The 137,816-nt window shown below is 42.1% G+C and overlaps 1 protein-coding gene, 3 non-coding genes and 1 pseudogene across 6 annotated transcripts; 1 reads left to right on the forward strand and 4 right to left on the reverse strand.

Moving 5' to 3' along the window:
* Positions 1-2,371: 2,371 nt before the first annotated feature.
* GNPTAB (N-acetylglucosamine-1-phosphate transferase subunits alpha and beta) lies at positions 2,372-90,471 on the reverse strand. Of its 3 annotated transcripts, none has more exons than XM_031650705.1 (21): positions 90,096-90,471; positions 55,917-56,002; positions 49,172-49,291; positions 47,666-47,707; positions 44,806-45,011; positions 39,355-39,419; positions 38,949-39,083; positions 29,314-29,475; positions 28,724-28,903; positions 28,339-28,509; positions 26,328-26,451; positions 24,363-24,566; positions 22,439-23,541; positions 19,837-20,036; positions 19,400-19,619; positions 18,313-18,426; positions 16,223-16,308; positions 15,863-15,961; positions 11,976-12,143; positions 6,594-6,684; positions 2,372-4,142 (listed from the first exon to the last, which is right to left on the reverse strand). In XM_031650705.1, exons 1-21 carry the CDS (start codon positions 90,210-90,212, stop codon positions 4,065-4,067), a joined length of 3,771 nt encoding a protein of 1,256 aa, XP_031506565.1. In that variant the 5' UTR covers positions 90,213-90,471; the 3' UTR covers positions 2,372-4,064. The 3 variants fall into 3 exon arrangements, with proteins under 3 accessions (XP_031506565.1, XP_031506566.1, XP_031506567.1); XM_031650706.1 differs by having other exon boundaries at positions 2,374-4,142; positions 90,163-90,411; XM_031650707.1 differs by lacking the exons at positions 44,806-45,011; positions 49,172-49,291; positions 55,917-56,002; positions 90,096-90,471 and having other exon boundaries at positions 2,374-4,142; positions 47,666-47,701.
* LOC116269017 lies at positions 23,644-23,747 on the reverse strand. The gene has a single exon (XR_004176342.1). It is a non-coding gene; the product is annotated as a U6 spliceosomal RNA (small nuclear RNA).
* LOC116269068 lies at positions 49,045-49,145 on the forward strand. Its single transcript, XR_004176386.1, has one exon. It is a non-coding gene; the product is annotated as a small nucleolar RNA U13 (small nucleolar RNA).
* LOC116269008 lies at positions 55,651-55,758 on the reverse strand. The gene has a single exon (XR_004176334.1). It is a non-coding gene; the product is annotated as a U6 spliceosomal RNA (small nuclear RNA).
* A 44,688-nt stretch (positions 90,472-135,159) lies between the features above and the next one.
* LOC101007955 lies at positions 135,160-135,821 on the reverse strand (annotated as a pseudogene).
* Positions 135,822-137,816: the final 1,995 nt, after the last annotated feature.

The following is a 137,816-nucleotide window of genomic DNA, read 5'->3' on the forward strand; positions in this document are numbered from 1 at the left end:
ATTTCCCTTACAATATATCACAAAGAAAAACAGATAGAGCATGAATAAATGTGGCAAAGTCTTGATAACTGTTGAGCAGATAAGAATTCATCTATTGGTCTTTTTAACAATTTTTATGGTCTTTTTTAAAGAAAGATCTGTTGAGATTATCATCGTTTCTCTTTTGGTCTTGCTGACGTGGTAAATTGATTTTCAAGTGTTGGGCCAAATTTGCATTCCTGGAGTAGGCCCCGCTTGACTGTGAAGTGTTGTTCTTCTGGGAATAACTGAATTTGGCTTGCTAGTGTTTTGTTTGGGGTTCTTTTGGAGTAGACTGCCCATGGTTTTTGTCTTGTGGTATCTGAGGCAAGTGTTAGTGTTGGGGTTGTGTTTCAAGGGATGACTTGGATGATACTATATTTTCCTTTTTTCTGCTCTCTGGAAGAATTTGTGTGGGACTGGTGCTGTTTCCTCCTTAGATGTTTTGACCTAAGTAGTGATTACACTTCAGTTTAAATCCTTGATCTGTTATTATTTGTATACACTTCTTGGTATATGTAGAAATAATTTTCAAAATGAACACTTTTGCCAGGCGCAGTGGCTCACACCTATAATCCCAGCACCGTGGAAGGCCGAGGCAGAAGTATTGCCTGAGCCCAGGAGTTTGAGACAACCTGGATAACATAGTGAGACCCTGTTTCTAAAAAAAAATAAACAAAATTAGTCAGGTGTGGTGGACCACACCTGTAGTCACAGCTGCTCAGGAGGCTGAGGTGAGAGGACTACTTGAGCCTGAGAGGTTGACGCTGCAGTCAGCTGAGATCACGCCACTGCTCTCCAGCCTAGGGCAACAGAGTGAGATCCTGTCTCAAAAGAAACAAACAAAAAAACAATTTTGAAGACATAAGGTAGGTTAAAAAAAATCCTCTTTTTAATTAGAAAATGTATCACTTTTTTAGCTAAGAGCAATGTAATAATCTCACCCTGATGACTAGACTAGGAGCCTCACCTCTGGCCTGGACAACAGTCTTTTACAAGAATTTTCATAATTCCCATCATCACCACTGACATTTAGCAGGCAGGACTATTTGCCAGGCACTGGGTTGCGTGTGTTGCACATGTCATTTCCTTTAATTATCACCATAAGCCTCTGTGGTAGCTACCAGTATTGCCTCCCACATTTTGGCAGAGAAAGCTAAATCATGGCAAGCAGTGTCCAGGATCCAGGACTTGAACTCCTGTAGTCTGACTGCTGGGTGTGCTCTTCACCCACATGTGCCACAGTCCTGGGGAGGCAGCATGGGCTGGTGGGGACAGGAAAGAGGGACAACCTGGGTTCCCACCGTACCTCTTCCTCTAACTGGTTGTAAGACCTTGAGCAACTCATGTCATCCCCTGGCCTTGGTGTCCTTGATGATAAAAAGCAAGGCTTGGTCCAGACAGTTGTTTTGAAACTCTGCCTGAAGGGCCTGGGAGCTAGAGGCAACACCTTGAGAATCAGGCAGGAGGAGCAGCCTTCCTTCTTTTGTGTCACAGAATGCTGTGGTTAATATTTTTATCTGTCCAAAATTCATGTTGAAACTTAACTGGCAATTTAAAAGTATTATGAGGTGGGGCTTTCAGAGGGTAATAAGTCATGGGAACAGAGCCCTCATGAATTCAATTAGATGCCTTTTTTAGAGGGCTTGACAGAGGCAGTTTGTGCCTTCTTGCCCTTCTGCTCTGTGAGGACATGGCATTCAAGAAGCCATCTTAAAAGCAGAAAGCAGCCCTCAGCAGACAACCAAACCTGCTAGCCCCTTGATCTTGGACTCTCAGCCTCCAGAACCATAAGAAAACGAAGTCCTGTTCTTTGTAAATTACCCAGTCTGAAGTATTTTGTTACAGCAGCACAAAAAACTAAAACACATAGTGACCTTCTATAGGATTTCATTTGAACAATCGGTTCTGACCATCTGACTGCTCATCAACTTCTGAGGTTCCTCTGTTCTAATGATTCTACTGAATCACAGAATCATTAGAATGAGTCTATGAATAGCCTATGATTATATTCATCCCATTATCAAGCTCCTAATTAGGTATGGACTATATTCATCTAACCATAGAAATCGTCATTACAGACAAATGTTCATTTCTCTAACTTTTCTAGAATAAATCTCAGCTTTTATAATGATACCAACATATCCTAAATTTTTACCATATGATAAAGTCCATTTAGAAACTATTTTCCCCCCTATAAAGCAACATTCTTCTGTATAATACTAATCTTTCCTTACTTTCCACTTAATTTTAGTAATGTTCAGCACAGAACCTGATACACAGTAAAGGCACTCAAGTGACTGCTGAATCTGAGTAACAGTAAACTCAGTCCTCAAAGATTTAAAAATCAAAGTGTCAGACAAAAATTTAACTTTTTATGAGATTTCAGTTTTTGAAATACACAACTCTTACAGCACAAACACAGTATTTACATTTCAAGTTCTTTGTACAAAAGATGTATGCCATTTTGAAAGAATATTGTTGAGATCATGATCTAAAATACCTGTCAGAGTTACTCATGGAATCTGGTCTTCACAAATCCATTGTATTATGACATAAACAAAATATGGCTAGATGCCAAGGTCTAACCACACATAAAAATACTAATTCTCAGCTGGGCGCAGTGGCTTACACCTGTAATCTCAGCACTTTGGGAGGCGGAGGCGGGTGGATCGCCTGAGGTCAGGAGTTCGAGACCAGCCTGACCAATATAGTGGAACCCCGTCTCTACTAAAAATACAAAGATTAGCCAGGTGTGGCAGCGTGCACCTGTAGTCCCAGCTACTTAGGAGGCTGAGACAGGAGAACTGCTTGAACCTGGGAGGCGGACGTTGCAGTGAGCTGAGATTGCGCCACTGCACTCTAGCCTGGGCGACAGAGCGAGACTTTGTCTCAAAAAAAAAAAAAAAAAAAAAAAACCACCACCACCACCAAAAACTGATTCACAGTGATTGGCAAATGATGGCCTGAGGGTCACATCTGGCTGGTGGCCAGTTTTTGTACGGCTGCAAGTTAAACATGGTTTTTACATTTTTAGAGGGTTGTTTGAAAAAAACAAACTAAACAACAAGAAGAATATATGACAAAGACACAGGTGGCCTGCAATAATTTACTATCCAGCCTTTTACAAAGAAAGTTTGCTGGCCTCTGTTCTATCTAAAACTGACTGAGAGAGATAGCTACTGGAATATACTGATGAGTATTCAACAAGACACCACTGTAATGTGCCAGTGCCATCAGCACTACTCATTTCTAAAATGAGGCACTTCTGTTTGAATATGTACATTTCCAAAACATAATTACATCTGGTAAGTAGCACTGTTACTAACTCTAGCCCTTTGAAATTAGACCTGCACATGAAATCATAGTATTCTTAGGGGCTGAAGTCAATAATTACAAAGCATTTCAGATGTCAATCATTGACCTCTTCAGTAGTTAGTGGTTTAAGACCATTTACAGTCTTAAACATTAGTAAAACCCATAATTTAGGTTATTGTCAGTAAGAGGTGATATTGCTGCATTAGTTAAATAACATCTATAAAAATAGGTTTAGACATCCCAATTCATTATACTCAGAAGCAAGAATAACTAGTTAACTTAGTAACTACTTATTTTAAAAATGGGAAATGAAAAAAAAAGTGCAAAACTTCAGCAAAAGGCTTTGGAATGCAAAGACTGGGGCCTCTTAGCAATCACTCCCAGCTGGCATAGGCTTCTCATAATAAAGTTAGTCTGCAATGACTGCTGTGGGAAATTAGCAGCTGTCTCTTGCCAGTGAGCCTTTTTATAAAAAGGATGACAGGTCCATGAGCAAATTCTTGAAAAGTAAAATCAGTTCAGAGCTGCTCAACACACAAGTTTTCAGTGGGTTGGTTAAATAATTCCTGGTCAGTGGGCTATATTCATGCCACAAAACAGCATGGTACTGGATATTTTCCTTCTTCGAGCCAAACTGCTAAGCATCACATCGCAAAGACATCTCTGTGAAGCTGAGTTTTAAAATGCTCAGTAAATGCTGAGGTAGATGGTTTTCAAATGAAGATCTTCTATACTCTGATTCGATTGGGACTAGCTTCTTTGTGTATCCTCCTTCTGGGAAATATCTTCCGCTTAAGTGCAATTAACTAAATGATGAAAGACACAAAATACATTTTAATTATCACGCTGATGAAAGACTATAAGTGTATCATACTTTCTAAGAGCCATATGACCTTAATCATTTCCACAATCTTATACATAAAAAACAGACAACAAACAAATCTCCATCATTCCTCCTCCAAAACAAAAACAAACATTAGTTTTGTTTAGCTTTGTAGGGTCAATATGCCTAGATATGTGCCCACAAAGAGACCCAAGAGGATTGCAATTATTTTGGCCCACGCTTCATTTTTCTAAGACTTACAACTACAGACTTTTACACAGCTATTACCAAAGCATATTTATTTACAAGATATCCATTTGTCAAGTCTTTCTACTGAAGGAAACTGTCTCTATTTAGCAATAAGACACTGTCTCTGGGTTTGAAAATGATTACGTTTGTAAAAAAAAAACAAAAAAAAAACCACACACCTATATTGAAAATCTTATCAGCATTTCTCCCCCGCTATTTAACCTAATCATAATCATTGGAGAACACAGGCAACACCCAATTTAAAATGGATTGTAATATAAAAGTTCATTTGTAAATTAGTAGCTTAGAACTTGAATACTTTTTTCCTCATAAAAGGTTTGCCTATAATACATCTGAAACAGAAAACCAAATCAACACTATAATAAAATTTCAATTTAAAAATTTGGGGTTTATTTTCTTTGAACAGAGTCTCACTCACTCTGTTGCCCAACCTGGAGTCCAGTGGCGTGATCTTGGCTCACCGCAACCTCCACCTCCAGGGTTCAAGCGATTCTCCTACCTCAGCGTCCCAAGTACCTGAGACTACAGATGCACACCACCACACCCAGCTAATTTTTGCATTTTTTGTAAAGATGAGGTTTCACCATGTTGGCCACGCTGGTCTTGAATTCCTGATTTCAAGTGATCTGCCTACCTTGGCTTCCCAAAGTGCTGGGATTACCGGCATGAGCCACCACACCCAGCCCAAAATGTGCTCTTTATGTTTTCCATCTAGGATCTCTGTGTTTACCCTGTCTTCCCTCTCCCCAACCATGTAGGACTGGCTTGTTCCTTCATCTCTAGGTGGAGGCAGGGCTTTGTCCAAACATAAGCCACCATGGACTGAATGATGAACTGGGATTTGGGAGGGAAGGAAGAGGCAGCATTGGCTGATTTGTTTGTGAAGGTGGTAGGTATGGCAGGAGGAAGGAGTTTGACTCCAGTAGGTAGAGAGCAGGGTGCTGGGATTTAACCTGCCCTTCCCTTCCCTCTTCCTGCCTCTCTAGTTCCCTATTCTCTGCTGGTATAGATGACACAGAGGAAAGACTAACACTCTTCTTCCTTTCCACTACCACGACTGCTCCTTTCGGTCAGGGCTCCTTTCCTTCCCCATCCTAGGTCAGCACAGCAGACTCAAAGGTTCCTCACTGGACCCTGTTCCAAAAGCAGGCACAGCCTTTCTGAGATTTTTCATAAGACTTTTACCTGCCATGAACAATGGTAACAAACATCAAGAACAAGATGTACAATCCCTGGGAAGCAGATGAAGGTTAAGTTGCTGTCCTGTTCACCTGCCCAGTCTCTGTTTCCTGAATTTCCTTCCATTTGCAGCAAGAAGCCCATTCGTTTATCCTAAAGCTCTCAGTACTTAGGTGCCTGTCCTTCTTGGTATAAGTCAATTTGGTGTATGTTTCATTTGAGTGACAGCTAGAAAAGCTCCACTCAATAGTCACCTTGATTGGAGGCAGAGGCCAAGTCACTTGCCCAACCCAAGTCAGGTCGGTAAAGATGCCCATTCCCCTCCTTCAATCCTTTTCTTCAGAGTATTTCATATGTGAATAGCCTAATGAGGACTCTCTTATCCCTTTCTTTTTACCTCACAAATCTCCCTCCTACTTCTGGTCGCTCACCTCAAGGAGGCTGCGTGTGTACATGCATGCAGAGGAAAGCCCAGGTGTAGAGGGGCTGATGAGGAGAGGAGGGAGGAGGAGAGAGGAGGGAGAACTCCTAGCGACTGAAAGAAAGATAAATGGGAGCTACCGGTGAAGTGGGACAACACGACGGAACTGTGGGATGTCTGAAGACACTGTGCTCACTCAAGGAAGGGTGAAAGAGGAAGAAAATTGGAGACCCATAGAAAATTAACATTAGATAAGGATCCTAGATGGTTTTTTGGTTATAAATACTTAGAGCTACTTGGTTTTAGCCTGGTATCTATAAGTTAATCTGTTGAGTTCCAGATAAAAAGAATACTGGTAATGGATTTAGAAGAGAAATGAATAAAAGACTGTTATATTTGCTGCCTGAATATTGTGAAACATATTTAACATATTCACATATGAGCTATAAGACAATAAGGGAAGCTAAAATTCTGATTGTAAGTGTGTATCATTTTCTAAAACATTCAGACACTAGTATACCAAGAAATACCATTTAATATCCACACAAAATATACAAAACTTACCTGCTCAGCAAAAAATGAGAATATAGTAAACATAATCAATGTTGCTAGTACACAATGGGTCCAAAACTTCAATTTGTCTCGATAAGCCCTCCTGTGCAGAGAGAGAAGAAAGCAACTATGTACTTCTGTATATGGTTTCACTACCATTGGTTAAGCATTATTTATGTACTAGTTTTATAAAAACTATGTTAGGAAACACAAAAACATTGTCTTGCAATTCTAAAATGCTCACACAATACAATATACATTTCCAACATGAGTTCAGATTTTTTATTATGTCATAGTAAATATTATACTTCAATTAGTAAAGTTATCCAGGCAGGGGAAAGGATTTCAAAAGAAAATTACTTCTGGCACTTAAACAAAACCACTCTTTCATTCATTTTTATTCATTCATACTTATTTATTCACTCAGTTACTTGATAAATACTTCCTGTGGATATGGAGAGATGAACAAGATGAAGTCCCTGCTTTAAGTGTTTAGAAACCTGAGGCGTTGCTGACATGCTGACTGATGACTTGCCGTCACATAAGACAAGACAGAAATACGCATTATCAAAAGCAGTCTTGTGGGAAAACTTAGAGAAATGAGGACAGCACCACAGAGATGGCGGCATTTCCTGTGAGCCTTGAAGGGGACAGGAAGCATAAGGACGAGAAAGAGAAGGAGCAGTAGAGTGGCACAGTGGCCAGCTGGACCCTGCAGGACTGAGTGGAGTGAATCCATGCAGCAGCATGGGGGGAGCTAAGCCAGGTGAAGGTGAGAAGGTGTGAACTGCAGCTGCTCTGCAAAACCACACAGTGGGGTCTGGAGAGAACACTCTAGTGGGAAAGTGGATGAAACAGACAGGTGGGGGTGTGTGTGACATAATCAGGGTAAACATGGTGGCCATTTGAAGGATGGACAAACAAGAAAGGCAGGCATTTTAGTTTTAGACCAGGCATGAAAGGAAGCAGTGACAATGAAAAGAAATAAACAACAGAAGAGACATTCCTGAGGTAGAATCAACTGGACCTGGAGCCAACAGAATACTGGGGATAAAAAGAGGCAGTATAGCCATTTCCTCATCCGTAATTTGGAAATAATGAACAATTGGTTATGAAGATTAAATAAAAATGCTTACCATAGGTTTGGAAGATATGCTAGTAATTACCAAACTCTGGCCTCTGTGCTGAGTTACAGATTCTCATTTTCCACTGTTTGGGTGTGGATGTCTCTACCTCAAGTCACACATCCAAAATGGCACTCTCCCACACACAGGTCTTCCCCCCATATTTCCCACATCTGTTAATAGGATCATAACTAGCTCTGTCAACTAATGTCTAGTGTCATTCAGAATCAATGTGGATTCTTAAAGAGCTAAGCAGCCACAGACTACAGACAGTTAACGTGTTGCCCCAGCTGCAAGAGAACCCATGAAATGAGCGCCTGCTATGTACTAGGGAGGCACTGTGGACTCAGCAGTAAGACACCACCTTTGCCCTGGAAGAGGACTCATAGTCTATCGGGAGAGACAAACACAACCAGACAGATGGCTGTGCAGTGCTATACCCCAAAAGGAATGGGCTTCTGTGGGGACAGGAAGAAAGTCAATGCAGGCAACTAGGGAAAGATGGCAGGGAACTCATGGAGGAAAAGAGAAACAAGACAATTTCTAGGAAGCAGGGCTAGCAGTGAGAGACGATGCAGAGCTGAGCAGGAGGAGGAGCAAGCAGCCCCCAGGGCAGGGGAATGACTGCAAGAGCACCCACACCTGATTCACACCATTTGTACAGCACAGAAATCAAGGACCTCTCAAATTACTTTTAAGCCCACTCTTTTCTTATTCAAATGGACCATTGAGGGTAAATTTAGTCACAAATTGGATTTGGGGAGTTAACACTTAGATCCACCTAAAGATCTTTTTCCTCTGAGTTAAGGGAAAGTGAAAATGGTGAGAAGCCATTCCTTGTCATTTCTGGGAGAGAAGACCCATGATTCAGTAATAACTTCTCCTTATGAAAATAAACACATAAAGATAGCAGCAATATTCATCCTAATTGTCTCATTTGCCCAACTCCAAGACAGCGAGGAGTTCTAGTGCCAAGGTCTGCCAATTTCCCTTTTAAAATGTCTCCCAGTTCGTCTACTGCTTTTTCTTTATTGCCTGGGCTGTATCCTTGGTTCACACCTGACTGTTTCTAGGACTAATGAAATGCTTACTTGTCTCCCTGCCTCCAGTTCCCAGACAACCCTGCCCCACTCTTAAGTACTTCTCCAACACTCCAACCTCCACTCTAATACTAATTATCATCTCAAATCATGAAGTCTGATCATGACAAACATCTAAAAAAAAATGTCTCCTGGGGGTCCATTCTCAAAAGAAAAAAGTCTAATTCAAATACAGTCTTTCACAATCTTCTTCCTTGACACAGGATTATCTTACACCTCTGTGCCTTTGCACATGCCATTTCTTCTACCAGGAATGCTCTTTCTTACCTGGAGAAGTCATTTTCATAATTCAAACCCAAGTCCAAATGTCACCTTCCTATAATAGAATCAGCTGGTCCTTCCTACATACACCAACTGCACTGAACTCTTATTGCTGCCCTCAATATACTGTATCACAATTTGCCTAGTATCTGTCTCCCTGGATAGACTGTGAACATCTCAAAGCCTGGTACCACATACCTGTTATCTTAGTATTCCTAGCACCTGGCACAGAGAGGCAAGCAAAGGGTCAAAAATCTTCCTGTTACCAGGGGGTTCCCTGCAGGGGTTTCTTGCTCCCAGAGCTCCCAAGATGGTGGCAGGCTGCTTCCAAAATGGCGGCAGGCCACTTCCAAGATGGTGTTCTCTGACCTGGGGTTCTTGGCCTCACAGATTCCAAGGAATGGAGTCTTGGGCCATGCGGTGAGTGTTATAGCTCTATTAGAAGCCATGGGTCATGGAAGAGAACCACGGAACCCAATGACTAGTGTTCAGTTCGATTAGGACGAACCCCGGCACTTAGCCACGCAGGAACAATGGCGAGCCTTTAGCCCGATCGGGGGAGTGGCAATGGGCGCCTGGCTGGATCAGGAGCACAGCAGACACCCTGCTGGGTCCGGAGGGATGGAAGTCATCGCCAGGTCTGTGACGGCGGCAAACAGCAGTGGTGGACGGTGAGTGAAAGCTCAGCTCAAGCCGTAACAAACAGGGACCAAAAGAATGTGCAGTTGCAAGATTTAATAGAGTGAAGACAGAGTTCCCATACAAAGGGAGGGGACCCAAAGAGGGTAGCCATTGCCAGCTCGAATGCCTGGGTTTATATCCTGATCATTGTCCCTCCTGCTGTGCTCTCAGGCAATAGATGATTGGCTATTCTTTATCACCTGTTTTTGTCTAATTAGCATTTTAGTGAGCTCTCTCTACTATCTGATTGGTCGGGTGTGAGCTAAGTTGCAAGCCCCATGTTTAAAGGTGGAAGCGGTCACCTTCTCAGCTAGGCTTAGGGATTCTTAGTCGGCCTAGGAAATCTAGCTAGTCCTGTCTCTCATTCCTAAACCAAAAGATAAAATTATTTTTATAATTAAATGTTGGCAATTGCAGTAGAATGAAAGATGAAGAAAACTTATAAAGCAGCTTTGGAATATAGTGGAATGTGCAGAGGGTTGGGAGTCAGGCTGGATCAGCCACTTGCCAGCTACTTCAGCAGGAGCAAGTTACTCAACTCACATTACTATGTTCTCATCTTTAACGTGGCAGTAACAATACTTTTAACTGTAGAGAGTAAATATCTTGCCTAGCACAGTGTTTAACAGACAACAGGTTCTTAAGAAAAAGGGTAGCCACTCTGATGGCAGTGATGATGATGAAGCACACTTAGCCGGTGTTGTAGGCAGAATCTGGTGAATGGGCTGCCCAGGTTCATACATGGGCTCCCCCATTCAGGAGCCAAGATGCCTTATGCAAGTTACTTCCTTTTGCTGTACTGAGGATAAAATGGACCTACTACAGAGTTGTTAGAAGAGTTAAATGAGAATGTGCAAGAAAAGCTCTTAGTCAAGTACCATGTTACAATGAAGTTAAAAAAAAAAAAAAGGTCTTAGTAAGTATTGCTAGTGATTATTCCCACAGCAGATACTCAATAAATTAGCTGATTTAACAAATATAAGAATGAAAATTAGGGCCGCATGCGGTGGCTCACGCCTGTAATCTCAGCACTTTGGAAGCCTGAGGTGGAAGGATCGCTCGAGCCAAGGAGTTTGAGACCAGCCTGGCCAACCTGGCAAAACCCTGTCTCTACTAAAAATAACAAAAATTAGCTGGGCGTGGTGGCACATGCCTGTAATCCCAGCTACTCAGGAGGCTGAGGCATTAGAATCGCTTGAACCTGGGAGGTGGAGATTGCAGTGAGTAGACATCATGCCACTGCACTCCAGCCTGGGTGACAGAGCAAGGCTCTGTCTCAAAGCAAAAGAAAACAAAACAAACTGCTTAACTCAATCCTTTACTCATTATAAAGTTTCCCAGTTGATTATAAAGGCTAACCAGATAGTCTGGTTGTTGAAGTACTGAATGAAATGGCTCCTAATACCTTTTCAGATTTACATTCCACGATTTCAATATATGAATTCTCCAACTAAGCTGGGCTAGCCCTCAAATTGCCCAGATCATTCCCACCTCCAAGCTTTTGCTCATTGTTCCCTTCTCACCACTTCTGAGATTCTGCCTTCAGGACTTAGTTTAATTCATTTTCCCCAAAGTCTTTGACTATCAGCGCAGCACATACTGACCTCATGTACCTCTCATTTTATACTAAACAATTCCTTCACTTACACATTGGTCAACAAACAGCTGAATAAATGAAGTTCCAAATAGACTGAAAGAACCCAGTTATGCATTTTTTCAAATCCCTTAAAATGCAAATAAATGTCTTTCAAATATTAAACTCAATAAAAATTATAACTATACTTTTACGAATAAATTACAGAGCAAATAACACATTAAAGAAATTTCAGCTGGGCATGGTGGCTCACACCTGTAATCCCAGCACTTTGGGAGGCCAAGGTGGGCGCATCACCTGAGGTCAGGAGTTTGAGACCAGTCTGGCTAACATGTTGAAACCCTGTTTCTACTAAAAATACAAAAAATTAGCCGGGCTTGGTGGCGCATGCCTATAATCCCAGCTACTCAGGAGGCTGAGGCAGGAGAATCACTGAACCCAGGAGGCGGAGGTTGCAGTGAGCTGAGATTGCACCATTGCACTCCAGCCTGGGCAACAAGAGCAAAACTCCGTCTCAAAAAAAAAAAAAAAAAAAGAAATTAAAAAATTTCATCGCTAACATATAGATACATACGTATGTATAATGTATACACTCATACACACACACATATATATAAAAAACATGAGAATTTACCATTCCTGCAGCTCATGCATATGAAGGAAACGGTTTCGATACTCTCTTGGCAGCTCAAACTGGGAAGGTATGGGGAACATGGATTCATAGAAGTCCCTGAGAACAGCCTTCACTGTCTGGGCATCTTTATGATTGTGGTCAATGTTGTCATTCAGGCAAACAAACTTCCTGAAATAACAGAGAGCCAGGGTTATTAGTTACATACGGATAATCCTGACCTAACAAAACAAGGATGTGGATTCCAAATATATTTTAAATGGACTTATGTCCCAAGTTGGTATATTTGCTGATATGATTCTCTGGGGGAATGATGTTCTATACAGTTTTTCTTTAGATATTCCTCACCTATAAAATAAGAGAACTAGGGTAGATGGCCTTTTAACTATGGGAGTAAATTAATTTAATGACTTCTCTTTTTGGAGTGTCCTAAATTAATTGTTCAATAAATGTAGTTAATAGAGTGTCCTGAATTAACTGTTCAATAAATGTAGTTAACTGACTAGAATATTTTGTTGGCAGCTAGAAAAGACAATCAGTGGCCAGGCATGGTGGTTCACACCTGTTATCCCAGCACTTTGGGGGGCAGAGGTGGGAAGATCACCTGAGGTCAGGAGTTTGAGACCAGTTTGACCAACATGGCAAAACCCCGTCTCTACTACAAATACAAAAATTAGCCAGATGTGGTGGCATGTGCCTGTAGTCCCAGCTCTTCGGGAAGCTGAGGCAGGAGAATCGCTTGAACTTGGGAAGCAGAGGCTGTGGTGAGGCAAAAAAAAAAGACAATCCATAAGTACCTAAAACCAAGTTCTCTGAAGGCCACGCGTGGTGGCTCATGCCTGTAATCCCAGCACCTTGGGAGATCAAGGTAGGCTGATCACTTGAGGTCAGAAATTTGAGACCAGCCTGGCCAACAGGGTGAAACCCCGTCTCTACTAAAAATACAAAAAAATTAGCCGGGCGTGGTGGCGTGCCTGTAATCCCAGCTACTCAAAAGAATGAGGCACGAGAATTGCTTAACTCGGGAGGCAGAGGTTGCAGTGAGCAATCTTTAGATTGCACCATTGCACTCCAGCCTGGATGACAGAGTGAGACTGTCTCAAAAAGATTAAAAAAAAAAAAAAATCAAAACTAAGTTCTCTGAACTGATAGTTATATTACAAAGAAAAATCATGTAAATAATTGAGAGAGACAGACAGTGCCTTATAGCTACAGATTCTACGAATTTGATAATTTCTGCTTACTATGTCTCTACCCAAGTTGTAAGATGCTAGAGTTCTGGCAAAAAAGCAGATTACAGTGGTGCTTCCTTGCTTGTTTCAAGTTCCTTTCAAGGCAAAGGTCACTAAACTGAGGGCCCATTAAAATGGCTTGTAGGTATGCCAACACTTTTGAAGTAGATTCACCAAAAAAAATCAAACAAACCTGATAAAGCCTTCAGATCCAACTACCAATTTATGGGAAATACAAGAGACATAGAAACATGTTAAACAACTAGGATTCAATCAGAGAAGGACAAAGTGTAAGATAGCTATAGAATCTATAATCGGACTTCTTCATATACACATGCAAAAAATTACATGGTTAAAAAAAGAGAGATGGAGGGAAAACCCATAGATTTAACTTCAAACCAACAAACTTAAAAACCAAAAAACACATAAGTCCTTATGAAAGTTAAGAGGAGTGAAAGGTGTACATTGACAAAGTAGTTGGTCATATTAAGGAATCGTTACTGATTTTTTTAGGGTGATAATGGTATTGTGGTTATATATACAAAAAATATGGAGCTAAAATGATACAATGTTTGAGATTCACTTAATATTAATCAGGTAGCAGTGATGGAGTGGGTGTGCTTAGATGAAACAAGGTTAAATATAAACGGAAGTAAATAAATGTAAATCACTTGTCTTCCTTCTGAAGAAGGATTCGATCAGGATTCAATCTTTCTGAAGAAGGAAGACAAGTGACAGGTATGTGCGAGCTCACTAATCTTTCTCTAAACCTGGAGACTGCTTTAAATTAAAGGACACGAAAGAGCTATGTCAACCTAATATAATATATGAGCCTTGGCTGTATCTTGGATTTAAAAACAAACAAAAGAGGCAGACAACAGCTATCAAGGGCATTTGGAGGCAACTGGGGAAATGTGAAGACAGGCTATTAGATGGTATTATTTAATCAGTGGAGGGAACAGCATATGCAAAGTTCTTGAATGTGTTAATGGTCTGTGGCCTGATGATGAAGCCAACACAAGCAGAGCTAAGAAAATCAAAGAAAAACAAAGCCTGGATATTGTCTATCCCAGGCTCCTTGTTAACGGGATAAACATGTCCTTCGAGCTGAAGTCAGTCTGAAGTCTAGTTTTCCACACTTGACTTAAAATAAGCCTTCATTAAAGTAAAACAAAACAACATAAACAAGAGTTAATGATAAAATCTGTTCAGGTACACAAACAGCAGCTGGGCCTGGCAAACTGTGGAAAAAGCCTGGCTTGCCATGTGTCTTTCTACTAAACCCCTGTCCCTTTAAGTACCATGAAAATGTCTATGAATACTCTAACCCAGTAACTTTCAAATTGGCACAAAGACCTAAAAGTATTGGCTACAACTAAAAACTGCAAATTCTCACATTATTACTACTCATGAATGAGACAGCTCATCAAGAAAATAGGGGGAAGTCTGTACTCCCATCAAAATTGGTTCTTAAAAGCTAAAGTTATTTTAAGAAATTGAAACAGTACACTTCAAGTGGAGGGAACAGCATATGCAAAGAGGGCTGTATGCTGGCTAATTATTATTGTACCTTATGGTTTGGTTGGCTTGTGGGAAACATTTTGTAAAAAATCAGGTATTTTACTGGATTACTGAAGACACTAAATGGGTGTTAAAGATATTTTTACTTTTTTGAAAATTCCAATTTCTTTCTCCTCCAAACGAGAACAGGATTTGTAGAAAAAATATAATGGCTTTAAAATGTCTATAAGGTTCACATCTTTGATCATTTGTAATTAGAATCCTAATTTCAGTGAGGTAAAACTAAAGACCTCCTAATGCATTTAAAAGACTCAGAAATTAAAAATACTCAATTTTAGCTGGGTGCAGCAGCTCATGCCTGTGGTTCCAGCTACTCAGGAGGCTGAGGTGGGAGGATTGCTCGAGCCCAGGAGGTGGAGGCTACAGTGAGCCGTGTTTGCATTACTGCACTCCAGCTTGGGCAACAGAGTGAGATCCTATCTCAAAAATATATAGTTTATATGCCAGTGTCTTTATTTTCCAAAGAAGTTGATGAAACACCTATTTCCCACTAAAGTTAAAAACTCAAAAATGCATATTTTTAGCACATTTTATCAAACCTGCTAAAGTAACAGTTAAGGGGCTGGTAAAGAAATTGTTAAGGCTTAGGTAAACCTGAAAATTTATTCATCCCCAAAGGATGGCTGGAGTATACTGGATTAATGTTCCCATTTATGGTAGCATTCCGCTTTCCTCAAAAGCTAATCTGAACTTTACTTTGAATTGCTAAGATAAATCTAACCATCTAAACAACTGTTCTGGAAGCACCTTTTTAGAAATGCCACAATTCTAAAAAGGCATTTCTAGAATGTCCCAGCTGCCTGGCCTCACCTCCCCACAATGAGATCTGCCCCAGCTCTCCCTGAACAGCTTGTTATTAACAGAACCCAGTTCTTAGAAGTTCAGGCTCATCCCTTTGCATGGGGGACCCCACCTCAACTTGCAACTCCTATCTCTCACTCAACCCCCAACACTGCCTCCACTGTTCGGCCTTTTGGTATGTTCCATACAGAAATAAGCTACTCCCTTCTCTCCAGTCCTGCTGCCTTTTATTCAGGTTTATTTGCATAATTAAAAATTATATATAAAAATCAATACCTAGGGTTTTTTCTTATGTCATCCAACTGGCCAACCACATGAGAAACGTTGGTACGAATCATTTTAAAAGCGATTTCTTCTTCTCCCATGATTTCAAACCTAATTATCAAACATATTTGAAGAGTTTAAATAATTACATGGATATAAAAAATAAAACTTCAATAGAAAATACATTTTTAAAAACTGTAGTGGACTCAACATCCACAGGAGTAACTTAAACTTTTAATACTACTACAGCAAACAATCTCATATAAATTTTAGAAGAGTGCTTAACAGACAAAATATTGTAGATTTATGAAAAAGCCAGACTTTTGTAATTACTCTTATACTAAACAAAGGGAATATGTGTGTACTACTTACCTATATTTGTTTTTGTCCTTATATGCTTTGTGGATTTTGTCAGTTACTGGTTTACAGTTTGTTACTAGACTTTTAGTGACCGGTGGCTATGAGAAAACATAAGTAGATCAGATGTCACATCAGAGCTGAAAGTAGGGCAATTTAGTCCTAAGTTCTGATTTTTAAAACTTTGATTCTATTCTCTTCGGAAGTAAGAAAAACACCAACTGTGACTACATATACATCTTTTTCATCTTTAAGAACACATTGGCAAACAATTACTATGATTTATATAATAGAGAGTTTATAATGCATTTTTCACAAACAAACCTGAAGTACTTTATCCTACTGGATCATGCCAAAAACCCAAAATAAACTGCTGAAGTACATAGACAAGCTGCTCCTCTGTTATTAGCCTGACTGCATACCAGCTCTACATGAGGCATCTGGTGAATTCCCAACCCACAAGTAGTCTCATAGTCTCATTCTTTTTTTTTTTTTTTTTTGGAGACGGAGTCTCACTCTATTGCCCAGGCTGGAGTGCAGTGGCGCGATCTCAGCTCACCGCAACTTCTGCCTCTCGGGTTCAAGTGATTCTCCTGTCTCAGCCTCCTGAGAAGCTGGGATTACAGGAACCTGCCACCACACCCAACTCATTTTTGTATTTTTAGAAGATATGGGGTTTCACCATGTTGGCCAGGCTGGTCTCGAACTCCTGACCTCAAGTGATCCGCCCGCCTTGGCCTCCCAAAGTGGTGGGATTACAGGCATGAGCCATCGTGCCCAGCTGATTTTTGTATTTTTTAGTATAGATGGGGTTTCACCATGTTGGCCAGGCTGGTCTTGAACTCCTGCCCTCAGGTGATCCACACACCTGGGCCTCCCAAAGTGCTGAGATTATAGGCATGTGCCACCGTGCCCAGCCCTAGTCTCATTCTTGACCTGCTGATTCCTATCTGTTAATCTCACTAGAGCAAATTCCTTTAGGGCTGATACCAGGTCTTTACTCCTCTATTTATCTCAACTTTATTAATTTAGTAATGTTAAGTCTTAGCACATTTAGAGAATTGGCTTTTAAGTGGCACATATCTATATACTAACCCATGCCATATGCTAAACTAATCTACATGTGATAGGCAATACTCATACTGTATGCTCTGATGGCTGCTATGCTGACCTCTTTCACCAATGGCTGCCACTTTTCACACTACGTCCCCTCATGAGGGAGGAGGTGTCCTATCTGCAGTCATTAGTTATACATGGCTTGAAGATTTGCAAGATAGTAATTTTTTAAAATACCATTTTATTCTGATTATGAAAGCAAAATCTACTCATTATAGAAAACATGAAAAATTCTAGTGTACAAAAAGGATATTAAAAACTACCTGTGATTTAACCTACTGTCATTTCTGTTGTCTTTTGGGGTATGTGTGTTGTATATGTATTTGCGGGATTTCTACAGTTCAAATCATACTGTCTATATGATAGTACCCATTATTTCCCCCACCTAATTATATAAGAATTTTTCCATTTATCAGTAAAAAATTAACAGAAAATATCTAATGGCTGTATTATATTCATTTCATCAATTCTACGATTTTCTTCACATTTTAACTTCTCTGAAACTAAAATCTCTCACATAATCTACAGTCTTCCAATTATTTCAGCCAAATGATATCCCAATGTAGTTGTGTGTCAGTCACCCACTGCCCCTACTGGTAAAATGGAGTAAGTGCCAGCATTAAAGCAATTGAGCTTTGATGAACGATGACATTCCATGTGATGAATATTTTCTTGATTGTTAAACCTCAGGATTGTTCTCTCTGGCCAATGAGAATAATCTGGGGCTATTTTCTGTCACCCTCAGCGAACAGGACATCTGTTTATGGAATACAAGCAACAAATCCAAATTACGCATCTATGGGGTGAACAGGAAGATTCCAAAGCAAGCTATGAATGATTCTGGATTACCTGTGCTACTATTTTGCAACAAAGCCATATAAAACCATAGAGCCTGCTTCTAGTTCTGAAGTGCTATACAGAAATGCTGTAAATAACACTTGATAAGGATGTACTTTCTGTTGTACATAAAAGTAACCCATTCCACTTACCAGATTGGGATCATAGTAGGCTTCCTGAGTTGGTGGAATATTATTTAGCTGAGTGATATCAGCAGGCAGCATTTTTGAGCAATTTATTAGCATGTGTTCCAGACCTGTCAAATCCTAACAAAGAAAAAGAAGAAGATAAACCTGTTATGTGCATTGTAAGTAATGACTGTGGTTTTGAAAACAAAAATTAAGTGAAAGCTTCCAAAAATGGTTTAAATGCTATCTTCAAAGAGAGTCTGACTACATGATTCTTAAGATAAAGGCACTCTAAGAGGAGCAGAATGAGACAATGCCAACACAAATATTTCATCTTCATCTCAAAGAACGTTCTGGCTTCTGAGATACCCATTTACACAAGGTGGTCCAGGGCTCAGGAGAAATCATGCCCTGCAGCTAGATTCATCTGGGCACCTCCATTAGTTAGTTTCCTACCTCTGGGACTAGAGGATGCCATGAAGGAGGGGCCTGGCTGAGCTCTCTGGTTAGCCACATCTGAAGTCCTAGAATGGATATACCACAAGAATCTTATATGCAGGTATGGTCTGGCTCTTTTCCAGACAATCAAGATCAATCTCTACTGAAAAACCTACAAAAAGTAATTTCATAAAATACGAACCTCAAATTTGGTTATAATTCTGGCACTAAAACAGACTAGCTATGAATACCCACAGTAAATATTAAGAGTTATTTTTACTTGCAATAAATTATGTAGGGGAAAAAGAGACATGGTCAGAATTAAAATTTTCTCTTTGTTTTGAGACAGAGTCTGACTCTGTTGCCCAGCCTGGAGGGCAGTGGCACGATCTTGGCTCACTGCAACCTCCACCTCCCCAGGTTGAAGCAGTTCTCCTATTTCAGCCTTCCAAGTAGCTGGAATGACAGGTGCATGCCACCATGTCTGGCTAATTTTTTGTATTTTTAGTAGAGACGGGGTTTCACTGTGTCGCCCAGGTTGGTCTTGAACTCCTGAGCTCAGCCGACTAGGCCTCCCAAAGTGCTGGGATTACAGGTGTGAGCCACCGTGCCTGACCAGAATTAAAATTCTCATTTAAAACATCAAAAAGTTTAGAGTAAGACAATACGACACCTGCAAACTTAATGGCAATTCGTGAATTCTGGTAGCCAGTGTTCGGATTTCTCTGTCAGACAAGACACCAGATTGGTCTGTATCAACTTCATCAAAGACTTGAGATATATTCAGTGGCTGAACTGCACTCATGAGATAGTAAAAATAAGAGAAGGCAAACTGCATATCCTCAGAATGGCGCACTTTGTGAAATGACGTCTTGTCAAATTCTTCAGGGAACCTGTCCAAATATAACATATTACAAACTCTGGATATTCAAAGTATGTACCGTATCTAACATTTGCAGAGATGGACTTTTTTCTTTCGCACTTAGATCATACCTTTAACATATTAGTCATCAAATATTAGAGCCATAAATTTAGTATGGTAAATATGCAAACTTCAAGTAGCCTTAGTTCTGAACACAAGCCAACAACTCAAACATGAGGAAGACTTACATATCTTGCAGCTCTTGCATAACAATCCGGTCAATCATGTGAGGCATGTGAGCGGGGACTTTCCGTGATGTGAATCCAAACTTGCTATTTAGAATTTTATTTACATATCTGAGGGAATCTGCAAACGTATCCTTCAGTTGCCTCCCAGTATTTTTGCTATCAGTGAAGTATGCCAATTGTGTCTTCAATGACTCTTCTTCCTGAAAAGAGAATTCTACATGTAACTCAGCATTATGTTTAGTGCACAAGTATACTTTGTTACAAGACATTTTATATAATGTGGTAATAACTAGTCACGAACTCTCCATTAGGAGCAAATGCAATGCATGTTAACAAGTCACTTTTAAGGATCTAAACTGGATTTAGCAGGACTCAACTGAATTTCAGTGCAAGTATCACCAATATTGGTTTGAGAACAACAGCTGTATGAGGGAGATCTACGTAACAACAGTCACATATGGAGGATATTCTTCAAGGACTGGTCATTGTGAGATTTCAAAGCCAATTCAATGCAACATTTAGAAAATTTATTTACATATAAATTTGATAGTACTTTCAGTAACAAGCTAATTCTGCAGATGATATCAAATGTGCAAGTCTTTGAGTTGTAAGCACAAGGACTAGAAACAAATTTGGTTTCATCGTATAATAGTTTTAATATTATAAAATCAAAACCAGTTAAGTGGCAGAACTAAATAGGCAAAGAAAATTGGTAAAGCATTCAAATACTTTACAGAAATACTTTTGCTTCTCAAACTGATAAAAATGTAAGGAGACTGATATTAACTGGTGTTGGTTAGACTGCAGTGAAGCAAGCACTCCTGTATACTTTTTGTGGAAATATGAAGTGGTACAACATTTCAGAAAGACATATTTAAAGTTTATATCTGCTAACCTAGTAATCCTAGCCACAGAACTAAAACTCACTGAAGTGTAAGATATATGTACAAGAGTATTCACTGCAACACTATTTGTAATCACAAAACATTGGAAATAACTAACCTGCAGCTATTAAAAAGAATAATGGCATTGGCATGGGTATAAATAAATAAATAAATAATGGCATTTGCCCACATACTACAACTGCAGGGAAATACATGTAAATTTACACTATATATATATATTTCTCTATATATAACCATACATACATATAGGTATGTTTGCATAGCTATAGAAAGATACTGGAAGAATACCCATCAAAGTATTAACAGTGATTATCTCCAGGAGGGAGACTGAAGAAGGAAGAACTTCCCTTTTTTTACTGTATTTTTTTGAATTGCTTGCAATTTTTACTACTAACCTATAATGCTTCTGTAAATTTAAAAAAAAAAAAAAAAAAAAAGGAAAGAAGCCAGGCATGGTGGCTCACGCCTGTAGTCCTAGCACTTTGGGAGGCCAAGACGGGCAGATCACCTGAAATCAGGAGTTCAAGACGAGCCTGGCTAACATGGTGAAACCCCGTCTCCACTAAAAATACAAAAAATTAGCTGGGCGTGCTAGCATGCGCCTGTAATCCCAGCCACTCAGGAGGCTGAGGCAGGGGAATCGCTTGAACCTAGGAGGCAGAGATTGCAGTGAGCCGAGATCACGCCATTGCACCACTCCAGCTTGGGAAAAAGAGCGAAACTCCATCTCAAAAAAAAAAAAGGAAAGGAAAGAAAACAGGGGAAACTGAGGAAATAAACATCGTCAAGAACACTGCAGTCCTTCATTAGATCTGTAAATGCCTCATGTGCAAGGCACAAGATACTTCCTAAAATGCTGAGGACATAGTTCCTCCTTCCCCCTCTTTTCTCCCAGTCTAACACCCACTCGTGGCTGTGTGCCTTCACTATCCAGCCTAGACTGTGTATTTTTGTCTTGGTCTGTCAACTCCCACCTCTTTGAAGGTCAGTCCACAGGGAACTTCCTCCTGTATGCCTTCCTAGTACTTCTAGGCAGAGCTAAGGAGTCCTCCCCTCCGGATTTTTTGCCCATATCTCAACACAAACACACCTCTTTGTTACAGTTATCTCCCCACAAATTTGTCTTCTCTACTGGTCCCTGAGCTTCCATGAGCAGTGGCTATGTTCCTGTCATCTTGCATTCCCCCGTGGTTAGCACTGTGAGAGCACTGAGGAGAGGTACAGATGACACCACAGCACAGTGGAGCCATGGTACAGGGGACGAGCACTCCAACTTTGAGGCTTGGCTCACACTGATTTGCTGTTATAATGTTGGGGAAGCGAATGAACTTAATTGAACTCCAGGGTTTTTTCATCAGTAGAGCTGGAGAAATACCAGATCTGAAATGTCAAGACAAGACAACATACCACTTCCCGCTCTCCTTCCTCGAAGTATGCCCCTGGCTAAATCCCTTACTCATTCACACTTGGGCTGTTTCCTAAACTACAAAATGTGGATAACAATAAATAAATACCTTCATGTGGCATTTTTTATTATTAGGGTTATTGGGTAAATTAAATGAAACCACATAAGAAAAGCATTTAGTTCCGTGGCCGGCACAAGGAAGTGCTGAATAAATGGTAGCTATAATGATATTATCACCAGATTTATTTACCCTTCCTGAGCATGAGAAAGAATGAGGCTGGATGGAACTTACATCAAGAAGATCTTGGAAATACTTTTTTTTCTCCCATGGCAAAAAGCCCAAGTAACTCTCCGTGTAATGCTGCAGCTTTCTTCCAAGTAACACTTCAGTAACGCCTATGTGATTTTCGGCATTTTCCTCCATTCTGTTGTTCTCTTTTTCTTTCCCTGTGATTTTCTTTTCTTTTGTCATCTGGCTTGCCAGTGGAACAATCAGAGATGAGAGCTTTTCTTTTGTCACATTTCCACCTACAGTTTTTTGGGTGTGAGTTTCCGATCTAAATCTTGCTGTGGTCTCCAAGTCCAGGGGTAGATTCTGACCCTGGTCATGACCATTCACTTTTACACTCACTGCAGGAAAAGTCAACCTCTGTAATCTTTCAGACACTCCTAAGCTGTTTGGCAAGATGCTTTGATGAACCTGTTTTTCCTGTGGAGTCACCAAACTGTCATTTGTTTCATCTGTTATTATAGCTTGATTTTTTACTTTAGCATGCTGTGAGTTCATCAGAAATGATCTCAGCAAGGCTGACTTGGACAAATTGTATCCTTTCATAGTGATGTCTCCATGTTCCAGTTGCAAATCCAATTTATTGAGACTTAACTGGGCCTCTTTTGGAAGGAGTGAAATATTTACCAGGGGAATTTTCACCTCTTCCTGGGCTCTCCTTGTTGAGTTAACATCATGTCGCCTGAACTTCGGGAAGCGTTTTTCTTTGGGAATATCCTCAAAAAGGATTTCCGCCTCCGGAAGAAGTGTTGTGGGACTAACTAAATTTTCGTAACCTTTCTGGGCCGTGGAATTCAGTTTTGGTCCCTCCCTTGTGTCCACCTCCACTGTTATCTGGATTTTGAACTCTTCGTCATTTCTATTTTGAAATGTGAGATTAAAATGTATTGTGGTGGCATTCATTCCGCTGTGCATTATGAGGTGGATGGTTTTCCACTTGTTGGCAATAGAAGCATGTCGAATTATTGGATTGTCACTATAGGCACCTTCAACTCCTCTTTTGGCTATTTCTGCAAAGCTGAAATAAGGCAGGCATTCACCTTTTGGAATAATATAGTGAGTCTGGTTTGGGAGAAGGGTCACTTTATACAATTCATGAAAATGATCTAGAGGAAAAAACAGAAACATGTTTTTTTTTAAAAACTAGGCATTTTTCCTCTGTTTTCCTTTAATTCTTTGGGTCTGAGTTTTCACTTTCTTTAAAAAAAAATAATAGGGAATGCATCACGAATTTGCATGTCATCCTTGTGCAGGGGCCATACTCACGCCTAAACTGTTCTAATTTCAGTATATGTGCTGCTGAAGTAAGCACTGAGTTTTCACTTTCTAAGAGTGACTTTAATTTCAAAATAATCAGATATCCTAATACAACAGTTACTGGTACAGGGCTCATTTCACTATCTGAGGCAGTCACAATAATTACCATGAAATAGTGATCCTGACTCACTACAGAGATATGGCATGATTCTTAACAATAAATTACAATAATCAATTTCCATGTTTTTATCCATTTGAAAAAAACTTTCTGCCAAAACAAACTCCATTTATATGTTACCAACAAAATCCAGGATTTGAACCATCTTTATTTAATGAATTATTGATGGATATCAATAATTTTTTGTTTAATTTGGAAACAAAAAATTTTTGTTTCCAAATTAAAACTTCACCACATATTTTCAGCTAAGGTAAATCTGCTTGGTCAAAACAAAACAAAACAAAACAAAACACCAGACTGCAACAATAACACTAAAGAAATAACACTCTTTAGTGATTTATGTTGTTCTCTTACTTTTATAACGAGTCTGAATGTAAGGCTGGAAAAAGGATACACAGAGAATCATTATTGTAAATAACAAAAGCCATTCAAAACTCTACCTGTCAAGGACTTTTTATCCTCCTATTCTTGTTTGTTTGGCAGTAAACATACCTTGCCCACAGTCGCCAGCATCAAACCCACAGGACAAGACATTGCACGCTTGGTCACAGAACTTATCAGCAAGCCAGGAATTTGCACATCCCTGATTACAGTAAGAGACACTGTTTATTCCTCCACCAAACTGCCAGGGCTGTCCAACTCCAATACTCCCAGTACCTCCACCTCCTGCAATATAGCGACTCCCTCCACTGTTACCTGTAGAGTGGAGGAAGAAGAGGGAATCTTGCTGTAATTACAATTTTGAAAGGCAGTTCTGAACTGGGCGCGGTGGCTCACGCCTGTAATCTCAACACTTTGGGAGGCCAAGGCGGCTGGATCACCTGAGGTCAGGAGTTTGAGACCAGCCTGGTCAACATGGTAAACCCCATCTCTGCTAAAAACACAAAAATTAGCTGGGCGTGGTGGTGGGCACCTGTAATCCCAACTACTTGGGAGGCTGAGGTGGGAGAATTGCTCGAACCCAGGAGGTGGAGGTTGCAGTGAATCAAGATTACTCCACTGCACTCCAGCCTGGGCAACAAGATTGAAACTCCATCTCAAAAAACAAACAAAAAAGACAGTTCCTTATTTCATATTAATGTTTTCAAGGTTGATGTGTAAGTTTTAGTCATAAAAGGTTCATCTCATTCTTTAGTAAAAGATCTCATGTACCTTAAGAAGAAAATAAACTGAAAAGGGAGTCACTTGACAGAAGTGTGATGAACAGGCCCTAGCATTTTGTAGCTGTGCAACCTACAAGTACAGGCCTTACATTTGCTCAAGCGGCACGTGCTGACAGAAATGGAGGAGCACGAAAACAAAAAGAGATTATTCCAAAGACTGTGACTATCAGAACTGCCAAAAACATGTCCAAATGTGGGTATCGTGTTTGATACCCCTTGTTATCAAATGTTAATGTTCTAGTAGAGACTGACTTCTCTGGTCTACACAGATCTACTTTGCACATCTGTATTCTCTCCCCACAGTTAAAGAGCATCTGACATATCTGACTGAAATACAACTTGAAGCTTTGTTTTCTCCAATGTGCAAACATTTCCAAATCCGTTTCTTCATATGGAAATGGGGATGATAACATTTGTCTACATACTCACTCTCAGGTGACAAACAAAATTCAAGTGAATATAATGAATAATGCTGTATACATTTAATGCTTTATAATTGAAAGGCAGTAAGTAAATGTAACAAATTGCTATTATCAGTAAGTCAAAATATAAGTATGTGAGGGAGGGAGAAGAGTTGCTGAGGAAAATACTTATTTCTTTTGCAACTCTTTAGTCATTCTGTGACCTATCATAATCTGCTGCTGACGGCGACCAGCAGTGAGCTCCTATAAGAACCAGTGGGAGTGATGCTTGCTCTTGGGTTTATAGAACTAAGTATATTCCAGATTTTCATATTTTAAATAAGATGACATTTTCAAGTGTATTTTCTCTTGTTCAATGCCCTCAACAACGAATAAACTGGGCCACATGGGAGCACTAATTACCACCTCCAAAGAGTCTACTGATTACTGATATATATATATACACACACACACATTCATATATATATATATTTTTTGAGACAAGGTGTCACTCTGCCGCCCAGGTTGGAATACAGAGGCGCAATCACAGCTCACGGCAGCCTCGGACTTCTAGGCTCAAGTGATCCTCCTGCCTTAGCCTCCCAAGCACCTAGGACTACAGGTGTGCACCACCACACTTGGCTAATTTTTTTTGATAGAGATGGGGTCTTACTATGTTGCCCAGGCTGGTCTTGAACTCCTGGCCTCAAGCAATCCTCCCAGTTCAGCTTTGCAAAGCACTGGATTATAAGCTTGAGTCACCATGTCCAGCATTACTGATTCTTTATTAATACATAAAGAATGTTTGGTTACGTCTATAGTACATGTTCAATAATGATTAAGAAGAAAATATTCCATAAAAATGAACGAACAACAGTTTAACACATCCTTACCAGAGCAATCGCCACCATCCCAATCGCAGGCTGAATTATTACAAGCCTTGTCACAATAGCCATCTTTAATCCAGGAACCGGGGCAGCCCTCGGCACAGTTTGGCACAGGCCACGTCAAATAAACCTACGATAAAACCAAAGAGAAAATAAAATGACTTCTGGCTTCTGATACGTTTTATTCTTAAGATTCCCTTTATAAAAAGAAATTAAGTCTCTAGAAAGATTAAAATTTTCAAAGGGCTGAGTGTTCACACTCACAAGCGCTTTAAGTTTGCCTGTACCTATAGTGATTGTTTAGATCCTGCTGTGTTGACCATTCTTACTGAGCATATTTACTTTTTTCCATTACTCAAGGAAAGCAGACAAGGATTCAACTCATGGATTAGCCTCTCACAGCATGCTTTGATAATCTACTGTGAAATAAAGTAACACCATGCCAGACTTGACTGCAAGTACCAAAGCATGTCAAAGCTGGTGGGAAGTAGGCACGGTCACTGCTTTTCTGCAACAACTATCAGTAGCTCATCAGTGTATTTGTGCATAATCTTGTCTCAAGGCTGAGAGACAATATCCTCTATCTTCATGCATAAGGCCCTGTGATAAATTAATCGGCACAGCATTCTGAGCTGTGCATTCACCTGCTCTAAAAATGAGTGATGGGGTACATGGTTACTTTTTAAATTCAAAATCATTGAAAAAAAATACACTCCTCTTTAAAAATCTCTGTGCCTTTGCATATTCTGTCTAATTGGAATATCTTTTTTCACCTAAACTAACTCTTACTTGTTAAAGTACGTGTCAATTCGGATGGGTATCCCATCTGATTTAAGCCTCCTATGCTCACACGCCTCAGCACCAAGGCACACCTGTCAGCAGGAAAAGCACTGCACAGTCATTGATCTTGTGTTTGTCCCCTTGTTAAGCCATGAGCTCACCTTTTAGCCCTACAATCTGATACAGAGGAGACAGGTCAATAGGGGAACAGGAGAATGGGCCTGGTTGGGTAGCATAAACAATAACAGACAAAGTAGTTTTGTTATTAGCACTTAGTTGCAGAGTTTTATAACTTATAAGTTTACGGTGATAAGTCTCTAACTGATCACTGAACCCTTCCAACAATGCTACAAGGGTTTTTGTATTTTCCCCACTATGCAGACAGAAAACACAGAAGTAGAGCCACTGCCCAAGGTCATCCTGAAGAGTTGGCCCCCAAGTCTGCACTCTTAACCACTTCTCCATCCCACCTCTCAACAACGTTAGAGCGCAACAGGCTGCCTTAAATGAAATTTCATCTATAGCTTTCAGCACTAACTTGAGTTAACTTTCTATTTTGGCCCTTTTGCTGACATTCTAACCATGATTTTCTGTTTCACAGTGATTTTGCTTTTTCTGCTATCATAGTAGTAGAAAATTTAGATGGTCGGGGAAAAGTGAGGATCCTGGGTGTCTAAGAATGTGGGAAAGCAAATTTCTAACTGTAGTGTTCTTCTTAATTGTTGACTTCTGAGCTTAGCACTCAAAAACGATTATTTGATCATACATATATATATTTTTTTAATTTTATTTTTCAAGATCAGGTTCTCACTCTGTCACCCAAGCTGGGGTGCAGTGGTACAATCACAGCTCACTGCAGCCTCAACATTCAGGCTAAAGTAATCTTCTCATCTTGGCCGGTGAGCCCCCACTCCCCCGACTGCCCCCCAACACCTAAGTCGCTGAGACTACATGAGTATTCCACTGGGCCCAAATAATTGTTTTACTTTTTGTAAAGTAAAACAATTTACTTTTTGTAAAGTAAAACAATTATTTGTCTCCCTAAGCTTCCCAAGCTGGTCTCAAACTCCTAGGGTCAAGTGATCCACTCACCTCTGCCTCCCAAAGTACTGGGATTACAGGTGTAAGCCACCGTGCCTGGCCTGTGTGATATTTGACTATAGTAGTATGTGCACTGATTTTCTGATTTGCTAAGTGACTTCCACACTAGACATCCCCCCTCCTCTTAGGCACTCACCTTTTGGCCTTTGGAGTGACTGTAAAAATCATCTGGCCAGACATCCTTCCCAAACATGACATCATCATTTAGGTAAATAAACTTCTGGGACAGCCCTTCGATGCGATGAATGTGACTTTCAATAGCAGGTGAACTAAAGGTAGGCAAGTGGCTCAAATTTCGAAAAACATCCTTTTAACAACAGCAAACAAAAAAAGAGAGTGAATGAGAGCTGTTTGGGTTTGGTTTAGTTTTTGAAAGGAAGGAAGGGAAGGCAATGAAGAGCTAAAGAAAGGCAGAAATGAAGGCAGAAGGGTACGGAGAATGAAATTATGGAAATCCCTGTACCACACTAAAGGAGCAGAATTAGAAACCACAGTCTCGTAATTTTTAGAAAGTCTTGTACCTGGTGTGTTACTATTGTCACTCGAGGATTGTCAAGGTTCAGCCAGGATGGAATCTGCCCGTTGGTGACAATGAAAATATTCCGAACCCATGGTGCATGCTTCTCAATAGATCGCAGTGAGTACCTCAGTTCTTCGTTATCTTCAAAACGACTGGCAGAGATGTCTTCATCCTGCTTAGACTGAGAAAAACACTTGGCACATGAAGATGTGAAATACCCCTTAAGTCATACCTCCTCCTCTTTGTCCTTTCCTTCTGCCCCATCTGCTCTCAAGGTGCTCTGGCAGACTTTTAACAATGGAGTCTTAATTTTAAACATTACAAAAAATGCAGAAGATCAGTATATATATTTTTAAACCCAAAATTCAAAAAGACAGCATTTCTCTAACACCCTTTATAAAAAAGGTTCTTGGATCTCATTCTAGGTCACTTCAGTTAATACCAAACCAACGGCAGTGACTGGAAAATTAGAAAAGTTCCAATCAACTCACCTCTCTGTAAGTCCCCTTTCCTCTTCTAATATAGTAACTTATACATTTTTAACATCCTAACCCTTGATTTGGGTTGTAAAAGCTTCTGTGCATCCCTTACCTGGCTGATGGCACTCAGATCCCATAATAAATATGCAGGACTTATGGTCAGTTCTTTTCCATCAATGGTCATGTTCTTCTTAGTTTGCTTGTTCAATTCTTGAAAATTCTTGGGGTTATTCAGTTTTAGAAGCGCTACACTGGCCTCTGAATACAACTGCAACTATCAAATAACAAGAGGATTACACATGAAAAGACTGAGTCTCAAGGATGAGGCACCTTCAAATTCCCAGTCTGCTCTTTAATCTTTCCCTTTTTTTTGAGACACAGTCTCGCTCTGTCGCCAGGCTGGAACGCAGTGGCGCAATCTTGGCTCACCTCTACCTCCGCCTCCAGGGTTCAAACGATTCTTCTCAGCCTCCCAAGTAGCTGGGACTACAGGAGTGCATCACCACAGTCAGCTGATTTTTGTATTTTTAGTAGAGACAGTGTTTCACCATGTTGGCCAGGCTGGTCTCCACCTCCTGACCTCAGGTGATCCACCTGCCTTGGCCTCCCAAAGTGCTGGGATTACAGGCGTGAGCCACCACAACCACCCTGATCTTTAATCTTGAAATGGTAAGACAGTATCAAAACACAACAAAAAGACCTACACAGACCAGATGCATTTCCCAAATGAATGTTAACAAAACAGGCATCTAAAAATAAGAAGGAGTGGTAAAGGCAGTGGCAAACTCGACACCTCAGAGCCATCTGAAAGCTGCAACCACTCAGTGGCACCAAGTGCTGCCAGTCTCCTCAGAGGCAAGAATCCCCAACTGCTGTATGAAATCTCCCCAATTTTTCAGTGTTGGCTCAAATGATTTTTGACTTCTTTGCAAATATGCCTGCTGGCCAACAGTTTTGTGACTTTTCTTCTAGAATATTATCAATCTGCTTATATTGGGCTTAAAACCTGCAATGTAATTAACCTTGCTGGAATTGGTGACAAGCACATCTGCTAGTGGGGTGTCTGAACAGCTTTTGTGCCACATGCCCAGGAGGAGCATCTTCGGCAGGGCTGCCTGAAGTGCTTCCATGGGAAAACTAGCTTTCGGAGCAAAGCTTTTGGGGCAATCATAAATCTAAGAGTGAACATCACAAACATCAAGTTCTACAAACAGGCTTTGCCACCCCTACCAAAGTCCACACCACGCTTTATCTGTTGTCTGTTCTGACTCTGTATCACGCAACTTCCTATGAAGAGGCTTTCATCACTCAGGAAAAGGGGAAAGGCCTGAAAACCACAAATGTAGGATAGTAAAATCCTTCTCCTGAACTAGTGCTTCTAAAAGAGCTTATGGTTTTCTTTCTCAATCTATAAAACAGAAGCAAACACAAATTATTATGAGCTTATTCTGAGCTCTTCTGTTTGCTGCATGACTATTCTTAGCTCATTGTCTAAGCAGTTTCCTAAGCGTACGTAGTCCAAAACACCAGAGGTTAGAGTTAGAAATTTCATTTATATCTTTTCCCCTTATTACATAGGCCATTAACTCTTCTCACAGATTAGGTGCATGTGTGAGCACCTGCAGGTGCTTGTAACTGTCTTCCTGACTCATCACTTTCTTTTACCTCTTTTACTTAGTGAGTGCCTGGCACATATTTAGCACTCGCTAAGCTGGTTCTCACTGAGTCACTATCTTGCCTCGGCATATGTGCCGGGTGTTTGGAGGCAGGCCACACAGGGGATTAGTAGTCTGCCTGGGTCCCTGTCCTCCCTCTCACAGCACCCCAAAGCATTTCTGAGGGCTCCCTGGAGAGAAAAAGTCACTATTCTAGAATAATTTATTTATTTACTTATTTTTATTTCTATTTTTTGAGATGGAGTCTCATTTTATCGCCAACGCTGGAATACAGTGATGTGATCTCGGCTCACTGCAACCTCCATCTCCCGGGTTCAAGTGATTCTCCTGCCTCAGCCTCCCAAATAGCTGGGATTACAGGCACGCATCACCATGCCCAGCTAATTTTTTTTGTATTTTTAGTAGAGGCAGGATTTCATCACATTGGCCAGACTGGTCTCCTGACATACGATCCACCCGCCTTGGCCTCCCAAAGTGCTGGGATTACAGGCATGAGCCACCAGGCCTGGCCCCCATCTCCCGTTTCTCGAGGGGCATCAGTGTCTGGTTCAATCACAGCTTCGTTATCAATTTCTAGATCACTTTCCTCACTTGAAGGCTCGTCTGTGTTTATGTTTTCCTCCACCTTCTTACTACCTGTTTTTAATTCCTTGGTATTTTCTTCTGATTTATAATAGCTTTCTGAGTAGCACGTGGTACTTCACCCCCATGCTCTCCACACGCTCCCTCAGGAAGCACATTTCCTCGGTGTGCAGACTGCTCGGATCCTGCTTATACATTTTCACGAAGTCCTGAAGCTCGCTCACTTTGCGAAGGTCCAGGGTCGGAAGGCAGTGGGAGAAGCTGAGGGGCTGCAGGCCAGTTTCGGGCCCAGGCACTGGCTTGGCGTCACCTCGAAGATGAGGTGTGTCTAGTTTAATTTCATAACTTGTATTGGCCCTTTGTTTGGTAAGAAGGTATATCACTAAAATTATTCTTTTATTAGAAGCCTTGCCTAGGGTTGGTTTCTAATTATATGGGCATAAAAGAGCAATAAGAGGTTTTTCTACAGTAACTATACAATAATTCGGAAAGAGATGAAAATTAATGAGGTTAAGGTAATATTTATATGTATGAGAAAGATTTTCTGCCACCGTAAAAAGGGTGGGGAAGTACCCCCTGACAGCCACTAGGTGGCAGCCCAATCCTGGACATCATCATTACTTTTGTCAGCCAAGAGGAGGTAGTGGGAAGAGTAGTTGTAGTTTGTGCCTAAGGCTGGAGTTCGTGGCTTGGGCAATTGTGGGCAACTGCCTCCATATTTAGCATCTTACTTTAAATTATAAGTTTACATAAATTATAAGTTTCTGCAAAAAGGAATAACTTCTATACCCACCCCCTACAGACCCACAGTGAACAACATGTGGCATGACTAAGAAATAAAGCTTTGTTGTTTTTAGCCATTGAGATTCCAGAATGTCTGTTCCAGCAGCATCATCTAGAATAACATGACCGATACACCTGGCACTTGTAGGAGTATGAGGCAAGGGCAGACAGACAGATGGAGAACTAAATGGTGGTTGAGGCCAAGGCCTGGGTAGGCTACAACGATTGAGCAACTGATGGATCAATTTGAGTCAAGGAAAGACAATATAGATGATGGTCAGGAGAAGCAGTGTTGCAGAACCCAAGAGAAAAAAATATTAATTCTGGTATATTTCTAAAGACAAAAAACAAGCATCAAAATTAAGGGACAAGAAACAAAATTAAGTGGGTTTTGTAATTAGTAGCTCAATGGAGACCAATTTCAACGGCATGACAGATATGGAAACCAGATTTCAAGTGCTTGATACTTCACGGTTAAACTTCTAGATACAATATGTACATAAGTATGTATATATTGGAAGCAAATCTAACACATTTTGTACACTGTATAACATAGGACAGGGGTGATAAAACAATCCCAGAAGTAATAAATTCAGTATAATTCAGTATAAATGACCAAGTCACAAGATACAAGAATTGAAAAAGCAGTGTAAATAATCTTCGCTTTTAAATTCTACAAATGATTAACTATCAAGGCAAGATTAGAGTATATCAATATAAAATATATAAAACCACTTTAAAATATTGCTTATTGTGAGAATAATAAACAGTTCGTTCTACTGTTCTCAGCATTGTAGCCTATATTTAAAAATTGGCTTTAAAAACAATAGTAGTCAACAAATACAAGTAAGTTTGAATGCATGTTTTTAAGTCAACCAAAAACAATGAGTGCAAAAGAGAAAGTATCCTTTTAAGGCAGACAAAATAGTTGTATTTTAAGATAAGCCTTAGTTAAAAATCATGATATCGAACTGGTCATTTCTGAATGCCAAAAAGAAAGGCTGTGTCAAGTTGTCTAAACAATCTCATATCTGCAAATACTACTGGAGGATAAAGACCTGGGATGCTGCTAAACATCCTACAATACACAGGACAGTCTCCTAAGGATAGCGGCATCCAGTCTCAACTGTCAATGGTGCAAAGGTGGAGAAAACTTGGTCTAGAAGAACATGCAAATCCAAAATAACAACAAAGGCTTTCCTATTAGAAGTTATGTTCCCAACAACTTTAAAGTGCTTACAAATTCAGAAGGTGTAATCTACTTTCATTTTGGATTCATTTGATTTAAAATCATTAAAAATGTTTTAGGAAAAAAATCTCACATGTCTGCTAACACCAACTGAAAACCAAATTAGTGCCTTTAAGTGATTCAACAATTCAAAGCTACTAGATTTTTTTTTTTTTTTTTTTTTTTGAGATGAAGTCTCGCTCTGTCACCAGACTGGAATACAGTGGCGCCACCTCAGCTCGCTGCAAGCTCTGCTTCCTGGGTTCAAGTGATTCTCGTGCCTTAGCCTCCCAAGTAGCTGGGATTATAGGCATGTGCCACCATACCCAGCTAATTTTTGTATTTTCAGTAGAGATGGAGTTTCACCATGTTGTCCAGGATGGTCTCAGTCTCCAATCAGATCAACCTCATGATCTGCCCGCCTCGGCCTCTCAAGGTGCTGGGATTACAGGTGTGAGCCACTGTGCCCAGCCGCTACTAGATCTTAATATGTCCTGGTGGTTTTCCAAAACTTAAATCAGTTTCAGAGTTGGTTGTTTCATCTATTGAAGCTTTTTTTTTTTTTTTTTGAGACGGAGTCTCGCTCTGCCGCCCAGGCTGGAGTGCAGTGGCCGGATCTCAGCTCACTGCAAGCTCCGCCTCCCGGGTTCACGCCATTCTCCTGCCTCAGCCTCCCAAGTAGCTGGGACTACAGGCGCCTGCCACCTCGCCCGGCTAGTTTTTTGTATTTTTTAGTAGAGACGGGGTTTCACCGTGTCAGCCAGGATGGTCTCGATCTCCTGACCTCGTGATCCGCCCGTCTCGGCCTCCCAAAGTGCTGGGATTACAGGCTTGAGCCACCGTGCCCGGCCTGAAGCTTTTTTATTTTAGAAATAAAACAAAAAAAGAAAAAGGTACCATGCTTTAAAACAAGTGCACAAGGTGGTTTCAGAGAATTATCTAAAAGAAAGAGCTTTAGTACAAAATTATGACAATTTACTGTGACCTTAGGCCCTGACCAGAGCTTTGAGGGGGGCAGAGTCCACGCAGGACAATATGCTGTTCCCACCCTGCCTGCACAAACAACCTGTTCAGTCTTCAAGAACCCAGATCAGTCTCTTTCTCTTTGAAAACTTCTCCCATGTCTCTGACCCACAGACCTTTCCTGTTTCCAGCTGCCGACACTATACACACACGCTGCTTCCAAAATGTGACTATAAATGCTTAAGGGCAGGGTCTACATCTCCTCCACCTTTTGCACACCCACTCAGCAACTACTATAATTGAAGGAAACTTAGCATGAGAATTCACTTGACAGTTTTGGGAAGATTTCCCACTTGCTCTAAAATATGTTTAAAAAAGAAGTGAAGAAAAACAAAAATCAAAAAATAAATGCAAAAACCTACCATGAATGAAAATGTCTACAGATACAAAATGATTTAGAGGTATCTGAAAATAAGGACTGATGATCTGATTTATCAAAAGGTGAATTCTGTGTCCGTCATACACAAAAATTATACAGATAAATTAGAGTATTTAATCACATCATTGAAGACCCACCTCAAGGTATCTCAAATTAGAAAGCCTCTTATAGAAAAGACTGATTTATAAGACTACAGTCAAAAGAGTTTATTAATTCAAATCCATTACCTTACAAATGAAACTATTTTCAAGTCCCACATTTCTGCCTCAGGAAAAAAAAAAAAAACCTCAGGTTTTGTTCTAAACAGAATGACAAAGTCCTAGTTGAGTATATACAACAATGTACAAAGACACATTTCTGTGCCTAGAGTGACTCCTATGAATAATCACACTGCTGAAAATGTTTCCCTATATATCCCAAGACTGTTGCACCTGGCTCATTCCTTAAGCAGCCCCCTAAGTGCCAAGTAATCACTAAGGGTAAAAAGGTGAATAGGGCCGTACCTGTCCTGAGACACCCGTGGCCTAGTGAGAATCTGTGGGACAGAGCTGAGCTGAGCCCTAGGTGGCTCCAGGGCCACAGGCCTTGGCAAAGGCCTCCTGGGGGAACCTGGAAGGGCAAAGTGGTTCAGCGGTTCAAGTCTTGAAGTCCAATGCCTAACAGCCCTCTCCTCTGACATGCCACATACACCTCTAATGCAACACATCCGAAACTGACCTCTGGGTCTCCTTCCAAAAGACGTTTGCTTCTGCCACTGAAGCTCTGAGTGTGGTTAATTCCATAACTTCCATCTTCACCAGAAAGGTCCACTTTCCCTTTCATTCTCCCCTTCCTCCTCCTGAATAGCTTGTAGTTCACCAATTGATGCTGAGTGTCTCTCTTAGACGCTTCTGGAACCATTTCCATTGTTGGCATCCCACTGCCAAGGCACTTGCTGCATGGGAACGTCTTGCTGAGCTATGGCAACAGCAGCTGAACTGGTTTTCCTACCACACCTTTCCCTGTTATGTTCTTTAGAAGCAGATCAGACCGTGTCCTCACCCTGCCGTCAGGAAAAAATCTAGGCTTCTTAACAGAGACGTTTCTCAACCTGTCTTTACAATCTCATCCTCACCAAAATCCCTGCCTGTGCTAGAAACCATTGCCTTGGTTCCCTGAAAACACCATTTATGTTCAGGCCTCCAACCCTTTTGCTCAGGCTGTTCTCTCTACATAGAATGGTCTGTTCTGCTCCCTTCTCTGCTGGGAGAATGGCTGCTCTGTTTAGGGCCCAGCTAAAATGCTTCTATTATGCAAACTCTGCCTTGACCCCAAGTACACCTAAAGCCCAGATGTTCTCATGGCACTCTGTATAAACTCTTATTTGGAGCTCATCATACACACAAAAGGTGTTTTGTTTGTTTAGGAACCCAGTGATAGGAAACTTCATTCTCAGAGTACTCATAACATAATCAGGAAGCAAAGCCTAAGGAAAGCAAGTCACTTGAGGCCTGGACTCTAATGCTGACACTGCTTCTCTTCTTCCTCTTTCTCACTTTCTCTCTAGTCTCTAAAAATCTTAAGTCTTAGTACCTGAAGTTGATCACAGGTGTTGGAATCATGAAAAAAACCTTCAAGGAACATTATGTGTGATGAGTTTGATGCTCTGAGAGGTGTTGGCCCCCACAAAGACAACTCTGAAAATCCAAATAAATCTCCGACTTGGTGAGTGAACTGTGGAAAGGCGTCTCCCCATGCCTGGAGGCTGCTGGTTCTCCTTGTCCAATTCAAGTTGCTACCCTACTCTACCTCGACCTGCTTATACCACACATGCCACCCAAAAATAGTTTGCTGAAGTGTCAACCATGACTTGGGACTGGCATTCTCTGGCAGCACACAGCCATCCACCAGTAGACGCATGAGAGCAGTCCGCACTAGTGGGCAGTGGCAGCAGGCCAAGTGATGTGGGATATTCAAATGGAGTGGAGTGTGGAGAAGTGGAATGAACCTTCTTTCTTTTCAGCATTTATTATATTGAAATTATATAAACAGAATCAAGAATGCCATTCTATCTACATCAGCAAGTTGAACTGGTGATCAAAAGTACAGATATACATGTGTCTATAATTCTAGAACTAATAACTAGGAAGCCAAGAAGTCAAATAAACATTGGCTGAAATGAAAGTTAATCCATGGTTTTATCTGCCCAAATCAGTACTAAAAATAACTCAGAGGAAGGACAAATGTATTATCTATTCTAAAATAACTGCAGTTAAGAACAAATTCAACTCTAATATAGCCAGGCATTACAGTATTTCAAAGTACAATAAAGAAAGTCATGAAGGGCGAGGAATGGTGGCTCATGCCTGTAATCCTAGCACTTTGGGAGGCCGAGGTGGTTGGATCACCTGAGGTCAGGAGTTGGAGACCAGCCTGGTCAAAATGGTGAAACACCTTCTCTACTTAAAATACAAAAATTAGCCAGGCATGGTGGTGCATGCCTGTAATCCCAGCCATTTGGAGGCTGAGGCAGGAGAATCGTTTGAACCTGGGAGGCAGAGGTTGCAGTGTGCCCAGATCGCACCACTGCACTCCAGCCAGGGTGACGGATGGAGGGAGACTGTCCCTAAAAAAAAAAAAAAGTTATGAAGAAAAATACAAAAAAAGTAAAAACTTCGTAAGTGGTTATTCACATTACCATTGTATTACAACGATAATACAATGTAGCATAAAACAGTAAAACACTTGGTCTGGGGTAGGGAGAAAGAAGTTAAAAGGAATTTCGTTGGGGGGGGTGCATATAAAAACATGGTTGAGACAGGAACTAAGCAAAAACCCCTCTCTAGTCACCTCTAATCACAGCTCCTCCACCACTACTGCATCTTCAGCCTTTCACCCTCAAAATTGTTAAATGACATACAACAGGAGGAAGTCAGAATCAGGTAAGCTAAACCCAGGGGCAGAACTCAAAGAGCATTTCTTTATAAAATCAAGAAAACTAGAACCTCACAAATTCTGAGGCAAGGACTTTATGCTCTCTACTCTAAGAGATGACACATTCACGATTTACAACCTGAAACACTTCTGACAGAATAGCAGGCATCTTGACGTAAGGTCAAATAGAGAGAACACCTGCATGGACTATGTCCTAAGTCAATCAGACAAAGGCGCTGAAAACAATACATGTTAAGGAAAAGGCATGTCCCAGGCCAGCCTCCAGAGTCCACCTTAACAAATGGCATCAATGGTCAAGCCTGAAGAGCGAGTATCAATTTTAAATACACTTGTCCCTCAATTAGCTACTAATGAATGGTTCTTATTAGCAAATGTTCCATATATCTGAAGCACACTACCTTTATGAGTGAAAGCTTTGGGTAAACAACAGGCTGTGTGCATTGATGACATTTATGACTTCCCCTCATCTCCTCCTCCCATGCTTCCATTGTTCACACCCTAAGTTCCATCCCGGCCTTTGTCTATTTTGTCCACTGCTGCATCCCCAGCAGCTGTAATGTCACTGTCACCTAAGACATTGTAGGAGCTCATCTGTTAAACAAATGAATCCTGCCCTATCCAGGAACCAAGCAAACGAAATAAGACTCTTAGATTTTTGCCCAAATTAAAAGTAAGGAATGAGGCTCTTCTGGCAGAACAGAATCCCTCTTTGCTTCTTATGTTTATCAGCTAAACTTTGAGAAAAAAATGGACCACAAGAATCACACATTAAATGAGAATGTGCCAGGCTAACTGCTCTATTTTCTTTTTTTTTTTTTTTTTTTTTTTTTTTGGAGACGGAGTCTCGCTCTGTCGCCCAGGCTGGAGTGCAGTGGCCGGATCTCAGCTCACTGCAAGCTCCACCTCCCGGGTTCACGCCATTCTCCCGCCTCAGCCTCCCGAGTAGCTGGGACCACAGGCGCCCGCCACTTCGCCCGGCTAATTTTTTGTATTTTTTAGTAGAGACGGGGTTTCACCGTGTTAGCCAGCATGGTCTCGATCTCCTGACCTCGTGATCCGCCCATCTCGGCCTCCCAAAGTGCTGGGATTACAGGCTTGAGCCACCGCGCCCGGCCCAACTGCTCTATTTTCTATGTTCTTACCAGTTTGATTTTAGAGGAAAGATTTTCTGGCAATTTTGTTTTTAGTTGATTTGTTTCCTTGAATGTCGGTGGAAATCCACTCAGGAAAGCCAAATCTTGCATTAGCACTAATCCAGGGACTTCTTTATCTGTTGTCTAAAATAAGGGGAAAAACACAACTCATTTTCCACATCATGAGGCTGGTGAAAACCTACAGCTGAGAAAACTAATAAAGATCTAACGCATCACAACACAAGCTTCAAAATATGACTTTTAGGATTACTTGAATCAATAGTCATTAATGTTAGTAAGCTACCCTTAGACAAAAAAAAAAACATTAAAAAGATTCTCAAAGAAAAACAGCTTTATTATTCATATTTTTATTCTAGTCTATTGTAAAAATGCAATTTAATTTAAAATAACATACCAAGTAGCCCCTCCATACTGTCTGTCTGTTGTTTCCTTTAAGCAGTCCAGAGTGGGCATCTTCAACTACAACCAAGAATACAACAAACAAGCACATTTTTAATGAATACTTAACTATGGTGTCTGGCAGAACATTGTGAAAACTTTCTGAGACCTATTAAAGCAGCATAATATATGGTCCAAAAAAGGAAGCTGAAGGAGACAAAATTAGCCCTTCAACAAAAGGGGAACAGTGTAAATCAGTGTACATTGAAATGTTAAATTTCACAATACTATAAGTGATTGGCACAAAGGGAATGCTTCATGGAAGCAAATTTAAGCTAGAATGCGAAGAAGGAAATGATAGAATGATAGAAATCACAGATGTATGTGCAAAGATGGGGGGAAAAAAGAATTGTTTGACTAGAGTAAAATATTTGGGAGTGGTAAGTACTAGGAAACAAGGGTAACCAAAGGGGGCCTTTGAATGCCAGGCAGTGGCATGTATGTTAACAGCAGGGGGCTACTATGGATCTTGTGGTTCCTTAAGAGGCACAGTTTTCTCAAAATGAATCCCTAAAATTCATTGGGTGCTGCTGCATGGAGCATCGTAAGTCAGGGTAGGGACTGGGGGTGACACAGCCCAACTGGGACAGAGTTAGTGATGGGGACAAGTTTGATGAAGATCAGCAAACTCGCTGCTGACATTCAGGGATTGTGGAAAACAGAAGACAGGTCAGAAAGCTCCAATTCTGATCTTCAAGATAAACAAAGAAGGCAGGTTCTCCAAATTATAGCCTGATGAGATGAGACGTCAATCCTGGGCATGAGTCTCAAGTGTACTAGAGTTACAAGGCACAGTAGCTCATGCCTATAATCCCAGCACTTTGGGAGGCTGAGGCAGGAGTATCACTTGAGCCCGTAAGTTCTAGATCAGCCTGGACAACATGGCAAAACCCTGTCTTTACAACAAACAAACAAAAAACACAAAAACTAGCCGAGTGTGGTGGTGGTGGCGGTGGCGGTGGTGTGCACCTATAATCCCAGCTACTCCGCAGGCTGAGATGGGAGGATCATCTGAGCCCGGGAGTTGGGGCTGTGGTGAGCCACGATCATGCCACTGCACCCTAGCCTGGGGACAGAGTGAGATCTGGTCTCAAAAACTGAAACACAACAATATAGTTGGTAAGCACGGGAGAAAAGAAAGCCCTCATAATACACTGTTTATCTTAAAAGGAAGCACTGGCTGTTAAGAGTATGAGTTCATTACAACTTTATCAGATAAACTTTTCTCTCTCTCTTTCCATTGACATGATGAATTCTACCTAACAGACCTGGTATATGTATTTGTAATCTCAGCAAAGTAGCTAAGAGCATCTCATGTCATCTTCATGGATATAACAAAGATGTACAGGCTTGGTGCTCAGATGGGCTAGAACTTAACCAATTCTACCAAAGAGGTGAGATAACAAAGCCGCAATCAACCTAGAGGGAGGTTTAGGAGATTACTCACAGGTCCCGTCTTGCTGAACCCTCTATCAATGTTTTGGAAGTTACAGAAGGCATGCTTGTGAAATGTGTAGATTCATATGAAGATGGCAGAGAAGCTATTGTCCTGGATAAGAGACTATGGATTCCCCAAATTTGTGACTATTTGGAGCAATGAGTCAAATCTGGCAAAATAAAATCTCCTATGAAGTAAAACCTTTATAACTTGGTACCAAAACCAACTATACAACCATAAACTAAAATAGGTATTTCAGCATTAGAGCATGTAAGTGTTTTTTTTTTTTAAAGATAAGTTTTACTCAACAGTGAGTTCAGTATGAGTCTACAATGTGCTGTGGCCATACTGAATTTCCATCACATTTTTGTGTTTTTAAACAGAAGTAAAGTACATCGAATAAGAATAAAAAAGGTGACGATGTTCTCCAAAACCGAGTCATTAGGAAACCCTGTTGGGTTGACCTTCAAAATGTCCAGAATCCAACCCCTTCTTACCTTCACTGCACCTCCCTGGTCTAAGCAACCTTCCCTCTTGTCCGAATTATCACAACTTTTGCCCCTCCTCAGTCTATTTCCACCAAAGAAGCCAGACTGATCCCTCTGGAATGTAAGTCAGATCACATTACATTTCCACTCAAAACCCTCTGGTGATTCCTCATCCCACTCCAAGTTAAAGCCAGGTCCTTGTTATAGGTACCAAGGCTTATGCCATTTAGTCCCCCGCTTACTTCTTCAGGTTCATCTACTGCCTGTCTCTGTCTTGTTCACTTCATTCCAGCCACACTGGCCTCCTTGCTTTTCTTCAAACATGCCAGATACACTCCTGCCTCAGGGCCTTTGCAATGGCTATTCTACTTACTCAGATCACTCTTTCCCCAGATAGTCACGTTGCTGGCTACCTCACCTTCTTCACATTTCCACTCAAAAGTCACCTTCTGAGTGAGGAATGTCCCTACCATCCAAATTAGAATTGCAATCCCCCTACCCTGGCCGACACTTCTCTGCTGCTGCCCCTGCTTGTGTGTTTTTTTTTTTTTTTTCCACAGCATTATCTTCTACAAACTATGTAATCTACTTATTTATCGCATTTACCGTCTGACTCCCTCCACCAAGATGTAAACTCAAGATAAGGGCAGAGATTTTTGTCCATCTGTTCCCTGCTCTATCTTCAGTACAGGGAACAGTACCTGGCACATGGCAGGCACTTAATAAGCACTCGTTAAATGGACAGTCCTGCTCTCCCTGCCAAGACGGAACCACACTAAAATAGAATGTTCACTTCCCATTGACACATTTTAGAAGTAATCTGAGAAGAGCAAACTGGGACACTCACAAGTCCCTGAGAGACAACCAAAGAAAGGAAAATAAAATGTCCCAAGGGAGAGGGATTACATGAGTTCTGTGTGACCGTAGGAGGTACAACTTTAACCTATATGAGAAAGTTATAAGGAAGCAGTTTGTGGTTCCTTTTGAAAGTCAGTTTAGTCTAGAGGTAAAATGAACTGCCACTGGAGGAAATTTGTTTGCTATAAATCAGAAAGTGTAAGCTTGATTCGAAAACTACTTTGCTGAGTAGACCTCGCTCCAGGCTGCAGATGGAATATGTGAGTGCTGAGGTACAAATCAGTTCAGGATCTATAGAGGGGGGATATATTTATACTTGGAAAGATTAACATTTCCTTTCATACTAAAAATAACTTTTTTTTTTTTTTTCAGACAGAGTCTCATTCTTGCACAGGCTGGAGATCACTGGTATAATCTCAGCTCACTGCAGTCTCAACCTCCCAGGCTCAAGCGATCCTCCCATCTCAGCCTCCCAAGTAGCTGGGATTACAGGTGCATGCCATCATGCCAGACTAATTTTCGTTTTTTTTTGTAAAGACAGGGTTTTGCCATGTTACCAAGGCTGGTTTTGAACTCCTGAGCTCAAGCAATCTGCCCACCTTGACCTCCCAAAGTGCTGGGATTACAGGCGTGAGCCACCACACCCAACCTCAAACTAAAAATAACTTGTTAAGTATCAGGGAGCAAGCACTGTTAGGCACTGATCGGGACATAAACTGGTGAGTGGTAAGTTTTCTGTTCAACAAAAAAAATTCCATGAGAAAAACCATAAACCCCTGTGCAATCAAACCTGAGTTATGAGTTAGATTGTAAGTATTATAGAAATGCAGGAAAGTAAAAATAAAAATAAAATCATGATGAATATATTAGTCTGGGAGCTTCATGAAGGAGAGAGGGCTTAAAGTGGGGCTGAATGAAGCAGGGGATGGACTGAGAGGGAAGAAGGGGACAGGCAGCACCACATGTGTGAAGACACTGACAGCTGCAACATGATGTGGGGAAGGCAGGGATATGGGGATCAACTGACAAAATCAAGGCAATTAAAGTTGAATCCCAAACACCAGGAAAAGAAGTTTGTATCCATGTGAAAAGCAAACATACACTGCTATATTATTCTTTTCATAAAGGCAGTGAACCCATAAAATCAGGGTTTTCAGGTTTATTTGAGACCTGTGTGCCAGACAGACTGAGATGGACTTTATATAGACAGAGCAGGAGTCTTATTACTGGAGTCTGAGGGAATTCAGTCTGGTGTGGAGGAAATAAGTAAGGTAAGAACCTAAGAATCATGTGCAAAAAAAGAAAAGCAAGTCATAAGATGAAGTTAATTATTAGTTATATATGTAAAAGGTAAGAAGGGGTCAAAGATGGTTCCAAAGATTTAAGCTGGGAGGTACGACACTGGCAGAATGGGAGCTAGAGAACTAGACTTGGTGTTGGAAAGGGAACATGACAGCTTTCATTTTATACATAAAAACCATAGACCTTCCAAATAGAGACAATCCATGCAGAGGAGGAATGAGTCAGACAAGAGGCTAGAGCAGAAGATGCAGGTTATGGGCTCAGCAGTGCACTGGCCAAGTGGGAGAATGGGATCTCTAAGGATGTGGGTGCAGTTTTATGCCAGGAATTACCATTTTAATTCCATTATCTGCCCAAATCATCTGTTGTCTTATAAACAAGATAAATTTGTTTTTCACAGTTCTGGTGGCCAAAGTCTGAGATCAGATTGCCAGCACGCTTGGGTTTTGGTGAGGGTACTCTTCAGGCTGCAGAGGGCATCTTCTCACAACGCCACATGGTGGAGAGCAGAGGGAGCTCTCTGGAGTCTCTTCTGCTATTATTTATTATTTTGAGGCAAGGCCTCACTCTACTGTCCAGGCTGGAGAACCGCTCAGCCTTGAATTCCTGGGCTCAAGCGATCCTCCTGCCTTAGCCTCCCAAGTAGCTAGGACTACAGGCACATACCACCATGTCCAGCTGTGTTTTTGTTTTTGTTGTTGTTGTTGTTATTGTTTGGTAGAGACAGGTTCTCACTATGTTGCCCAGGCTGGTCTTGAACTCCTTAGGCTCAAGCAATCCTCCTTAGTTTCCCAAAATTGCTGGGATTACAGGTATGAGCCACTATGCCCAGCCGAGGATCTCTTTTATAAGGGCACTAATCCCATCAAAGGCTCCACCTCCCAATACCATCATGCTGGGGGTTATGATTTCAACATACAAATTTTGGAGGAAACACAAACATTCAGTTCATATATCTCAGAATGAATACTCCAGGTATGTTCTGTCCAAACTGCAGAACGCAACCTTGTAGAGGAGTTATATGGTAGAAAAATTGCCTCTAGATAACTCATGGCCAAGAGAACAAGGTAATTATGATGTCAGATTGAAGGTCCTCATCACAGCACAGAAAGGTATGTGTATTACACAGAGTAAAATATATGCAGCAATCCCTTTTTGAGGTTAGGCCAAAATACAATGGCAACTCTTTTGCTTCTCTTTGTGCATTTTTAGAAAAGTTTATCAGACACTTAACAATGAATTGTTTCTATTCCACTCAGAATTTTGTTATTCAAACATCCAATGATAATATGATTTTAAAATATCCATAAAAAGATCTTACCATCCTTAGTACTGTCAAAAACAACAACTGAGACATTAGTAGAAGGGTTTTTTGGTTTTGCAACATTGAATTTGTCACTGGCAGAATGAAAAGAAGGATAAAGAGATGGCAGGTCCTTCAGGGTGATGCTGGCTGGCAGGGCTGGGTCCAGGACAAGCATGGGCACCTTGATGCAGTGCGTCAGCAAACACTCTAACTGCTTCTCACTGGAAAGAAACACCAACATGCTCACAGCTACATTCTTGAAATGCAATCGACAATGAGAAGCTTGTCATACTACTGAATTTTTCAGATTTTTTATAACCCATCAAAAAAATCATAGTATTTTAACAAATGAAGACTTTTATCTCATGGATACAAAAATTAAGTTCGCAAGTATGATATAAAATTGTTCAATCCAACTCTAAAGATAGAGCTTCCAAACTCCCACTAATAAGACCCCCACCAATATTTACTAACTCCAAAGTGCACATGAAATTAAGCACTTCATTACTATCATTTTTTAAAGATTATTCATAATTCCAATAAAGCCCATTATTGGGCAGATTAGGAAGGAGGTAGATTCTGGTTAATAGAGTGTCATGTTACCAGATACAAGTTACCAATTCCAGTTAGAAAACAACTAAACGCATTGGATATGACACTACATTGATGTAAACAAAAGCAACTGTGACAAGGTTCTAATATAAATTTATATGAGATATTTCTATCTGATTATAAGAAATATCTACAATAAACCTATTACCTGAATAAACAAATGGATGGTCAAAGGACATGGCTAGAAAATTCACAAAGTAGGACCAATAACTAGTCAAACAGTATAAAAAATTGTTCAACTTCCTTTATAAAGAAATGTAAAAGAAAACAAAGAGCTATCACCTTTACTAAATTAGCACCCCTCAAAAAATGATGACTCAATATTAGCACAAATGCAGTAAATCTACTTCTCTTAAATACTGCTGGTATCACTCCAAACGACACCAACTCTTTTGGGAAAGCAAGTTGGTAATATATACATATATGCTTGTCTAATACGCATATGCAATACATACATACTTATTCAGAACCATAAAAACATATATAAGCTTCTTCCTCAGTAACCTTACTTTCAGGAATCTAGTCCAGTCCAAGTATGGAAGAGAAACAAAACAGAAAAAACAAACCCACACACAGAAAATGCCACAGACCCAAATATAAGAATCATGAAATACTGACAATAGTGAAATACAGAAATGTCTAACATTTAGTAAATTACAGTACTCACTTTATGGAATATTATACAACTATTAAAACTGAAAGATATGAAGTATGAAGATAATACATCAACATGATACATATGTATAATTACATAAAGTTTAAAAAGTAGGATACAAAACTGCACACAAGATTATAAACTACAACTACTCAAATATGCATGAAAAGGGAATAATAAAAATAACAGTTGTTAAATAAGGGTTATAAAATTTTGTGAGTTTTTTCTTTTCACTTTCTTCTCAATCTTTCTTCCTGTTGCACTATTGCTTTTATTTAAATAATTTAAAAACCATTTAAAAACCAGTATTAATGTTAATATAGTTTATAAATAAAGTTATATAATTAACATAAAAAGATAGCTTAGAAGGCACTTCTGAGGCCTGGCACGGTGGCTCACACCTGTAATCCCAATACTATGGGAGGCCAAGGTGGGCAGATCACCTGAGGCTGCAAGTTTGAGACCAGCCTGACCAACATGGAAAAACCCTGTCTCTACTAAAAATACAAAATTAGCTGGGCGTGGTGGTGCATGCCTGTAATCCCAGCTACTTGGGAGGCTGAGGCAAGAGAATTGCTTGAACCTGGGAGGCAGAGGTTGCGGTGAGCCGAGATTGCACCATTGTACTCCAGCCTGGGCAACAAGAGCAAACTCCATCTCAAAAAAAAAAAAGAAGGCACTTCCGGATCTTGAAATTCTCAGGATCTTCTCCATCAATAAGCGTTTTTTGTTTTTGTTTTTGTTTTTGTTTTTTTTTGAGACGGAGTCTTGCTCTGTGCCCCAGGCTGGAGTGCAGTGGCGCGATCTCGGCTCACTGCAAGCTCCGCCCCCACGGGTTCACGCCATTCTCCTGCCTCAGCCTTCCGAGTAGCTGGGACTACAGGCGCCCACCACCTCGCCCAGCTAATTTTCTTGTATTTTTAGTAGAGACGGGGTTTCACCGTGTTAGCCAGCATGGTCTCGATCTCCTGACCTCGTGATCCGCCCGTCTCGGCCTCCCAAAGTGCTGGGATTACAGGCTTGAGCCACCGCGCCCGGCCAATAAGCGTTTTAAAAAGTCTGATGGTTAAGTGGGTAGGTGACAATTAACAGAGATGGCTTGTCAGTGAGAGAGTCTTGTTTTAAGGACCTGTCAGAGTCAGGAATGACTCAAGTCAAGATAGGTGTATTTGGTTCTTCTTGTTGGGCTAAATCTCCTTCCTAGGTTCTTAAACATAAAATATACAGCTTTTAATATACAAGTAAATGATGGACATAAATTTTATAAATGAAAATGAAAATACTGGGTAGAAGTTAGAGTGTAAGTGGACCAAGAGAATAATGCACCAAGACAGATTAATAGGAGGGAACTATAGAGAAGGAAATCTTGGGACTCTAACCCTCCCCAATGCAGTGAAGCTTTGGTTAGCAAAATAACCAGAGTTCTCAATCAGCTATGCACTCAGCACTGCAAAATTTCCCATCTAATAGATGTACCTAATTTGGGGTCAAAAACTATATGGATAATAGAGTAAACAGAAAATCCTGAATACCCAACAAAAATAAATAATCTGAAATTTCACTTCTATCCTTCAATTTTTATTCTTGAGAGGAAATCAAAATGCTTACCTCTTCTTAGTTGGTTCCGTTGTGTTTTTCCCAAGGATTTCTCTAATAAAAAGCAAATACAGTTTATTACATACATATGGACTAGTGGTAACCCTAAATGTGAGTAAGAGGGACTGACAATGCTTACCACACTTAAAATGCATAATGAATTATATGTTCCAGTGAAATATTACCAACAATACTGTACCTCCCACTGTAACCAAGACAGTTTGCTTAAAGCATACACTTTTATATTTTATTAGTAAAACATTGTACCAGGCTGCCAGCCATTTTCATGCACTGGGTAAGTCGTATAACCTCTAACAAAGAGAAAATGAATTTGCTCCAATATAAGGTGGCCAAAGACCTGCACTGGGATGCACTCTTGACATTCACAAAGAAGTCAACAAGTAGGTACTAACAAATACTTCTAACGAATCAAAGGGGAATTACATCCGCCAGGTTCCTACCCCTGATGGCTATCCAGAAGTCTGCTGTATCTTTCCCAGATAAAGTAAATAAAATGACCAATCTCATATATTAAATAAAAAGTACCAAAGTTTCTAATTCCATAGTCCGGAATTTATTCCTAAATGGCATAAAGGGAATATACCTTTTACTGCCGTTTTCAAATGGAAACAAGTCTGTGGGCCTATTATATTTTTCAAGGGAATAATCTGTCTTACTATGGAGATATCTGTCATAATAAACACTTATTCCAAGAAGATACCACACTTGGGGCTCTAAATGAGTGAGCAGGCAGCCAGGGGGGTGGGGGAGGGGGTCCTCTGTCTTTAAGTCCCTTGGAGAGCAAGCCATCACTAGAGCACCACATTCATAAAATCATCTAACAAAGTGAGGCCAGTATCTGGCAAGAGTGGCTGAGTCCTCCTTGGGCACCAAGAAACACAGGCCAGATGGATGACTGCCAAGATCTCGTAATGGCATGAACTGCCAAGATCTCGTAATGGCATGAACTGAGAGGCAAGTTTGTTTGGATGGCACTGTGAAAATCAACTTATCTTTCGCTAATGCATGCTTGCTTGTACTCACGGGACGATGTGTTTTGTTTTGTTTCTTTTTCTTTTTTGAGACAGGGTCTTGCTCTGTCACCCAAGTTGGAAGGCAGTGGCACAATCACGGCTCACTGCAATCTCAACCTCCTGAGCTCAAATGATTCTCCCGCCTCAGCCTCCCAAGTAGGTGGGACTGCAGGTGTGCGCCACCACACCCAACAATTTTTTTTTTTTTTGTAGAGATGAAGTCTCACTATGTTGCCCAGTCTGGTCTTGAACTCCTGGCCTCAAGTGATCCTCCCATCTCCACCTCCCAAAGTTGAGATTACAGGTGTGAGCCACCATGCCTGGCCTGTTTTGTTTTTTAAGAATCAGTTTTACCAGATCCTTTTGTAGTTCATTAGCATGATGATTGGGTTTTCATGCTCATGTGTGAGATGTGCCACCCTCAGACCTTATTACATCGCCACATTACCCATCTGATGTGGAAAAAAAAAAAAATCAGTTTTACCTCATTGCTTTTTGCTCCTCCTCCATCTGTTCTCTGACCTGCTGTAGCTCCTTCAGTAGTTCAAGATCTGTGCCATTCACCCAGGTGTAAACAACGTCAATCGGCATGGGCAGACACAGCCTAGAGCAAACCAAGAAATCTGACAGTTTAAATGAATTTTTCCAATATATTTGGGAATAAGAATATCACAGGGTTTAAACCCAGAGATTAAGAAAAAAAAATCTATGAAGAAGTAATCCAACCATGACATCTTATCACAGAACTGCATGTTTTCAAACTGTAACTGGGGGGCTAATATTTGTCAAGTACCTTCTCTGTGAGTTGTATTATGCTAGACACGTACGTAATTTGCATCGCTTGATCCTCACAGCCACTCTGTAAGAAGGCTAATATTAAAGATTTAAAGATGGTTCGTGGATGAAGTAGAGTAGTCTTGGAAGCTCAGTTTACATTAAACTGCCTGTTCTCATAATTTAGCAAACAAGGATGCTGGGACACAAATGCAGTCAAACATAGAAAATAAATTAGAAGTTTAAAGAACAAAATTACAGGCTCTGCACAGTGGCTCATGCCTATAACCACAGCACTTTGGGAGGCCAGAATGGGAGGATCACTTGAGCCCAGGAGTTTGAGACCAGCCTGGGCAACATAGTGAGAACCTGTCGCTACAAAAAATTTTAAAAATCAGCTGGGTATGGTGGTGTGCACCTGTAGTCCCAGCTACTCAGAAGGCTGAGGTGGGACCGCAGTGAGCTATGATTGTACCACTGCACTTCAGCCCGGGTGATAGATCGAGGCCTTGTCTCTAAAAAAAAAGAACAAATTACAAAAAAAGTTGTCAAAACCTACAATGAAGACCTAGCCCTACTTAATGCTGTAGACTTCTTGTGCCTTGCTCCCCGCAAGCCCGGACCCTCCCCAGCCTCACCTTTGCTTTTCCTTTTTTTTTTTTTTTTTTGTTCACAGCACTTACTACTTTTGTAACATATTAAATAATTAACTTGTAACCTATTCCATTAATTATGTGTGGCCCTCTCCTAGAATGTAAGCTCCAAGAAAGCAGAAAACTTTCCTGCTTTGTTCTCTAAAGTATCCAAGCAATGAGAAGAGTGCCTGGCACACAGGAGCCCAATAAGTATCTGCTGACATATGAGACACTAGTACAGAAGACCTTCCTGAACTTGCACCATTTCTTCCTGATCATCTTATCCCATAATAAAGAGTCAGGCAGGCTTTTAACTACTGAGTATGTTGTTTAAGCCTCACCTTAGTGATTTTACCCAGATTTTATCCCTGCCAAAAGCACTCTTCCCTTTTCTCTCACTTTTCAAAAACCTACCCATCTTTCAGGGGCCCGCCCGGATGCATGCCACTCTGACTTATGACACAGGAGTTCATGTGTATGTACATCTGGGTACTGACATTACTTTAGATCAGGGGTGTCCAACCTCTTGGCTTTCCTGAGCCACAGTGGGAGAAGAATTGTCTTGGGTCACACATAAAATATACTAACACTAAAAATAGTTGATGAGCTAAAACAAAACAAAAAACACGCAAAAAAAAATCTCATCATGTTTTAAGAAAGTTTACAAATTTGTGTTGGGTCACATTCAAAGCCGTTCTTGGCCACATGTGGCCCGCAGGTTGGACAAATTTGCTTTAGATAGTGCTATTTCATGTTTAGTACTTTCCAAGAAACTGTATGGGTTTCACAGTCTGATTTTTAGGCCACGGACCAAAGCATACCATCCTTTTATCCTCCTCACAGCCCAGGCACAGCCTAGACTTTCTACCATATTATCTTGTGGTAATATGGTAGACTTGCTACCATATTATCTCGTGGGAAAATAAATGCCATTTGGTAGATAAATCTTTTGAATTATGGAAGGAAAAAATAAACAGAAATGACAACAACCTTTAGCTTACAAGAAGTAGGGGAGATAACTGGATGAGTTTATCCATTCACTGAATAATTCTTATTGAGCACTTAGTATATGCTAGGTACTGTTCCAGGTGCACAGGTTTCAGCAGTAAATAAAACAAAGCCCAAATCTGTGCTTTCATGGAGCTTACATTCCAGAAGGGAGAAGACAGGAAATAAATCAAATAAATAAAGTCAGATGATGTTAAATGTCGTGGACAAAGTAAAGCAGCAAATAGGGATTTGAGTGTCTATGGGGTGGAGGGGGTGGTCAGTTTTAAACAGGGAGATCAGAGATGGCCTCAGTACATTCAGCAAAGAGATGAAGGAAGTGAGGAAGCCAGCCAGGTGGGTAACTGGGAGAAGAATGTGCCAGAGAAAGGGAATACCAAATGCAAATGCCCTGAGGCAGGAACATATCTTGCTTGTTCAAGGACCCAGAGGCCAAGTTCCCTGAGCAGAGGGGAGAGAGCAAATGGAAGAGAACAGTGGAAAATAAAGATCAAAGAGACAACAGAGTTCCAGAGCTTCATCAGGAAAATAAGGAATCAACTTATTATCTGGCATATGTGATAGCTGAGTATTTACCAACTGTCTTGTCAAGTTTCACCACTGCCTGTAGAATAAGGTCCAAAGTCCTTCATAATCTGCACCTTGTGTTCTGGATGATCCAATTGTATACCCTTGTCCAAAGATGAAACGAACTTGCAGGCCTTTGTACCTTTGAACATGCTTTTCCTTCTGCCTAGAACATTCTTTCTTTCATGCTTCCTTTAATCACCTCCTCCTTCCTCGACTCCCTCCCTTCCCTCACCCCTCACAAAGAGAATCTATAGCTTAATATGCAGCTTCCACACTACTTTGGACTGTAAGGAATCCTGATCGTACTGTGTTGTGCGATTTTCCATGCAGCCCTATCTTCTAGTAGATGGAATATCTCTAGGGCAGAAATTGTATCATGCATTCTGTGCCCTGCTTCATTAATTATTTCCTCTCTTTCCTACATCTTCAGGCTCTCTCTCCCTACTGTAATGATTTGCAAAGGTTTCCCTATCTAGGGTTTTTCAGAATTTATCAATAAACAAATTCTAGTGTTTGTAGAATTTCTTTTTCTCACAAGCTCTCAGGTAATGCTGATGTTGCTGCTCCAGAAATTGCACTTTGGGAACCACTGATATACATGTAGGTTATATACTTCACTTTTTTTCCCCCTAAAATGCCAGTTCTATCTATATAAGGCCAATGAGTTCATTTTGTTCACCACTATATGCCTAGGGCCTAGAAACAGTTCCTCCCACATCGGTGGTGTTTAATACATATTTGTTGCCTAACTATTAGTTCGTTCCTTTATCATATATACATCAGTCTTTCTCATTAAAAAAAAAAAAATCCATCTGCCTCACACTGCCTACATGTAAATTATCCAAGGTCATCTCATTCCCAGCCTCCCAGGTGATTTATGCTCAGACTAACAATAAATTTTAAAAAACTGCTTAAGTGATGTTTTTAAAAGAAAAGGTTAAAGGAGAGAATTACATCTTAAGTTTTCCTGTAAAAGTAATCATCTGCTATTAAATATTTTTAATATATCATATATATTTAGCTGATTAAAACATAATATACTGTATGTATTACACGATCAATGTAACTTTGGTGAAACTGACAAATGGAAAGAGATTGTGTGATCTGCACGAGGTCAATGAGTCAGTTGTTTTCCTATTAGACATGGTCACACTCTAAATCTTTCATTCTAACCACTAGGTCACTATCCTGGTTCACAGATGAGAAGGAATGCTTTATCTTAGAGCTGAAAACTAAGACTAAGTCACCCATGACTCAGAACCAAAGCAGCGATGACACTGACACAACTTTCATTTTAATCACTGTTAAGTGAATATTAAAGCCACTTAACAGTCCCTTAGTTCTACATTCTATAAAGTAGGTGAGAAAACAGAGAACTTAAATAGTATTTTGTGTCTTATTTATTTATTTTTTTTTTGAGATAGTCTCGCTCTGTCACCCAGGCTGGAGTGCCGTGGTGCCATCTCAGTTCACTGCAACCTCTGCATCCCAGGTTCAACCAATTCTCCCTGCCTCAGCCTCCCAAGTAGCTGGGATTATAGGCACTCACCACCGCCTGGGCTTATTTTTATATTTTTGGTAGAGACGGGGTTTCACTATGTTGGCCAGACTGGTGTTGAACTCCTGACCTCAAGTGATGTGCCCACCTTGGCCTCCCAAAGTGCTATGATTATAGGCATGAGCCACCACGCCTGGCCTTAAATAGTATTTTAGAACCAAACACTTGGAAGAGATTGTAATCTTAATCTAACAGATCTTAATCTAATATCTACATTTTATGGATGACAAAATTGAGCCCCAGATAGACGTAAAGACCCACAATAAGTAGCAGTGGATAGTTTACATATCCACTTTTACTGACATATGGAATGGGATTTTTTTCATTCAGAGCAAACAACCTTAAAAAGATTTACACTGGCCAGGCATGGTGGCTGACGCCTCTAATCTTAACACTTTGGGAGGCTTAGGTAAGAGGATCACTTGAAGTCAGGAGTTTGAGACCAGCCTGGGCAATACAGCAAGACCCTATCTCTATTAAAATAAATAATTTTTTTAAAATAAAAAAAATTGTAGAGAAACTAGCAAAATAATGAAAATATATGAATGTTATGGTATTTTAAAATATATTAGACCATGTGAAATGTTATTTATGATCCATTTATTTGTCACCATCAAAATGAGGAAATTTTGAATTATGCCTACATAAAAATCAAACTATATTTTAGTACAACCTCTAAACTTTAGAAAGAGAACAAGAGTGTTTGATTAAAACTGCTGACCTCAAAATCTGCATTTTCTAATAAGCTAGTTTTCTTTCTAAAAGTTTGAAGCAGCTGTGCATGGTGACTCATCCCTTTAATCCCAGCACTTTGGGAGGTCAAGATGGGAGGACTGCTTGAGTCCAGGAGTTTGAGACCTGCCTGGGCAACACAGTAAGATCTCATCTCTAAAAATAAATAAGTAATGAATTAATTTTAAAAATTAATTTTAAAAATTTTAAAAAGGTTTGAAGCTCCTTCGGGGCAGAGATCTATGTATCTGTAAACCATCTGCACGTGGCACAGCATAAAGCACAAATCAATAAATATCGGATTTTAAAAAGTTAATCAATTTAGAACTTTCCTTAGGGAAATTAACTTGTTAAAGTGAAAATTATATTTCATTAAAAATCCTTTACTGCAGTAGTTTTCACAGTGGGGGCACCAGACCAGCAACTTTGGTATCACCAGGAAGTTCGGTAGAAGTGCAAATTCTCAGAACCCCTCTGAGACCTACAGACACAGAAACTCTGGGCTGGGAAGTAACTGTTATTTTCTTAAGCCTTCCACTGAAAGTTAAAGTTTCAGAACTGCTATATTAAGGAATGATCCTCAAACTTTTACTGTTTGGTCCCTTAAAATTAAAAAATTCTTATGGACCCCAAAGTCCTTTAGTTTGTAAGGTTATAATTATCCATATTTGCCATATTTGAAAATAAAACTGAAACATTTTAAAAATACTTAATTCGTTTTAAAATGACAATAGGCCAAGAGCGGTGGTTCACGCCTATAACCTCAGCACTTTAGGAAGCCGAGGCGGGTGGATCACTTGAGGTCAGGAGTTTGAGACCAGCCTTGCCAACATGGCGAAACTCTGTCTCTACTAAAAATACAAAAATTAGCTGTGTGTGGTGGCGCACACCTGTAATCCCAGCTACTCGGGAGGCTGAGGCAGGAGAATCACTTGAACCCAGGAGGTGCAGGCTGCAGTAAGCCGAAATTACGCCACTGCACTCCAGCCTGGGAAAGAGTGCAACTCCATCTCCCACAAAGATAAGATGAGATAAGATAAGATAAGATAAGATAAGATAAGATAGCATCTTTTATAATGAAATGGCTACATTTTCTAAAACAAACCAAAAAAATAGTGAGAAGACAGAAACAAAATCAGAAAGGACTTGTGTGATTCATTTTATCTGCAAAAAGGGAAGGAGGGTGTTGAAAAAAAATTGCTTCCATTCTGAGGCCTGTCTTGCGAAGAGGAAAAAAAAATCCCCAAAGGCAAGAAATGGTGAAGGCTGCATTCCAGAATGGCGGCACTAAGAAGCTTGGCCTTCCAAGAGAAAGACCCACACTATGAGGTATGAGGCTGTTTGCTCCTCCCTCACAGATAAGCAGCAACACGTGACCAACGGAGTGGGGTTCAGGCCCAGTGGTTACTGGGGAGTGGTCTCAGTTCACAGGACGTTGTCAACAGAATTCTGGCCAGGGCTCAGAAACTGGCTATGTAGTAGCCACCTGGTTTCATCATCCTACAGGGGAATGAAATTCCCTTTATCTCACAGACCTGGGGAGACAGAAAATGCAATCATGCAATTTAAGATACCCAATAAACTATTAGGTGGGATTACTCTCTGAGAATCAGATTTTTCACCCACCAAATGTGGTGAACACACTTTCTTCAGATGGGCATATTATGTTTTCTTTCCTTATTTTAAAAAAAGATTTTATGGAATACTTCATGAATTGGTGTGTCACCCTTGCACAGGGGCCACACTAATCTTCCCTGTATCATTCCTTTTTTTTTTTTAATATATATAGTATATGCGCTGCTGAAGTGAACACACCAGATGGGCATACTCTTGAGTAAGTTAAACCATATCTATAACTCAGAAAGATCACTTAAACTGTCATATTTACAGGATGGCAATTTATGACTCATGATTTAGGTCCAAATAATAGATTTCTCCAAAATAGATCTCACCGATTCTGAAAGGACTTTCCAGCAATATTGTCTCTATAGGAATCAAACAGAACGTGGTATTGATCTCGGCTCCATTCCAGAACCACCTAGAACAAAAAAAGAAACAGTGTTTTCTTCGCATCGAAGACTGAGAGTATATAACTTTCATTAAATTTTAATTTCATTAGAATTGCTAGAGAAATGGGTAAAGCAATCAAAATTCATGTATTCACTTACTGCCTACCACACACATTGTGTTATATCCAGGTGAATAAGCTACAGTTCCTGACACGGACAAACTAAAAGACTTAGTGTCTCACCATGCTTGGAATGGGGTAGCAGAATCAAAGAGGTTTAAACGGATGTCGTATTTGAAATGGGTCTTGAAGAATGAGTTCACCAGGTAGGGAAAAAAGGACTGGGCCAGCCAGTTAGAAAAGCATGCTCGAAGGCTGAGAAGCAGCAAGGGCAAATTGTTTTAGGGCAACTGAGTGGCTGGCTTTGTCCAGAAGACAGGTAGATAACTGTTGAGAAATGGGTCTAGGAAAGAAAGCTGGGCCCTAAGCGTGACGTGCCCTCTGTGTCTTGGGAGCACTGAAGGATTTTAAGGCAGTTACTAGAATCCCTCTAAAGTTTAAGAAAGACTCTTCCCAGAGCATTTACAAACACAAGCAGAAACAGAAGGGACCGTCTGGGCATGGTGGCTCACGCCTGTAATCCTAGCACTTTGGAAGGCTAAGGAGGGTGGATTCCTGAGCTCAGGAGTTAGAGATCAGCCTGGACAATATGGTGAAACCCTGTCTCTACTAATATACAAAAAATTAGCTGGGCATGGTGGCGTGCACCTTTAATCCCAGCTACTCGGGAGGCTGAGACAGAAGAACTGCTTGAACCTGGGAGACATAGGTTGCAATGAGCCAAGATCGTGCCACTGCACTCCAGCCTGGGCAACACAGTGAGACTCCACCTCAAAAAACCAAAAAACCAAGAAACAGAAGGGACTGACAAGACATGGGAGGATAACGACCTTATTACCTGTGAGGTTTCGGCTAACGACCTTGCTAAATATGTCAGGAGAAAATGGAAAGCTTTAGATAGAAGTTCCCTCATGTTTGCACCCTAAATCTATAAACCTACCCACACATATATCCCATTTTCTTTTTCATTCCTCTTACCATAGAGGAAGTGTCCCTCCACCTTGCAGACATCCAATCTCTATTTGCTCTGGATCTCATCAACTTGTGTGTTCTCAAGACCCTGCCTCTCTTTTCCTTTCAATAGGATTATTCCCATTGGCACGCAAACATGTTCCCGTACCTTGGGAACACCTTCCCTGCACTCCATATCCATTCCAGTGAGTCCCTCTACCCCACATTTTCTGTCCCTTTCAAGGTCATCTCCTGCCTTCCCATTCACCCTTCAGCTCAGTCCAGTATCACTCATGCTCTCGCCATTTTCGTGGCCTTACCAACGCCCCCACATTGTCGGGGCATTGGTAATGTCGTTGGCGCTGTTAATATTGCAGTGAGCTCATGTGCTGCGAGTATCTGTAGTGACACTAATTATCTCCATGTGAGCAGTTTGTCTCTCTAGTAAATTGCATGTTGTGGTAAAAAGTGATCTCTTATCTTTCTTACGTATTTTTCATATTTAAGGCAATACCGTAAACTGTGAAGAATACCATGGGACTCAGAAAGTGCCACTAGCGCTAATGGAAGTGCTCCCAAGAAGCAGAGGAAAGTCATGACATTACAAGAAAAAGTTGAATGGTTTGATATGCACCATAAATTGAGGTCTGCAGCAGTGGTTGCTGGCCATTTCAAGACAAATGAATTTAGCTAAGAATCATTGTGAAGCTGTCACTGACAGCTCGAAAACTGCATTTTTTGCTAAATGCCTTTTTATCTTGTACTGAAAATGCGCTTTAACATGGGTCCAGAATTGCTATAAGAAACACATTCCTATAGACTAACATAATGCAAGAAAAAGCAAAGTTGTTAGATGACAACTTAAAGCAAAAGGACAATAAGGGTCTAAAGCAGGAGAATGTAATGCCAGCAAAGAACGATTTGATCATTTTAAAAAGAGATTTGGCTTAAAAATGTCAAGATAACCGGAGAAGCACCTTCTATGGACCAAAAGGCAGCAGATCAGTTCCCAAAGAAAATCACCGATGAGAAAGGATATCTACCTGAACACGTTTTTAATACTGATGAAATTTAATTATGGGAAAAATGTGACAAAGAACATTTATTAGTAACGAAGAGAAGCAAGCATCAGGATTTAAAGCAGGAAGGGAAGGGACAGGCTGACTCTACTGTTTTGTGCAAATGCTGTCAGGCTTTCCTTATCTGTAATGCTGCTAACCCCCAAGGCTTGATGGAAAAAGATTAACACCAACAGTCAGTGTTTTGGTTGTACAACAAGAAGACCTGAATAAGAGCTCTTTTACTGGACTAGCTCCTTCGACACATTGTCTCTGAAGTCAGGAAGTACCTTGCCAGTAAGGTACTGCCTTTTAAAGTCCTTTTGATTGGACAATGCCCATGGCCACCCAGAACCCCATGAGTTCAACACTGAAGGCACTGAAGCGGTCTACCTGCCCTAAAACACAGCATCTCTCTAATCAGCCTCTAGATTTGGGGTAGGGGGGGTAAGTGGAAGGGCATAAAGATCTTTAATGCTCATTATGGTACTCTATGGAAAGAATTGTCAACACCGTGGAAGAGAACCCCAATAGACAGAACTTTTGGTTTTGGTTTTGTTCTGACTTGTTTCCATACACTTGCACGTGTACTTTAGTTTGTGGAACCCTGGTCCAAATCCCAAACATTCCCTGACAGGGCTTATAGGGTTCTTACTTTGTTCTTGGGAGATGAATGAGAAGCCGAAAAAAGCATGTAATCATAGTCCCCCTCCTGGGACCCCTGCCAGCTAGCTACATGTTCAAAAATTATGGTCTTTGGCCAGGTGTGGTGGCTCACACCTATAGTCCTAGCACTTTGGGAGGCTGAGTTGGGAGGACTGTCTGAGCCCAGGAGCTCAAGACCAGCCTGGGCAACACAGTAAGACCTCGTCTCTATTTTTTCCCTGTTATAAAAAATTTTTTAATTAAAAAAAATTATGATCTTCTCTTGTGAACAGTTTTAAATCAATGGATAGAGAACATCAAAACTAATTTGGATGGCCATCCTGGAGATCTTTTGAGTCCACAAACTTGTCTTTCTTAGAACAAAATCAGGGCCAGGCGTGGTGGCTCAGGCCTGTAATCCCAGCACTTTGGGAGGCCATGGAGGGAGGATCACTTGAGGTCAGGAGTTCGAGATCAGCCTAACCAACATGGTGAAACCCCATTACTAAAAATACAAAAACAAAAATCAGCCAGGCGTGGTGGCAGGTGCCTGTAATCCCAGTTACTTGGGAGCCTAAGGCAGGAGAATCGCTTGAACCTGGGAGGCGGAGATTGTAGTAAGCTGAGATCGCGCCACTGCACTCTAACCTGGGCGACAGAGTGAGGCTCCATCTCAAAAGAAAAAAAAAAATAGAAGACAGCAGTCTTATAATTAAAAATCTGAGTGGGAGGCATACTTTATTTGGTACCTTGAAGCTTCTAAGCACACTCAGGGTCCTAAAATTGCCTCTCTACAACACAGAATCTCAAAATTAATTAAGATAAACAGTCAAGAAAAAACAAGGACCAGGTGGCTGACACCTGTAAAGCCAGCACTTTCAGAGGCTGAGGTGGGAGAATCACTTGAGGCCAGGAGTTCAAGACCAGCCTGGGTAACATAGTGAGACCTCATCTCTACAAAAAAATTAAAAATTGGCCAGGCATGGTGGCACACACCTGTAGTCCCAGCTACTCAGGAGGCTGAGTCTGGAGTATTATTTGAGCCCAAGAGGTGGAGGCTGCAGTAAGCCATAACTGCATCACTGCACTCCAGTCTAGGTGACAGAATGAGACCCTGTCTCAAAAAAAAAAAAAAAAAAAAAGGCCAGATATAGTGGTTCACACCTTTAATCTCAGCACTTTGGGAGGCAGAGGTAGGTGGATCACTTGAGCCCAGGAGCTCGAGACCAGCATGGGTAACATGGCAAAACCCTGTCTCTACAACACCAAAAAATTAGCCAGGCGTGGTGGCACGCACCTGTAGTCACAGCTACCTGGGAGGCTGAGGCAGGAGAATTGCTTGAGCCCAGAAGGTGGAGGCTGCAGTGAGCATTTATTACTGTGCCACAGTGCTCTAGCCTAGGTGACAGAAGGAGACCCTGTCTCAAAAGAAAAAAAAAAAAAAAAGCTGGAAAAAAATTAAAAAAAGAACAAGGCCTTAAGGACCCAAACTCTCTCCTCTCTGGAACAGATGAGACTTCCCCTTCCTTCTTTTCTCTCTGTTCTCCTCTCTTTTTCTGGTCTGCCAAAATCTGTCCCTTTAAAGTTAAAGGAGGCTGCATGAAGGAAAAAAATAAAAATAAAACAATTCGATTAAACTAGCCTGAGTGTGGTAGCTCATTCTGTAATTCCAGCACTTTGCAAGGCCAAGAAGTTGGGCATTCGAGACCAGCTGGGGCAACATAGTAAGACCTTGTCTTTACAGAAAAAAAAAAAAAAAAATTTTAATGAGCCAGGCATGGTGGCGCACACCTGGAGTCCAGCTACTCAGGAGGCCAAGGCTGGAGGATGGCTTGAAGTCAGGAGTTCATGGCCAGCCTGGGCAACATACAGAGATCCTGTCTCTCAAAAAAAAAAAAAAAAAACCAACAAATCAATTAGCCAGGCATGGTGCATGTCTGTAGTCTCAGCTACTTGGGAGGGTAAGGTGGGAGAATCACTTTAGCCCAAGAGTTGAAGGCTGAAGTGAGCCATGATCGTAATACAACACTCGAGCCCAGATGACAGAGCAAGACCCTGTCTCTTAAAAAAAAAAAAAAAAAAAAGAGAGAGAGAGGAAAGAAAGAAGAAGAAAGAAATGAAAATTAAACTCATTGACAATTCCTCTAGACTCCAAATTTCTTTTGTTCTTTGGAGCAAGGCTGAACTTCATGCCATTGCCAGGGAACTTCCAGAGGTTACTGGGGATCCTCATCAATTTGCTGATTAATTCAACATAGTAACTTAGGGTTATCAGCCAGGGTTTCTCACCCACAACAGGTGGTTCACATTCTCCTCAGTGAAGGTCATGCAAAACACTGGATGGTCAAGGCTCACTGGCATGATCCTGAGGGGGATTTAGACAAAAACACCCCTAAAGACTATGGATAGAGTCGAAGGTATAGAAGAAAAAAACAAAACAAAACAAAACAAAACAAAAAACACTCCACAAGTCTATTCTCGAGGCTCTTCCTAAAGCCTTACCCTGGAAAAATCTCCAGGCCTACGCCCAAGAACCTTATGTACAACTATTACAGTACGCTCCAGGTTGTATTTAAAGAAAATGTTGAATCTATTCAAGTAGCCTTTTATTCCATGTTAGTGAACAGCCTTTCTTGAGAACTCTCCCAGCTTGTCAAAAGGGCCCGAACAGAATGGGAAACTATGCCCACTTCTGATCTAGTTAATTTGGCAAATCAGCTTGCCAGCACCCTTGAGGACAATACTAAAAAGAAAACCACTAAAATCCTTAATCTCCACTTACAGCAGATGGAGACTCCCAGACATAACACTATGAGGAGACCTCCTGGGCTACGCCACTTCCGTAAGAAGCCAGGACTCAAAAAAGTGCTGAAAAAGATGGAATCTCTCAACAACTTTAATGAATCTCCAGGGAATTAGGCTGAGTTTAAAAAAAAAAAAGTCTCAAAAGTCTAGCAAGTGGACTCAGAAAGTGATACCGCAAAGACTGGCACTTTAACATGCCAAGAGGCCTTAGAAGCTGCCTCAGAATCAAGGTCCCTCTAACCTTGTCTTCCCTCCAACAAGGGAAAAAGAAAAGATAAATGTACCATGTTCCTAGATTACAAAAGTCTCCCTAGTTTCTGAAAACAAAATTTGTTTTGCAATGAAGCACTAAAAGAAAGACTAAGATATATTAAAGACATTTTAAGCTTTATCTTTTCTATTAAACCTCTTCCTCCTATGATATTAATCAGGAAGTAAAATCTGCTGATCACCAGCAGCATTTCTAATCACATTTGATTAAAGACACCCGTTTTCTCAATGCAAAGTGGCTTAGTGCAATAAAGCACAATTTAAAAAAATTAGGAGCTCAATGGTTAACACAGGGATGATTTCTTCTCTTCACATATATTAAAGAAATGATTCAAACCAAAAATGGATGACCACTATTTAGTCAAACATTAATTAAACTCAGACACTTTTCTACACCATGCCTACCCTCTTTGGATCCTCCACAGCAACAGACAACACAACATAACAGATTTTTTTAAGGAAGATAAAATGGAAATCAGGGCTTTGTCCTCAAGGAGCTGACATCCTTGTTGAGGATTAATCATTTACTTGCATGAAATGATGTAGGACTACTGTATAGCTTTTAAATGAGTACAGATTAAAATATAACAAACACTATTAGACAAAAGGGATAATCATGAGAGACTTTTCCATGGGGAGAGAGCTGAGATTTTTATGGAAATAAGCGAGTGGAGAAAAAGGAAGGATTTGTTTGCCACTTGGGGAGTAGGGAAGTAGTATTAGAAGTATTAGAAGTCAGAATTAAGAATACTGGCCAGGCATGGTGGCTCATGCCTGTAATCCCAGCACTTTGGGAGGCCAAGGCAGGAGGATTGCTTGAGCCTGGAAGTTCAAGACCAGTCTGGGCAATATAGTAAGACCTTGTCTCTATTTAAAAAAAAAAAAAAAAAAAAACTAAAAAGTTAGCCAAGCGTTGTAGCACTCACTGGCAGGAGAATTGCTTGAGCCCAGGAGCCAGAGGTTGCGGTGAACCAAGATCACTGGGTGACAGTGAGACTGTCTCAAAAAAACAAAACAAACAAAGTATTGCTTTGTGCTCTGACAATGCACTGTACTATATAAAAGTCATATCTAAAAGAAAACAAAAAGAACCCTTAGCAATCACACTTGGCTAAAAAGAAAAGAGAGAGAGAAAAAAAAAGGCACCAACGAACTACCAAAAATACTTTCAAAAAGTATTCAAACCGACTTTCTGAATATATCTAGGTTGCTTGTTTCATTGCTCAGAGTTTTCAGAATCACCGAATTCTACAGGAAGAACTTTAAATCCAGTGCCCTACTCTGCAGCCAATGTTTGAGTTGTTGTTACAACGTCCTGACAAATAGTTATTCTACCTATGAGAGTAGACCTGTGCTGTCCAATATGGTATCTGGCCACAAGTCATTATTTAAAATGTAAACTAAATAATATAAGAGATTCACTACTTTAATCACCTAGCCACATTTCAAGTACTCAACAGCCACATGCAGTTAGTGGTCACCATAACGGGCCAAACAGAAATAGAGATTTTGGTCACAGCACTAAGTTTGATTAGTGCTGCAGCTATTCAAACCTTAAAGACTGTCACAAAAGTACGCAAGGTGGCAATTCAGAACAACTGGACCTAAGCTCCAGTTTTGTGATTTTAGACAAGTCAATTTAACCCTAAATTTCAGTTTTAAAATTTAAATAATACTATCTTATCCCCCTAAGGAGTTGTTAGAAAATTCAAGTGAGCTGATATATTAATACATTAAAATATTCTGGCAACTACAAAGTACTATAGGATGTATAAGATATTAAAATTATGATACAACACTGAATTTATTACACCCCACAAGGGGCTCACAGACTACTGAGGAGACAAATATGAAGCAAATAATTAAAATACATCACGTGAAAAAAATATAACCAACATATGAACAAAAAAATGGTTTAACTTGGTATAGACTTTTAGTATAATTAGTAAACCAGAAGCCAAACTAGTCAAATTAATATTTTCAAATCTTATTTTTGCAAAATTGTCATAAAAAAGTTTACTGAAATGAAGTTTTGCACAATATCGGTTTGTGAAACTCATTGTATTTACCTCCACTAACAAATGAATTTTATCTCTTACTGTTACCTAGATATTTTTAAAATACACCAAGAAGAGGCCTTATAAAAAACGGATTTGAAATGCTAGAAAGTCATAAAAGGTGAAAAGAATGTTTTTGTTTTTGTTTTGAGACAGGGTCTTGCTCTGTCACCCAGGCTGGAGTGCAGTGGCGTCATCAAGGTTCACTGCAGCCTTGACGTACTGAGCCTAGGCTCAAGCGATCCTCCTATCTCAGTCTCCTGAGCAGCCGGGACTACAGGTGCACATCACTATGCCTGGCTAATTTTTGGATTTTTTTGTAGAGACAGGGTTTCACCACATTGCCCAGGTTGGTCTCAAACTCCTGGGCTCAAGCAATCTGCCTGCTTCTGCCTCCAAAAATGCTGGGATTCAGGCCTGAGCCAGGCCAAGAATGTTATTTTTTTAAAAAAATAGCTGACAGGCCATTTTAAAAACTTGCTCCTTTCTTGAGGAGCAATTGGCAGTATGTACCAAAGAAACAAAGAAATAAATGTTCATGCCTATTTATCTGGTTAATTCCACTACAAGAAACACATGCCAAGGAAATTATCATAGATCCACCCAAAGGCTTCTGTATGATAATCACCATTATTACTGATAAAAATAAAAATGAAATGATCTAATGTTTAGATCATTAAACATGATCTAAAACTTAAACAGGAAATTGAGTAAATAATTATGGTACATTCATATAAATATGATAAAGCTATTAAAAATCACATTTTCAAACAATCATTTAAAACACAGTAACTTAATTATATCAGTCAATAAATATTATGTGGCATCATTCTAGACACAGCAATGACCAAAACAAAGTTTCTTCCTTTGTGGAGCATTACAAAGTAGTCAAGGGATAAAGTGTTTGATAAAATATTATACTAAAAAAGCAACAATCAAAACTATCAGTCTGGAGGTTGACATCACCAAATGGTGGAACAGGCTGCTACAATTTTTCTTTCCCCATGTAAACATAGACAAACAAGCCAAAACTGCCAGAATAATAACAAAAAACAAAAAGACAAATACTGTATGATTCCATTATATAAAACATCCAGAACAGGCAAATCCACAGAAACAGAAAGTAGATTAGAGGCAACCAGGAGCTGAAGGAAGAGATGAATGAGGAATTTAATGGTTACAAAGTTCCTGTTTGGGGCTATGAAAAAGTCTTCGAAATAGACAGTGGTGATGGTTGCACAACTTTGTATATGTAACTAACGCCACTGAGTTATACAACTAAAAATAGCTAAAATGGCAAATTTTATGTTATATATGTTTAACCACAATAATTTAAAAGAAAAGTAAATCACTACAATACCCTCCCTGCTAAAAAAATAAAGGAGCATTATGAACAACTCTATCTCCACGGATTTTATAATTTGTATGAAATGGACCAACTCCTTGAAACATACGATCCAAAACTCAAAAAAGAAAAGGTCATCTGAATAGCGCTATATCTATACAAAATTTTGAATCAATAATTAATAAACTTCCAAAATAGAAAGCCCCAAACCCAGATGGTTTCACTGGTGAATTTTACCAAACATTTAAGGGGAAAAAAAATGATACCACTCCTCTACAATCTCTTCTAGAAAATAGAAGCAGAGGGAACACTTCCTAATTCATTCTGAGGCCACAATTACCCTAATACCAAAACAAGGCAAAGACATTACAAGAAAGGAAACTTATAAACCAATCTCTCATGAACACAGATATGAAAACCCTCAATAAAATATTATCAAAATTGGCCAGGCACGGTGGCTCACGCCTGTAATCCCAGCACTTTGGGAGGCCGAGGCGGGTGGATCACAAGGTCAGGAGATCGAGACCACGGTGAAACCCCATCTCTACTAAAAATACAAAAAATTAGCCGAGCGCAATGGCGGGCGCCTGTAGTCCCAGCTACTCAGGAGGCTGAGGCAGGAGAATGGCGTGAACCCAGGAGGCGGAGCTTGCAGTGAGCCAAGATCGCGCCACTGCACTCCAGCCTGGGCGACAGAGCGAGACTCCGTTTCAAAAAAAAAAAAAAATTATCAAATCAAATCCAACAATACATAAAAAGAATTATTTACCACAACCAAGTGGGATTCATCCCAGGTATACAAGCCTGGTTTAACAATCAAAAATTAATTAATAAAATCCTTCACATCAACAAGGTAAAAAGGAAAAATTGTATGACCATACCAATAGATGCAGAAAAAGCATTTGACAATCCAACATTAATTTATGATAAAAGCTTTCAGCAAACTAGTAATACAGGAGAACGTCCTCAATTTGATAAAGAACATCCACAAAAAAAGTTTCACCTAATATTATACTTAGTGATGAGAAACTACATGCTTTCCTCCTAAAACCAGGAACAAGACAAGAGTGGATTCCTCCCCCCATCACCATTCTTATTCAAAATGGTACCTGAAGTCCTAGCTGATGCAGTAATACAAAAAAAGGAAATAAAAGGTAAACAGATTGAGAAGGATGAAATAAAACTGTCTTGGTTTGAGTAGAAGAAAAAAAATAAAACTGTCTTTGTTCACAGATGACATGCTTGTCTATGTAGAAAATCCCAAAGAATCAACAACAAAAAAAATCTGAAACAAAAAAGCAAATATAGTAAGATTGCAAGATTCAAAGTTAACGTACAGGGCCAGCACGGTGGCTCACACCTGTAATCCCAACACTTTTGGAGGCCCAGGCTGGTGGATCACCTGAGGTCAAGAGTTCAAGACCAGCCTGGCCAACATGGTGAAACTCCATCTCTACTAAAAATACAAAAATTAGCCAGGTGTGGTGGCACACACTTGTAGTCCCAGCTACTCAGTAGACGGAGGCACGATAGCACCACTGTACTCTAGCCTGTGCAACAGTAAGACTCTCTCTCAAAAAGCAAACAAATAAAAACAAAGTTAACACACAAAAGTCAAGTTCTTTCCTATAACCAACAATGGACAATTGGAATTTAAAACTAAAAAACACAATACAATTTAGGTTAGCACCCCCAGCTAAAAAAGAAAACCAAGAAATGCATAGGCATAACTCTAACAAAATATGTATGAATATGTATGAAATCTTTGTGAAGAAAACTACAGAAAGCCAATGAAAACAATCTAAGAAGATCTAAATGAAATTCCATGTTCATAGACAGGAAGGCTCGATATTGTTAAGATGTCAGTTCTTCCCAATTTGACTAACAGATTCAATGCAAACTCAAAATTTCAGCAAGTTATTTTGTGGATATAGACAAACTGACTCTAAAGTTACATGGCTGGGCATGGTGGCTCATGGCTGTAATCCCAACACTTTAGGAGGCCAAGGAGGGAGGATTGCTCGAGCCCAGGAGTTTGAGACCAGCCTGGGCAACAAAGTGAGACCCATCTCTACAAAAAAAAAAAAATTAAAAAAAAAAAAAGCTGGGCATAGTGGCAGGCACCTGTGGACCCAGCTACTCAGGAAGCTGAGGTGAGAGGAACACTTGAACTCAGGAGGTGGAGGCTGCAGTGAGTCGTCGTTTGGGCCACTGTACTCCAGCCTGGATGACAGAGCAAGATCTCGTCTCCAAAACAACAAAAATATAGGTGACCTTGGATTTGATGGTAACTTTTTGGATACAACACCAAAAGTACAATCCATAGGTGAGAAAAAGACTGATCAGTTGTACTAATTAAAAACTTCTGGCTGGGCGTGGTGGCTCATGTCTGTAAACCCAGCACTTTGGGAGGCTGAGGTGAGTGGATCACCTGGGGTTGGGAGTTCGAGACCAGCCTGGTCAACATGGAGAAACCCCATCTTTCTACTAAAAAAACAAAATTAGCTGGGCGTGGTGGCGCATGCCTGTAACCCCAGCTACTTGGGAGGCCGAGGAAGGAGAATCGCCTGAACCCAGGAGACGGAGGTTGCAGTGAGCCGAGAAATCACCACTGCACTCCAGCCTGGGCAACAAGAGTGAAACTCCATCTCAAGAAAACTTCTGCTCTGCTCTGGGAGACACTGTTAAAAGAATGAAAAGATAACTATTGACTGAGAAAAAATATTTGTAAGACACATATCTGATAAGGGACTGGTATCCAAAATGTACAAAGAATTCTTAAAATTCAACAATAAGGAAACAAACAACCCAATTAAAAACTGGGCAAAAAAAAATCTGAAGATATCCAACCAAAGAAAACATACAGATGGTAAACAAGTATATAAAATGATGCTCAACATCACATGTCATTAGGGAATAACAAATTAAGACAGCAATGAGATACCACTATACACGTAATGGAATGGCTAAAATCCAAAACACTGAAAACACCAAGTCAGGAAAGGTGAAGCAACAGGAATTCTCATTGGTTGTTGGTGGGAATTCAAATGGTGCAGCCACTTTGGAAGACAGTTTGGCAGTGTCTCACAAAGCTAAACATAGACTTAGCACAGTCATGTCTCTAGGTATTTACCTAATTGAGTTGAAAAATTATGTCCATATAAAAATGTGCACATAAATGTATACAGCAGCTTTACTCATAATTGCACCAAATTGGAAGCAATCAAGAGTCTTTCAAAAGGTGAATGGCACCAGACAATGGAATATTATTCAGTGCTGCAAAGAAAAGATCCATCAAGTCATGAAAAGACATAGAGGAAACTTAAATGAATATTACTAAGGGAAAGAAGCAAACTGAAAAGGCTACATATTATGTGATTCCGAGAAATGACATTCTGGAAAAGGCCTGACTACAGACACAGCAGAAAGATCAGTGGTTGCCAATGGGGAGGAAGGAGAAGATGGGAATGAATAGGTGAAGCACAGAGCAAGAACAATTGTAGGGCAGTGAAACTATTCTGTACAATACTATAGTGGTAGACACAGCACATTATGCTTTTGTCAAAACCCACAGAACTGTATAAAATGAAGAATGAATCCTAATGTAATCTATGTACGTTAGTTAATAAAAAATCTGTCAATATTGATTTGCCAACTGTAACAAATGTAACACACTGATGCAAGATGTTTTTAGGGGAAACAGGCCAGGTATTCACACCTGTAATCCTAGTGCTTTGGGAGGCCAAGGCAGGAGAATCCCTTCAGACCAGGAGTTCAATATAGTGAGACTCAGTCTCTACGGGAAAAAAGAAAAAAAAAAGGTGTGGTGTGTGTCTGTACACCTAGCTACTTGGGAGGCTGAAGGAAGGAAGACCTCTTGAATCCAGGAGTTCAAGGCTGCAGTGAGCTGACTGTACAACTGCACTCCAGCCTGGGCAACAGAGCAAGACCCAGTCTCTAAAGATAATAATAAGTAAATAAACTAAGCCTATTAAAAAAATATGGAAAACTATTTAGGGGAGAAGGGGTATATGGGAATTTCCTGTATCTTCCATATAATTTTTCTGTAAACCTAAAACTGCTCTAAAATGTAAAGTCTACTCCAACTTCATATATACACACATACATATATATAAACTAAATTCACATTCTTTCTTTTAAGCTCAAATTTAGAAACTGCTCACCAGGGGTGACCTTTCCATATTTAGATAGTAGAAAAAAATATTTCTGCGCTCAGCTTCCTTGTAGGTGCCAGCTTTCCAGGGGCTGAAAATACAGTGGTGAACAAGACAGAAAGGCCCCTGCTCCCACAGAACCTACATTTTAAAGGAGAGAGGTAAGAAATCATATATATCAACATACAATTTCAGATTGATACTAAAAGTATTATTTTTAAAAAAAGGAAAAATAGGGGAATGTGATAAAGAAGGACTTGGGGAAAGAGGCTGCTTTAGGACAGGTGGTGGGGAAGGCCCAAGTGAAGTGTTACAGCTGAGATCTATGTGACAAGAAAGCCTGTCAGCAGATGATCTGGGGGGAGTGCTCTCCCGCTCATGGAACAGGCAGTACAAAGCTCCTAAGACAAGAAAAGTTGAATGTCTTCAAAGAAAAAGACGGTGACTGCAGCAGTTCTGAGCGTACACCTCAGAAGCGTTTGCCAGTATCTAGAGGATCTCTCGGCCTCTGCCTTTGCCTTGAGAAGAACATGACCAGGTTTGCTTGCTGGTCCCTGGAGGATGAGGGACCCGTGGAGCAGAGCCAACCAAGTCCAACTCCAATCAGTTAACCAATGACCTGCACATCCAGAGAGCAAGTAATTGCCACTGTAAATCAAGGACTGGAAATCTTTCTCTGTAAAAGACCAAATAGCAACATCTTAGACTTTGCAGGCCATATAGTTTCTGTCTTAGCTATTTAATTCGGCCACTGTAATGTGAAAAGAGCCACAGACAGCATGTAAATAAATGCACATGGCTGTGTTCCAATGAAACTTAAATTACAAAAACTGACATTTAAATTTCACATAATTTTTTTTTTTTTTTTACTCTCTCCCTGTGGATTAGTCTGTTCTCACATTGCTATAAAGAACTACCAAGATTGAGTAATTTTTAATTAAAAGAGGTTTAATTGACTCACAGTTCTGCAGGATGTACAGAAAGCACTGCTGGGAGGCCTCAGGAAACCTACAATCATGGCAGAAGGCAAAGGGGAAGCTGGCACATCATCTTACATGGCCAGAGGGAAGGAGGAAGAGAGCAAAGGGGGAGGTGCTACACACTCTTTTTTTTTTTTTTTTTTTTGAGATGGAGTCTCGCTGTGTCACCCAGGCTGGAGTGCAGTGGTGAGATCACAGCCCACTGCAACCTCCGCCTCCCGGGTTCAAGTGATTCTCCTGCCTCAGATTCCGGAGGAGCTGGGATTACAGGTGTCTGCCACCACACCCAACTAATTTTTGTATTTTTAGTAGAGACAGGGTTTCACCATGTTGGCTGGGCTGGCCTTGAACTCCTGACCTCAGGTGATCTACCCACCTCGGCCTCCCAAAGGGCTGGGATTACAGGTTGAGCCACCGCACCCGGCCAGTGCTACACACTTTTAAACAACCAGATCTCGGGCAGGGCGTGGTGGCTCACACCTGTAATCCCAGCACTTTGGAAGGCCAAGGAGGGCAGATCACTTGAGGCCAGGAGTTTGAGACCAGCCTGGCTAACATGGTGAAGCCCCGTCTCTACTAAAAAAAATGCTGGGATGCTGGACATGGTGGCGTGTGCCTGTAATCCTAGCTACTTGGGAGGCTGAGGCAGAAGAACTACTTGAACTCAGGAGGCAGAGTTTGCAGTGATCTGACATCACGCCATTGCACTCCAGCCTGGGCAACAGAGTGAGACCTTGTCTCAAAACAAATAAAATAAAATAAAAATAACCAGATCTGAGAATTCACTCACTATCACAAGAACAGCAAAGGGGAAATCCCCTCCATGATCCAATCACTTCCCACCATGCCTCTTCTCCCACTTTGGGGATGACAATTCAACATGAGATTTGGTCAGGGACACAAATCCAAACTGTATCACCTTGCCAAAGCAAGGCCTCAAAAAATTAGCAAAAAACTCAAACTTGGGCTGGGCACAGTGGCTCATGCATGTAATCTTAACATTTTCAGAAGCTGAGGTGCGAGGAATGCTTGAGTCCACGAGTTCAAGACCAGCTTGGGCAACATAGTGAGACCCCCCCCCTCCCCGATCTCTACAAAAAAATGAAAAAATCATCTGGGCTTGGTGGCACACACCTGTGGTCTCAGCTACTCAGGAAGCTGAGGCAGGAGGATCTTGAGCCCAGGAGGCTGAGGCTGCAGTGAGCTGTGTTCACACCACTGAACTCCAACCTGGGTGACAGAGTGAGACCTTGTCTCAAAAATAAAACAAAAAAATCAGAGTTGTTCCTCTCCATGAAAATATTTATTTTTGTTTGTAGAGATGGGGGTCTTACTATGTTGCTCAGGCAGGAGCACAGTAGCACAATCTCGGCTTACTGAAGTGTCAACCTCCCAGACTTAAGCAATCCTCCCACCTTGGCCTCTGAGTAGCTGGGACTACAAACATGCGCCACCATGCTGAGCTAAGTGGTTTTTTTGGTTTCGTTTTTTTGTTTTTTGTTTTTTGTTTTTTGCTTTTTTTTGGTAGAGATGGGGTCTCACTATGTTGCCCAGGCTGGTTTTGAACTCCTGAACTCAAGTGATCCTCCCACCTCAGCCTCCCAAATTGCTGGGATTACAGGCATGAGCCACCACACCCAGCCCCATGGAAATCTTAGTATGAGGCAAAAGATTTATGAAATCCGAAGAGAAACCAGAGTATGAATTTCATATAATTTTCATGTTGTTGTGAAATGTTAATTTTTAAAAACCACTCAAAAATGTAAAAGCCATTATTAAATTACAGCCCACACAAAAACAGGTGGAGTCTGCTGCTCTCATTTTAAGCCAGCAATTTTGGGGATAGTTTTTTACAAGACGTTTTCGTAGAAATAGTTACACGATACACACTGGTTACCTGATACAGGCTCTTCAGAGAAGTGGGTAGGGTGCTACATTTAGGGACATATATAAGACATTGAAAGGAGTCTGGATTTTCTATTATGTGCAACGGACATGATATAATCTGATTCACATTTTAAAAATGTACTCTGGTTGCAGTCTGGATAATGGATTATAATGGAGCAAGAGTGTTAAGAGATGACAGTGGCTTATATTTGTATTCGCATGATAGAGATACCATATATTTCTTTTTTTTAACATATGTTTCTTGTTAAATACTAGCAGCAGCAGTAGTCAAACTTTTTGGTCTCAGGACCCCTTTAAACTCTTAAAATTATTGAGGACTGGCTGGGTGTGGTGGCTCACACCTCTAAACTCAGCACTTTGTGAGGCCAAGGCAGGAAGATCACTTGAGCTCAAGAGTTCAGGCCGGGCACGGTGGCTCACACCTGTAAGCCCAGCACTTTGGGAGGTCGAGGCGGGCAGATCATGAGGTCAGGAGTTCAAGACCAGCCTGGCCAATATGGTGAAATCCCGTCTCTACTAAAAATACAAAAATTAGCCAGGCGTGGTAGCATGCACCTGTAGTCCCAGCTACTTGGGAGGCTGAGGCAGAAGAATCATTTGAACCCGGGAGGCAGAGGTTGCAGTGAGCCAAGATTGCACCACTGCACTCCAGTCTGGGCAACAGAACGAGACTCCATCTCAAAAAAAAAAAAAACAAAAAAAGAGTTCAAGACCAGCTGGGCAACATGATGAAACACAATCTCTACAAAAAAATACAAAAATTAGCCAGGTATGGTGGCATGAGCCTATAGTCCCAGCTACTGGCAAGGCTGGGGCAGGAGAATCACTTGAACACAGGAGGCAAAGGCTGCAGTGAGCTGAAATTGAGCCATTGCACTCCAGCCTGGGCAACGAGAATAAAACCCCGTCTCAAAAAAAAAAAAAAATTATTGAGGACTCCAAACAGCTTTGAAAAATGTATGTGGATTATATTTATTGATATCTACTGTATTAAAATTAAAACTGAGGAAAAATTTAGGTGCTCATTTAGGCTGGACACGGTGGCTCACACCTGTAATTCCAGCACTTTGGGAGGCCGAGGCGGGCAGATCACTTGAGGTCAGAGGTTCGAGACCAGTCTGGCCAACATGGTGAAACCCTGTCTCTACTGAAAATACAAAAATTAGCCAGCTGTGGTGGCAGGCGCCTGCAATCCCAGTTACTCGTGAGACTGAGGCAGGAGAATTGTTTGAACCTGGGAGGCGGTTCAAACAATGGTACAGTGAGCCGGGACCATGCCACTGCACTCTAGCCGGGGCAAAAGAGCAAGACTCCATCTCATAAATAAAAGAGTATTTATTTAATACTCATGTAAAAATAAATAAACCCATTACAGGTTAACATTATTTCTCATAAATAATAACTATATTTTCAAAAATTTAAAAATGTGAGAAATGGTACTTAGTAATTTTTTAAAATCTCTTTAATGTCTATTTAATAGAAGACAATGTCTGTTCTGCATCAGTCTGTTGCAATGTCACATGTCCTATAGGCCTCAAGAAAACTCCACTGTGCTCTCATGAGAGAATGTGACTAAAAGGCAAATAATGTCCTAATATTATTACATAACTAGGTTTGACCTTAAGGATAATTGAAAAGGATCTTGGGGCCCCAGGAGTCCCCAAACTATACTTTGAAAACTGCTGGCAGCATAATAACTTACTTTTTAAAATTTTTTATTTTTTTATTGAGATGGGGTCTCATTTCATTGTCCAGGCTGGAATGCAGTGGTGTGATCTCAGGCTTACTGCAACCTCTGCCTCCCAGGCTCAAGCAGTCCTCCCACCTCAGCCTCCCAAGTAGTTGGGACTACAGGGGCATGCCACTATGCTGGCTAATTTTTGTATTTTTTTGTAGAGATGGGGTTTCACCATGTTGCCTAGGCTGGTCTCCCACCTTGGTCTCCCAAAATGCTGGGATTACAGGCATGAGCCACCATGCCCGGCCCATAATAGCTCACTGCCAAATGCTAGACTATAAGTGATTTTGAAGAACTCTGACGTAAGTTATTCTACCCTCTATATTATAAAGAAACAAAGAGACTTGTCCAAAGCCAAACAATAAGGCAGCAATAAACAATGCTAGCTGGATGTGGTGGTGTACACCTGTAGTACCAGCTACTCAGGAGGCTGACATCAGAGGATTGCTTAAGCCCAGGACTTTGAGGCTGCAGTTTGCTATGATCATGTCTGTGAATAGCCATTGCACTCCAGCCTGGGCAACAAAGCAAGACCCTGTTCCAGGAAAAAAAAAAAAAAAAAAAAAGCCTCTCTCTAAAAACAAAGACACTTTCCTTTCAGGTCTTTGTACAGTTATAAAAGTCAATATTTAATGCTCACTGATTCTGCTCCCAAATAGGCAAAGCAATCCTGAAAGACTGCAAAAAGAACTAAGCTTGAGGCATCACACCACCTGACTTCAAAGTATACCACAGAGCTACAGAAACTAAAACAGCATGGTGATGCTATAAAACAGACACAAAGATCAACAGAACAGAATAGAGAACTCAGAAATAAATCCGCAGATTTACAGCAAACTAATTTCTGACAAAAGTGCCAAGAACATACAGTGGGGAAAGGACAGTCTCTTCAATACATGATGCTGGGAAAACAGGATTTCCATATGCAGAAGAATGAAACTGGACCCCTATCTCTCACCATATACAAAACTCAAATCGAAATGGATTAAAGACTTAAATCTAAGACCTGAAACTATGAAACTACTAGAAGAAAATAACTGGGGAAATTCAGGACAATCGTCTGGGCGAAGACTTCTTGAGTAAGACCTAAAGAGAATACACAGCCAAAGATAAACGGACAAATGGAATTACATCAAGCTAAAAAGCTTCTGCACAGCAAAGGAAACAATCAACAAAATGAAGAGACTACCTACAGAATGAGAAAAATTATTTGTAAACTATTCATTTGACAAGGATTTGATAATCAGAATATATAAGAAACTCAAACAACACAACGGCATTAAAAAAACCCAAATAATCTGATTTTAATATTGGCGAAACATCAGAATAGATACTTCTCAAAAGAAGACACATGTAAGTGGCCATAGGTATATTAAAAAATGCTCAACATTACAAGTCATCGGGGAAATATGTAATTAAAACCACAGTGAGACATCTCACCTTAGTCAAACTGGCTACTATCAAAAAGACAGAAAAAAGAAACGCTAGCAAGGACATGGTGAAAAGGCAATGCTTGTACTCTGTTAGTGGGAATGTAAATTAGTATAGCCACTATGGAAAACACTTTGAAGATTCCTCAAAAAACTAAAAATAGAATGACTATATGATATAGCAATCCCACTACTGGGTATAAACCCAAAAGAAAGGAAATCAGTATATGGAAGAGATACCTACACTCCCATGTTTATTTCAGCACTATTCACAATGGCCAAGATTTGGAAGCAACCTAAGTGTCCATCAATGGATGAATGGATAAAGAAAATAGTATACACACACAATGGGATATTATTCAGCCACAAATAAGAATAAAATCCTGTAATTTGCAGCAACATGGATGAAACCAGAGGATACGATGTTAAGTAAAATAAGCCAGGCACGGAAAAACAAATTTCATTCACATTTCTCACTCATATGTGGGAGCTAAAAAACTGATCTCATGGAGGTAGAGAATAGAATGGTGGTTACCAGAGTATGGAAAGGGTAGTGGGGGCAGTGGGGATGAAGAGTGATTGGCTAATAGGTACAAAAATACAGTTAGATAGTCCTAGTGTTCGACAGCACAATAGGGCAACTGAAAAATAGTTTATTGTATATTTCAAAATAGCTAAAAATGAAGATCTGGAATGTTCCCAACACAAAGAAATGAAACATGGTTGAGATTATGGATATTCCAATTACCCAGATGTTATCATTCCCTTTTTTTTTTTTTTTTTTTTTGAGACAGGGTCTCACTCTGTCACCCAGGGTGGAGCAGTGGCACAATCATGGCTCAAGGTAGCCTCAATCTCCTGGGCTCCAGTGATCCTCCTACCTCAGCCTCCAGAGTAGCTGGGACTACAGGCATGTGCCACCACACCTAGCTAAGTTTTGTATTTTTTTGTAGAGATAGGGTTTCGTCATGTTGCCCAGGCTGGCCTTGAACACCTGAGTTCAAGCAATCCACCCATCTAAGCCTCTCAAAGTGCTGGGATTCAGGTGTGAGCCACTGCACCCAGCCTGATCATGACACATTGTATGCATGTATAAAACTATCACATGTACTCCATAAATGTGCATAACTATTGTACAGCCATAAAAATTAAAAATTGGCTGGGCGCGGTGGCTCAAGCCTGTAATCCCAGCACTTTGGGAGGCCGAGACGGGCGGATCACGAGGTCAGGAGATCGAGACCATCCTGGCTAACCCGGTGAAACCCCGTCTCTACTAAAAAAATACAAAAAACTAGCCGGGCAAGGTGGCAGGCGCCTGTAGTCCCAGCTACTCGGGAGGCTGAGACAGTAGAATGGCGTAAACCCGGGAGGCGGAGCTTGCAGTGAGCTGAGATCCAGCCACTGTACTCCAGCCTGGGCAACAGAGCGAGACTCCATCTCAAAAAAAAAAAAAAAAAAAAAAAAAATTACAAATTAAAAGTAATTAATTTTTTAAATAGCTTGCTAGCTAGCCAAGGTGACACATGCCTACAATCCCAGCTATGGGGAGGCTGAGGTGGGAGGATCACTTGAGTCCAGGAGTTCAAGACCAGCCTGGGGAACACAGTGAGATCCTGTCCCAAAAAATAAAAATATTAAAAAAACTTGTAGATTCTGAAGCATTATACTTGATGTGGGAGTTTCACCGTGTCTCCTGTTGCCCGTTTTCTCCCACCTGCAATTCATCTTCCACATTACCTCTGGAGCAACTGTTCTAAGCACAGATTTGATTTCATTACTCTTCCTTAAAATCCTTTCATGGTCCCCATTTACTTCAGGATGAATTCACATTTCTTAGCACCACCCAGCAGGCGAGTCCTAAACTGGCCCCTGCCTGCCTCTTTGGTTTCATTCCCCTGTCACTCCAAAGATGCTACAGCCCTTTAGAACTATTTTTATTCTTAGCAGTTAATAATGTCTCATATCCATACCTTTACACCAATGGCATCTTTCCCTTAAAAAACAAAACAAACAAACAAAAACACTCCCCTTCCCATCTCCTTCCAGACCAAGCTCAGGTGTCACATCATCTGAGAAAGTGTGCCTGACACCCACACCTACCTCTTCAACTGCATTCATCACATTAAGTTTGCCTATTTGCTTGTCCATCTCCCTGTCTGGACTATGAGTTCTTCCAGAGCAGAAAGCAACCTAAATATCTTTGTGCGTCTTTTTTTTTTTTTTTTTTTTTGAGACAGAGTCTCACTCTGTCACCCAGGCTGGAGTGCAGTGGCACGATCTCAGCTCGCTGCAACCTCCACCTCCCAGGTTCAAGTGATTCTCCTGCCTTAGCCTCCCGAGTAGCTGGGATTATAGGCACCTGCCACCACACAACTAATTTTTGTGTTTTTAGTAGAGACAAGGTTTCACCATGTTGGCCAGGCTGGTCTCAAACTCCTGACTTCAGGTGATCCACCCACCTCGGACTCCCAAAGTGTTGGGATTACAGGCCTGTGCAACCATGCCCAGCTCTCTGTGTCTTTAGTCAGCAGTAGAGATCCTGGCTGATATAGGTTGGTTGTGTCCCTACCCAAATCTCATTTTGAATTGTAGCTCCCATAATCCCCATGTGTCATGGGAGGGACCTAGTGGGAGCTAAGCAAATCATGGGAGCAGGCTTTTCCCAAGCTGTTCCTGTGATAGTGAGTAAGTCTCACAAGATCTGATGGGAAAGGGCAGTTCCAAGAGGGCATCTGCACATGTTCTCTTGACTGCCACCATGTAAGACGTGCCTTTGCTCCCCCTTCCCCTTTCACCATGATTGTAAGGCATCCCCAGCCACGTGGAACTGTGAGTACCTTAAACCTCTTTTTTCTCTCTTTTTTTTTTTTTTCAGACAGAGTCTCGCTTTTGTCACCCAGGCTGGAGTGCAATGACACGATCTTGGCTCACTGCAACCTCTACCTCCTGGGTTCAAGCAGTTCTCCTGCCTCAGCCTCCCAAGTAGCTGGGATTACAGGTGTCCACCACCACACTTGGCTAATTTTTGTATTTTTAGTAGAGACAAGTTTTCACCATGTTGGCCAGACTGGTCTTGAACTCCTGATCTCAGGTGATCCGCCTGCCTCGGCCTCCCAAAGTGCTGGGATTACAGGCATGAGCCACGGTGTCTGACCTAAGCCTCCTTTTCTTTATAAACTACTCAGTCTCAGGTATTTCTTCGCAGCAGTATGAAATGGACTAATACACTGGCCCAGAGTGAACACCTCCATAAGCCTGTCACATGAACAACTTCTGAAAATTTGCTTTAGAAGCATTATCAAATTTGGAATTAATGAGAGACAGAAATGAAGTGAGAAAATGAAGGGGGAAAAAAGGTGTATCAAAGGAAAAAGATAAACTAGAATCCTAAAAAATGAAGCAATTTTGGGAAGTAATCTTAAAGTGGGCAACATGGTTTTTAGTCTGATCGTAGAATGAGTTTCACTCCCTGAATGGGTGTGACCTGGTCTTTCTGAAAGATCACTTTTTCCTGTTTAATTTAGTACAACATGAATCACACATAGGCTGACTAATCAACTGCTAAAGATTCTGCATCTGTATCACAAGATGAGAACCATCTAAAGAACGACAGAAATTTTAAAAAGATATATCATGGCCGGGCGCGGTGGCTCAAGCCTGTAATCCCAGCACTTTGGGAGGCCGAGGCGGGTGGATCACAAGGTCAGGAGATCGAGACTATCCTGGCTAACATGGTGAAACCCCGTCTCTACTAAAAAAAAATACAAAAACCTAGCCGGGCGTGGTAGCGGGCGCCTGTAGTCCCAGCTAGTCGGGAGGCTGAGGCAGGAGAATGGCGTGAACCCGGGGGGCGGAGCTTGCAGTGAGCCGAGATCGCGCCACTGCACTCCAGCCTGGGAGACACAGTGAGACTCCGTCTCAAAAAAAAAAAAAAAAAAAAAAAAAGATATATCATGAATATATATAATCTATCATAGATACACCTGTTATATTTTAGAAGGAACTAGAGAAAGCCTACATATATTAGTATACAGTACAAGCTATATTAAATAAAGCACTTGCTCCCTCTGATTTCATAGCAATCATAACAAAGCACACCGAGGTAAAGAAATCACTGTGAGTTCTTCTATTCTGTATTTAAGGGAAGATTAACAGGCATAAGCCCACAGGGTGGTCTCCTGTCCTGTCTTCATGAGCACTGCGGCCACATGGACAACAATCCTGAGATGGGACAGCTGGCACTTAATTAGCTGAATATCTAGCGCGAGGCTCTATACAAGATGTCTTATATACATTAGGCACCTCACTTAAACCACTCTTCCTAAGTTCAGTCACAATCAGCAACAAAAATAAATTTTGATGCTTGTAAGTATTCATTCAACAAATATTCACGGAAGACCTACAAGTAGGGTCTGTGAGAGCAAATGAACTTGTCTATCTCACTTACTTTTGTATCCCAAGATGTTAGTGGAGTGCCTAGCACATAATGGAAGATAAGGACTGGAGGATTTTTGCCTCCTAGGCCTCTTGAATCTGTCCATTTCTCTTCCTATGTCCTTCCACTGACCTAGTCCCAGGCCAGACCTGCAGACTAACTGCCCTACAGTCATTCTTGCCCCTTCTAATTCTGGATTTCTCAACTTCAGCGCTATCGACATTTTGGGCTGGATGTTCTTTGTTGTAGGGGCTGTCCTGTGCACTAGAGATGTTTGGCAGGATCCCTGGCTTCTACCCACTAAATGCCAGTAGCAGCAACCCCATGCCATGCCCCAGTTGTATCAACCAACAATGTTTCTAGACATTTGGCAAAATCGCACCTAGCTAAGAACCACTGTCCTAGAGCTGCCTTGACCTCCTCTGTCCTCAGACTCAACAATTCTTACCATTTACTGTTGAACTCAAACAGCATCAAGCAAGAAAGCATCTCCCGGCTGGGCGCAGTGGCTCACACCTGTAATCCCAGCACTTTAGGAGACTGACGTGGATGGATCACCTGAGTCAGGGGTTCAAGACCAGCCTGGCCAACACAGTGAAACCCCATCTCTACTAAAAATTTAAGAAGTCGCTGGGCATGGCAGTGCAAGCCTGTAATCCCAGCTACTCAGGAGCCTGAGGCAGGAGAATCACTTGAACCCAGGAGGTGGAGGTTGCAGTGAGCCGAAATCACAGCCACTGCACTCCAGACTGGGTGACAGAGCGAGACTCTATCTCAAAAATAAAAGAAAAAAAAAAAAGCAAGCATCTCCTGATCCCCTGCCACCAGACCAAACTGATTCTCACTGCTGGTCTCTTCCACAACGATGCTCTATTTCTTTGCAGCAATTCTCACAATAGTAATGAAGTAGCAGTTAACGTCTGACTGCACCACCAGAATATAAGCTCCTTGTCAGCAGGAGCTGAGTCTGCTTTGTTCACTGCTGGATCCCCAGGGGCCTGGCACAGTACTCAAAAATTAACTACTAACTGAATGAATGAGGCAGTACTCTGCCAGGGCACAGGGATTTGAAGATAAGGAAGATTCCAGCTTTGTGACCAGGATGCTGAGCACAGAAATAGCAAATAAGTTTCATCTCCCAGGCAAGCTCAATTAACTGGTACCCAAATTGAGAAGCTGTGCATGTAAAAATAAATTTCTTCTGAGGCAGCAAAATACAAGATACCACATTCCAAAGTGAAATGTTGGGCCGAGATACAAAGTTTCTTAAGGAAGAGTTGCAAACTCATCCAAATCATGGTAAAAGGTCCAAGAGGTGGCAATCAGAGGAGGTTTTCACAGGCAGCTGGCATTCTGTGACTCCTGCTCCACCTCATTCAAGGGGGAGCAGTGGAAGTCCGTTTCCCACTTCCTTACGCCCAAGAAAAGGACTCAACAAAATTACCAAGAGAACTCACTATGGGTCCATGAAGTTGGGCGGGTACCATGTCTGTGTAACACCTGAAAAATATAAAGGGCTGGCCGGCTAAGCTCTGACAACAAGAGAGAAGTTGTCACTCTGCTGGAATCAGCCCACCCTCCCCTAGTCTGAGCAAAGAGTGTGGGCCACACACAACAGAGAACCAGCAGAAGGTCACCCTGGGCCTACTCACTGGGCAAAAGAGGCTGAAAGGAGAAGCTCCCATTATTATCAGATTATTAGGATCTATGGAAGGAATAAGCAACCAAACGGAATGAAGAGGCATTTGGTCTCATCAGGGGAAAAGCGAGTGACCACTCCTGAGCACGGTGGTGGCTGTGGTCTCTGAAGGATGCCCCTTGAAAACACTCAGGAGAGAATAAGCTCTGACACCTGCAAATCCCAGACAGCTCCTGCACTCATTCAGGAAGAAGTTTCCTGTCCTCATTTCCTTCCTTTCTTCCACGTGCTCCAACACAGGAGGGATCAGAAACAGGTTACAGAGCAGAAAGAGAAGCATCAAGTGAGGAAAAGTGAGAAGATGCCCACTGTGGCCACCCTCCCTTCCTCAACTGCAGGCTTTCTGCCTGCAGCAGGCCTGTACTGGGAGAGGGAACTTAGGCTTTAAGTTGTTGTTATGCTTTAGGACGGAAGACTCTAATTGCTGAATTCACATTCTGTTCTATAGTGTGAAGTGACCACAGAAGTCTCAGGCCCACCTGAATTTTCATACAGGGGCAGGAGTGCAAGACAACAGAAAGAGCCAGTGGAAGATAAAGAATAAAGGGAGTGGCTACACATCCCACAAGGTGTGCTTGTTCAACATGACAATTACAGCCAGCTGCCTACCCAGCATCACTTATGGATTCTTCTTCCCTAAAAGTACCTATCCCTACATAACAAATGTATGTAGACCAGCCCCCGGATTCAGAGGTAGGTCAGATTGGTCTAAAAGTAACCCCTTTCTCCTTTCAACAGATTTGCTTAAGAATGGCTCTATAAGCATAACTGCGACCAACACCAGGAAAGGATTGCTGAGGTCCTGGGTCAAGTTATTCCTCCATCTTCTGAGAGTCCTCCCAAAAGCGGCAGGAACACCAAACTGTTAGAGAAATTATTCCGAAACTATGTCTGGGCTTAGGAAGGGAAAAGTGCCAGGATGAACAAGGCCAAGTCTTAGGAAGGCAGGAGGCCATGTATGCGGTGTAGGCAGCTGGTAGGAAGTGTGGTTCTAGAGCTTGTTGGAGAGGCAGCAGGCACGGTTAAGGCCAGGCGCGGAGGCTCACATCTGTAATCCCAGCACTTTGGGAGGCCGAGACGGGCAAACCACTTGAGGTCAGGAGTTTGAGACCAGCCTGGCCAACATGCTGTAACTCTGTCTCTACTAAAATTACAAAAACTAGCCAGGTGTTGTGGTGGGTGCCTGTAATCCCAGCTACTCGGGAGGCTGACACAAGAGAATTGCTTGAACCCAGGAGGTGGAGGTTGCAGTGAGCTGAGATTGCCCCACAGCACTCCAGCCTGGGCGACAGAACGAGACTCTGTCTCAAAAAAAAAAAAGTCAGGTTAAGTTTTTCTCTCACAATGTGATAAAATTCATTAACAAAAAGAACAATATTTAGATCTCAAGAGAAAGACCAAATGCAATTATCAAATCACCATATTAAGTTAAAGGTATATATTTGATCATTACTGAAAGATTTATAAGGGCACACTTGGGCTGTATTTAACAAAGCTCCATATTAATATATCCATGCAAGAAAACAAGTTTCACAGATAATTAACCAGATATTAAAAACAGAAACAACCCACTTTACAACTTCTAGATTAAGGTAAAGGGCTAACAGCTATCACAGACACAATGTCAACAGTAAAGTCAGGGAAAGGAAATGGGTTTTGACTAAAGCCAGTGTCTTCAAGACATCTGTTGTTCCCGCTCTTCTTTGGGTAACAGCCTCGTGATTATCTTCTGGGGCTCTCCTCTCAGTTCATGTGGTTCAGCTAAGACTGATAGCCCCACCCACTCCCCTATTTCTGGAGATGATCCCAGTGGTTAACAAGGGTATAACAAGGACACTCATTTCTCTGGCTAGGCAGCCCTGAGTCTAGTTGGCACTAATGAGAAAGAAAAGCTTTCTGCTGCAGTTACTGAACTGGTAGAACAGAAGCTGGGGTTGCCAGCAGCAATCTTTGTTCTCATATGAGGAGAGCATGCTGAGAAGTAAACTAAAAGAGGGGAAGGCAGAGGTGAGGAACAGGGACAAAAAGAGATTCCTGGTGACATCATTTGAGCACCTCGATTCACTCCTGCCAGAAACTTTACCATATATATTTTTGTTGTTGTTGTTAACCTTTTTGTTTTTTGTTTGAGACAGAGCCTCACTCGTCGCCCAAGCTGGAGTGCAGTGGCACAATCTTGGCTCACTGGAACCTCTGCCTCTGGGGTTCAAGCAATTCTCCTGCCTCAGCCTACCAAGTAGCTGGGACTACAGGCACGCACCACCACGCCCAGTTAATTTTTGTATTTTTAGTAGAGACACGGTTTCACCATGTTGGCCAGGCTGGTTTCGAACTCGCCTTGGCCTCCCAAAGTGCTGGGATTACACATGTGAGCCACCACACCTGGCCTCATCCTGTATTTTTCAACTATCCCAGTTAATAAACTGGCTAATAATAAACTAGTTAATAAGCTAGGTCTGAGTTGGGAGTCTGTCACTTGCAACCTAGTGCTGTTAACTAATTCCAGCAGCAATGTTAAACCACCAGTAATTCAAAAAGAAAAAGCAATCACAAACTTTTCTGACATTACCAACTTTATGCTAAAATTACTCCCACTACTTCCTAAAATAATCTTTCCTTGTCTCTCCTCTGTTTAAACTCCTACTTGTCCATGAAGCCTCCCTAAAGCTCATGCCTCCCTGTAAAGGTCTTGGAACTGTCCTGAGGATGTTTCAACCCACAACATTCTTCTGTCTTCTGACTTTCTAAGCAATTGTTGTGTGCCAACTCAGGCATTCAATTGCTTATTCCCCTGTGTTGTTATTCAGTCCTCATACATGTATCTCGGCCTCATCTCAACTAAAGGATAGCCAAAGGCATGAGCTATAATTGTTTGTATCTCTAACAGCATTTTCCACTGTACATTCTAACAACAGCATCTTCCACTGTATATTCTAACAACAGCATCTTCCACTGTACATTCTAACAACAGCATCTTCCACTGTACAGTCTAACAACAGGTCTCAGGTTTTTAGAGAAAGTTACCAGAGCAGGAATGACTCTCAGAGCATGAAAATGTTCAAGTTATAATCAGATCAATCACATTTGAGAAATAAAAGGGAACTATAAACACTGCATCAGAGCAAAAAATTTACCTTTACTTGAAATAAATTTGAAAGGGTATCAGTTAAGATCAACCCAATTCATCGATCCATTCATTCGTGCACCCGTCAAGTATTTATTCAGCATCTACTGGGTACCAATCACTTTCTAGTTGCTAAGAATACAGCAGAGAATAAGACAAGGTCCCTACTTTGATAGTTAGCTGGACTATGTATCTCTCTCAAACCCCTCAAAAGAAAGAGACCTTTTAAAAAGGCTCTGTGTGGCCACTGGCATTTTCTCTCTGGTATAAAATCCATCACACTGTAATTCATGCTTCTCGTGTGAAGCATCTAATAAATATATATTCACAGAACATTAAAGCTAAAATGAGGCCCTTAGAAATACAGTCTCATAGTTTTTAAACTTTTTTTTTTGAGAGGGAGTCTCGCTCTGTCGCCCAGGCTGGAGTGCAGTGGCGCGATCTCAGCTCACTGCAAGCTCCGCCTCCTGGGTTTACACCATTCTCCTGCCTCAGCCTCAAGAGTACCGGCACCCACCACCACACCCAGCTAATTTTTTGTATTCTTTAGTAGAGATGGGTTTCACAGTGTTAGCCAGGATGGTCTCGATCTCCTGACCTTGTGATCCTCCCGCCTTGGCCTCCCACAGTGTTGGGATTACAGGTGTGAGCCACCGCGCCCAGCCTTAAACATTTTTTAAACAATGAAACTTTCCCCATCCCCTGAAAAAGAAGTTTACACAAAACAGATAAGAGGGGCTACTCCCAACCCACAAGGTGGCTGGCAGTAACTCAGTTTGGGAACCACCGAGAAGCAGGCCAGACAGTCCCTGACTCTCAGGCCAGGCCTCTTTCTAATTCATCTATTTGTTGCCTTTGGCCAAGAACACACTCAAATATATCTGTTTAATGAGTGAACTAATCAAATACAAACATGATAACTAATTTCTTGAAATAAGGCCAGTATGAGACACTGGTCACCCCTGAGGCTGAACACAACTTGAGCTAGACCCAGTTTTCAATTCTCCTTTTCACAGAAAATAACTCATTGATTCAAAATGGCAACAGAAAACAGGAAAGCAAAAGGGAGCAGAGAGGTCAGGAAAACATTACTATTCATTACTAGCAGATTCTATGTGAACCTATTTTGCTTCTTTATGTAAGTTAATTCTTGGATATTTGTTTCCATATTTGGATATTTGTTTCCATATTTGGATATTTGTTTTCATACTTAGTGCGCAAAGGAAGTGATATGCTATACATATACCATATCCCCACACAGATACACACATACACAGTGATCTACAATCCTCTATTAGTAATCCTGAAATCCAAAATGCTCTGAATACTGGAAGGGCTTTTAACTTTTTGTTTCTCATTTTTATTTATTTTATTTTGTTTTTCTGATTTTTAATTTTTTTTTTTTCCAAAACAGACCAGTACTAACTAGAGATCTTTTTGTACTGTATTTGGCAACTAAACTTGACCTGCCCTGTACTTATTTGGTGGCAAAATGACCTAAACTGACTTGAGGCTATGTATAGTCTGTATTTTCCTGAGTGTGAGGAATTGTGGACTTGCATACAAATGGTTCGATTAAATAATGATGGCCCTGAAATAAATTTTAACTCAAAAGCACGTTTTAAAATCTATATAGTAGCAACTAACAGAGAACAAACTATTTAAAAATTGGAAGTTTCTAAGCTAAAAAAGATCTTAAGAGCAGTCAATCTAGTAACCCCATTTGTGGAGCTAACAAACTTACAACAGTCTGATACCTGCTACCTACAGCCCAAGGCAATGCATTTTTGTGACCACTAGTCCCCATTCTGAGGGCTCTCCCTGTAGGAGTTTTTTTTGTTTGTTTGTTGAGACAGGGTCAACCAGGCTGGAGTGCGTGGCACAATCATAGGCACTGTACTTCAAACTCCTGGGCTCAAGCAACACTCCTGCCGCAGCCTCCTGAGTAGCTGGGACTACAGGCATGTGCCACCACACCTAGCTAACTTTTTTTATGTATTTATTTTTGAGACAAAGTTTCACTCTGTCACCCAGACTGAAGTGCAATGGTGTAATCACGGCTCATGCAGCCTCAACCACCAGGGCTCAAGTAATCCTCCCACATCAGTCTCCCAAGCAGCTGGGACTACTCTACCTTTTTTGTAGAGACAGGGTTTCACCATGTTGCCCCGGCTATTCTCAAACTCCTGAGCTCAAGCAATTCTCCTGCCTCAGCCTGCCAAAGTGCTGGGATTACAGGTGTGAGCCACCACGCCCAGCCTTTGTTTTTATTTTTTATTTTTTTGTAGAGACAGAGTCTCCTTTGTTTCCCAGGCTAGTCCAACTGCAGGCTTCAAGCAATCCTTCAGCCTTAGTCTCCCAAAGTCCTGGGATTAGAGGCGTGAGCCACCTCACCCAGCTTATTTTTGTTTGATACTTCCTTCCCTCAATTCTACTTGTCAAAGTTTGGATGAGTACAGAAAAGGCTTATCAAAATACAGCATCAAATACCTGTTATATTGAGAGGAGGAGAAGAAGATAACAAATTTACAGTTAATGATCTTCTGAGGGCCAGGCACGGTGGCTCACATCTATAATCCCAGCATTTTGGGAGGCCAAGGCAGGCGGATCACCTAAGGTCCAGAATTTGACACCAGCCTGGCCAATATGGTGAAACCCCATCTCTACTAAAAATATAAAAAAATTAGCCTGGCATGGTGGCGGTCACCTGTAAACCCAGCTACTCGAGAGGGTGGGGCAGGGAAAATGACTTGAACCTAGAAAGTGGAGGTTGCAGTGATCTGAGATCACCCCACCGCACTCCAGCCTGGGCAACAGAGTGAGACTCTATCTCAAAACAAAAAATAATGATCTTCTTAGTCCAAAAGGACTTACAATTAGTGAGCTTACAATCCATTACAATTAGTGAGATTATTAACAAGTTGGTAATATTAACTATATGATCAAAGTATTCTGATTCAAGGATATATTTCAAAATAAGGTTTAAGGACATAAATAGTTGATAACATAATAGCAGCAGTAGCCATGACCATTTAATGAGGGTCTGTTATGTAGTAAGATCTGTGTGAGGTGCTTTACATACAGGTCTTACTTAATCCTCATTATCAACCCTGCAAGGAAGGTATTCTTGCCTCCATTTCAAAGATGAGGAAGCTCAGAGAGCTTCCCAAGATCAGACAAGGAACAGCCTGGGCTGTTTGAGAAACCATAAAAAGGGGTGCTTGAGAGCACAGCTTGGGCCGGTCGTGGTGGCTCACGCCTGTAATCCCATGGGAGGCCAAAGCGAGCGAATCACGAGGTCAGGAGTTCGAGACCAGTCTGGCCAACATAGAGAAACCCCGACTCTACTAAAAATACAAAAAATTAGCCAGGTGTGGTGGTGTGCGCCTGTAATCCCAGCTACTCAGGATGCTGAGACAGGAGACTCATGTGAACCCAGGAGGCAGAGGTTGCAGTGACCCGAGATTGTGCCATTGCACTCCAGCTTAGGTGACAGTGTGAGACTCCGTCTCAAAAAAAAAAAAAAAAAAAGCACAGCTCAGAGCCAGCCTGCCTTGGTTTGAAGCCCAGCTCTGCTGGGCTTAAGTTAGCTGCATTAAGTTATGCAAATACCTCCATTTCATCACCTAAAAAATGAGTATAATAATAGTACCTGTCTCACAGGGGTGATGTTGAGGATTAAATTAGTTAATATTTGTAAAGCAATTAGGAGAGTGCCTGACACCTGTTAAGACCAATATACGTATTAGCTATTATTATGATCATTATCAACTGGAGCCAGCATTCAAGCCCAAATCTGCCTAATCATGCAGCTCCTCTTTTCCACTATGCCTTACAAGTTAACCACAGACCAGCTGCCTGCACCTCTCATGGCACCTGTTGGCATTGTCTGCCTCTCATTTCTCTTGTCTGTTCCAAACCTTATGATCTGTGGCCATTTCAATACTACAACAAAATGTCTCTCTTTTGGTAAACAGCCAGGCATGGAATGAAAGCAAAAGGAAAAGGATATAAAATGAAAAATTCAGGCCAGGTGGGGTGGCTTACGCCTGTAATCCCAACACTTTGGGAGGCCAAGGCAGGCAGATCACTTGGAGTCAGGAGTTTCAGACCAGCCTGGCCAACACAGTGAAACCAGATCTCTACTAAAAATACAAAAATTAGCTGGGCATGGTGGTAGGCGCCTGTAGTCCCAGCTACTTGGGAGGCTGAGAGAGGAGAATTTCTTGAACCTGGGAGGTAGAGGTTGCAGTGAGCCGAGATTGAGCCACTGCACACCAGCCTGGGGGAACAGAGCAAGGATCTGTCTCAAAAAAATAAAGTAAAATGAAAAATTCTAACACCTGATGCCTTTAAGTCACCTTCACACTGCATGGGACTTAATAAACAGTTAACTCAAAATTAATCAAGGCCAAAAAAAATCACACAAAAGCAATAAGGCACCTAACTACACACAGATACATTAAGTTGCAACACATGAAACCAAGACGAGCAAGTGCTATGATATTCAGTAGATAGTCCACACTTACAAATCTGGAGCTTTCTCACCCTTATGGTAAGACATTTTTTCCCAGCCTCCAGAACCAAGAACTACTAAAAAAGTACATGCTCTGAATTCATGCCATATAATTTAGCCATTAAACAAATACTTGCACTGCATACTCTGGCAGTACCTGGCACTGTGCTTGGGCCAGGGTTACAGTATTTAGACAGACAGCACCTTCTCTTATGGAGCTTACAATCCAGGATGGGTAAAGACTTCAAGCAAATGTATATTACGGCATTTCTAAAAACTACTGTTAATTTTAAAACCTTTTGTAACCCCCTACCAAAAAAAAAAAAAGAAAAGAAAAAAATTAAAACTGAGAGACAGATTTCAAACCACTTGAAAATACAGCTTTTCTCCCAGTTGCTAAAAGTGGCATTCTTGGGCCAGGTGCGGTAGCTCACGCCTGTAACCCCAGCACTTTGGGAAGCCAACAAGGAAGGATCACTAGAGCCCATGAGTTCCAAACCAACCTGGGCAACATAGGGAGACCCCGTCTCTATTTTTAAAAAAGGTGGGCGCGGGGGGGGGGGGCAATATCTAAAATCACATACATGCCTTCTTTCAGTTCTGACTTGCTCATAGTCTCTGTACACGTTTATGATAAAGAATACTGTATTTGGCCGGGCGCGGTGGCTCACGCCTGTAATCCCAGCACTCTGGGACGCCGAGGCAGGGAGATCGCCTGAGCTCAGGAATTCGAGACCAGCCTGGGCAACATGGCAAAACCCCATCTCTAATAATGAAAAAAAACATACAGTATTGGGGCATCGCGGAGCACGGCGAGGGCAGCGCAGGGTCGAGGCGCCCGGTCCAGGCGGCGGCGCCGCTACTCACCTCTCCGAACTGGAAAGCGGAGACGATGGTGACAACGACGCCCACGAAGCAGACGTAGAGCCCATACCTGTGAGACAGGCAGGTATAGGTCTGTCTCTGCAGGAGCTTGAGCAGCATCACCTCGGCCGCCGCCACGCCACGCCCCGAGGAGCCTGAGCCGCGCCGCCGCCTCAGCTAGCCGCCATTCAGGGGCCCCGGTCGGGCCGCCGCGCGCAGGTCACAGCCTCCGGGCGCCGCTCATTGCAGCTCCGGCGACGGACGCCCGCTCGGCTCCGCGCCGCGGCCGCCGCTTCCGGGAGCCGGGAGCCCACGCCCTCGGCGCGGCGGAGGCGGACCGCCGGCGCCGCCCGGGTCTGGCCGGGCGAGAGGCGGCGGCGGCGGGGTCTCCAGCGCCACCTGGAGGACGGAGGGGCATAGGGCAGGCGCGCGCCCTCCCCACCTGCGCATGCGCAGCGGGCCTTGAGGGCTGGGCTGGGCTGGGAGGGGCGGAGCTGAGCTGAGCTGGGATCCACTTACCCGGTTGGGCAGGCGACCAAGAGAAAACTACCCCCTGTGTCGAGACTGTGCCATAGACGGTACTATAATGCCATGAATATTTTTGTGCATAAAACCTTCTCTGCATTTAGCATTCTCTGCAGAGTGCTAAAAGGAGATGTTGTATGTGGCTCCTTTCCTCCAACCCCCCAACTATATTGTTTGAAAGAGGAAACCTTTGGGTTAAATCTGCCAAAACAGAATTTCATTCATTCATTTATTCGTTAAATATGTAATTTGTGCCTGGTGGGTGGCATAGTGCTTGGTGTCAGGTATTCAAAAATGAACTAGACTTGGCCACTGTTCTCAGAGACTAGTGGGGGAGATAAACATGTAAACCACTAAATACAAGAGTTGTTAATGATAGAAATCATGCGATGAACTGGAGGGGAACCAGCTCAGGGGTGGCCGGGTAATCTGACTTTGACACCAGGTTTTCCCACGAGATCCTCTTTCCTTGGTGCCTGTGATTTACGAAAGAGAGATCTTTTTCTTAATCCCAATGTACCCTAGTTAATAAGATTTTTTTCCTAGTCACCCTGGGAAACAATACACTTATCTGATGTTGCCATGATTCAAAGCATTTTAAAAGATATCTTGGGAACCAGCTTTTCAGGAAATACTCAAATTTTTACCCTCAACTTGATGATCAGGTGGAATTAACAGACTTGCAAAAGGGATTAGCTTCATTCCAATCCCAGGCAAGATTTTTACACTTTGCTATCACTTCTTTTAATCCTTCTTTTAAAAAAGATGATTGATATATGCTATATGTACATGGCAAAAGATTATTGCCGTTGTACAAGACACATATAGTTCTGAGGTCTTTTCAAGCATGATAACAGATCTGAGGACTTAATCAGAAGGGGAAAAAAAAGCATGGTAACAGATGTAAAAACATCTGCCACTCAACAGGACTCTGAGTAGAGTGGCCAACATTTATGTAGCATCTACCATGTGCCCAGCTCATCTAATCCTCACAACAATCTTATAATGGAGATACCATTATTATCCCCATTCTACAGATCAAGAAACTGTGATGAAAAGAAATAACTGTCTAACATCACACAAATAGTAAATGACAGAATTGATATTTGAACCAGGTACTTAGGCTGTAGAACAGGGCCAAGATTAGGGGAAAGTATAGTGAAATGAGTCATGCAAGTTTGGAGTCAGATTCTGTCTTTGTTTACAGTTTTGATATTGGGGCTGGGTGCGGTGGCTCATGCATGTAATCCCAATACTTTGGGAGGTCAATGTGGGAGGATAGCTTGAGCCCAGTTGTTTGGGAGCCCAGAAGTTTGAGACCAGCCTGGGTAACATAGACCCTGTTCCTATTAAAATAAAAAAAGTTTAAAACATGAAATAAAACATAAAGTTTGGGTATTTTGCTTTTCATGGATATTCTTCAGTAATTTTTTTTTGTTTTTATTTAGGTTTTATTTTATTTTGTTTTGTTTTTGTTTTTGTTTTTGAGACATTCACAAGTCTTGTTCTGTTGCCCAGACTGGATTGCAGTGACGTGATCTCAGCTCCCTGCAACCTCCGCCTCCTGGCTTCAAGCAATTCTCCTGACTCAGCCTCCCAAGTAGCTGGGATTACAGGCACATGCCACCACCCCCGGCTAATTTTTGTATTTTTAGTAGAGATGGGGTTTCAGCATCTCGGCCAGGCTGGTCTTGAACTCCTGACCTCAAGTGATTCACTCACCTTGACCTCCCAAAGTGCTAGGATTACAAGCATGAGCCACTGCACCCAACCATTAATTTTGGTTTTTTAAAAATATTGTGTTAGGCTGGGAGTGGTGGCTCACGCCTGTAATCCCAGCAATTTGGGAGGCCAAGGTGGGTGGATCACCTGAGGTCAGGAGTCCGAGACCAGCCTGACCAACATGGAGAAACCCCATCTCTACTAAAAATACAAAATTAGCAGGTCGTGGTGGCACATGCCTGTAATCCCAGCTACTTGGGAAGCTGAGACAGGAGAATCGCTTGAACCCGGGAGACAGAGGTTGCGGTGAGCCGAGATCACATCATTGCACTCCAGCCTGGGCAACAAGAGTGAAACTGTCTAAAATACATTTTAATGCCATATGTGTGTGTGTGTGTGTATATATATATGCCATATATATATATATAAAATGCCATATATATAACATTTAATGCCATATATATAACATTATAATGCTATATATATATATATATATCATTAAAATATTATTGCTCTTGATGAGTGAGTTTTTTGGAGTTCCCTCAGATTTTGCACCCAAGACAAGTGCCTCACTGTCCTCACTCTAGTCCTGGTCTTGCCTAGAACCTGTCCTCCTTAAAAAGTATGCTTTGTTGTAGCACAAATTACCCTTAAATTTTTTCCTTTATCTTTAGGCTCCAACCAGACAGCCTCAAGGGAGGTCAGGAGCATTGTCTAAGTCCCTTCTTCCAGAGAACTTGCTCTTGTTCACTCCCTTTTCCCCCTCCTCAGGCAGTATGGTTGAACTTGAGTAAAATAAATATGGGTGCAATATAATACACCTGTAGTAGCTACCTTATACAGTTAGGAAGGTTATGTAGAATAACACATGAAAATGCTCAAGTGCCTGGGACATTTTTAGTGTTGGAAAAATTTAAGGAAAGAACATTTAGCCTTGTTCTGAAAGCAATGAGGTTTTCAGCGGAGAATTAACTGATTAAATATGCACTTCAAGAGCATTAGTAGTATGTAAATGCATAATTTGTGAAAATTATTTTTTTAGATTTTTTGTAGAGACAGGGCCTCACTATGTTGCCCAGGCTGGTATTGAACTCCTGGGCTCAAGCAGTCCTCCCACTTTGGACTCCCAACATGCTGGGAGCCTCCTCGCCTGGCCTGGAAATGATTTTAAACTCTCCACATCTGAACAGTGGAAAAAATATGCAATAGCATCTCATTTATCTGGAAATCTTTTATCTGGCAACCTAAAAGAGCCAGAAAAGCCAAAAAAGCAAAAAGGACTCCCAGGAACCCAATGAAACCCCCGAGTTTTTCTTTTAGAAGAACCCCACAGTCTCTCTCTCAAAATCTGATAAATGTAATTCCGAGAAACTTGTTATCTGGGTTCTCAGTCCATAGCAGATAAATAAATAAATAAAGAGCTCCCTTTCCTGCCTTTCCCCCAAACATGAAGTAACTAGAGGAAAAAAGGAGAGAGAAAATATTTTTTAAAAAAGAAGTCAAATGAATTCCAAAAGTGTAATCATCTTCACATCAATGATGTAGATATCTGTAAGAGCAGAGAGATACAGTGAAGGCAACAGTACCTCCAAGTACAGTAGGCTAATATGGCATATAGTGGTGAGCACAATCTTTGAGAAATGTTTGAGTAATGGTTAGTATTTATTCAGCATTTGTGAATGAACGCTTTGTGCTGGGCATTTTATTGGACATTCAGTCTAACTCGTAGTGACTTGGGTACCCCAATACTCGGGTACCAAGAAAGACATGTTCCCTGCTTTTGTGGGATTTACACTCTGGAGGGGCACATATATATTGGGTTAGTATTGTGAGGGGCACTAACCTAGCCTGGGAGGTCAGGGATGGCTTCCTGGAGGATGTGATGCTAAAGATTGAGCTGGAGGACTCAAGATGTGGGGTGGGGAGGGAACTATATTCCAGGCAAGGCTGGCCACATGAAAGACTCTAATCTAAGGCAAGAAGGGCTGGAGATGCAATGAGATGGAACTAGAGAGTCTGGTAGGACCTTAAAGGCCATAGCAAGAATGAAAGACCTTATCCTAAAGATAATGAAGAATTGAAATAAAGTCTCACAAATGACACAATCAGATAATGAATTTCAAGAGTTATCATAACTGTGGTGTGGAAAATGTATTGGAGGGAACCTGAGGAGTTGAAATGAGACCAGTGTCAGTAGAGTTGCCGGATAAAATAACCAGTTAAACGTGAATTTCAGATAAGCAGCCACATACATTTAGCATAAGCAAATCCCATGCAATACTTAAAAAACTTTATTTACTTGAAATTCACATTTAACTGTGTGTCCTTTATTTATTTATTTATTTTTTGAGACAGAGTTTCACTCTTACTGCCCAGGACAGAGTGCAATGGCATGATCTTGGCTCACTGTAACCTCCGCCTCTCGGGTTCAATCGATTCTCATGCTTCAGCCTCCTGAGTAGCTTGGATTACAGGTGCCCACCACCACACCTGGCTAATTTTTTGTATTTTTAGTAGAGACAAGGTTTCATCATGTTCACCAGGCTGGTCTTGAACTCCTGACCTCAGGTGATCCACCTGCCTCAGCCTCCCAAAGTGTTGGGATTATAGGCATGAGCCACAGCCACCGTGCCCAGCTGTGTCCTGTATTTTTATTTGCTACAGATATTCTGAGCCACTCTTGACCAGGCATGGGAGTTCCTTTCCCTTGGCCCAAGCCTGTGCCTAGAAAGTGTATCAAAGTCAGGGATGAAGTATTAGCCTATATATCCCCTTGTCCACAGATGTAAAACAACATTCTCCAGTTAGCTTCATCAATATTAAAGCTGATCCTCATCTGTCTGTATCTTGCATGATCTTCGCAATTGGTTCAAAACTCATGAGACAATGAGAATGCTTTTATGTATTGGACCCTAAAACATCTCCCATCTTTGAGTCTCCCTTTGCTTAGCCAGGGTGAAAACTGAACGTCCAAAGTAAACAATCTTGCTCAAACAGGGACCTTTTTCCCAGGCCTATACATATTTTGTATATAGAAATAGTGTGCTTCAAAAGCCTCACCTTGAGCTCATAAGAAAAGTAAAGAGCTTTAAGTAGCTGATTAAAGTTAAAATACCTCCCGTTAAGTCTATATTTGAGTCCTTGCTTTATTAATAATAATAAGATAAAATGTTCATGTTGTAAATGCTTTCCTTTTAAGCTCCAGGCTTGAAAACCTTGCTTGTTCCCAGGAAACATATTTTGATTTTATTCCCTCCCTTAGTGTATATTCATTGACATGTAAGTTGTAAGTGATCCTATTCCTTTCTTTAGTCTAAGAAAGCCAGACAGTCATAAAAAAGAAAGAAATTATGTCCTTTTCAGCAACATGAATTGAGCTGGAGGCTGTTATCCTAAGTGAACTAACTCGGAAACAGAAAATCAAATGCTGCATGTTCTCCTTTATAAGTGGGAGCTAAACAATGGGTACACATGGACATAAAAATGGCAATATTAATAATAAACACCAGGGACTCCAAAGAAAGTGATAGCTGGGGGATGATAAGAGTTGAAAAATTGCCTGTCAGGTACAATGTTCACTATTTGGGTAATGGTACACTAGAAGCTCAATCTTTACTAGTACTCAGTATACCCGTTTAACAAACATGCATGTGTATCGCTTCAATCTGTAATCAAATTAAACACATTCGAAAAAGAAAGTGAGGATAGCTTTTAATTTTTGCAAACTAGTGCAAACAAAAGTATTAAGTAATTTAACTGTTTCTGATAGAATTTTTTTTTTTTTTTTTTTTTTTTGTGCCAGAGTCTCACTCTGATGCCCAGGCAGGAGTGCTTTGGCACGGTCTCTGCTCACTGCAACCTCCGCCTCCTTGGTTCAAGCGACTCTCCTGCCTCAGCCTCCCAAGTGTCTGAGATTACAAGTGTCTGCCACCATGCCTGGCTAATTTTTGTATTTTTAGTAGAAACAGGGTTTCACCATATTGGCCAGGCTGGTCTCGAACTTCTGACCTCAGGTGATCCACCTGCCTCGGCCTCCCAAAGTGCTGGGATTACAGGCATGAGCCACCACACCCAGCCTCTGACAGAATTTCAAGAGCCAACTCTATGGCCATACCACCCTGAAGGTGCCCAATTTCATCTGTTCTCCTTAAAGCTAAGCAGGGTTGGGCCTGGTTAGTACTTGGATGGAAGAATTTCAAGAGCCAAAACATAACATGGCCCACTGTTAACTTTTTTGTGAGTTCAAATACATCATATATATATAAAAATACCTAATTTTCACATAAATGTAACCATACTTTATTTTTATTTTATTTTATTTTTTGAGATGGAGCCTAGCCATGTTACCCAGGCTGTAGTGCAATGGCACAATCTTGGCTCACTGCAACCTCTGCCTCCCGGGTTCAAGCAATTCTCCTGCCTCAGCCTCCCAAGTAGCTGGGATTACAGGCACATGCTACCACGCCCAGTTAGTTTTGTATTTTTAGTAGAAACGGGGTTTCACCATGTTAGCCAGGTTGGTTTCAAAGTCTCGACCTCAGGTGATCCGCCCACCTTGGCCTCCCAAAGTCATAGGATTACAGGCATGAGCCACCACACCAGGCCCAACCATACTTTATTCTGTTTATGTGATATTTACTTGTGGGTTTTTTTTGTACATTTCATCCACTGGAATATAGGCAACATAAAGGCAAGAGACTTACACATCTTATCCAGAAATGTATCCCCAATCTTAGCATTGTGTCTTGCCAATAGAAACTAATTGATAAAAATTTATTACGTGAATTAATATATTTTGCACTGATAAAAGTACCAACCATTGGCCGAGGTGGCTCACATCTATAATACCTGCACTTTGAGAAGCCAAGGAGGGTGGATCACTTGAGCCCAGGAGTTTGAAACCAGCCTGGCCAACATGGTGAAACCACATCTCTACTAAAAATACAAAAATGAGCCAGGTGTGATGGTGTATGCCTGTAATCCCAGCTATTTGGGAGACTGAGGCAGGAGAATTACTTGAGCCTGGGAGGCAGAGGTTGCAGCGAGCCGAGATTGCACCACTGCACTCCAGCCTGGGTGACAGAGGGGGACTGTGTTTCAAAAAAAAAAAAAGCACCAATCACAGAGTTGTATAAAGTTTTGATGAATTGAATTACAATGTGTTATTAAAGGACAGTAAAATATTATAGAGAATAACCCTACGTTTTGAGGTAGAGCTCATTTGGAAAATTTTCTAGTTTGGGATCGTTTTTATATGGGGGATTATACTAATGTCAACTCGGTTTTAAAACCTCTGTTATTTCTATTATTATTGACTCTGGTTGTTTGTTTGCTTCATTTTGTCTACTACTTCTTTGTATCTTTTATCCCTTTGCCTAAATTACCTTTTCTTTTTTTAGAGACAGGGTCTCTCTGTCACCCTGGCTGGAGTGCAGTGGTACCATCTTGGCTTACTGCAGCCTCAACCTCCTGGACTCAAGTGATCCTCCCACTGCAGCCCCCGGAGTAGCTGGGATTACGGGTGTGCAGCATCATGCCTGGCTAACTTTTGTATTTTTTGTAGAGATAGGTTTTCGCCGTGTTGTCCAAGCTGGTCTTGAACTCCTGAGCTCAGGCAATACACCCATCTTGGCCTCCCAAAGTGCTGGGATTACAGGCATGAGCCACTGTGCACGGCCTAAGTAATCTTTTCAAAAAACCAGCTTCTGCCAAGCATGGTGGCTCACGCCTGTAATCCCAACACTTTGGGTGGCCGAAGCCAGTGGGTCACTTGAGGCCAGGAGTTCAAGACCAACATGGCGAAACCCTGTCTCTACTAAAAATACAAAAAATGTGCTGGGCATGGTTGCATGCACCTGGAGTCCCAGCTACTCGGGAGGCTGAGGCGGGAGAATCACTTGAACCTGGGAGGCAGAGGTTGCAGTGAGCCGAGATTGCACCACTGCACTCCAGGCTGGGCAACAGAGTGAGACTCTGTCTCAAAAAAAACAAAAAAAACAAAAAACCACCAAACAGACAGAAAACCCAGCTTCCTGTTTGGGCCATTCTCTCTAATTTTCTGTGGTTTTCTATTCATTGATTTGTGCCTCTATCTTTGTAATTTTTTTCCCCTTATTCTGTTTGCTCTGTTGCTCTTGAACTCGTTTTTCAAATTTAATATTCAGCTCAATTTTTTCAATTTTATGGGTTTTTAATAAATGTTTTCCAAAGCATAAATGTCCCTCTAATTACTAATTTTATTGCATCCCATCAATATTGGCACGGAATGCAGGTGCATAATGGGAGTTGGAGCACTGCAGTGGGTGTCAGGGTTGGGCACACAATGTACCCATCAGGAGGACCAAGACAAGGAGGTCACCAGGCCTAGGCCAGGGTGGCAAGGTTCTGAGATACTGTGATCTCTGGGTGCACATGGCTGCTGCAGAGCACCACTGATGTCCTCCCATACTGGTACCCTAACCCACCATGTGGCAGGAGGAAGAAAACACAAAAACCAAACAATGAAATATGGAAAAGAAGGCTGGCCCACTGGCTCATGCCAGTAGCCCCAGAACCTTGGGACACCAAGGCAGGAGGATTGCTTGAGGTCACGAGTTCAAGACCAGTCTGGGAAACATATCGTGATGCCCATCTCTACAAAAACTTTTTTAAAAAGAAAGAAAGAAATTAGCTGGGCATGATGGCCCATGCCTGTGGTCCCAGCTACTCGGTACTCAGGAGGCTGAGGCAGGAGAGTTTTCTAAGCCTAAGAGTTTGAGGCTGCAGTGAGCTGTGATTGTACCACTGCTCTCCAGCCTGGGTGACAGAGCAAGACCCTATAAACAAAACAAAACAAAACAAAACAAACAAACAAAAAACCCAGGCACAATGCCTCATGCCTGTAATCCCAGTGCACTTTGGGAGGCCAAGGTGGGAGGATCACTTGAGCCCAGGAGTTTGAGATCAGCCTGGGCAGCATAGTGAGATCCTGTCTCTAAAATAAGTAAAAATAAATAAAACATAAATGGGCACACTATGGAGTAGTCCTACTCCACAAAGAGCAGTAAAAAAAATATGCAAAAATAAATAAATATTTGTAAAAGGACAAAGGGAGGGAGAGAAAATCTGGAAAGGGATGGGGGGGCGGTGGTGCCACCTTCTTCCTGTAACAGTCCTTCATCGCCCTCTACTGGCAAAGCTTCACATCACACTCACTGCAAAAGAAATGCTTCAAAAGAAGTCCAATCCATTAATATACACAGCAGGTTCTAAGAGAGTGAATTTGGAACTGAGAGACAACAATTGATTATTGGCACATCCTTGAAGCCAGGGTTCTAGGTGTGATTGAAGTTCTCCTAATCAGGCAAATTCGCAGAAGATTTTAACCTGGAAGTAAGCTATATGGAGAGAGAGAGGCAGTGCACAGAGTGCCTGTTTTGGCTGGAGTGAGTAAAGGCAGATGTGGAGCAGTTGGAAGCGGCTTCCTGCCTCTGTGGAAAGCATCCTGATCCTGCTCTTTCTGATCCCGGCGACATCAGTAGCTCCCTTGACAGCCTAGTTCAGTGGAGTATTAGGACCTGATCTTACAAATTCAACCTAGTATTCTCTTTCTAGAATACTATCGTAGGTAAAGCCTCTTTGTTCAGAACTCCTGAGGGCTTATGGGTAAGCCAACTTAATCCCTTTCTATTTAAATCAGTGAATAGATTCCTTAATCTACAAATAATTACCCTGACCAAAGTAAGGTAAGAGAACATAGCTTGTATAATAGTAAAACTCCTTGGAATTCATTGACTCTTCCTTTGTTGCCTAGCAATACATTGCCCATTTTTGTAAAGTTTCAGGTTTGCTCAAAAAGAAAATATTCTTACCAACTACTGTGGCTCATGCCTGTAATCCCAGTGCTTTGGGAGGCCAAGGTTAGAGGATCGCTTGAGCCCAGGAGTTTACAACCAGCCTGGGCAACATCGTGAGACCTATCTCTAGGAAAAGAAAAAATATTAGCCAGTCGCAGTGGCTCACACCTGTAATCCCAGCACTTTGGGAGGCCAAGGAGGGTGGATCATCTGAGATCAGGAGTTTGAGACCAGCCTGGCCAACATGGTGAAACCCCATCTCTACTAAAAATACAAAAATTAGCCAGGCATGGTGGCACGTGCTTCTAATCCAAGCTACTCAGGAGGCTGAGGCATGAGAATTGCTTGAATGCGGGAGGCGGAGATTGCAGTGAGCCGAAATTCTGCCACTGTACTTCAGCCTGGGCGACAAGAGTAGGACTCCCAACTCTAAATAAATAAATAAATAAATAAATAAATAAATAAATAAGCTGGGTGTGGTGGTACAGACTTGTAGTTCTAGCTACTTGGGAGGCTGAAGAGGGAGGATCACTTGAGCTGAGAAGTTTGAGGTTACAACGAGCTATGATTGCACCACTGCACTCCAGCCTGGGCAAAAGAGTAAGACAAAAGAAAATAAGGAAGGGAGGAAGAAAGGAAGGAAGGAAGGGAGAGAGAAGGGGGAAAGAAAAGAAAGAAAGAGAGAGAGAACGAGAGAAAGAGAAAGAAAGAAAGAAAGAAAAAAGAAAAAAGAAAAGAAAACAAGGAAGGAAGGAAAGAGAAAGAGAGAGAGGGAGGGAGGGAGGGAGGGAAGGAGGAAGGAAGGAAGGAAGGAGAGGTAAAATTTCCTCCGTGTGTTTTTTCTGTCTCTCTTGTCTCTCCTGTCTCCCTCTTGGTTCCTAATGTCTTCCCTGTTTAAGTTCTCACAAGCCTCAGGATCAACATGAAGTCCACCGTGATATACTTTGCAGAATCTACCTATTTGCGAAAACTAACTCCTACCCTCATCTTTGCACCTGGTGTTTGAAAACTGGATCAATTTTCTGATCCCCAAGCATCTGGAACTTTCTTTAGTTTTCTTCTCCTTAAAACCAAAGCTTCCAACCCCACTGGAAACAAACAAACAAATAAAACACCCAAAGCAGTGAGCACTCAATATATATATTTGATTATCCATAAAGGCTGACTCTCTAATTCATTGCAATGTCAAGTGCATAATTAAATAGGGAGACTTTTGCATTTTGCACAGTATGCTTTCCAGAATACTGTTAGAGGTGCTCTGATATTTTGCTATAATGCTTTGGCAGTGCTCTAGATGTATTAAACTCATTGTAACCAATCCCAGGAGAACAGTATAAGTCCAAGTGATGCCAACCAACAAGGAAATTTCAGAGTTAATTTATCTAAAGTGTATATGTCACAGTGAAAGTAAAAACTGGTGCTTCTGACATTTTAGGCTAAAGGAACAAATAAATGACTGTGGCAAGAACCTCTAGATTATACCAAAAGAAGGGTGAATAATCATTAGGGTTAGCGTGAATAGAGAGAAGCTTATGAAAAAGAAAAAGATTTTCTGTTGTCTTTTCTTCTGACACCAAGTTCGAACTAGCTGCAGGTTTATCTCAGTTGCTCTGCTGTGAGATCCACGTGAAACAAAAAGATTCTAAAAGCTACATTTTAATTCCCTTCCAATGTGGACAGCCCCATTCCTTTCTAAGGCCTATATATTCTTTGGATTCTTAGTTTAAAGCAGTAACATTAAAATTGCAAATGAAATAAGGCAGGACTCGTTTTACCATTTTCACATCTTGCTTCATATTGACCTGGATTCAAAGTAAAGTCATTCTCCTTGGATTTATTTTCATGTCACACAATATGCAGATTCACCACTAATTAATTAATTTCTCCTCTAGAAACATGCTTTTATATTAAGACAAATTTCTCTCAAATAAGGTTAAATAAACAAAAAAATTATGGGTCAAAGCTTTATTGTCTGCTGAGCAATCATGTATAATGCTTTAATTCTTTTTCCTCAATTTCCTTGGACCCGCCAAGGCGGGTGGATCACAAAGTCATGAATTTGAGACCAGCTGGGCCAACATGGTGAAACCCCGTCTCTGCTAAAAAAAAACACAAAAAATTAGCCGAGCATTGTGGCGTGAGCCTGTAATCCTGGCTACTCAGAAGGCTAAGGCAGGAGAATCGCTTAAACCTGGGAGGTGGAGGTTGCAGTGAGCCAAGATCGTGCGACTGTACTCTAGTCTGGGCAACAGAACAAGACTTCATCTCAAAAAAAACCAAACACACACACAAAAAACAAGATTCTATAAAATTGGCCCATTAGCTGAGTACAGTAACTCACATCTGTAATCCCAGTACTTTGGGAGGCCAAGGAGGGAGGATCACTTGAGCTCAGGAGTTCCAGACTAGCCTGGGCAACAGAGTGAGACCCATTTCTAAAAAAAAAAAAAAAAAAAAAAAAAAAAAAATTTTAATTAGCTGGGCATGTTGGCACACACCTATAGTCCCAGCTACTTGGGAGGCTGAGGTGGGAGGATTGCTTAAGCCCAGCAGGTCGAGGCTGCAGTGAGCTGTGATCATGACACTACATTATAATCCAGCCTGGGCAACAGAGTGAGACCCTGTCTCAAAATAAATAAAATAAAATAAACCCTTTATAAGTGAACAGTGCTACTATATATGCATGCCATTTGTGTGACTTTTTTGCTGAAAAGTCTTCTTCAAACCCTTTGCCCACTTTTTAAATTTGGTTAACCTTCAACAACCTGGTGTCTACCCCTGCTTCTATTAAAACTAACCTCTGAAATAATGAAATGCAATGGATATAGTGAATCCTAATTAACAAGTCCAGTAGTATATTTTGGTTCATCTTCTCCTTGACCCTGCTGCAGTATTGGATAATGTCTTCAATAACATTTTCTTGAAATGTTGTCTTACTTTGGTGTCCAGGACAGAACATGTTTCTGATTTTTCTGGAAGATCTTCGATGACTTCCTTTTTTGGGTTGTAGTCCATCTCCTGCCCTTTCTAGGTTCAGTTCACATAGACTAGAACTCTGCCTCTACTTTACTTCTACATACTATGATATCTTCAAGAAAATTTCAAGATTAGCCAAGTGTGGTGGTGTCTGCCTGTAGTCCCAGCTACTCAGGAGGCTGAGGCATGAGAATCTATTGAACCTGGGAGGCACAGGATGGAGTGAGCCAAGATTGTGCCACTGCACTCCAGCCTGTGGGACACAGTGAGACTGCATCTCAAAAAAAAAAAAAAAAAAGGAAAAAAGAAAGAAAATTTATAGAAGGCAGTGAAGTATCTGACGATGTCATCAAGGAACTGGTGTTATGTGAGCATGGTGAGAGCTAGAGCCGTGGGAAGGAAACTGACTGACAGGCCCTACCATAGTGGAGGGATGCAGCACTGTGAGAAGAGACGCAGCTAGGCAGGAGAGAAACACCCCTTTGATCTCTTCCTGGTACCTCCCATTGGTTGAAACCAGAAGTTAGGAGAGTCTGTGTCAAACCATCCATGTGGTCAGCAAAGGGTGTGGGAATAAATCTGGGAGCAAATGAAGACTAGCCAAAACATTCAGGGTCTAAAGCAAACATCTCACCATCTCACCATTTTTTTTTTTCTTTTTGAGTCAGAGTCTTGCTGTATCACCCAGGCTGGAGTGCAGTAGTATGATCTCCGCTCACTGCAGCCCCCTGCCTCCCAGGTTCAAGCAATTCTCCTGCCTCAGCAACCCCAGTAGCTGGGATTACAGGCACACACCACCACACCCAACTAATTTTTGTATTTTTAGTAGAGACAGGGTTTCATCATGTTGGCTAGGCTGGTCTTGAACTCCTGACTGCAAGTGATCTGCCCGCCTCAGCCTCCCAAAGTGTTGGGATTACAGGCGTGAGCCACCGCGTCCGGCCCTCACCTCTTTTGTGCCTAAATCATCTCCCTGTTTTAACTTCTGTGCCTCCATCAATGGCACGATTACTCTCCCAGCCTCTTAAGCTGGAACCTCAGAAATCACTCCAACTCCCTTCATGGATTTTTTTTTTTCTGCTAGTAAATTCGTATCCCTTATTTGGCATTACCCATCTCATAGAGTTGAACTGTTAAATCCTCTATAAATGTGAGACTTCACAATTTCATGGTACTTAGCATCACGGTTTAATTAAAATCCTCATGCGTGTACTTGTCTCTTGAATGAGCATTTTCAGGGCAGGGTCTGTGCTTCATACTTCAAATGCTCATTGTGCCTCTCAGCATTCTGTCAGGGTACGGACTCAGCAATGCTTGTAAATTAAATAAAGTAATTATCTGTTCACTGTGGACATGGGCCTACAACTTGCCTGAATTCCTTGTCCAAATGACAGAATATGGCAACAAAGAGTCAACACATTTCACCACTAAGTGGCAGCATCCGCAATGATAACTTCCAAAGATGCTCAATACCAGCAAGCATATCACTGCGACTTCAGTAACCATAGTAACAAGACCAGCTAGTTAAGTTAAGCTGGTTAAGTTAGTTAAGTTGACTAAGTTAAGCTGGTTAAGTTAGTTAAGTTGACTAACTTAAGCTAGTTAAGTTAAGCTAGTTAGCTAGTTAACTAGTTAAGTTAGTTAAGCTAGTTAAGTTAAGTTGACTAACTTAAGCTAGTTAAGTTGACTAGCTGGTTAAGATCATAACCAGCTAGTCAAACTAATCCCTTTATGGTGGAAATGACCAATGAATTACTTTCTGTGCGGACTGGGTTACTCGAAAGAAGATTATTTATTTATTTCTCTTCCTTCCCCTCCCTCCCTCCCTCCCTCCCTCCCTCCCTTCCTTCCTTCCTTCCTTTCTTTTTTCTTTCAGGGTCTCACTCTGTCACCCAGGCTGGAGTGCAGTGGTGTAATTATAGCTCACTGCATCCTTGAAGTCTGGGCTCACATGATCCTCCTACTTCAGCCTCCTGAGTAGCTGGGGCTACAGGCACACACAACCATTCCCAGCTAATTAAATTAATCAATTAATTAATTTTTGTAGAGATGGGTTATCAGTATGTTGCCCAGGCTGGTCTCAAATCCTGGCCTCAAGTGATCCCCCATCTCAGCCTCGCAAAGTGCTGGGAATACAGGTGTGAGCCGCTGCACCTAATAATTTCTTTTTTTCTTTTTTCAATTTTAGAGTATATAGAGATGGGGTCTTGCTGTGTTGCCCAGGTTGGTCTCAAACTCCTGAGTTTAAACAATACTCCCACCTCAGCCACCCAAAGCACTGGGATTACAGGCGTGAACTGCTGCACCCAGCCCAGCTGATATATATGTGTGTGTGTGTGTGTGTGTGTGTGTGTGTGTGTGTGTGTGTGTGTGAGGCAGGGTCTCACTCAGTCTGTCACACAGGCTGGAGTGCAGTGCTGCAGTCTCAGCTCACTGCAACTTCTGCCTCTTGGGTTCAAGCCATTCTCCTGCCTCAGCCTCCCGAGTAGCTGGGATTACAGGAACACACCACCATGCCCAGGTAATTTTTGTATTTTCAGTAGAGACAGGGTTTTTTTTTTTTTTTTTTTTTTTTTTTTTTTGAGACGGAGTCTCGCGCTGTGTCACCCAGGCTGGAGTGCAGTGGCGCGATCTCGGCTCACTGCAAGCTCCGCCTCCCAGGTTCACGCCATTCTCCTGCCTCAGCCTCCGAGTAGCTGGGACTACAGGCGCCCGCCACCACGCCCGGCTAGTTTTTTGTATTTTTAGTAGAGACGGGGTTTCACCATGTTAGCCAGGATGGTCTCGATCTCCTGACCTCGTGATCCACCCGCCTCGGCCTCCCAAAGTGCTGGGATTACAGGCTTGAGCCACCGCGCCCGGCCAATGAGACAGGGTTTCATCACGTTGGCCAGGTTGGTCTTGAACTCCTGACCTCAAGTGATCCACCCGCCTCGGACTCCCGAAATGCTGAGATTACAGGCGTGAGCCACTGAACCTGGCTAAACATTTTAAATAAATATAGTTGAGAATCAAAAAAATCTACTGCTAATAGCAAATATTTGCTTTCATGTATGATTAAAATGCATTTTAATATTCTTTTTGTTTTTAAAGTTTAGTTTTATTTTCTTAAAGTATTATATTCTTAGTACAAAGCATGTAAAAGAAGACAAAATCTCCTATAGCTCTCCCTGTTGCTTGTTTTCTCTGTAAATGTTTCACCTTCGTTTTCTCTTTTGTAAATGGACCTTAATGTTATATTGTTACGGCTGGGCATGGTAACTCCTGTCTGTAATCCTAGTGCTTTGGGAGTGCTAGGCTGAGGTGGGAGGATTCATTGCTTGAGGCCAGGAGTTTGAGACCACCCTAGCCAACATAGGGAGACCCCATCCCTAGAAAAAAAAATTATATTATTCTAAAACAATTCATACTCATAAAAATAAAAGCAATTAAAGGTGCATAGAGTAAAAAGTTAAAGACTTCCTTCTCTCCAAGGCCTTGTTCTCACTCCTAAGGAGTTAACTATTGTATTATTTCAGACGATTATTTTTTGTAATGTAGTTTTTTTTTTTAAGTGTAAGTATTTTTTTTTTAATCACAAGCACAACACAAGTAATATTCTCTTTTTCTGTTTCCTTCCCTTACCCCTAGACCCCTCAAATGATACTGCACAGAAATAATCACAGTTACCAGTTTCATGCGGATTCTGTTTCACAACACTTGGGCATTTGGAAATGTGGAAAAGCATTTTTGGTTGTCACAGTGAGTAGCTCTACTGGTTTGTTGAGGGCACAGTGCTCAGGGATGCTAACAACTGCAGTATGTCCGGTAGGCTCCCAAATGACAGAGCGATGTTCCGGAACATGTGGAATGCTGCTGGCACCCCCTGCTGAGAAACCCTGTACGATCAATCTCTTCCATGCTAACTAAACGTATGCACGTGCAGGTGAACACACACACACACACACCACACACATACACAGTCTCATACACAAAAGTTGAAAGCCTTGTACACTGAAACTCTCGTGTACCCACCACTTAGATTCTGCTATTAACATTTTACCTTATTTGCTTTATCACCTATCTATCCAGCCATCTATGCCAATTCCCATTCATCAATAATTCATCTTTTTAAAAATGTGTTTTGGAGTAAGTTGCAGAGGTGAATATACTTCATCTCTAAACACTTTAGCATTAAATTACTCTTTTTTGGCCGGGCGTGGTGGCTCACGCCTGTAATCCCAGCACTTTGGGAAGCCAAGGTGGGTAGATCACCTGAGGTCAGAAGTTCAAGACCAGCCTGACCAACATGGAGAAACCCTGCTTCTACTAAAAATACAAAATTAGCTGGGCATGGTGGTGCATGCCTGTAATCCCAGTTACTCAGGAAGGCTGAGGCAGGAGAATCCCTTGAACCTGGGATGTGGAGGTTGCGGTGAGCCGAGATCGTGCCATTGCACTTCAGCCTAGGCAACAAGAGCAAAACTCTGTCTCAAAAAATAAAAATAAAATAAAAATAAATGACTTTTTTTTTTAATTTATTTATTATTATTATACTTTAAGTTGTAGGGTACATGTGCATAACATGCAGGTTTGTTACATATGTATACTTGTGCCATGTTGGTCTGCTGCACCCATCAACTCGTCATTTACATCAGGTATAACTCCCAATGCAATCCCTCCCCCCTCCCCCCTCCCCATGATAGGCCCCGGTGTGTGATGTTCCCCTTCCTGAGTCCAAGTGATCTCATTGTTCAGTTCCCACCTATGAGTGAGAACATGCGGTGTTTGGTTTTCTGTTCTTGTGATGGTTTTCTGTTCTTGTGATAGTTTGCTAAGAATGATGGTTTCCAGCTGCATCCATGTCCCTACAAAGGACGCAAACTCATCCTTTTTTATGGCTGCATAGTATTCCATGGTGTATATGTGCCACATTTTCTTAATCCAATCTGTCACTGATGGACATTTGGGTTGATTCCAAGTCTTTGCTATTGTGAATAGTGCTGCAATAAACATACGTGTGCATGTGTCTTTATAGCAGCATAATTTATAATCCTTTGGGTATATCCCCAGTAATGGGATGGCTGGGTCATATGGTACATCTAGTTCTAGATCCTTGAGGAATCGCCATACTGTTTTCCATAATGGTTGAACTAGTTTACAATCCCACCAACAGTGTAAAAGTGTTCCTATTTCTCCACATCCTCTCCAGCACCTGTTGTTTCCTGACTCATCTGACAAAGGGCTAATATCCAGAACCTACAAAGAACTCAAACAAATTTACAAGAAAAAAACAAACAACCCCATCAAAAAGTGGGCAAAGGATATGAACAGACATTTCTCAAAAGAAGACATTCATACAGCCAACAGACATATGAAAAAATGCTCATCATCACTGGCCATCAGAGAAATGCAAATCAAAACCACAATGAGATACCATCTCACACCAGTTAGAATGGCGATCATTAAAAAGTCAGGAGACTTTTTTTTTTTTTTTTGAGATGGGGTCTTGCTCTGTTGCCCAGGCTGGAGTACAGTGGCACAACCTTAGCTCACTGCAACCTGTGCCTCCTGGGTAGAAGTGATTCTCCTGCCTCAGCTTTCCAATTAGCTGGGATTACAGGCATGTGCCACCACACTCAGCTAGTGTTTTGTATTTTTGGTAGAGATTGGATTTTGCCATGTTGGCCAGGCTGGTTTCAAATTTCTGATCTGAAGCGATCTGCTTACCATGGCCTCCCAAAGTGATGGAATTATAGGCATGAGCCACTGTACACTGTCAAATGGCCTTTTAAAGGGCATATTATACATATTGTTCTACAGCTTGTGGTATAAATATATTATCATTCAATAAGTCAGTATTTATTAATGATTTTCTATGTGCCAGATACTTGGCTAGGCTCTGGGGTTACAATGACAAGCAAAGCAAACACACTTCCTAACTCATCCTAGAAAAGCTTACTCTAATACAGCTTTTGAAACTATTTCTATAGTAGCAGTAATAATAACAATTAGTAGTAAAATATATAACAATTATTATTATAACAACAACATAACCATAAAGTTATTTATTGTGTGCCTACCATATTCCTGACAGTGTTCTAAGTACTTTCAATTATTAACAAGTTAACTCTATAAGGTGAGAACAACTGCAGTCCTTGTGTGGCAGAAGATGAGACTGAGACACAGAGAAATTAAGTAACTTGCCTAAGAACACAGAGCTAGTAAATGGCAGAGCTGGGGTATAAACCCAGGCAGCTCAGCAGTTTTTGTTGGCATTAACCAAGCCAGTGCCAAATTGGATTTTGTCAATAAAGTCCAGCTGTCCTTGACTTTAGCGGCCCTGTCTTTGGGCTTTTGGTGGACATCTGATGGTTCAAGACGTGGCCTGGAGCTTGGGATCACCATAGCCTTTCTAGCTACTCTGATCAGTCAGTTTCCGTTTGTAATGGTGTCTATGAGTACACATCCCCAGGTCTCCTCTATGTTCCTTCTTGGTTCCCACATATAATCTTTCTCAGGGGGTGTCACAGTGGGAAGCATAGGACGACAGTTAGCTATGGGTGTCCCTGAAAAGCCACATAGTGATTGAGTCTTCAAAACCACTGATTCTGAAGAGTAAGCAAGATTTGGGAAGAAAATCTGATTGTGGATTATGACAAAAATTATCTTTTTTGTTAAATAATCTATTTAGATTGGGCTGACTGCACAAATGACTCATGGAAAAAGATGTTCAATGGTGAAGTGGAGAAAATAACTACTTACCTTGAAGTCCTACCTTGACTGACTGCGCTAGTGCCTCTCTGTGCCCTGGAACATTCTGCCAAGGCTGTGTAGGTTCAGGCAGGTGGCAGTTTCCTGAGTGTTAGATTTCATTCATGATTAAAACAAGATGCCATATTTCAAAGCCTTGAACTGAGACTTAATTACCAACTATGAGTTTTCTATCACTGCCCAAAGGAGATGGGTTGGTGGTGCTTAACAAAGATGAAGTATGGCATAATAGGAATAATATTTATCCAAAATATTTTTAAAAATAAGTTTGTGTGGCTAGGTGCAGTGGCTCATGCCCGTAGTCCTAGCACTTTGGGAGGCCAAGGTGGGTGGGTCGTCTGAGATTAGGAGTTCAAGACCAGCCTGGCCAACATGGTGAAACCCTGTCTCACCTGTAGAAAATTAGCCGGGCGTGGTGGCGGGCACCTGTAATCCCAGCTACTTGGGAGGCTGAGGCGGGAGAATCGCTTGAACCTGGGAGATGGAGGTTGCAGTGAGCTGAGATTGTGCCATTGCACTCTAGCCTGTGCAACAAGAGCCAAACTCTGTCTCAAAAAAAAAAAAAAAAAAGGTTTGTGTTGAAGAAGGAGAAGGAGAGGAAGAGGAAGAGGAAGGAGAGGAAGAAGAAGAAGAGGAGGAGGAGGAGGAAGAAGAAAAGAAGCAGTAGTGAGTATAGAAAGGTCCTGCTCTAAGTAGGGTTGCAGTGTGGCCATACTTCATGATGTCTGTCGTTCATGCTATGGTGATGTGCTTACATGGTCACATGTGTACGTATCACCAGTGAGTCAACTGTGCTTTTCATTCCACCCATGGAAGTTTGTATAGACAATCTTACTGAGCAAAAGGCAATGAAAAGTCATGGTTCTACACTGTGATATATTGGAATTTTCACCCCAGTTTATGAAGTTTATTTTCAAATCCATAATCATCTAAGAATGAATACTTATCTGCCATGTATTTCAATCTTAGTGGGCCAAAATGGTTTGTTTCTTTGTTACTCCAGAAGGGAGATGACTGTTTTTTTCCACAGCCCTATGGAATTTACAATCTGTGATTGCTTTGTAAAAAGGAGAGTGCATATGTCATTGCATTAAACATGTGGTGTTTCCAAATATTCCATGATATTGGTGAGCACAATGGTGAGCATAATTTAATGGCATAGACCATGCTAGACCTAATTTGCAAGTATTGGATCTTAAACTTCAAGTGCAATGTATATGAAAACCAAGCTGAGCTTCGTAGCTCTTAAATGGTTATTTATTTTTTTAACGTGTGAGATGTTCAAGAGAAGAGTTCTCCATTACTTTCAGTGCTGCATGGAGGAAACTCAGCAATGGTTTCTTTCAGTTGTGAAGTTCCTTTCGTGTTGTACCCTCCACTGAACGCTCCACCTTTGAAGTACTCCAGTTTTGTGGGTTTGTTAATTTTTACCTACAAATTTACTTGCTGTATTTTGCAATTTAAATGATTTTGGTTTGTTTTAAAATCTGAGAAAGTGGCCTGATTAAAAAACTCATTTTACATAGAAGTCACCAGTCAGTAGAACAAAAGCTTAGACTAACTTGCCTATGAGTGTTGATCTGTGTATTTGGTTTCATGTATGTGATGATCCTTTTTGGGGCTGTGTTTTGCTTTGTTTCGAGGGATCTTGGAGTAGATTTCAGGTTCCTGAAGCTAATTTATTTTAGAGGAATTTTGTTTTAAAAAATAAGATTATTGGCTGGGTGTGGTGGCTCAATGTCTTTTTCCCTTAAACTGGAAATAAATCTATATCTGTTAGAAATAATGTAGCCTAAGAAATGTAAATTTGGCCAGGCATGGTGGCTCACACCTGTAATCCCAGCACTTTGGGAGGCCAAGGCAGGTGGATCACCTGAAGTCAGGCGTTCGAGACTAGCCTGGCCAACACAGTGAAACCCCGTCTCTACTAAACATACAAAACTTAGCTGGGCATGGTGGTGTGCTCCTGTAATCCCAGCTACTAGGGAGGCTGAGGCAGGAGAATAGCTTAAACATGTAAGGCGGAGGTTGCAGTGAGCTGAGATCGTGCCACTGCCCTGCAACCTGGGTTACAGAGCAAGACTCTATCTCAAAAAAAAAAAAAAAAGAAAGAAAAAAAAAGAAAAAGAAAATCCAAAACCAATTAAAGCTTTATTTTGAAGAATGACAAATCTAGATTCTATTTTTAAAATTTGTGTTTTTGTTTTTGTGGCTTGTTTTGAGACAGGGTCTCACTCCGTCACCCAGGCTGGGATGCAGTGATTTGATCTCAGCTCACTGGAACTTCTGCCTCCTAAGCTCCAGCGATCCTGCCATCTCAGCCTCCCAGATAGCTGGGAATATAGGCATGTGCCTCCATGCTCGGCTAATTTCTTGTGTGTGTGTGTGTGTGTGTGTGTGTGTGTGGTGTGTGTGTTTGTTTTTCTAGAGATGGGGTCTCACCATGTCGCCCAGGCTGGTCTGGAACTCTTGGGCTGAAGCGATCTGCCCACCTGGGCTTCCCAAAGTGCTAGGCTTATAGGCATGAGCCACCACACCCAGCCCTGAAAAAATGTTTGAAACTCATATATGTTTAAGTATGTGATGTATCTGTTATTAAATTAAACACTAAAAGACAAAGACAAACAACACATGTTAATGCCTCAGGACTCCAAATCTCAGTGTCAACTCAGCCTGTGTTGAGTGGTCCTTGAATGCCTCTGGGTATTCTTCTTTCCCCAGTGCCCAGCTACTTCAGTAAATGACCACTGGTCTTTTTGATAAAGGACTGAAAATCATTACAGAATATACTCAAGATGATGTTTCAGGGTTCTTTATTCTGGTGAACTGGCCACCTCTTCAGTCCCCCAGTACCAGGTCTGAAAATTGACTTAGGTTCAACATCAGGGCAAGAGATCCTGATTTTCTTTTGGGTGACCACCCCCAATTTTGTCAAATGCAGTTTATTAACCATTATACACCTACTGCTAAGCCCAGGGACTGACACATAGTAAGTACTCAAAAATATTTGTTGAATGAATGAATGATGCTTGGCATTTCAGAGACATAAAAGTTTAGGGTGGTATACAAAACCTCAATCAATCAGTGATTATTGAAATGTTTATTGTTTCATTAAGTATTCTACTTGACCTACAGGGAAAACATAGAGACCTACAGGGAAACATAAAAAACATAGCCTCTGGAATCAATCAGTGTGATTTGATATCAAGTCTCGTCTTATCATTTCTAAGTCTCAGTTTCCTCATGTGTAAAGTGGGTATAATGATAACTTACAAGGCTGCTGTGTGGATCACATGAGATAATGCACATAAAGATCTCATCACGGTGCCTGATACATAGCAAGTGTTATAAGGTTAAAATTTTATTTATTCATTTTGTTATTTTATTATTAGTAGTTTTTGAGACAGTGTTCCTCCGTCACCCAGGCTGAAGTGCAGTGATGTGATCTCAGCTCACTGAAACTCTGTTTCCTGGGTTCCAGCGATTCTCCTGCCTCAGCCTTCTGAGTAGCTGGGATCACAGGCCTGTACCCCTACGCCCAGCCAATTTTTTTTTTTTGAGACGGAGTTTCGCTCTTTGTTGCCCAGGCTGGAGTGCAGTGGTGCAATCTACGCTCACTGCAACCTCTGCCTCCCGGGTTCAAGCAATTCTCCTGTCTCAGCCTCCTGAGTAGCTGGGATTACAAGCTCCCACCACCACGCCGAGCTCATTTTTGTATTTTTAGTGAGGCAGGGTTTCACCACGTTGGCCAGGCTGCTCAAACTCCTGACCTCAGGTGAGGCGCTTGCCTTGGCCTCCCAAAGTTCTGGGATTACAGGTGTGAGCCACCACAGCTGGCCAATTTTTTTTGTATTTTTAGTAGAGACAGGTTTTGCCATGTTGGCCCGGCTGGTCTCGAACTCCCGGCCTCAAGTGATCCACCTGCCTTTGCCTCCCAAAATACTGGGATTAATAGATGTGAGCCACCATGCCTGGCATAAGGTTAAAAATTTAAATACCACTACTCACATATGCCACAACTGTTACTCCTTTGTCTCTGCTTATAATTGATCTAAACATTCTCACTAAACCCCACCCTGTTTGGTTGGAGGGAGGAGGGAGACAGAGAAGTAGGATGCCACAGGAGTTAAACTTGTCAGATGAGGGTCCCTTAGTCTCTGCAAGATGGTTAAGACCATCTCCTGCTGGGTAAATATGAAATAATCTAATATTTAACTCCACATCAGAGCCATTTCATCCTTCTTTCTCTTACTTTTCAAGGTGTCAGGGTTCCACGGGCAAGCCATGTGTGCTCTTGGCAGGAAGAGGGAACCCTATTATCCATAAATGAGTCTCTCCATAGGCTTTGGAATCCTTGTGGGCTTCAAGGTTTTTGCTCAACTTAGTATTGATACCCTGGTTATGCTCAGCCACTGGGACACTGGGGACATTTGCTGCTGGAGTGTGTGGTATGACTATTGGTCTGTCCTCTTGGTTGGCGTATATTAGTCTGTTCTTACACTGCTAATAAAGACATACCTGAGACTGGGTAATTTATAAAGGAAAGAGGTTTAATTGACTCAGTTCCACATGGCTGGGAGGCCTCACTATCATGGTGGTAGGCGAATGAGGAGCAAAGCCATGTCTTACATGGTGGCAGGCAAGAGAGCTTGTTCAGGAAAACTGTCCTTTATAAAACCATCAGATCTTGAGAGACTTATTCACTACCACAGGAACAGTATGGGTGAAAATGCCCCAAGATTCAATTATCTCCACCTGTCCCTGCCCTTGACATCTGGGGATTGTTACAATTCAAGCTGAGATTTGGGTGAGGACACAGCCAAACCATATCAGTTGTGGTAGGGCCCATTGATCTACAAATACGACTTGACCTCACCTTTGCATCCCTTCAAGACTCAGCCACTGTCTCCCTCAGACATGTGGCAGAGGTTATCAGGTCCCTGTCTACCCAATTCCTCATGGTGACCCAATGGCAGGTCACACTCAATTACCTTCCAGTTCCCCAAAAAGGATGCTGGAAAGGGGACTTTTGACTCTCTTCTGAGTCATCAAGGGAGGTCTGCACTAATTAGGCTACCGTTACATCACTGTAGGCCTAGGTGCACTCTGCAGTGGTGTTCTCTCCATTTCAAAACAAGAGGTCAGGCTAAATCTGTCTTTACATATATTTTCTCCCCTCAACATAAACTGGGTTTTCCCTTTTCTAATCAATTACTGATGCAGGATTTTTTACTCCTTAGCGCAGCTAGGTCTGGGTCCTCATCTCACCACCAGGAAGAATTAGGCATGCAGACACTTGAAGAGTGAGAGGAGTAGAATTTATTAAGTGAAAGGAAAGCTCTCAGCAAAAAAAGGGGACTTGAAAGCAGGTTACTGGTTGCTGCCCCTTTCACAGTCGCATACCAAGGCTTAAGGCATGAATTTCTGGTGACTCCACTCTGTCTTTCCAGTGCTCATGCAGGCCCTTGGACTGAGCAGTTCCATATTGATCTATTTCCCTTACTGCGTATGTGTTAAGGAACGGAATTTTCCACTGCAGGCATGTTTAGGCAAGCTCCCTGTGCAAGTTCCCTTATCTGAGCAAAACATCTGGTGTAAGCACTTGTGGGGTGGGTGGGAGGTTCTCAGGGGACCCTTCCCTTACTGTCTGCCTAAAGCAAGCTGGCTAACTCTTATCATTACAATCCCTTGAGTTTCGACAGGGAGAAGGAGCTATGTATAAAGCAAGGGTCTTGGTGTCTAATCTCTTCCTGCACATCTTCTACATCCTGCACCACTAGACCAGAGGAAGGCTTCCCTCTGGGTAGACGTCCCTTTTAGAAATTTTTTTTCCTTAACCTAAAGCTAGTTCTTCTCTTTCTTTTCCCTGAAGCAATAAGCATCTCCTAGTCTTAAAGTGAGGAATGTTTGCAAGAACAGGAAAAAGATTATAGAGAAAAAACTATTTGGGGAGTTTATATTTATATCACCCTTTAACTATCAAATTTGAGTGTCCTGAAATTTGAGTGCCTCTCTTCTATTTTTAGATTAATTGTGCAAAATCAAGAGTACATGTTTTTACATAGCTAAGATATAATATGATATGGTCTTGCCGTGTCCCCACCCAAATCTCATTTGAACTATAGCTCCCGTAATCCCTACGTGTCATGGGAGGGACCTAGTGGGAGGTAATTGAATCATGGAGGCAGTTACCTTCATGCTGTTCTCATGACAGTGAGTTCTCACCAGATCTGATGGTTTTAAAGGGCTTCCCCCAACACCGCCTTCACTCTGCACTTCTTGCCGCCACCAGATGAAGAAGGACATGTTTACTTCCCCTTCTGCCATGATTGTGTTTCCTGAGGCCTCCCCTGCCCTGTGGAACTGTGAGCCAGTTAAACCTCTTTCCTTTAAAAATTTCCCAGGCTCAGGTATGTCCTTACAGCAGCATGAGAAGAGACTAACACATAATATTTAAATTTTGATCATGAAACATTGGAGCTCAATACATATTAATGATGATATAGTAATGACAGAATTGAGCAAAAACACAGAAAACTGCACTTGATAGGACTTGGAATACATTCTGCCACAAAGATCTGTTTATAAAAAATAAACATAAAAAAGTAATCAGAATACTTAATGCTTCAGATTTTGGTCTGCTGATGAGTAATTTGAGCCAATCTTAAATAAGATTTATCTTATTTTAATTCTTTTTTTTTAAGTTGGAGTCTTGTTCTGTCACCCAGGCTGGAGTGTAGTGGCATGATCTTAGCTCACTGCAACCTCGGCTTCCCGGGCTCAAGTGATTCTCCTGCCTCAGCCTCTTGACAGCTGGGACTACAGGTGCACAACACCACGCATGGCTAATTTTTGTATTTTTAGTAGAAACGGGGTTTCACCCTGTTGGCCAGCTGGTCTCAAACTCCTGACCTCAAGTGATACTCCCCCTTCAGCCTCCCAAACTGCTGGGATTACAGGTGTGAGCCACTGCCCCCGGCTTCTTATTTTAATTCTTTAACCAAAGAAATGTGAGGACAAAGGTCCTGGATAAGACCATAAAACCTGGATTATGATCATTATGATGGAGACTGATACTAAATAGCATATGAGTATGCACATGTTACCTCTCTGGTTTTACAGTTTCCTCTTGTGCAAATCCAAGACATTAGACCAGATGACCACTAAGGAACTTTTCTGTAGATCTATAATTTTTTCTGAAATGCTCAGATGGCTCATTGTCCATAAATGTGTCAGCCAGCTGAGTTATTCATTGAGTCACATGTTAACCTCTTACTGGAACTGCAATGCATTGCAGTGCTATTATGTAACTCTCCAGTCCCTTAGAATTGGGGTCGTTATAATTGGCCAGAATGGAAAGAACTCCTGAATGATACATCCGGTCTAAGCACAGCCACATGAATTATGTGGCTGAGATTGGTAAACCTGAAAATTTTCTGAGAAGTAAACACATTTTTGTTACTATTAATTCCTTCCTCCTCCTCCTGCTTTTGCGTCATCACTTACTTCTGCTTTGTCTTCATATTCTCTCTTAGAAAGCATTCTGTCCTAACCCCCAAATGTATCTCTTCATTTTGTCTTCTTGTGCTTCTCCAACTGTCTTCTTGGAATAGAAGTTTGAACCTACTGCTTTATTTTTCAGTTCCATGCAATCCAGCTTCTATCTGTACCACTCTCCTGAAATTCCTACAAAGATTGCCAGTGACTGCTTATCTGCCCACACCAATCTCTTCTTTTCCCCTTTGCGCTTGATTCCACTGCAGCATTTGCTCTTTGGTAATCTCTCATATACCACCCCCTTTCCACTGATGTTTCCCAAGTCAATTTCCAACTATCTAGCAGTTGTCTCCACTGAGGTGTCCTACAGACATCTCAAACTGTTGGATGTCTAAAACCAAATTCATAATCCTTCCGACTTCTTCTATTCCCTGGCTAAATGAATGATTAATATTCACTGAGCCTTATTTATTTATTTATTTATTTATTTATTTATTTATTTATTTTGAGACAGTCTCACTCTGTCACCTAGGTTGGAGTTCAGTGTCACCATCTTGGCTCACTGCAACCTCCACCTCCCGAATTCAAGCAATTGTCATGTCTCAGCCTCCCAAGTAGCTGGGATTACAGATGTGCACCACCATGCTGGCCTAAATTTTGTATTATTTTTAGTAGAGACCGGGTTTCACAATGTTAGCCAGGCTGGTCTGGAACTCTTGGCCTCAAGTGATCCGCCCACCTCAGACTCCCAGAGTGTTGGGTGTACAGGCACTAGACACGGCGCCCAGTTCATTGAGCCTTTCAAACTAGAACTAACTCCTCCTCTTCTTCAACTTTTCTTTTTTTTTTTTTTTTAGTCTGGCTCTGTCGCCCAGGCTGGAGTGCGGTGGCCGGATCTCAGCTCACTGCAAGCTCCGCCTCCCGGGTTCACGCCATTCTCCTGCCTCAGCCTCCCGAGTAGCTGGGACCACAGGCGCCCGCCACTTCGCCCGGCTAGTTTTTTGTATTTTTTAGTAGAGACGGGGTTTCACCTTGTTAGCCAGGATGGTCTCGATCTCCTGACCTCGTGATCCGCCCGTCTCGGCCTTGTATCTCTCTTACTCTGCTCATCCAATTGGCCAGCAAATCCTTTTTCTCTATCCACAATCTACTACCTTACATTAGGTTTTTAGTATTTCTTAAAAGGACCCTCCTGATGTTAATCGTTAATGCTATCTCTAGTCCAATCTATCCAAGGGTTGCTGGAGTTATCACCACAAAATAATAAACTTGATGACGACACCACCCTACTCATGAGCTCTCCTTATTGCTCTCAGGGCAAAATCCAACCTCCTTAGCATGTTACACAAGGCCCTTTACAAGGTCATCACCACCGATCTCCCCAGTGTTATCCTCATGTGTTCCAGTCACACTGGACCACTTATTCCCTTGACAAATCAAGTTCATTTGAACACCATGACCTTGAATTCAGGCACTGAGTATTTTCTTTCCATATCGTTGATCACAAAGCACAATGACAAATTGTACATCCTTAATCAACGTTTGAATGAATTAATCATGGATCCTGGATGGTGGTTTCTGAATAAGACATTAATAATAATAATTATTATTATCACATTTTTTTGAGACAAAGTCTCTCTGTGTCTCCCAGGCTGGAGTGCGGTGGCTTGATCTGGGCTCACCACAACCTCTGCTCCCGGGTTCAAGTGATTCTCCTCCCTCAGCCTCCTGAGTAGCTGGGACTACAGGTGCATGCCACCACGCCCGACTTATTTTTGTATTTTTGGTAGAGATGGGGTTTCACCATTTTGGCCAGTCTGGTCTTGAACTCCTGACCTCAAGTGATCCACCTGCCTTGGCCTCCCAAAGTGCTGGAATTACAGGCATGAGCCACGGTACCCAGCAAGATATTAATTATTAAGTAGAAGAATTATGAAAGAAACCCCTCCCTTAAAAGAATCCCCCTCCCTTTTTCCTTGAGCAGGGAAGCAAACAATTACCTTCTAAGCTTTTTGTCATTATTGTAGCCACTTTCAAATCTTGTCCAATTCATGTCAGACTATAAAAAGAAAAACAACTGTGGCCGGGGGTGGCTCATGCCTGTAATCTCAGCACTTTAGGAGGCCGAGGCGGGTAGATCATTTGAGATCAGGAGTTTGAGACCAGACTGGGCAACATGGTGAAACCCCTATTCTACTGAAAACACAAAAATTATCCAGGCATGGTGGTGGGCACCTGTAGTCCCAGCTACGTGGGAAGCTGAGTGGGGGAGAATCGCTTGAACCTGGGAGGCAGAGGTTGCAGTGAGCCAAGATCACGCCACTGCACTCCAGCCTGGACAACAGTGAGACTCTGTCTCAACAAACAAACAAGCAAAAACCTGACAAAGTCTTTTCCTCCTTCTGTAATATATTCACTATGTGGAGAGAGAAATCAATGAGATCTTTGTGAACGGGAGTATCATAATCAGTTTGTCTGCAGATAATGACAACTAAAACATGAACTGCGCCTTGTAGGAAAACCCTACGTAGAATTGTTGAAGTAAATAGAGATTTATGATTAGCTAAACTGAGAAAGTTAGACCATATGAGTTCCTATATTCTTGAGGTAATTTAGAAACCATTCATAAGGGGAAGGGAGAAAAACAAAAAAAATCCTGACCTCTTAAAACTTACAAGAATTTCTCACGTTGTCATAATGGAAATTCCCAAATTTCTCAAACGCGTTTTTTTTTCCTTCATCTCTGGTAGCATGAAAACATCTGCCAAAAAATATGAAACTTAAGATGTATTTAATTCCATTGCCCAAACTTGTAATAACTTGTAATAATCAGGTTCTCCTTACAACAGTCAGGTGTCATTCCCACAAAGGGCACTGGTGCTCTCTCCCTTTGAGCAATGAAATTTTTTTTTTTTTTTTGAGATGGAGTCTCGCTCTGTTGCCCAGGCTGGAGTGTAGAGGCGCGATCTCGGCTCACTGCAAGCTCCACCTCCTGGGTTCATGCCATTCTCCTGCCTCAGCCTCCCAAGTAGCTGGGACTACAGGTACCTGCCACCACACCCGGCTAATTTTTTGTATTTTTAATAGAGACGGGGTTTCACCGTGTTAGCCAGGATGGTCTCGATCTCCTGACCTCGTGATCCACCCACCTCGGCCTCCCAGAGTGCTGGGATTACAGGCGTGAACCACCGCTCCTAGTCGAGTAATGAAAAATTTTAAACCTTTGCTTCTTCCTTCTGATGTCTGTACTCTTAGGGTTAACAGTACCTCATGAGGTGCTACTATGCTGCTGGTACCTACAAATGTATAGCATCAGATTCTCTAGGTAATAGTGTCTACTATCGAGCATGCATCTATCTGTACATATGTTTTCAGTAAACATGTATTAACCACTTATTTTGTGCTGGTGCTTGGCACTGGAAATAGAAATATATGAAATTCGATTCCTGTTCACAATGTTTAGAGTCTAGAGTCTACCCACTAGGTTGACAAGTTGACATTGTGAAATATGTAATAGAAAGAGCCTGAGGATACAGAGAAGTGACACAGAGGTCACACTTTGGGGCTGTTAGGAAAGGCTTCCTGAAGAAGGCTATTGCTGAGGAGAATATAATCCGCAAGCGTTTATTAAGTGCCTATGTCAAGCTCAGCTCCAAGCCCGGGAACACAGCAGTGAATAAAGGAGAAAGATATTCCTACCTGCATGGAGCTTACATTCTAGGAGAATAACCTGAAGAAAGAACAGAAGCTTGGCGTATGAATGATCTACAAAGAAATGAACAGCATATCTTTGGAGGTTGGTTATATACAAGTAAGTATAGCTCAGAAAAGTTTCCAGCTCGCTGTGTGATCTCTGTGTTATCCAAAACTCATTGAGAACATGTTGAAGCGTCCCCAGTTTCTATAGAGGAGTGCTTCCCTCCACACCTGCGGACAGGGCCTAGAATCCATTCACAGGTGAGGGGCCTCTGTCATGAAAAAGACACGTGCAGGTGCATATGTGCACTCAATCACAGAGACACACACACACATGCACACACACACAGGGTGAGCCATTCATTCACATGGTGACCACCGACACTGCACTGGCTGGTCCCAGTCTTGACATCCCCATTGTGACAATGCTTAATGCCAGAAGCAGGAATAGAAGGAAGAGATTCTACCTGGTCCCTACCCTCAAGAGCTTGTTTTAAGTTTCTTCCCATCACAAAAGGGAGAGGAGAAGTTGTAATATTTATGGTGTTTTTTTAAAGAGACAGTACGCCCTAGTATGTGTGCCCCTTTTTTTCAGAGCAATGGTTATGTACACTCACTCAAATAAACTTACTTAAGTGTTTCAAAGGACTCTTGGATGGAGGATGGTAACATCTACTTGGGTGTAATGATCCCTATGATCTTGCAATTTAAAAATATAGTATCACGATTTTTTTCAAAAGATATAAAGATGTGGGCAGGGTGTGGTGGCTCACACCCATAATCCCACCAGTTTGAGAGGACAAGGTGGGAGGATTGCTTGAGCCCATAAAGTCAAGACCAGCCTGGGAAACATAGTGAGATGCTGTCTCTATTAAAATAAGTAAATAAATAAATAAAGGTGTGAGTCTGAATGCATTCCCTCCCTCCTTTCATTTCCCCTTCCCGTTTCCCTTCCCCTCCCCTCCCCTCCTTTCCTTCCCTTCCATTCCCTTCCCTTCCTTTCCCTTCCCTTCTCTTCCCTTCCCTTCTCCTTCTCCTTCCCCTCCCCTCCCCTCCCCTCCCCTTCCCTTTCCTTCCATTCCCTTCCCTTCCTTCCTTCCTTCCTCCCTCCATTCCTTCCCTTCCTTATTTCTTTATTGAACACATACTATATATCCAGTGTAAAAAAATTAGGCATACAGATTTTTTATTTTTATTTTTATTTTTTTATTTTTATTTATTTATTATTATTATTATACTTTAAGTTCTAGGGTGCACGTGCATAACGTGCAGGTTTGTTACATATGTATATTTGTGCCATGTTGGTGTGCTGCACCCATCAACTCGTCAGCACCCATCAACTCGTCATTTGCATCAGGTATAACCCCCAGTGCAATCCCTCCCCCCGCTCCCCCCCCCCCCATGAACATGCGGTGTTTGGTTTTCTGTTCTTTTTTTTTTTTTTTTTTTTTGAGGCGGAGTCTCGCTCTGTCACCCAGGCCGGAGTGCAATGGCCGGATCTCAGCTCACTGCAAGCTCCGCCTGCCGGGTTTACGCCATTCTCCTGCCTCACCTCCCGAGTAGCTGGGACTACAGGCGCCTGCCACCTCGCCCGGCTAGGTTTTTTTTTTTTTTTTTTGTATTTTTTAGTAGAGACGGGGTTTCACCGTGTTAACCAGGATGGTCTCGATCTCCTGACCTCATGATCCACCCGTCTCGGCCTCCCAAAGTGCTGGGATTACAGGCTTGAGCCACCGCGCCCGGCCTGGTTTTCTGTTCTTGTGATAGTTTGCTAAGAATGATGGTTTCCAGCTGCATCCATGTCCCTACAAAGGACACAAACTCATCCTTTTTTACGGCTGCATAGTATTCCATGGTGTATATGTGCCACATTTTCTTAATCCAGTCTGTCACTGATGGACATTTGGGTTGATTCCAAGTCTTTGCTATTGTGAATAGTGCCGCAATAAACATACGTGTGCATGTGTCTTTAGAGCAGCATGATTTATAATCCTTTGGGTATATACCCAGTAATGGGATGGCTGGGTCATATGGTACATCTAGTTCTAGATCCTTGAGGAATCGCCATACTGTTTTCCATAATGGTTGAACTAGTTTACAATCCCACCAACAGTGTAAAAGTGTTCCTATTTCTCCACATCCTTTCCAGCACCTGTTGTTTCCTGACTTTTTAATGATTGCCATTCTAAATGGTGGGAGATGGTATCTCATTGTGGTTTTGATTTGCATTTCCCTGATGGCCAGTGATGATGAGCATTTTTTCATGTGTCTGTTGGCTGTATGAATGTCTTCTTTTGAGACATGTCTGTTCATATCCTTTGCCCACTTTTTGATGGGGTTGTTTGTTTTTTTCTTGTAAAATTGGAAAAAACTGCTTTAAAGTTCATATGGAACCAAAAAAGAGCCCGCATCTCCAAGACAATCCTAAGTCAAAAGAACAAAGCAGGAGGCATCACGCTACCTGACTTCAAACTATACTACAAGGCTACAGTAACCAAAACAGCATGGTACTGGTACCAAAACAGAGATATAGACCAATGGAACAGAACAGAGTCCTCAGAAATAATGCCACACATCTACAGCCATCTGATCTTTGACAAACCTGAGAGAAACAAGAAATGGGGAAAGGATTCCCTATTTAATAAATGGTGCTGGGAAAATTGGCTAGCCATAAGTAGAAAGCTGAAACTGGATCCTTTCCTTACTCCTTATACGAAAATTAATTCAAGATGGATTAGAGACTTAAATGTTAGACCTAATACCATAAAAACCCTAGAGGAAAACCTAGGTAGTACCATTCAGGACATAGGCATGGGCAAAGACTTCATGTCTAAAACACCAAAAGCAACGGCAGCAAAAGCCAAAATTGACAAATGGGATCTAATTAAACTAAAGAGCTTCTGCACAGCAAGAAACTACCATCAGAGTGAACAGGCAACCTACAGAATGGGAGAAAATTTTTGCAATCTACTCATCTGACAAAGGGCTAATATCCAGAACCTACAAAGAACTCAAACAAATTTTTTTTTTTTTTTTAACGGAATCTTGCTCTGTCTCCCAGGCTGGAGTGCAATGGCAAGATCTCGGCTCACTGCAAGATCTGCCTCCCGCGTTCACACCATTCTCCCGTCTCAGCCTCCTGAGTAGCTGGGACTACAGGCGCCTGCCACCATGCCCGGCTAATTTTTTTGTATTTTCAGTAGAGATGGGGTTTCACTGTGTTAGCCAGGATGGTCTCTATCTCCTGACCTCGTGATTCGCCCACCTCAGCCTCCCAGGCATATAGATATTTTTATGAATGAAAATAAAAGGGGCTGGGCGTGGTGGCTCAAGCCTGTAATCCCAGCACTTTGGGAGGCCGAGGTGGGTGGATCACGAGGTCAGGAGGTCGAGACCATCCTGGCTAACACGGTGAAACCCTATCTCTATTAAAAATACAAAAAAATTAGCCGGGCGTGGTGGCAGGCGCCTGTAGTCCCAGCTACTCGGGAGGCTGAGGCAGGAGAATGTCACGAACCTGGGAGGTGGAGCTTGCAGTAAGCCGAGATCGTGCCACTGTACTCCAGCCTGGGCGACAGAGCGAGACTCCATCTAAAAAAAAAAAAAAAAGAAAAAAGAAAAGAAAAGGGGGAATCATATGGTTCCAGATGACATTGCTAATAATTTGGTGTATCGTTTTACAGATTCATTCTTCATGCTTATTTTTCATAAATTAAACACATGCATTCTATTTTACAAAGTAAGAATAATACTATACATCAGGGGTCCCCAACCCCTAAACCATGGACCAGTACCATCTGTGGCCTGTTAGGAACCAGGCTGCGCAGCAGGCGGTGAGCAAGCAAAGCTTCATCTGTATTTACAGCCACTCCCCATCGCTCATATGACCACCTGAGCCACGCCTCCTGTCAGATCAGTGGCAGCATTAGATCCTCATAGCAGCATGAACCCTATTGTGAACTCTGCATACCAGGGATCTAGGTTGTGTGCTCCTTATGAGAATCTAATGTTTGATGATCTGTCACTATCTCCCATCACCCCCAGATGCGACTGTGTAGTTGCAGGAAAACAAGCTCAGGGCTCCCACTGATTCTACATTATGGTGAGTTGTATAATCATTTTTTTTTTTTTTTTTTTTTTTGAGACGGAGTCTCGCTTCTGTCGTGCCCAGGTTGGAGGCAGTGGCCGGATCTCAGCTCTCACTGCAAGCTCACTTCCCAGGTTCACGACCGCCTCAGCTCTCCCGAGTAGCTGGGACTACAGCGCTCACCACCTCGCTAGTTTTTGTATTTCTTTTTTTTTTTTTTTTTTTTTTTTGAGATGGAGTCTCTCATTAGTCACCTAGGCTGGGGTGCAGGCCGGATCTCAGCTCACTGCAAGCTCACTTCCCGGTTCATGCCATTCTCCTGCCTCAGCCTCCCGTAGCTGGGACAGCAGGCCAGCCACCAAGGGCCCAGCTGTTTTCTTTGTATTTTTAGTAGAGACGGGTTTCACCAGAAAGCAGCCTGTGGGATGGTCTCGGACCCCGAGCTGATCCGCCTGCCTCGCCTCCCAAAGTGCTGGGATTACAGGCGTGAGAGCCACCGCTACCGGCCGCTTTTTGTATTTCTCTAATAGAGACGGGTTTCACCTGTTAGCCAGGATGGTCTCGATCTCCTGACCTCGTGATCCGCCCGTCTCGGCCTCCCAAAGTGCTGGGATTACAGGCTTGAGCCACCGCGCCCGGCCATAATCATTTTATTATATATTACAATGTAATAATAAGAGAAATAAAGTGCACAATAACTGTAATGTGCTTGTGTCATCCGGAAACCACTCCCCAGCCCCCAACCAAGTAGGTTTTTAAAGAAAAAGAAAACGTAATTCCTAACTTGTTTCCCAAGAATTTATATTCAAATAACATAAGCTATTGATTGGCTGTACATTGTTCTTTGTATCGCAAATTCCAGGAATTCAAAGACAATGGGTAAGGCAGCTAGTGAGGAACAAAATATCTTTAAACAATTGTCCCCTGGCCTGGGCACAGCAGGGCATGGCTGAAGTCCTCTACTCATGCCTCTCCGGCCTGCTGAATTTTGCATACTTCCCATACCACAGGCTGCTCTGAGCTGTTTTTCTTTTCTCAGAGGCCTAGGAAATGAAGTCCCTGCCTGAGAAGCCCCTTCCCAGCAAGAACTACACAGTAGAAAAGTAGCATAAATCTCTTATCCCAGGTGAACATCTCATCATTTCTGCCTGGACATATGTTTTCTGCTTCTACAATACAACTTAGAAAAGTAGTATGGTTGTCAGACTGGGTGTAGTGGTTCACACCTGTAATCCCAGCACTTTGAGAGGCTGAGATGGGTGGGTCACCAGGTCAGGAGTTTCAGACCAGCCTGACCAACATGGGGAAAGCCGGTCTCTACTAAAAATACAAAAATTAGCCAGGTGTGGTGGCCTATGACTGTAATCCCAGCTACTCAGGAGGCTAAGGTAGGAGAATCGCTTGAACCCGGGAGGCAGAGGTTGCAGTGAGCTGAGATCATGCCATTGCACTCCAGCCTGGGCGACAGAGCCAGACTCCATCTCAAAAAAAAGAAAAAAAAAAAAAGAAAAGAGAAAGAAAAGCAGTATGGTTGTCATAGTGAAACGGGATTGCTTCCTTGACCTTGACACCCTTTATGGGTGGGAACTGGAATGGTTCTTTTCACTCAGCCCACCACTGGTCACTACTCATGACAGGTAGCATGTGAGCAAGTGAGTGTGGGAGCCAGAGGGAATGAATGCTGGAACCAGCCAGTCACTCCTCTCTGGTAGGAGCAGGCTCTGTGCAGTGTTGAAGCCCCTGCCCTCTTGGCACCTGGGTTCTTGTCCAGCGTCCAGGAAGAATCAGGTCACATGAACAGATTGAAGGGTAGTGTATGCAGAGGATTTTATTGGTTGATGGATGTGGCTCTCAGTGGGATGGGAGATGGAAAGGGGGTGGTGCGGGAAGAAGGGATCTTTCCTTGAAGCCACACCATCTGAGGTTAGCCGTGTCTATCCATAGTCTACAATGCTCAGTTGCTGCTTCTCTGCTTGCCGTTCAGCGGCTTGTATCTCCCATGCTTAGCTGTTGTTTTTTTTTTTGGCTTTGCCAGCTGATGTCCCTTGTGGGCACAGCATAGGGGCAGGGCAAGCCAAAAAGGCAGTGTTTGGATAGAAAAATGGGGTCAGCTGTTTTCACTTAGGGCTAGGCTTAGGGTGGGTTTAGCTGGGACCCCAGGCATTCTGTATCAATAAGGCGACTGAGTGTTATGAGCTACATATTTGTGTCCCCTTCAAAGTCATTTGTTGAAACCATAAACCCCAATGGGGTCAGTTGCAGTGGCTCATGCCTGTAATCCCAGCACTTTGGGAGGCCAAGGCAGGTGGATCACTTGACGTCAGGAGTTTGAGACTCGCCTGGCCAACGTAGTGAAATCCCATCTCTACTAAAAATACAAAAATTAGCTGGGCGTGGTGCCATGCACCTGTAGTCTCAGCTACTTGGGAGGCTGGGACAGGAGAATTGCTTGAACCCAGGAGGCGGAGGTTGCATTGAGCTGAGATCCCTCCATTGCACTCCAGCCTGGGCGACAGAGCAAGACTCCATCTCAAAAAAAAAAAAAAAAAAAAAAAAGGCAGGCGCAGTGGCTCACGCCTGTAATCCCAGCACTTTGGGAGGGTGAGGTGGGTGGATCACAAGGTCAGGAGATCGAGACCATCCTGGCGAACACAGTGAAACCCCGTTTCTACTAAAAATAAAAAAAAATTAGCCAGGCATGGTGGTGGATGCCTGTAGTCCCAGCTACTCGGGAGGCTGAGGCAGGAGAATGGTGTGAACCCAGGAGGTGGAGGTTGCAGTGAGCCGAGATCGCGCCACTGCACTCCAGCCTGGGTAACAGAGCCAGACTTTGACTCAAAAAATAAAAATAAAAAGAAAGAAAAAGAAAAAGAAAACCACAATGGGATGCTAATAGAAGGTGGAGGCTTTGGGAGGTAATTAATTCATGAGGGTGGAGCCCTCATGATGGGATTGGTGCCCTTATTAGAAGTCATGGAGTGTGCCCGCTTCCTCTCTCTTTATACTCTCTACCCTGGGAGGACACAGCAAGAGGATGCAAATCAGGAAGCTGGGGTTTACCAGACATGGGATCTGCAAGCACCTTGATCTTGGACTTCCCAGCATCCACAACTGTGAGAAATATATGATTGTAATTGGAGCCACCCTCTCTATGGTAATTTGTTAGAGCTGTCGAAACTAAGACACTAATGAAGTGTGAAATTATATGAGATTGTATTTTTGGTTTTTGAGATAAGGTCTTGCTTTCTTGCCCAGGCTGCAGTGCAGTGGTGAGATCATGGCTAACTGCAGCTTCAACCCCCTGGGTTCAAGAAATCCCCCTACCTCAGACTCCTAAGTAGCTGGGACCACAGGTCCAGCTATTACACTTGGCTAATTTTTTTATTTTTTGTAGATACAACTGTCTCCCTATGTTTCCCAGGATGGGCTCGAACTTCTGAGCTCCAGTGATGCTCCCACCTTGGCCTTCCAAATTGTGAGAATTAGCCAGGTGCAGTGACTCATGCCTGAAATCCTAGCACTTTGGGAAGCTGAGGCGGGCAGATCACTTGAGGTTGGAAGTTCGAGACCAGCCTGGCTAACATGGCAAAACCCTGAGGTCGGGAGTTGAAGACCAGCCTGACCAGCATGGTGAAACCCCATCTCTACTAAAAATACAAAAATTAGCCGGGTGTGGTGGCACATGCCTGTAGCTTCAGCTACTTTAGAGGCTGAGGATTGCTTAAACCCGGGTGGCAGAGGCTGTTGTTAGCTGAGATCATGCCACTGCACTCCAGCCTGGGTGACTGAGTGAGACCCTGTCTCACACACACACACACACACACACAAATTATGAGAATTACACCCAGAGATGGGCCTGTTGAACTTTCTTCAGGGCTCACCAAATGTGACCAGACGAATAAGAAGGGTTCTCTGAGTTAGGCCTGCTGGACTTCCATCAGCAATTCCTTCTGAGATCCCTTCCACATATACAAACACACACAAAGATATGACGGACAGAAAGCCTTCCAAATCAGATCCCTAACCAAGAATTCCAACAGTATCCCTTCCAAACTAACCTCCTATTCTCTGTCTGAGAAATCTCCCTGAAATCTTCCTCATCAAGGAGAAGTCTCCAGAATCAGGACTCTTCCTATTAGTTAGGGAGAGCCAACTGAGACCTCCCAGGAGCCAAACAAGACAGACACCCTATGATGGAGCTACAAACAGATACCCTCCAATGGGGCTACAGACAGACACCCCACCGTGGGGCTACAGACAGACACCGCATAATAGGGCTACCATTAAGGAATGACTCTCCAGGACTATTTCTCTATTGCAATTAAATCCATGCTCTTGGGGTCAACAGTGTTGTGCCAGTAGAGAGTACCAGAGTCAGCCTGCAGTCCAAGAGAACTAGGTGACTTCTTGGGCTGGCCTCTGGATCCATTGCTGGAGGGGGCTACTGAACCATAGGCAAATAGTTACAGGGCAATCCCAGACAAGCCCCCAAATTTGTAATTGCCCAACAGGTTCACCTTGTCCACTGCCTAGACAGAGCCAATTTATCAAGACAGGAGAATTGCAATAGAGAAAGAGTAATTCATGCAGAATCAGCTGTGTGGGAGATGGAGGAGTTGTATTATTACTCAGATCAGTCTCCCTGAGCATTTGGGGATCAGAGTTGTTTTTTTCTTTTTTTGAGACAGTTTCGCTCTTGTTGCCCAGGTTAGAGTGCAATGGCGCAATCTCAGCTCACTGCAACCTCTGCCTCCCAGGTCCAAGCGATTCTCCTGCTTCAGCCTCCCAAGTAGCTGGGATTACAGGTGCCTGCCACCACACCCAACTAATTTTTGTAGTTTTAGTAGAGATGGGGTTTCACCATGTTGGTCAGGCTGGTCTAGAATTCCTGACCTTGTGATCTGCCCGCCTTGGCCTCTCAAAGTGCTGGGATTACAGGCATGAGTCACTGCGCCTGGCAAGGGATCAGAATTTTTAAGAATAATTTGGTGAGTGGGGAAGGTCAGTGAGTTAAGAGTGCTGATTGGTTGGGTCAGAGATAAAATCATGGGAAGTTGAAGCTGTCCTCTTGTGCTGAGTCAGTTCCTGGGTGGGGGCCATAAGATCAGATGAGCCAGTTTATCGATCTAGGGTGGTTCCAGCTGATCCATCAAGTGCAGGGTCTGCAAAATATCTCAAGCACTGATCTTAGTGATACAATGATAGAGGCAGGAGGCAGAGAAATTCTAGGCAGACAGGGGCAGGTCTCTGGCAAATCCCCACCCTCAAGCTGAAAAGCCTGAGCTATGGCTCAAAGTGAGAACTTATATCCCCGTTTTCCTGCTTGAATGTTGCCTTTTCCTAAATCACCTATGGCCCCGCCCTGCCCTAGCCTGTGCCTATAAATACCCCAGACTCACCTTCAGAAAGGAGAAGCAGCTGGACACTGGGGACCATGGCTGGACGTTAGAGAGAAGTGACTTGACTTCAAAGGGACAGTTTGATGGCAAGACTTCAGAGAACAATCCAGTCAGAGACAGCTGACTTCAGGGGAAGATTACCTACCCACTCCATCTTTTTTTTAGCTCCCCTGCCCGCTGAAAGCCACTTTAATTAGTCATAAAATCCCCTGCATGACCATCCTTCAGGTAGTTTGTGTGACCTCATTTCTCCTGGACTCTGGACAAGAGCTCAGGAGCCACAAGTGTGGATTCAAAAGGCTGTCTATTGGCCCTTTGCCTCTGCTAGCAGAGGGCACTCGCCTACACGAAGGGGCAGCGGGTCCACTGAGCTGTTAACAAAGTTGCCCGGGGATGGCAGAGCTGAAAGAGCACTGTAACACACCCCCTGGGGCTTTGGAAGTTGCTGTACCCCTGCCTGGACACTGCTGAGGGGCCTGCACAAAGTTCAATACTGCTGGTGCCCAAAAGCACTCACTCTGGCTCCTGTACCCATTCACCTGCGTGCTCCCTCCCGCAAGGGGTGGAACACAATGAGCCTGCTTGAGTGGAGTTTGGTCCCACTAGTGCTGAAGCAGCCAGCCAATTCCAGTGTTTGTGCACTCCAATTCCTACCTTGCTCGCTTTCCTGCTTCCTCCTGCAAGGAGTTGAGAGTGGCGGGCTAAGTAAATGAGGCACACCTGTTGCAAGTCCCATGAAAGGGTCAGGGAAATAGCCTGCTTCATTAGGAACAGTGAACAGTATAGGGAGGGTCAGAATCTTGTAGCCTCCAGCTGCATGATTCCTAAACCATAATTTCTAATGTTGTGGCTAATTTGTTCGTCCTACAAAGGCAGTCTAGTCCCCAGGGGAGAAGGCGTTTGTTTTGGGAAAGGGCTATTATCATTGTTATCATCTTTGTGTGGTTGTTTTTTGTTTGTTTGTTTTTTTGAGACAGAGTCTGCCTCTGTCGCCCAGGCTGGAGTGCAATGGTGCAGTCTCAGCTCACTGCAACCTCCACCTCCTGGGTTCAAGCAATTCTTCTGCCTCAGCCTCCCGAGTAGTTGGGACTACAGGCATCCATCACCACGCCTGGCTAATATTTGTATTTTTAGTAGAGACCCCATTTCCCCATGTTGGTCAGGCTGGTCTCAAACTCCTGACCTCAGGTGATCCGCCTGCCTCAGCCTCCTGAAGTGCTAGGATTACAGGCGTGAGCCACCGCGCCCGGCTTATCTTTGCTTTAAACCATAAACTGTAAAGTAAGTTCCTCCCAAAATTAGTTCAGCCTACGCCCGGGAATGAACAAGGACAGTTTGGAGGCTGGAAGCAAAATGGAGTTGGTTAGGTCTACTCAGTTATAATTTTGCAATGGTGGTTTCAATGTTCACTTTAATCAGCTTGTTCAATTGGTGTCTACCAGATTTCTCCTGCAAAGATCTTTTTTACCCTTTCCATACTCAAGTCTTCAGAAGCAAGTCACTTAGTCCACACTCCTTTTTATTACATTTTTACATTTTATTTATCTATTTATTTCAGACAGGGTTTTACTCTGTCACTTAGGCTGGAGTGCAGTGGTTTGAGCATACCTCATTGCAACCTCTGCTTCTGGGCTCAGGTAATCCTCCCACCTAAGACTCCTGAGTAGCTGGAACTACAGAACTACAGGTGTGTATCACCATGCCTGGCCAATTTTTAAAATATTTTTTGTAGAGGTGGGTTTTCACTATATTGTACAGGTTGGTCTTGAACTCCTGGCATGAGCCAACATGCCCAGCTTTAGTCCATACTCCAAGAGAGGGGATTGGCCAGGTGTGGTGGCTCATGCCTGTAATCCCAGCACTTTGGGAGGCTGAGGCAGGCAGGCCACCTGAGGTCAGGAGTTTGAGACTAGCCTGACCAACATGGTAAAAACGCCATCTCTACTAAAAATACAAATATTAGCCGGGTGTGGTGGCAGGCGACTGTAACTCCAGCTATTTGGGAGGCTGAGGCAGGAGAATCTCTTGAACCTGGGAGGCAGAGGTTGCAGTGAGGTGAGATCATGCCACTGCACTCCAGTGAGGTGAGATCATGACACTGCACTCCAGACTCTGTCTCAAAAAAAAAAAAAAAAAAAGAGAGAAAGAGAGAGGAGATATTCCAACTTTTTTAATGGAGAGATAATTGAGGTTTTCACTGCCTGTGAATAAAAACATATAGAAGTAAAGACATGAGGCTGGACATGGTGGCTCATGCCTGTAATCACAGTACTTTGGGAAGTCGAGGTCAGCAGATCACCTGAGGTCAGGAGTTCAAGACCAGCCTGGCCAACATGGCGAAACCCAGTCTCTACTAAAAATAAAAATTAGCCAGGCATGGTGGTGTGTGCCTATAATCCCAGCTACTCAGGAGACTGAGGCCAGAGAATCACTCGAACCTGGGAGGCAGAGGTTGCAGTGAGCCGAGATCATGCCAGTGCACTCTAGCTTGGGCAATAGAGCGAGACTCTGTCTCAAATTAAAAAAAGAAAAAAAAAGCTGGGCGCGGTGGCTCACGCCTGTAATCCCAGCACTTTGGGAGGCCGAGTTGGGTGGATCACAAGATCAGGAGTTCGAGACCAGCTTGGCCAACATGGTGAAACCCCCCGTCTCTACTAAAAATACAAAATTATCCACGCTGCAGAATGGTTGTGTTGGCAGGCATAAAAACAACATTAATTTCCTTGTGCATCTCCACCAGAGCTCTTGCATGACTAGGTGCATTGTCAATGAGCAGTAATATTTTGAAATAAATCTTCTGAGCAGTAGGTCTAAAAAAGAGGCTTAAAATATTAAGTAAATCATGCTATAAACAGATGTGCTGTCTTCCAGGTGTTATTGCAGATTTAGCATAATTCTTTTTTTTTTTTTTTTTTGAGACAGAGTCTTGCTCTGTCACCCAGGCTGGAGTGCAGTGGTGGGATCTTAGCTCACTGCAACCTCTGCCTCCCAGGTTCAAGGGATTCTCCTGCCTCAGCCTCCCAAGTAGCTGGGATTACAGGCGCATGCCACCATGCCAGGCTAATTTTTTATTTTTAGTAGAGACAGGATTTCACCATGTTAGCCAGGATGGTCTCGATCTCCTGACTGTGTTCCGCCTGCCTCGGCCTCCCAAAGTGCTGGGATTACAGGCGTGAGCCACCATGCCTGGCCAGCATAATTCTTAAGGGCTCTAGGATTTTTAGAAGGGTAAATGAGCATTGGCTACAACTTAGTCACCGACTGGCTGCATTAGCCCCTAAGAGAGCTTGTCTTTGGAAGCTTCGAAGCCAGGCATTGACTTATCTCTGGCTGTGAAAGTCCTAGGTGGCATCTTCTTCCAATAGAAGGCTGTTTCATCTACATTGAATTTCTGTTGTTTAGTCACCTTTATCAGTGATCTTAGCTAGATCTTCTGGGTAATCCGCTGCTTCTGTATTAGCACTTGATGCTTCACCTTGTACTTTTATGTTACAGAGATGGCTTCTTTCCTTAAATCTCATGAACCAACCTCTGCTAGATTCGAACTTTTCTTCCATAGCTTCTTCACCTCTTTCGGCCTTCACAGAACTAAGAGGTAGAGCCTTGCTCTGGATTAGGCTTTAGCTTAAGGGAATGTAGTGGCAGATTTGATCTTCCATCTACAAGACTAAAGGTTTCTACATATCAGCAATGAGGCTGTTTTACTTTGTTATCTTGTGTTCACTGGAGTAACATTTTATTTATTTATTTATATTTTATTTTATTTATTCATTTATTTATTTAAAATAGAGTCTTACTGTGTCACCCAGGCTGGAGTACAGTGGTGTGATTTTGGCTCACTGCAACCTCCTCCTCCCAGGTTCAAGAGATTCTCCTGCCTTAGCCTCTGAGTAGCTGAGATTACATGCATGTGCCAACATACCCAGCTAATTTTTCTATTTTTAGTAAAGATGAGGTTTCACCATGTTGTCCAGGCTGGTCTTGAACTCCTGACCTCGGGTGATCCACTCACCTTGGCCTCCCAAAGTGCTGGGAAGGGCCAGGCACAGTGGCTCACGCCTGTAATCCCAGCACTTTGGGAGGCCAAGGCAGGTGGATCACTTGAAGCCAGCAATTCAAGACCAGCCTGGCCAACATGGCGAAACCCCATCTCTACTAAAAATACAAAAATTAGCTGGGTGTGGTGGTGCATGCCTGTAATCCCAGCTGCTCGGGAGACTGAGGAAGGAGAATCGCTTGAACCTGGGAGGTGGAGGTTGCAGTGAGCAGAGACGGTGCCACTGCACTCCAGCCTGCACGATGGGAGTGAGACTCCATCACAAAACAACAACAACAACAACAACGACAAAATTAGCTGGGCATGGTGGGGCATGCCTGTAGTCCAAGCTACTTGGGAGGCTGAGACACAAGGATTGCTTGAACCTGGGAGGCAGAGGTTGCAGAGAGCCAAGATCACACTACTGCACTCCAGCCTGGGTGACAGAGTGAGACTCTGTCTAGAAAAAAAAAAAAAAAAACAGAACTTTTACATTTATAGTGTATTTATTTTAAATATATATGTATACATGCCCCTTTTCCCACTCATTTACATATTTTTATTTGGAAATGTTTATATCAGTACAAGGAAACAATTTGAGACACTGGATGTCGTTAGTTATCATTAGTTTATTATGAAAGAGAAATACTGAAATTATTTACATGAAGAAAGATTTCAGAACTTCAGTGGAACGGGCAGCTTCACGTTGATGCCATTTCAATAGCGACTTATTTCAGTCTATGTACTTTCCAAGAATGTCACCATCTCCAAATAGGAAATAATCCTCGTCATATAGAACTAGTTTGGTGCCTCCATATTCCGGGAGAAGAACTTTATCTCCAACTCTCACGCTAACTGGTTGAATCTCTCCACCCTTTCCTTTAGAACCCGATCCAACAGCGACTACTCTTGCTTGCAATACTTTTCCTTGAGATTTTTCTGGAAGCATAATGCCTCCTTTGGTTACCCTTTCAGCAGCACTCCTTTCAACCAGTACTCGGTCAAAGAGTGGAAGGAACTTTCTAAACGCATGGCCTGCCATGACTCCCTCCGCCTCAGATTGGTACTGTTCTCTCGTGTATACATATTCATCTTAAGCGACAAATTCTTGTTAGTTCTATAGACAGACAACTCTTTTTTTTTGAGACTGAGTTTTGCTCTTTGTTGCCCAGGCTGGAGTGCAGTGGCCCGATCTCGGCTCACTGCAAGCTCTACTTCCCGGGTTCAGGCCATTCTCCTGCCTCAGCCTCCCGAGTAGCTGGGACTACAGGCGCCTGCCACCACCCCCGGCTAATTTTTTGCATTTTTAGTAGAGACGGGTTTTCACCGCGTTAGCCAGGATGGTCTTGATTCCCTGACCTCGTGATCCACCTACCTCGGCCTCCCAAAGTGCTGGGATTAAGGCGTGAGCCACCGCGCCCGGCCAGACAATTCTTATATTTGTGTTAAAAGTGATTAGCCAATTGAATTGCTTAATTCAGGGAATTACATAAGGGTAAGATGATCAGGTGAATTCTCTTTGACATTATAATTTCTTTGCTTAGGGAGAGGTTTTTTTTTTTTGTTTTGTTTTGTTTTTTTATTTGATGAATCAGTAGCTGGGCAGGAAAGGGAAAAAGGGAAGAAACAGAGTGATTTTCAGAACATAGAAACCTAGGTAGAGATTACAGTGAAACCATGGTTGCTAGCTTTTGTGATTTTTATTTTTTATTTTTAAATTTTATTCATTTATTTATTTAAAGACCGAGTCTCTGTCGCCCAGGCTGGAGTGCAATGGCACGGTCTCTGCTCACTGCAACCTCTGCCTCCCGGGTTCAAGCAATTCTCCTGCCTCAGCCTCCTGAGTAGCTGGGATTACAGGCGCCCACCACCACGCCTGGCTAATTTTCGTATTTTTTAGCAATGATGGGGTTTCACCATGTTGACCAGGTTGGTCTTAAACTCCTGACCTCATGATCTGCCCGCCTCTCCCTCTCAAAGTGCTAGAATTACAGGTGTGAGCCACAGAGCCTGGCCATTTTTTTTTTTTGACAGGGTCTCACTCTATTGACCAGGCTGGAGTTCAGTGGCTGCAATCTCAGCTCAACTGCAATCTCTGCCTCCCAGGTTCAAGTAATTCTCATGCCTTAGCTTTCCGAGTAGCTGGGATTACAGGCACACACCACCATGCCCAGCTAATTTTTGTATTTTCAGTAGAGGTGGGGCTTCACCATATTGGCCAGGCTGGTCTCGAACTCTTGATCTCAGGTCATGTGCCTGCCTCAACCTCCCAAAGTGCTGGGATTACACTGCACCTGACCATTTTAAAATTTCTATTTATTTGTTTTTGAAATAGAGTCTCAATCTGTGGTCCAGGCTGGAGTTCAGTGGTGTGATCATAGGTCACTGCAGCCTTGAACTCCAGGCACAAGTGATCCTCCCACCTAAGCCTCTTGTGTAGCTGGAACCGTAGGTTATGCACCACCACACCCAGTTAATTTTTAAATTTTTTGTAGATATGGGGGCGGGTCTCACTATATTGTCCTGGCTTTGGCCTCCCAAAGCGTTGGGATTATAGAACTGCGAGCTACCATGCCTGGCCAGCTTTCGTGATTTTTAAAAAGCCTTATTTAAAATTTTCTGTTTTGTTTTGTATGGTGGGTACTCACTCCACAGCCACAGTGATCTCTTGAAATACTAGTCTGCCCATGTTCCTAGTTTCTCCTTAATACCAAAAATAATCCTAGATTCTCAGCAGGACTTTGGTGACTTGGCCTCTTTGTTCCTCTCTCCATTTGCTGCCTCACACTTATTTAAGTGCTTTCATAGTCCCAGGGAAGCAAGCTCTGTGTATGCATTTCCTCCAGTTGTTTACTGGGCTTGGAATGCTAATCTCATTTTTCTTTGCCTGGTTAATAATTATTTCCTTTTGAAAAGTCTGAGGTCATCTGTCAGAAAATCTCCCTGGTCTTTCATCTGAGCCTGGGCCCCTGGCCCTCAGCTCTGGGCATGTCTCTACTTTACTTTTTAAAATCCTCTCCTTTCCATTTAATAGACCACATAACATGATTTTGTTGTTTTGTTTTTATTTTTTTTTGTATTTTTGAGACAGTCTCGCTCTGTCACCCAGGCTAAAGTGCAGTGGTGAGATCTCAGCTCACTGAGAAAACCTCCATCTCCCAGGTTCAAGCGATTCTCCTGCTGAAGCCTCCTGAGTAG

This window comes from Papio anubis, chromosome 9 (genome assembly GCF_008728515.1).
Source record: "Papio anubis isolate 15944 chromosome 9, Panubis1.0, whole genome shotgun sequence".
Classification (NCBI taxonomy): Eukaryota; Metazoa; Chordata; class Mammalia; order Primates; family Cercopithecidae; genus Papio; species Papio anubis.

Bases quoted from the DNA above. Each gene is read 5' to 3' on its own strand.
- GNPTAB (XM_031650705.1), bottom strand. From the start codon at position 90,212: ATGCTGCTCAAGCTCCTGCAGAGACAGACCTATACCTGCCTGTCTCAC. The intron at 15,962-16,222 runs GTAAGTAGTACA...TTTGATAATTAG, and splicing joins AAGGACAAAAACAAATATAG to GTTTGAAATCATGGGAGAAG. The intron at 12,144-15,862 runs GTATTGATTTTT...CTGTTATTTCAG, and splicing joins GACATAAGAAAAAACCCTAG to GAAGTTTGTTTGCCTGAATG.